The sequence below is a fragment of the Meles meles genome, chromosome 3 (assembly GCF_922984935.1).
Source record: "Meles meles chromosome 3, mMelMel3.1 paternal haplotype, whole genome shotgun sequence".
NCBI classification, from domain to species: Eukaryota; Metazoa; Chordata; class Mammalia; order Carnivora; family Mustelidae; genus Meles; species Meles meles.
In genome coordinates, this window is record NC_060068.1 from 131488077 (window position 1) to 131632255 (window position 144179).

The 144179-nt window shown below is 36.4% G+C and overlaps 1 protein-coding gene across 1 annotated transcript; it reads right to left on the reverse strand.

Moving 5' to 3' along the window:
• Positions 1-1500: 1500 nt before the first annotated feature.
• Positions 1501-60892, reverse strand: GABRA1 (gamma-aminobutyric acid type A receptor subunit alpha1). The gene is made up of 10 exons (XM_046001082.1): positions 60512-60892; positions 58144-58232; positions 54400-54512; positions 40449-40516; positions 33272-33492; positions 30812-30894; positions 22964-23107; positions 13963-14115; positions 9705-9907; positions 1501-4292 (listed from the first exon to the last, which is right to left on the reverse strand). Exons 2-10 carry the CDS (start codon positions 58215-58217, stop codon positions 3981-3983), a joined length of 1371 nt encoding a protein of 456 aa, XP_045857038.1. The 5' UTR covers positions 58218-58232; positions 60512-60892; the 3' UTR covers positions 1501-3980.
• Between the last annotated feature and the right edge of the window lie 83287 nt (positions 60893-144179).

Sequence of the window (144179 nt, forward strand, 5' to 3'; positions counted from 1 at the left end):
TCCCTGCTATTTGTCTCTTAGCATCCTCTACTCTTCTCACAGTATTTATATTATCTTTCCTTGATACTCTGTCTTCCTTTCCTATCATAATTGCAATTTCCTTAGGGAAAAAAAGTCACGAAATATTTATGGCTACATCCCTATCGTGGAGCACAATACTTAATACAGGACAGAGACTCAGCAAATATTAGCAGAATTTAACTTAATTAAATTAACATTTGGGGTTCATTTGGCCAAAATGTGGTTATAACGGAACCGAGTCAGAGGCTTGTTCTTGTTGGTTACCAGAGTTGGAGAGATTTTAGAAAACTCCAACAGAAGGTCTTAACAAACAGGTATAATAAATTCAAACAGATGGTCAGCAATTATGCCAAGTCCATTCTGATTTTGATTCCTTAGCTAATTATTATGGTGAGCCCCGACATGGATATATTTTGATAGCCAGAATTACCATCGCTCACTACATTCATTTTTGTGAGAGCCAAGAAATCAGTGAATGTGGATTCAGTTGGTTTACATGAGCAGTTTTATTTGGATTGAATAAGCAATTTGGTTGGAGGATTTAAAAATTATTAATTTTGCTAAATCCTCATTTTTTTAGTGATTATTTGTAGAGACAGAATTTATTTTGTTTTTGCCTGGCCACCATCTGACACAGAAAGATTTTGCCTCGCATAGTCTTGTCTGTAGAAACCTGGTACAGTTTTATGCCTGTCATTGAAATCATTTTTCTATTGTCTTTCAAGTGATTGTAAGTATTTTGTATTTTAATCTGATTTCATGATCACAGAAACACTGAGGAATGGAAGAGCCCCAAGGGAGCTTTTCAAATGACAATGCACAGACGTCCCCCTCAAAACAAACCATAGTCTCTGCGAAGTAGATCAGAAAATAGATTTGCAGTATTGACAATAGATATTCTACTATCATTTTAGCATTTTGATTCTGTTCTATTTATGTTTTATAAACTTTGAGCTGAAGTGTTACTGGTTGCACCAGATACTGGGTATTTAATAATTCCTCTTTTTTTTTTTAAAAAAAGATTTTATTTGTTTGAGAGAGAGAGTGAGAGAGAGCATGACAAGGAGAAGGTCAGAGGGAAAAGCAGAATTCCTGCTGAGCGGGGAGCCCGATGTGGGACTCAATCCCAGGATCCCGGGATCAAGACCTGAGCCGAAGGCAGTGGCTTAACCAACTGAGCCACACAGGCATCCTAATTCCTCTTTACAAAGTGATTCATTCATAGTTTCGGGTCAGACTATTGATATATCTTCAAAACTCTTCTCTGTACCCTAGATTCTTGTTAGCACTTGGCACTTTAAGGTGCTCCCATGTGAAAATATTTAAAGCAGGTCAGTGGTAGGTCCTATGGATAATATGAAAAGAGAGTCAAGCATTCCATTTGGTTATTGAATAATGTTAGCTTTATTATTAGAATAGAATACAGTATGACATAAAATTAAGAGCTTTTGCTAAACTCTGTAAAGCAATACATGCATCTGCCATAAACAACCTCGATTCATGTTAGGTTTTATTGCCACTTCACTGCACTAAGGTGCAATAAACATTCAGTGTCATCTTTTTAAAAATGTTCCTGGGAGTAAACAGGAACTGTCCTCTATAAGAGTGTATCTTTATTTTCAAGGAAGACTTAACTAGTATTACATGGTTTAGCAAAGCACTGTAGAAAAGCTACATAGAATAATTTGTCTTTGATAAATTGTGCAATCAATTTATACAATAGAATACTCTCCACACATACTAACAAACTAAGAAATGATAGAAATGCAATCATTGCATAGCAGAAAGCAGACTAATAAGAAATATTCACATCTAATGAGCAAAATACAGACAAAATGTTAGCCATGAGGAGTCTGGAAGATAAAATGCTCTTAATAAACACATTAGGTTAACGCCGAAAAATAACAGATATAAACAGCAACACAGAGGTTAGAGCCATATTTCATTTTATTTTCTATACATGATATCTACACATGATACCAGAGGATGAAACGTCCTTGGTTCAGTCTTTATTGGCCTAGCTCATTGAATTTAGGCAGGACCAAATCAAACAATAAAGCACATTTAAAAAGAAAACCAGAGTTTGTTTAGGAAAACACAAACTGTTTTTTCCTATATCATTGGATAGCAGCTTTTTGAAAGAAACATTGCTCAAAACTTGGGTACAGATCCCAACAGACTTATTTGGCAATTCTGCTGATAGGTTTATGTCGTAGTATTCTAAATGTGGTTAGACTATGACCTGCGGATTCTGGATGCTAATTTTAAACATCTCTGAAATTCTATCAGACAAAAGGAGACTTCAAAAATACCTTCTGCATAAATATTCATCTCTAAAACATCTGGGAAGTAATGAAACAGACCAGGATTTTTATAGGGAGTATTAATGGACCTCTTGTGGTTAAAGCCCTTACATAGTATACCTACAAATATATTGCTACAGTATAAATGAAATGTAATAATGTTACTCAATAAAAGCTATTTCCTGTACATTCTTTCATGTGTTTTTATATTTAATGCTACATATGGTACAACACTTATTGAGATAGTTGGTATCTGCAATTATAGCAATATTATACAGCTGATTTTCTAGCTCCAACTAATGCTTTTCCATTTTCTCTCTATTTTATAAGAGCCTCAAATAGGGAAATGTGGCATGACTTGAGCAGAGAGCAACTGATTTACTACTGCACACCGGATGATAGTTTACAATTATAGGCTTTCTCTATATAAGTGGACTTTATACCCATCTATTTTAAATTCCATCTGATTCCCACAGGCTGTTCTGGTTTTAATGCAGGCTCTAAGGTATTTCCGTAGCACTTCACAACATTCTAACAGCTAAGAGCGGTGAGTCCTACACAATATTGTAAGAACACAACTTTAAAAAAGTAAAAAATGTACAATCTCATGCTGTATATTTACATACATAATTTATATAATAATCTATATTTACTAATCATAAATTTCAATCTAAAGCTTTTAATGTATTGTTATATAAAATAATACATTCAACAATTCTAGAGCTTGCAAAATATGTTTGCCCCTCTGAAAACATCTTTTTGTAATGAGAATCAAGTGATCATTGGACCCATGTGCTATCTGCATATAGACAGGGTGGCAAAGGGAGTATTTTTTAATTGTTTTATTCTTTTTTTTTTTTTAGTTTTTGGTTTTAATGAGCGTATGTCTCTGTTAAAATGATTCCTCATTGAAACTAGTGATAAAAGCTCAGATGATGGTGAAGTAACCTATTTGTTAAACCATTTCTCTCTTTTGGATTAAATGTGGTTAACAGGAACTGCACGTTTGCCTATGAAATTTTCATGAATTTTAAAATAGCCTTTAACAACAGAATAATGCATTAGCCATTTTTAAACAGAGGAAAAAACGGGGATCTTTAGCTTTGGAAACAAAGTGTTAAAGCTATACATCATTTTAAAAAACAAAACAAAATGTAAACCACACTGCAGTTTGTGCAATAAAGACATAGATTTTTAATATTTCATTAAACATTTATAATTTATTCCTTAAAACACCTCCACATAAAAATATTTTTGACATATACAGTATCTCTCTCTCTCTCTCTTTTTTTTGAATACTTGGAAATATATATCTACAAATGACCTGGAGTTAATAGAGTTAAAGTTTTATTTTCCTTCTACTTTTCCTCTTTGCCTGGACCTAGTCCCCCACCTTTCCTCTCTCTTCCATTCTGTCTCCTTCTGTCATGACTTTTTCCTCTTGCTTCCTCTCTCAGAATCCTGTCTCTCAGCTGTATGCTCTGCTTTGCTCAGGACTGCTGGACAGGGGTCTGTTGTTCTTGTATGAATTATGGAAATAAGGAAACCTTCAAATTCTTTAAGACAGAGGCAATAAAGCAGGTGGGAATCACTGCGTTGAGAACAGAAAGCAATTCCCAGTGCAGAGGACTGAACAACAGAATGTGAATGGAAGACCTATTGATGTGGGGTGGGGGCTTTTAGCTGAGGCTCTCTGTTTAAATATGTAGCCCAGTAGACCAAGTTAAAGATTCCAAATAGCAGCGGGAAAGCTATTCTTGACAGTCGGTCAATTTTGCTGACGCTGTTAAAGGTTTTCTTGGGTTCTGGTGGTTTTGTTTCCGGCTTGACTTCTTTTGGTTCTATGGTTGCACTTTTAGCAATGGTGGCTAAGCCAGGGTCACCCCTGGCCAAATTAGGGGTGTAGCTGGTTGCTGTTGGAGCATAAGTGTTGTTTTTCTTAATGAGAGGATCCTTCACTTTCTTTGGCTGTAGAAGGAAAGAGTAAAAGCATTTTGTTCAGTCAACTGTGGGAAGGAAGTTTATAAGTTGCTGAGCAAAGTGACCTTTACTTTGGAAACCAAACTTATTATTTGTTTAAAATGTGAGAAATGTGATATATGACTGTATTATGGAGAGATAATTTTAAAAAAGCAGACACAAATGCCCAGTTATAAAATTGACAAGTTTGGGCATCTACCGTACAGCACAGTGTTTACAGCTAATAATACATGTTCTAGACTTGAATGTTGATAAGAATAGGTCTTAAATGTTCTCATCACAAAAAAGAAAGGGTAACTATGTGACAGGATGGAGATGGTAACTGATGCTTTGGTAGTCATGGCTTCACAACATATAAGCGTATCATATGAACCACACCGTATACCTCAAACTTACACAGTGTCATGTGTCACATATCTCAATAAAGCTGGAAAAAAGTACCCAGTATTTTCCTGGCTTTCCCATCAGGAGGTAGAGTGATATGATGCCAGTTTGGAGCTTATTCTCAAGAAGCTTTGTAGCTTCAGCCTTTACCCTCTGGAGACATATTACTGCCTCATGAAGAAGTCTGGACTGGAAAACTGGGTGACCAGACATCACGGGCAGTGAGAGGCCCAGCCAGTATCAGGCCCCAAACGAATGAGTGGCTACTGCAGATGATCTCCCCCTGGTGGAGCCTCTTGTGTACTGCAACCATGTTGCTGAGCCCATAGTCTACTAAAGGAACTACCACCAAGTTGTTCCCAGCCCCAAAGGTGTGGTGGTTTAAGGCACTAAGTTTTGGAGTGGTTTGTTTTACAATAGTAAGGTGCTGAACTAACTATTATTTGCTCCTTCTCCCCATGTTGCCAGTGGGCAAATGATAAAGCAGAGTTATTCAGGGTATCCCGAAGTCAGTTCTTGTTCCATGTCAGCTGCTTGTCCATGCTACCTGTACAATGAGTCACAACTGCAGCATTTCTTGGGGTTTCTGTCATAAAGAAATTTCTAAAAACTGAAGCAGATCGTTGTTTACAGCTATGTGGTCTGATACAGTTGCCACTAGTCACTTGACTATTGAGAACTTGAAATGTGACTGGTGTGTAAGTATAAAATATGTGTAGGATTCTGAAGGCCTATTATAAAAAACAGAATGCAATATATCTCAATAGTGTTTTTATTATTTATACATTATAAATATAATATTTTTGGTACATTGGTTAAAGTATATTAATAAGTCACTAATTCTACACCTGAAATTAGTATCACACTGTACATTAACTAGAAGTCAAATAAAAACTTGAGAAAGAAAAAAAAAAAGAAGAAAATTTAGTTTCACTGGTTTGTACTTTTTAATTAAGGCTAATTAGAAAATTTTTAATTATATACATGGTTCACATTTGTGACTCACATATTTCTGCTGGACAGCCCTGGCCTAACAGAGTAGTTCTCTTTCTTTTGTGCACACTAAACCACTAGTTAAAAAATTTTAAAGGGCAAATCTCTTGTGCACAATCTCATATTTTGAATCAGAATTCCTTAGGAGCAGAGTCTGGTTACAGAAACTGCAAAAGGGTATATAGAGAATACTGATGAGCAGCTAAACTCGACCAACCAGACTCAATGCTCTCTGGAAAATTTGTATTTTTATTATTGAATCAGAATAAAATACCACTACCAGAAGACCTGCTGCTTTTCACAAGGTACACTAGTCAGGAATTTTAACAGTTTAATTTTTTTTTTTTTTTATATTATCCAGCTCTGTGACCTGCTATTTTTTCCCCCTCTCCAAATCCTTAAGAATTATATTAGGACATGACAAAAAGCCCAGAACTTTTTCTTTCTATTATAACATCATTAAAAGTAAGGCCACTTAGGGGCACTGGGTGGCTCAGTTAGTTAAGCGTCCAACTCTCAGTTTTGGCTCAGGTCATAGTCTCAGAGTCCTGAGATCAATCCCCAAATCAGGCTCCCTGCTCAGTGTGGAGTCTGCTTGAGATTCTCTTTCTCCCTCTCTCTGCCCCTCCCCCCATTCATGCTCGAGTGCTCTCTCTCTCTCTCTCTCAAGTAAATAAATAAATCTTTAAAAAAAAAAGTAAGGCCACTTACTTCAGATGTACTCCTAGTTTATAGTGAAGAGAGATTTGGTTAAACTTTATAAAGAGTGACAGAAATTTCCATAATTATTTGTACAAAAATAATGCAAGTAAGTGATTCTCTCTTTCAATGTCAAAGTGACTATAGGTCAAAAATAGATATGGTTTAGTATGTCACACAGGGAAAGACTAATACCATATGATTTCACTTATATGTGGAAGCTAATAACAAAACAAATGAATAAATAAACACAAAGCAGAAAGAGACCCATAAATGCAGAGAACAAATTATTGGTTGCCAGAGGGGAGGGCACAGGGGTGCCTATCCAAGGCAAAATGGGTGAAGGGAAGTGAGAAATATAGGCTTCTAGTTACAGAATGAATACATCATAGGATTAAAAGGCACAGCATTGGGAATATAGTCAATGGTACTGTAACAGCATTGTATGGTGACCATTGGGAGCTGCACTTGTGGTGAGCACAGCATTAATGTATACAGTTGGGGAATCACTAGGTTGTACACCTGCAATTAATGTAACATTTTGTATCATCTTTACTGGAATGAAAGAATAGATATGGTTTATTTCAACACAGTTAAACAGCTAAACTGAACTTGTATTAGTCCATTTCTTAAAAATAAGAGTTCTAACATTACAGAATACATTAAAAACCATGCATGTCCTTTAGATAAAATGTTTATGTACTCTATTGTGGAAGAGAGGCAATGGGTTCCAATATAATCAAAACTTGTTGAGTGACAGACATTCTGTTAGATAAACTGAAACAAATAATCTGCAGCAGGAATGATTCTTGGAGAAGAGTTTATGTTATTGATATATTTCATTTTTCCTAGTCTCAAATTATTATAATACTCTAATACTAAAACTTCTCAAGTTAAGAACTTTTTTTTGCAACATCATGTTGAATACAATATTGAGAAATATGTGGTTGGCTTATCAGGAAAGAATACTTAATTATCTTTCTAAATTTTTGAGAATGTTGAGTTGCCCCATATTCTTTAAGAAATTGGTATCTCTTTTAGCAATTTACCATATGAACATGGATCTTAAGCAGGCTCCTGAATCCTCAGTTGATGATATGATGACTTACAGAAATTTGCTTTTTATTTTCAAGTTATACCATGTTAGAGACTGAAAATTTAACTCTCCTGAAAACACTCACCTGGTCATAGAAAACATATTTTATTCATCTTCTCTGAATGTCAAAATGAGACCTGGATCACACTGTGCTCACACTCCCTGATATAAGCAAATGAAACTGGCAAAGCCCTGGGGAAGACTATTTGATAGGCATAGATAATTTACAGAAAGTGTTATCTTTCTCATTAGGATGAGCTTAGATGAATTACTGATAAATATATATGCATATATATAGATAGGATAATGACACTACCTACATCTATATTTATATGCTGAATAACATGGACTGTAGATTGATAGAGATCAGAGTATTTTCGACAAGACACAGCACTTGAAAAAAAAATACAGGGTCAGACAGAGATAAATATAAAGTGGACTGTGGACTCAACCAATGCCTCAATCCAAATTGTATGTTTTTCAGACCAAATTCATGATACTGATACTGACACTGATGAGACAGAATCAGAAAGACACTGGCCTCCTGCAACAAAGAAAGTATTCATCTAGAAAAGCAGTTTTTCCCATGGCTGGCATATCACTTTTCAGTGTCTATCACCCATGTTTGCGTACCATTAATTCTGAAGCACTTTAGCAGGCTATTTCCCCGATTCTGAGACGTGCATTTAAAAATGTTCACATTTGTGACTCTGGGCTATGTCTTACACTTGGTAGTGTCTTATGATTAACTATTTTCCATGTTTGGCTCTCTCTCCTTTGGGCTGCCCTTCTGTTCTAGTATAAATGGAGACCATCAATGGCTAAAGTACGTATCTGACAGTCACTCTGTCCTCACTCTCTCACTCCTCTCTCCAACTGGTAAATGCAAATCCCTTCGTCTTGTCCTTTCTCTCTGCTGAACCCAAGCCAATATCCTTGGTTTGCAAATTAAGAGAAAAAAAATTTTTTTTCATACTTGGCAAGCATGTTTTAAAACAAGTGAATTTCGAGGGCCTGGTTCAGGTTATGTTGGCTGCCATAAGGCATTCCACACAGACTTTCTTCTGCTTTTACTTTGTAGGAGATCACTGGGGGTTTCAGCTGATTCATCTGTTCCTGAGGGGTAAATCTAAAGGAGCTTTTACTTGGCAGCATCTTTGCCTTCCTACTTATGCATATATTAATGGCCCATCCTATAATAGGTAACACTTTAAATTAGCTTAAATATGGTAGACGCTTCCACCACAAAGAATTCTCTTTTCTAGTACATCTGTGGAGTCCTGAGAAAAATACCATAGTTAATCTCTTTACTATAGACCCTTTCAGATTCTTGAATATCCTGAGGCTCTGTGATATAGAACGCAGCATTATCCGGGAGTATTCAACCAGACTTTATTCTTAGGGGCTAACTCATGATACTAGTACTCTGAGGAATAGAATTTTGGGAAAAAGCTGCTAGGAGTGATTCCTCCTAGATTATTTCTAGACATCTTACAATCTCTGTGTCTCTGACTTTGACCTTCTTTCTACCATTCCAAGACTCACTTGCATTTTGACATATTTTTCCTTCAAGCCATAGAAGTAGGAATATCCTCACCATATGTGCTTTAAAATACACTCCAAATTAGGTTCTAATTTAGAGAAATAGTAATGAACTTGACTTGATAATTTTCTATAATGAAGAATTTTTCTGTGACTTGTGTATGATCCTTAAAGCAAACCTTTAATTTGGAAAGGAAATATATTTCCTGTCCTTTACTTCACTGAAATTGGAGATAATATATTTTGTAAACTAAGTTCAACAGAGGCATTAGAGTTAATAATTTTTATGACCAAAGTGATTATTAAGCTCCGAAAACAACAAAAAGACCATTATTTTCAAGTTCAAATTACAATGGCACAAATTTATTTGCACCTAATGTCAAGTTGATTAAAACTGTTCTTAAATCAATAGAGACCCCAGGAAAACATATTTGAGAATAAATGTTTACGTTTGTCTCTCTTTTATCTCCTTCACACTACTCTGCACATTGGCCCACTTAGACAACGTCTTTCTTTAGCAGTACCAAAATTGCCATAGCAGACAGTCACTTATGATTTAAGAAACAGAGAATCCTCATTATTCTGTGTCTGCATTCTTCATCCATTTCCCAAAGTCCAAACATGCCATCTCGCAGGCTGAATAAAACATACCAGTGACAGATCATAGGGGATATTAAAGTACTTACCTTTTCTGGAACCACACTTTTGCCATCCCATGCATAACCTCTCTTGGTGAAATAATTGACCGTGGCGAACTCGATCAGAGCTGAGAACACAAAGGCATAGCACACTGCAATGAACCAGTCCATAGCAGTGGCGTAAGCCACCTTAGGGAGGGAATTTCTGGCACTGATACTCAAAGTTGTCATGGTGAGCACAGTTGTTACTCCTGTAAAGAAAGAAATTAGGTGAATCTGTAGGTTCACATCCCAAAATTTGATTACTGAAGGCCAGCCTACTTGTGCAAAGGGAAACCAGCAGGACCATAGATACAGTGTGTTTTTTAGTTCATCCCATTTTGGTTTGGTGGATGAGTTTTAACTTAACCCCAGTGTAGGGCAGTTCACTGTACAGCAGTATTGTATTGAGATCCAAGGGTATCTCTTGGAGGGATACACTGTTCTGCTATCGAGAAGCTGTTAATAAGATCGTGAATTCCTTTAAATGGGTGCCTTGAGGAAGGTATCCTCAGCAGAAAAAGAAGCAATACTATCTCACTGTCCCCAACTCTTTGAAACAGAAAGCACTGATCGTCATTGTCTCTGCCCCACAAGAAATTGCTGGATCCTCAGCTCTGTTTAATATTCTATCTGCATATCCTAAATGTATAAACCAAGAAGCCAACAGCTTTTTGTTAACCATTGATAGATAATTGAATTGTTTTAGGATAACATTTTGTTACATTATTTTAAATTAATAATTTGAAGATAATATTTTGTTACAAACTCTTCTGCTTTTACACTCTCTTTCCCTCCTAATTCTGATATAGCTCCTCTTTTGAAGAAACTCCTGAAGTATGTTGTGCGTCACTTCCTTGAGGGTACATAGCAGAACAGAAGTGACAAAACAAACCTCGGAGCACAATCTCCTTTCCTCTGTTAATGCTGCCTCATCTGCCCTTAGTCTGCACATCCATCCCTAGTGATTAAAATTACCAATATTCAAAGCAGTTTTCAAGTCAGTTGTTTTTAGCTTATTTGGATAATTAGTACATGTGATGCAGTAGGATAGAATATTGTAAGATACCTTGTAAGACATTTGAAAGTGTATTAAAAAATCCACAGTATTAAAAAATTCACAGTAACCCAGTAGGCTATATGGTATGGAAAAACTTCTCACCGCTTCCCATGACTAGTACCAAACTTACCACTTACTAACTTAATGGCCACGTAGGAAAATTCGGGTCTAGGGACCCCGGTCTCCATATCTGGAAGAGGGGTCATTTAGATTTCATTCTCTCAACTACCTATCATTGCTGAAATTCTAAGAAAAATTTCTGCACAATTGTTCACAATATTATTTGAGGATTAAATGTAACAATATATAAAACATTTTAAAGATGATAAATTATTGCTATGGAAGATTTTGTCATCAGATATGTATAAAACTTGTATCTATGATTACCCTTTTTGATTAATTTTTAGAGAATCAGTAGTATAACAAAGCTGGTAGGTGGTTCATTTTTCATAGCTTTTTTAAACCATCCAATATTCCCTAGTTTTCCATGAATTTTAAGGTAGATGATCTTTGTAACACTTCCTACGTTAGGAAGTGATAAGGTTAAGAAGAAACACAGAGACTTCTATTAAATCATATTTTTGATACATGGTCACAGATGTAGGGAATGGACTTGCTTTAAACTTTGGAGATGTTATAGAAAGTTCTGGGGCATTATCTGTATTATATAACCAATAATGGTTTAAGAAATAGTGGCTGGTAAATAGCCCTTAAATTTACATACCAATTCTTTTTTTAAAGATTTTATTTATTTATTTGACAGACAGAGATCTCAAGTAGGCAGAGAGGCAGGCAGAGAGAGAGGAGGAAGCAGGCTCCCTGCTGAGCAGAGAGTCCAATGTGAGGCTCCATCCCAGGACCCTAGGATCATGACCTGAGCTGAAGGCAGAGGCTTAACCCACTGAGCCACCCAGGCGCCCCAATTTACATATCAATATTAATGAGCAAAGAGCAAAGTAATTAAATGTCAGTATTTGAGGAACAGAACAACCCAGTTTCAAATCCCAGTTCTTTAATTGTTGAATGACCTTGGGAAAATTGCCTCACAATTCTGAACTTCTGTTGTTTTTTTAAAAAAAAATCATTTCTTTATAAATTAATAAGTCTAACTCAGAGGGCTATTATGAGTATTAAATAAACTACTGTAATAAAGCGTTTAGCATTGAATCTGATACCACGAACAAAGTTAATGGCTATTATTATTGACAACTTCAGTCCTTGTTAATAAATCTCTGCTAGAGTGAATTCCATTTTTTTTCAAAATTTGGTTCATGTAGGCAATTGTCAGAAGTAATTTGGAAATGTATGCTCTTAAACTAAATGTATCCATAAATTAAGAAGGGCATAAAGAGAGGGGGTGTGTGTATGCGCACATGCACGTGTGCGTGTCTTTGTTGTCTTAAAATTCCTGCTATAGGGACATGGAAGGACAAAAATGTGTTGAGCATCTACTGAGTTCCAAGAATTCAACCTGGCAATTTACATATTTTATTTTATTCTTCTCAATCTTTTAAACAGCACTATTTTTTACTTTAACTGTACTCTCATTTTATAGGCAACTGAATCCTTTTTTTAAAAAATTTTAATTAGCATATAAAGTATTATTAGCCCGAGGGATACAGGTCTGTGAATTGTCAGCCTTACACACTTCACAGCACTTACCATAGCACATATCCTTCCCAATGTCCAACCACCCTCTCCCTACCCGTCTCCCCCTGGCAACCCTCAGTTTGTTTTGTGAAATTAAGAGTCTCTTATGATTTGTCTCCCTCCCAATCTCATCTTGTTTCATTTCTCCTTCCCTACCCGCCAAACCCCTTACTTTTAGGCAACTGAATCTTACAAAAATGAAGATGGAACCTAAAACTTGGATCTATCTGGCAGCAAAATTACATGACCACATTGCCTCTAAATGACAGAGAGCATGGAGGAGCGAGAAGATGACTTTTGAAGACATAAAACAGGCTTCAGCTTTGCTGCATTCTGGATGCCTTAGACTAACCTGTTACAAAGTACAACTTTTGAACCTTTTTCTTTTTCCTTTGTGTATTGTTTCTTTAAATACCTGTGACCCTCTCAGACTTCTCACTCAGCACAGAAGAAAGTGCTGAGTTGAGACTAAAAACAATAGAAACATGTGTTCTAAGTAAATGTTAAAAGGCTAAAGGTCTTGGGAAATTGTATTTGTGATTGTACTGAACTTAAAACATAAGAAATATATAACTTGATACACAGAAATACTTGCCACATTTGAGTTTACAGATATGTAGTTATGCTCACCAAAAGGGCATGACTTGGCTGAGACATCAGATTGTTGAAAATGTTAAGAGCAAGGATTTTTACTTATTAAACATTCCAAATGCTTTAGAGAATTTTCAAAAAGGAAGAATAAGATTTATTAGGGTAAGAAGGGGGAAGGGTGAACATTAAAAAAAAAATCTTTTTCACTATAGCACTATTGTTCATTCTTACAAAAACAAAAATAAAACATATGTTCTCTATTCTATTTTTCTTAATTTTTAGTGAATAAAGAGCTCAAACTGAATATACATATAGAAACAAGCACCTTGACAATAGTTCAATATTTAGTGCTAGTAAGTGGCTTCAATACTAGTTAATATCAACAAATGATAATTAAAAAAAAAAAAAGAGTTTGAAATGAACTACTCTTGTGCTCTGCAGCTGGAATCATTCTGGATCTTAATATACCTGTGTTCCTAGGCTACTGTCAGAGCAAAGATTTAGCAGTTTCAACCCGGAAGCACTTTGCTAAATTCAGAAGAAAAGAGTCTTTTGGGGGCACTTGTAGCAAAATCTTGCTTTTTTCCTGAGATAACTGATTTTCTATACCTTGCCCATTCTTGAAGAATGATACCATAGGGATCTCTGCACATGAATAATCTTCAGATTAGATTATAAACTTCTTAAGGCTTTTTATTCCATAGTAAAGAGTCTTAAACATAGCACATGCCTAGTTGATATTCACATGCATCTATCTACATACATTAAAACAGCTTTCTATCTAAAGGAAGAGGTGTTTTTTTTTTTTTAATCACACCACAATGAGAATGGTAATTCTTTGAACCTTTCTATTATGCTAACTTCAGATTTTAATGTATAATTATTTTTTCATTCCACTTGCAACGTCACCAGCATAATATAACTCACCCTCCAGACCCTTGCCTATACATCTTGATTGGCACTTACCAAAGACAGTCCTTGCTGGTACAGACTCTCTGTTGAGCCAGAATGAAACTTGGGAGAGAATAACTGTCATTATGCATGGCAGGTACGTTTGAATAACAAAATAGCCAATTTTTCTCTTCAGGTGGAAATGAGTGGTCATAACAACATATTCTCCTAGAGGGTGAAACAGAGAGTTAAGTGAGCAATTTGACCCTGAAAAGAAGTTATCTCTGGATTTTTCCATCAACAGCAAAATCTTAGACTTAAAACATGTCCCATGTGACATCTGGTTCCTGAAGAGAAAAGGTTTATCCAGGAAAGAACAGAGACCTTATAAAAACACCAAAATGGGTTTGAGGATAAGACTGAGGTGCCAGAGATCTTACGGATATTGCTACACCCTTATCCTGCTGTATCAAACATTTAAGAGACACAGAGCATCAATTTACAGAATGGCTCTAATGACCATGAAGGCAAAGTGCAATATCCTAATGAAACATAGTAATGGATTAGAACAGATCAAATCCCCAGTTTACCACTGCAGAGGACATTCAGGCTGTCTAATGAAGGAGCTTTGGTGTCCAACTTTGGGGGAATTCCAGTTCTAATGCCAGCACTTCCTTTCAGCTGCTCTGTGACCCTGGGTACCTCATTTAGCTTAGCCTGATCTTTGGAATGAGGAGAGTGGGATATAACCCATGGTTTCTCAAAATTTATTTTGAGGAATACCTCTACCAGAATCACCTGGGCAGGTTTTGAAACATTCAGTTCTTCAGGTCCCACCTAGATACACAAACCATTCTTTAAGAGAGCCAAGGAGGGGCGCCTGGGTGGCTCAGCGGGTTAAAGCCTCTGCCTTCAGCTCAGGTCATGATCCCAGGGTCCTGGGATCGAGCCCCGCATCAGGCTCTCTGCTTAGCGCAGAACCTGCTTCCTCCTCTCTCTCTCTCTGCCTGCCTCTCTGCCTACTTGTAATCTCTATCTGTCAAATAAATAAATCTTAAAAAAAAAAAAAAAGGGAGCCAAGGAAAATCCACTTCAGTATAGCTTTTGAACTTCCAATTCATAGCCTGGGCTAGGAAACAATGGACTAGCTGGGCACACTTAATGTCTTTGTATATATCAAAGTCTGATTTCATTCAGAAAAGCAGTTTCATTTACCAAAGCGATTGACATGCAACCCAAATTATAGGAATTTTTTTTTAACTGATGTTATATTTTTTTCCATTAAAAATCTTAGAAAATTTTAGCTTTATCCACTCTGAGCATATACTTAGCTGTCTGTGGGTGGGTAGGAGAGAAATAGGTATATTCTTACTAAGAAAACGTAACTTTCTTTGGTATTCACATTACTTCACCTTTCTACTTCCTTTCAACTCCAAATTTTGCCCTATGCAACCTGTGATTTATGTCTCAGCCCATGACCATCTAGCTTCAGCCCCTACAATGTGGCTAAAACTGCTCACGACCTTTTAATATCCCACTCATTATCTTTCTGCAAAGTAATCATAGAGGTTCCTGGTGTAGTTCTGCTTTTAGGTTTCTTCCACATTTTTTTTTTTTTTTCTGGCTCTAACCAGGAATTTCCCTTCTCCTCCTGCCCCTAGACTCATTTGTATCTAAAGGGCTGCCAAATCCACAGCCCTAAGTGACACTGCTTTCAAAATCAACCTGTATTCCCAAATATCTACTGGACATCTCAGAAATACTGATTTTTCACTGACATCACCAACTAAATATGTTAAAAAACTGACATTAGTTAACCTTTCCCATAAAAAAATAATGACCAGCATATACCTGTGCTGCTTTCCCATTTAGAGTCTATCTCTTAAATTCATGATACTCTCTCATCTGTCTGCTCACTCAGACTAAAATTCTGGGATCAAATCTTGGATGTTAGTATGGCTTCTGAGAGAGAGAGAAAGGAGTCAGTTGATCATCACAATTTTAATTTCTCCTGTGCAGTATCTTTCAGTCTATCTCTTATCTCATGGTCACTGCTCTTATGTCTTCTGTAGATCTATTAACTGCCTTGTTTATCTCCAATCACTTCCTCATTTGAGTTTTCCCTAAGTTTTGATGTCAGAGTAATCTTTTTAAAGTGTACATAAAATCTTAAAATACCTTAATGGATTCCATTATTTACATTAAGATTTCTCAGCCTCAGCACTATTGACATTTCAGACCAGATAATTGTTTGTTGTGGGGGCTGTTCCATATGTTTTTGGATTATTTGACCTCTACTCACTAGATGCTACTAGCAAATGCCCCGCCCTTCTCCAGTGTGACAATCAACAGTCTCCAGCGTTCCTACTGACAAGCAAATTCTGTTACCTGGATTTAAGACTCTCCATATCATAGCTCTAATAAGCATTTCAGTGTCACGTTTCTTGCCTTACCATGCATTTTCACATCTCAGTATCATGATCAACAAAATTCTCTACTTCACATCTATTATTGATGAATATTGTGTTCATCTTTGGGCTGGGTTCAGTCCATAGCAGAATTGGAAGAAATGTGCTGTAAAGGAAAGTTTATTAGCTTTGGAAGCAAATGGATTTGGGTTCAAAACTTAGATACGCTATTTTCTTTCTGGATAGCCATGGGTAACTTGCTTACAGTCTCTAATCCTCAGTTTCCTAATCTATAAAAAAGTGAGAAGTATATTGTGAGGAGAATAAAGAATAAGGGCTCTAATTAAGGTAATGCTATGTAAGAGTTTCAAAATAAATTTTCTCCATTTTCTTCTCCATTTTCTCCATTCTCTTCTTTTTTCCCTCCAATCAGAATTAGTAAAAATATTGGTAAAATAAATGCATTTACTCTTTATAGGAGAAAATCATCCAACACACAAGTATGCTTTCACTGCTAATTGTTTATAACAATTGCCATTGACTGATCACTAGTAAGTAACTTCAAATTTATTTATAGCTTCTGTTTACATTTATAATAAAATCTCACACTTTTTATTTTAGCTAACTTATATCCTTATATCCCTCTCATCAAACTGAGAGTTAATTTGGAAGAGGACAGTTCTTTGAATATAGCATGGTTTTACATACTTTAAAGTATTCAACATCTGTGCATGGTGAAAAGGGACGCATTGAGGTTTAAGGGCACTCACTTAAACTAACATCCATGAGACTCTCTATTGGGAGGGTAAATACAATGTTTACTGATTTCTTCTCGGTTTCTGTAGATACCCTGGGTGATGACTCCAAGGTCATCTGAAAGAAATGAGTGATTCAAATTTGAGAAAAAGGCAGAAAACCAATTTTTCCAGGACTACTAAAATGTAGTCTTGTGTGGACATGGCCATGTTACATTTCACCCTCTCAGGAGTATGCATTATTATTCCTAACCATTCATTCAACTGTGGTTTACAAAATGTCATCAGCTCAAAGAAAAAATTCCATCTTTCATATAATGTCAGAAAGATGAGTGTCTATACATATTCCATTATCATCTTTTGTTGTTCGCAAGGTGACATTTTAGGAAGATTCTGCAGAGAATATTATTTTGGAGGAGCTATTATTCCACATCATATTTGTTCTATAAACCACTTCCTCACTAACAAGTTAGAGAAAGAATAGGAGGATTTCAAATCTATTGAAATCATTTTCCTAAATTAAAAAAAAAAACTAAGAAGTTTTGGCACAGAACATGTAAGTAAGGAGAAAAAAGGCAGCAAAATCAGAACCATGTTGTAATAATTTAAAAATAAAAGAACACAACAACAAAAATAATCAATCTCCTAAATTGAATTGAAAGAAATCTCTAGACATCAAGTGCTTATACACTAAGCATGTCAAATTCTTTTCCTCTAATTCAACAGTCTAGAAGAATTATAATTCAAATATCCTTGCATATCATGTAACCCTCAGGGAAGCTTGTAAATTAGATGTGACAATATTTCTGATACATTACCATACAAAATTAAGGAGAAAGAAAGAAAAGAAGCAGGGATGGAATTCTATAAAGGAGCTTCGAGGGTTTGTTTAGTAAATGGCTTCCATTTACTTGAAGAGTAAATACTTCGCTTAACTTTACTTGACTTCAGTTTCCTCATTTGTTCGATTAAAATAATAGTGCTTTACTTAACTATTTCTAGGATGCTGGGAGGATACAATGAAATGATAGATACGAAAATCATTTAAAAAAATGAGTCATGTGCAAATTGAGAGTGCAAGATAGAAACGATAGAAATATATTCTCTCTAGCTCAGAAAGCAACCATTCACGTCAACAAAGTTGTAATGAACATTAGGCCTCTATAAACCTATAATAGGTCCCTAATAGATCATTTTCCTTCCAAGTATTCTTAACTTTGTGTTTTCTAAGCTATGTATTTCCTAAGTTTTTATGCTGCTTTTTTAATAGGAATGAGAAATCAAAAATATCATTGAGGGAGGAACTGGTATTTTAATATCTGTGTCAAAGAGTTCTGGAATAGAAATAAGAAAAAAAAATGGCTAGAGTTCTAGGCCACTGAATCTTTCTAGACCTGTCTCTTCATCTGAAATATGAATTGACCAGATAACTACAGAAGTCTCTTTGCCCTACCCCCAATCCCTAGTTTTTACAATTATGGCTACAGTTATTTCTCTGGAGATCATGTACTTTACGCTTTGTAAATGGGGGCTCTAAGGATCCTTGGATGAATGCTGATCACTCTTATTGCCCCCTGGTCAGGGAAAATGCTTGTTTTCCTCATTCATTTTGAGCCTGCAGTGTCATCCTTAAATCAACTCATCCAGAAAAGACTATCTTTAAGATAGAGGATCTCAGAATTCTCTTGGTCATTTGTTCTAAGGATAAATGACAGCCACTCATAAAGAAGAAACATTCTTATTCAGCAAGGCTAACCTAAAATTCCTTTGATCAAATCTGTCTTTGACTTTGGTAAATATGAGGGTTTTACAGGCACCATTATGTATTTTAAAAAGGCATTGCACATTATTATATTCTTATTATTTTCTGGCCATGATATTATCATTATGCCTGGTCACTAATTTAATTATTATATTTCTCTGTATAAGTCATATTTTCATGCTCTTTAGTCATTGTTATAATTTCTGCACAGGCTCTCCTTAAAAAGTTAGGAAACAGGGGCGCCTGGGTGGCTCAGTGGGTTAAAGCCTCTGCCTTCGGCTCGGGTCGTGATCCCGGGGTCCTGGGATCGAGTCCCGCATCGGGCTCTCTGCTCCGCGGGAGGCCTGCTTCCTCCTCTCCCTCTGCCTGCCTCTCTGCCTACTTGTGATCTGTCTGTCAAATAAATAAATAAAATCTTAAAAAAAAAAAAAAGTTAGGAAACATAATGCAGTATAGTGGAATGAGATAAGGGACAATGTCTGGGGTCCAGTTCCAAACTGCCTTCTCTGATACTTCAAGCAGAAATGACTTCTTTATGTTATGTCACTCCCTTGCACTAACTCTATCATCATTATTAATAGTAATATCTAATATTTATTACATAATTTTTATATGTCAGATACTCTGCTAAGCAGGTTACATGCATTTTTCTTATTTCAATCTCACAGTGGCTCATGAAGTTGATCCGTTTATCATCTACAAATTGTACAAGAGAAAGATGAACAGAGAAATGTCTTGCCAAAGGCCAGACAGTTAATAAGTAGATAACCAGCACTTAAACCTTCACAGTATAATTCCAGAGTCCACACTCTTAACTCCATGCTGTACAACAGCCTTGCATTTCACACATGTCTATGTTGCCTGTTCCTAGTCATGTGGTTGAGCACTCTGCAGCTAGACTACCTCCAGGTTCAAATCTCAGCTCTGCCATTTCCTCACTATGTGACCTAGGGAAAGCAGTTAAATCTCTCTGGCTTCAATTATGTCCCATCTGCAAAATGGATATAATAACGTTAATACCTACATCCTGGAATTGTCGTATTAGAACAATGCCAGGAGCATGTTAGCTACTTACAGCAATCAATTATGAATTTCTTGAGGGCAGGAATTAAATGTCCTTCATCTATCTTTCCCAGGCCCAATTACAATGTCAAACACAGAAAGTGAGTAAATGGTTGAAGGAATTAGTGACTAAATTGTATTGGATAACATAGAATTGTATTGGATTTGAGAGCTCACTGGACACATCCTTCCATGTGGCTGTAAAGGTTTTTCTCTGCCAGGTGAGTAGGTGTACTTCAAACTAACTCTCCAACTTACTGTCTTCTCCCAAATCCGGTGGCAGACCTCAGGAAAGATATTGGGGCTTTAATGGTTTTGTACTGAATTAAAAAATCCAAGCATTGGATCGAGCCTCATATTCCCCCCTCCTATGTCACTGAAGTGATCTAGAGGTATTTGACTCGAAAGAGATTGCTGGTAGTACCTATGAATGTGTGTTCACATGTAAGTTGGCTCAGGCAGGTAGGGAACCCTCTTCTAAGAGGTGATTTGAATTGCTTTTCTCCCCACAGAGAATCTTAAGGTAGAGGAAGATGGTGTTTTACCTAATCATTCTCCATGTGGTTTTCTTTCTTGCTATCATTCCTAGTCTTCTGGCAAAAACAGGGAGGTAAAGCACTCAATGCCATTTATCTTAATATTTTTAGGACTCCGCAAGGATATGTGGAATATGGAATTGAAGACCTTAAAAAGATCTTTGTTTCTTCCCACAGAAATCTATCAGGGTGGATTTTTGATGAGCTAAAGTGGACCCAGAGGAAGTGTTTAGTTCAGTGTTTTATTGTGAGGTTGAAAGTGTACACCAAACTGAGTCCCTACATCTGAGAATTTGCTCACTATTTACCTCACCTCCCTTCCTCTCCTCCCCACCAATATCCATTATGGGAATGACAAGAAAGAGCTCTTATTTGTACAAGTAAACTTGCTGCTTTAGCACAGAATGAGTACTTTTAACAGACCCAGATTATGAGGTCCAGCCAGTTTGGTGATGGGGGGTTGGGCCACTGCCTCTCATGTCCTAGCTCCATTTATGCCTGTACATCATTTCTGAATAACTACAGTGTATGTAGGCTAAATCCTGATGGAGCCAGAAACATCTCCAAGTTTATCAGAATGAGCCACTCACTTTGCCGACATGGAAATTGGTCATAAAGAGGGATGCAATACTACAACTAGAGTGGAGGCACTCCTTTCTTTGGGTAACCCTCCTGGCTTGTGTCTACTTCTGCTATTGAATGCATGCCACTGGGGTTGAGTTATTGTTGCTTTCACATCCCTCAGCCTTTATTCTAATGATAATGGAGAATTTCTTGAGGGAAAGTTCCATGTTTATTATTTTCAACGTTCTGGGCCTAAAAACAGTGATTATTTTGTTTCCAACAAATACAGATTAACAACATGAAAGTCAACCCCTGCAGCAATTCCTCCTTGATTATTCTAGGCTGGGTACATTTATTGTTTTATTCATTAGTTCACAATATTTATTTAGTGCCACTTCTGTTTTAGCTACTACAGTAAATGATAGGGATACAGAAGACAGATATGGTCCCTGCCCTCACAAAAATGTTAATCACAGCATTTACCACCCATTTTGATAATTATAGTTTATGTGTTTGTCTTCCCTTAGACTTTAGATTCCATGACAGCAAGCTCTCTGCCTTGTCTATGATTGACTTCCAGTGTCTACTACAATATCTAGTTTATAATAGCATTCGGTTTTTAAAGGTGAACAATGCTCATTTTAGAATGTTTTCCCACACAACTTACAAGGGAGAGAAATTTTCAGTATTTTTCCATGTTCTGGGATCTCAGATTATATACCATTTTGAGCACTTACCATATATGTTCTGCTTAGTGTTTTATATCATCTCATCTTTAATGCAAAAGTATAAAATGCCCACATTTTAGAGGAGATCAGAGTTTCTAGTTGGATAAATGACTTTCCCAAAGTTACAAGACTTCTATGTGGCAGGACCAGGATTTGAGTGCATATCTTTCTCACTACAAAGCCTAAAATCTTTCCACTATGCCACATGCATTTTTTTAACATAGGCAAAACTGAGCAACAATCTTTTCCATTTTTCAAAAGAAGAAACATAAATATTTGGGTTTCCAGAGTAGCCATGGTTGCGACAAAATAAGCAAAATGCAGATCCCATTAAACAGGGATTTTCCAATAGCCAGAATAAGATATACTGACCTATTACCTGAACTTGTTAGAATTATCAGGGTCCTAATATAAAATCTGAAATCTAAGGAAGAAATTTTTTCTGACAAGAATAGCACATCTGCCCTTATATATTACCAAATCGCATTTTTTTAAAGAAATTACCAAAGTGGATGAACTAATTTAAAATTTTAAAGACAGCTATAAAAACGTCTGGCTCTTGTTAAGCTTTCATTGATTAAACATAATTAAAATTATTGGGATTGAGGGAGGGTTAAAATCCAAATTTTTATAGTTTTCCAGCCCAACGATCACATTACATTTAGTCACAAATGGATATTTGCATAATTAAACTCTTATTTCTTGAAGCAACTTCAAAATTTAAAATTTGGGTCCAGCTGCTTAATAGTATCTGCTCTAGTTCTTATGTATAATGATCACGGCTACAAATTCACCAAGATTCACTGACTCATTATAATAAATCAGACCTAGATAATATGAATAGCTAACATTTTTTCAGAGTTTTTTATATGCCAGAAGCTATTAAAGTACTCTTCATGGATTTAATTTATGCCTTCTAACAACACTGTGAGGTGACCACAATCAACAAAGTGGAAGAGTAAGAATTTAATCCATATATTCTTCCCCAAAGTTCACACTTCTAAATACTCTGCTATCCTGACCACATAGAACTAGCATCTTATTTTGCAAACCAAGAAACAGAGGCCAAAAGACATTAAATGAGGAATACAAGCGCACAAATCTATAGAGTTTACACTAGTTCCTAGCTTAGCTGGTCTCAGGTTAGTGAAATTTTCTCTCTCTCTACTTGTGTTATTGAAGAACTTACTGAATTCTCACATTCTCACAAAAACTGTTTATTTTTCTTCTGACATATCTGGAATAATCAACTGGCACTTACCGGTACTAGACTGAACAATTCCTGAGTCTACTGTTTGCCCAAGAAGATCATACTGGTTTAGGCGTGACCCATCTTCTGCTACAACCACTGAGCGTGCTGGCTCTCTGGTCCACTCATAAACAACTTCTGCTCTGGTATAGGCATCTGAAAGGAAAAGACGGAAAATATCCATGTGTCATGTTACTTTGATACTTCTCACTAGCTGGTAAGTGCTATTAGTTTCCTATTTTCAATTGCATGGTTCCAGAGAGCAGTCCAGGAAAAAAAGAGCCCATGTCCCTTAGCTTAGGAAAATTAAAACACATTTTCCTGATTTGTTCAGTCATCTGTTCACTTTTACAACAAATGGTTATTAAGCACCTACAAAAGACAAAGGACCTTGCTGAAAAAATCCGTTAACAAACAAGTTTCCCTGATGTTGTGGAATATGCACGGCAGTAATGGGGACAAATTCAGACAAGCTAATAAACACATAATTTCAAGTAGTGTTGAATGCAATAAAGCCATACACAATAGGCTAAGGGAATAGAGAATGAAGGATGTGGGCCTATTTTAGATGAAGGACTCAGAGAGGGTCCTTGAGGAAATGACAGTTAAATGCATGACAGAAATGAGAGTAGGGTATGTCCTGGGGAAGAGTTTGCTGGATAGGTGAACAAAGAAGTTTCTTCCTCTGGTCCAGGTAAAAGCTTGATATGTTTGAGGAAAAGCAGGAATACCAAGGTGACTAAATCTGTGTACATGAGAGATGAAACATGGTTAGAGGCAGAAGCCTGGGTCCGGATTATGTCAGGCCAAGGGAAGGTCATGATCAATGTGAAATATAACACCAGAAACTCTACCAAGCACCCATTTTTAAAGGAAGTGTAACTTTACTTCCTTTTAATTAATTCTCCTTTTTATGGATGTTTACTATCACGATGATGATGTTGATGAGTTACACCATTTAGCTCATTGCACTTCTCAATCATTTTCATTCTCCGTGTTACTTTTAAACTAGCCATCCTTCTACATGAGAGATGAGGTCATAATCCTGATCCGTAGTTCAGGAAGGTTGGGGGAAGAGCTGTATAGAACGAGTGAGAAGGAGAAGTAGAAGGGATTCCATAGCTTTTCTGGTTTCTAGTCACAGAATACCCACTACACATGGGGTGGAATGACAGTATATGCTGTTAGAGGTAGAGTGATATTAAGAGTTAAAAGAACAGCACATTAGCAAAAGCAGAGTTTCCAAGGTGTTTGAAAGGCCGATATGATAGCAAAAGTTGGCTTTACTGTTAAGGCTTTACCCGTTGGCCAACTTCTGCATTAGGCACAGTAGACAAAGTATCCAGGGTCCACAACACTTCTAGGTGTTAATTACTTTTAAAATCAGAAAAAAGTGGCTATAACCTTGCTTGGGGTATATTAACCTAAAATATGTAAGTTAAAAATATAAAATTATAAATTAAAATAGAATTATTTATTTTTTAAAGATTTTATTTATTTGACAGAGAGCACAAGAGAGGGAGCATCAGGCAGAGGGAGAAGGAGAAGCAGGCTCCCTACTGAGCAAGGAGCCCAATGTGGGACTTGATCCCAGGACACTGGGCAGTGTCAGGACAAAGGCAGCTCCCCAACCAACTGAGCCACCCAGGTGCCCCTAGAATATAGTTTGAATATATTTTTTGAGGAATTGGTCACAAACACAAGTGCCTAGAGCCGGTAAAAGTTGTAATGCATCCCTGCTTCACCCAATGCCCGTCCCAAGGTAACCAAATCTTGTGTTTTGTTCAAATCCATGTTTGTCTAAGCTAAGACATTATGAGATGTGAAGTAATGGTGGCATTTTTACACACATGTGAAGGTGCCACAAGAAAGATGAGAGCCATGCCCCTCATTCTCTGAAACAAAACTTCCTCTTGTCTCTGGGATGGGTTTTGCACAAAGGTGTGGTCAGTAGTCTCCTGATTTTACATGTTTGTCCAGTGTGCTCCAGCATCATTTCTGGACCAATTTACAATCGTCTATTTTTTAATAAATTTTTTTCAGAAGTTTGAGAGAATATACTAGGAACTAAGTTAGCGGTTACTGCTTCTTTCATAAATGTGTAAGACTGATAAACGAGTAGTTTTGGAATTTGTTCTCATTGATTTTTCTTTTTTAATTGTGGCTGTCCTCACTAACATACACACACACACACACACACACACACACACACACACACACACACACACACACATGGCTTTATTAAGGTAAAATTGACAAATAAAATTATAAGGTATTTAAAGTATACAACATGAAGATTTGATATACATATACATTGTGAAATAATTCCTACCATTGAGCTAACATGTCTCATTAACTTAAATTTTGAATCATTTCAGCATTGCATTTCTTAAGGAGGAGGACTGCATTTATTAGAATCTAAAACATGTTTATTTTTAAAAATCCCTCAAAGAAGTGCAGAGCACTAGTTGAGAAGAACCATATTGCTCACAATTTGTAGGAACTTATATTCAGTAAAATATTTTTCCCATCATGATAGATTTTTCTTTTTTTAATGGAAAGGTCTAACCTAAGAAACACATCTCAAGTTTATGGTAACAGAATCATTGATTGCTAACATGGAAGGACTTCAGAGGTTATATAGTTTGTCTCATTTTACAGATGATAAACTAAAGCACAGAAACATTGAATGGCTTATTTAAGGGCTTAAATATTGAAATAGCTATTTAGTGAAAAAACAGAGGTAAGAGCATAGAATGACATTCTTTCTACCCTACTGTTATTAATAAGGATTTCCTAGGCAAAATCTATATATAATATGCTCAAAATCCAAGCAAGGGGACACTTAGTGGTCAAGTAGTTTGGGATGAAACCAATTCTAAACCTCGTGTCATTTTTGTAACAAATGAAAAAACTCTTGCTATTGTATTGCACTATCATTAGCAGTAGTGCCTGGACTCCACTTTTTTGAACTTCATCATGTGTTGCTGATAGGCTGCTAATATAGTTTTAGACAAAAAAATTTGTTACCATCCTCTTTTCACTTCATATAATTCAATGTCTCATACTTGCAATCTCTTAGAAACTCCACTGTGTATGAAATCTACAATAAACTCAGTGTTGTTGTGAAAGTGGAGAAGACATACTGTCCATGTCTCTCAATAGAAATCTCCCAAAATGCAGAGTGGACCCACAAGGTTAAACAAGGGATGGAAATGAAGGAGAGCATTTGTTGTGAGGAGTACCAGGTGTTTTATGGAAGAGTGGATTGACTACATTGTACCCCTGAAAATAATATTACACTGTATGCTAACTAACTGGAATTTATTGTTTTAAAGATTAAAAAAATATTTAGGGGGAGCAAGAGAGAAAGAGCATGAGAGAGCATAAGCAGAGGGAGGGGCAGAGGGAGAAGCAGACTTCCCACTGAGCAGGGAACCCAATGTGGGGCTTGATCCCAAGACCCTGGGATCATGACTTGAGCTGAAGGCAGACACTCAACAGACTGAGCCACCCAGGTGCCCCAACAAACTAAATGGAATTTAAATAAGAACTGGAAAAAAAAAAAAAAAGAAAGTTGGTGTTTCATGATATAAGGCATCACAATAGGTGATAGACTTTATTTTTTCATTTTAGTACTTAGAAAGTAGGTCCTATGACTGCTTCCTTCATTTGAGACTAATCAGCATAAAGAAGATAAGGTTACAAAGAGGGAGACAATCCATAAGTGACTCTTAATCTCACAAAACAAACTGAGGGTTGCTGGGGGGAGAGGGGGTTGGGAGAGGGGGAGGGGGGTTATGGACATTGGGGAGGGTGGTTATGGACATTGGGGAGGGTATGTGCTATGGTGAGTGCTGTGAAGTGTGTAAACCTGGCGATTCACAGACCTGTACCCCTGGGGATAAAAATACATTATATGTTTATAAAAATATAAGACACAAATAAAAAATTAAAGATAAAAAATAAAGAGTCTTCAGCTACTTAGTCAAAATGTTCAACTCAGATTTAAAATAAATTAGCAGATTACCTCAGAAAAATTTTAAAAAGAAGACAAAAGACTTTGGGCTTATGAAAGAACTCTATGGTGCTACAACACTGGGAGCATAGACTTGGTATCAGAAGAGCATCTGATAATAGACAATATCTCTTCGCTTTTACGGGCCTTTGTCTTTTCATTTGTATGAAGCAGGTACACTAAACAATTTCCAAAGTTATTTATTATTCAGAATTCGTTTAAATTTCTACTTATCCTTCTCTCCTTATTACAAGGCACTATGCTTGATAATCAGCCAGGAAACCATCATTTATCGAGTCATAACTAGATCCAGCACTTGCCTAGATCTTATTGTCAGAATATCATCTGAATCTCTAGAATCAAAGCCTTCTTTGTATTTTCCTCAAAAGCAGTTAAAAGATGTCAACTAAATCATGCACATTGTCTTCTGGTTATATGGCCTTATGAAGATGGCTTTATCCCCAATAAGCAAAAAGAGTGATATAACACTGACAATCAGGGTCTAATGGAAAGTGGTAATGGAAAGTGGAAAACATATGCTTTTCTGAGGTTAGTCCCTATCAACATATGGATGATTTTGTTTCATAAACATTTATTACATAGTATTCTACTGAATTATTACAAAATCTTCTAGCTTATCTCTTGATTATTTTCTTCTGTGTGATTCTGGCAAGATGTTTGCTTCAAAAACAAGGTCAATGCATTTTTAGCCCACTTTTGCCTCAGTTTCTTCATTTCAGAAGTATGCTAATTAGGCCAGGACAGAGAACTAACTATACCATAAATCAACCACCACTCCTTCTTCTCAAGCCAAAGGCAGGTGATGGTAATTAGTCATGGCACTCTCCCACTGAGCTCAGATGCTTATTTTCAATTTCAAATCTTCTCTGTTTAATTACCCACAGGTCTTAAAACCTTTTCTGAAGCAATCTTCTCTGAGACTTAAACATTATAGGGGCATTTAAAACCCGATTATATAATTTTTATCTATTCAATAAATATTTATTGAGTGTCTACATCATATTAGGCTCTGTACTAGGAAATGCTGAACAAAATAGTTTGTGCTTTCATGGGAGTTTTACAGTCTCCAGACAATAAAAATGTCAACCAATAAATAAAACTACTAATTATTGCTATAATACATCTAAATTAAACATGTATTATAATCAAGAAGATGGGTAGGACTGTATGTAAATTTAGATAAGGTCATTAGGGAAGCCCCAGATGATGACATTTATGTTGAGAAGTGAAAAATAAAAGAAGCCACTTACATGAAGAACCAAGGGAAGAGTAACCCAAGTAGAGAAAACAGCATGTATAAAGGCTCTGAGGTAGAAAGCAGATTTTTATTTAACTTCAGTTTTCTTATGAGAGACATTATGTGTTTTCTACTTGCTATCCATTTCCTCCTTCCTAAAATATCTTCTATTTTCTTCAAGCTGACAATGTGCTTAGTTAAGAATATTTCTTCCCAGCCTCATTTGTAGTCAGCATTGGCAATGAGACACATCTTTGATTAATGAGATATGCGGGAATGTCTGCTAAGATTTTAGGGAAAGCTTTTATCTCTTCAATACAGGTGCTAGTTCTTTCTTCTTTGTCCACTATTCTTTATTTTGAAAGCAGATGCAATGGCTGGAGTTACAGCAACCATTTTGTGATCAGGGAGAACATCTAAGGGCATCTTAAAACATCATCATTGTTAAGATGCTGACAAAACAACAATCAACCAACAATCACTTACCACCATTCATCTTGTATAAATATATAAACCCCTCTTCTTTTTCAGCTAGCTATATTCATGGCTTGAAAGCATTCCTGACTAGTACACTAAATAAGTAATTTGTTGTTCAAAACAAGGTATTTCTGAAGGTAAAAGGGGGCACTATTAGTAGTTATACCAGGATATTAGGCAAAAGTAAGTACTGCCCCAGGCAACCTATAATGCTATGATCTTCCTAAGTATAAGATCTTGTGGATTAGATGAGCTGATACATATACAAATGTTTAATATACTGCCTGGCATACAAGTAACACATAATACATAATATTGTTAAAAATGGAGGTGGTAATCAGGAGAAAATATAGTAGTCTGTAACACAGAATATACATTAAATTGGGAAAAGAGTGAGGAGGAGGGAGTTAGCACCAAAGGCCTGTTTGGCTGACAATTTTTGAAGTAGTTTGTCCTTGGGTTTCAGTATAGAATTTGATTTATAAATAAACTTGTCTTTCCATGACTAGAGCTGCTAGGAGCCTGAAGGCCCTTTGCTATTTTCTTTGCTTGCTGTCTTCCTACACCACCACTATTTTTTTTTTCTATGAATCATATCTTCACCAAAATAGTTGCTTAGACTGTCTGTCTAGTGGGAACAGAAAGATGGTTAGGTAGTCCAGGAGCTGACTCAGTCCAAAAGTAACTCTCCTGCAGGAAACCAGGAATACATTGTTCTTACTTCTTACTCCCTTTATATATGCATACTAGTCAAAAGCAGAAGGCTAGAGGAAGACAAGAGAACCTGACTCTGCTGGGCAGAGTTCTGTTCTCTTGGCTCCTCTAATGTGTGCCTGCATAGTTTCAAATAGCAGAAGCCTCAACAGCTATCATAAATGTATCTAGGATACCTTCAAAAGCACTTATATACACATTATATATACACATAAATTTCACGGGATATCCAAACAGATCTAGAACCTTTCGAAAGGTTATGATTAGGGTAAATTCTCATCAGGCAATATTTGTTAGGTGTAGGCTTCATTATGAAGAAATGATTATCATCTACTGCTGCCACCTACCAATATTTTCATCTGATAAACTGCTTGCAATATTCTTAAAGTCAAACAAATGTCAGCAATGATACAAAATAAGCACAGTGATCTCCATCTATTGACAGGGAGTTATTATCTATGTGGTAAAAGCATCCATACTCCACTTGTTTTTCCATGAATACAGCTTTAGCAAAAGTAGAATTTTTCCACTAATTAATTAAATCCACTCTTTCTTATAATAATCTCTTCCTGAAATAATATTAAAAATGAAATTAAAGATTATTACTTATAGAACATATTTTTTTAAAGTTTTTATGTATTTATTTGAGAAAGAGAAGGAGAGAGAGAGAGAGAACGAGGAGGGGGATGTGGGGGTGGGGGTGGGGAGAAAGAGACAGAACAGGAATCCTGATTAAGTCTTGATCCTAGGAATTGGAGGTCATGACCTGAGCTGAGGGCAGACAATCTTAACATACCAAGTCATCCAGGCACCCCTAGAAAGTATTTGCAACAAATCACTGAACTTTCTTCATTTTTATCTTTTTTAATCTGTCTTCTAACAGGCTTTACTAATTGAAGGTTTCTTGCTTAAAGACTTAGGTCTCTCAGGGGTGCCTAGGTGACTCAGTCAGTTAAGCATCCTACTCTTGATTTTGACTCAGGTCATGATCTCAGAGTTGTGAGATCGAGCCCCACATCAGGCTCTGCACTTAGTATGGAATCTGTTTGTCCCTCTCCCTCTATTCCTCCCCCTGCTCTCTGTCTCAGATAAGTAAATGAATAAATAAAATCTTTTTTAAAAAATATTTTATTTATTTTTTTTACAGAGAAAGAGAGATCACAAGAAGGGAGACAGGCAGACAGAGAGAGAGGGGGAAGCATGCTCCCTACTGAGCAGAGAGCCCAATGTGGGGCTCCATCGCAGGACCCTGAGATCATGACCTGAGCTGAAGGCAGAGGTTTAACCCACTGAACCACCCAGGTGCCCCTGAATAAATAAAATCTTAAAAAAAAAATAAAGACTTAGGTCTCTCATAAGAATAAAGAAAAATTAAAATTAAAAATTTACTCACAGCTTCCAAATTTTAGTGGGCAGGCATGTGCATCCATAGGGAAGTCCTCCAAATGCATTGGACACTCAGCTCTCACCGTCAGCCTTATCAGTTGAGGAAAACAGAGGACATAAACAAGAGCCCTATAGATTGGGCACTTACTGATAAATATGACTCGATATTAGTAACTATAGCAAATATATTAAGAAAAGCAAGAGAGGCAGGCACAAACAGCAGCATGATACTGAGCTCTTAACCAAAGTATCTAAAAGGAATTATTTACAACAATGATTGGATTTTGTTTTTGTTTTGAGAAAAACATTGACATCAGATTTTGTATGATGGGCAAGCATTTGTTATGTTTCCGAGGACAAGCATCATTACTTAATCCACCTAGACCCAGAAAATCTCTCAAGACTAAAACTAGATGTAAGCAAATAAATACTTGGATAAAGACTTTGTGGAGAAGAAGACATGGATAGCTAGGAAGAGAAGAGGATGTCTCCTCTGCTCAGGGCAGCTCTCCCTATCTCCTTCTTTAAAACAGCACCAAATGGGATAAACCAACAAAGGAAATAGGCAAAGGAGAGTTTGTGGGTGATCTCACTATATTCCCACCATTTCGTTTTATACAAATTTACTGTCTAATGGAAGCCAGGACTCTGCTTGGCTTCTCTTTAGTCCCTATCTTTAGTTTTATTTACATTTGAAAAATATATTTCACTGAAATATATTTGATTTTGTTTGGTGGAATTATGAGGGAATTTTTGTCAAATTCCTCACATGGTTCTTACAAAATATATTCACACATATTAATAAGTAGCTCAAGAAATGTGGTAGGGATGGCTTTATAGTCAGTAAGCTCATTAAGTTACAGTGTTGATTAAAGCAAATATGAAATGTATAAATTAATGACCAAACTTGCATCTTAAAACTAAAATATTAAGGAATTTGATGACATATTAGCAAAGGTGGTTTAGGAGTTTAGGAGTTTAGGAGATGGGCAATAACAGGCTAGTTATTGACGAAGAACACAGCACACATCAGGTAGTATGACTTGGGCAACTTTTCAGTAGGTACAAATCTTGCCCCAGAAAATTGTCAGCTGCGAGGAATAAATATGGAACTTGGGCTCAAAAACAAGTGTAGGGTGTTTTGTAAGAGGAGAATATTTCAAGTCTCAATTATAAATAGATCCTACTTGGATGATCTGGAAAGGTCTCAGCACGTCTGTCCACTGATCCTTCATTTTTTCCCTCTCTCTCTTTTTTAGAAATTTGTCATTCTTTAATTCTATTACATGTTTACTAGTTTAGTCCAACATCTAAAGCGTCTCTTGAAGCATTTTTTCCCTTTCTTTTTCATTTGGATATTTTGTATAAAAAGGTAGACATTCTGGCAACTTTATTCAAAAGCAAGAATCACTTTATTCCCACATTAAACAAAATCCACTAAGTCTAGGATTTTGCCTCCTAGACTTGAGGCAATACTTGCCAATACTTGCCAGAGGAATACTTGGGACGGTCTGAATTACCAAGCACTGTCCAGGTCTACAAAATCAACACTCTAACAAGTCACTTGGGTATGAAATAACAGCTTCCCTTAAGAATGAGTTCTGGACAATTTTTAATTGCTTACAAATTAGGAATATTTTAAACATTTTTTTCTTTAAAAGTATTCACAATGTTTTTTGTTTCATATTTTCTTCATTGAACCATAAATGAATAAAGATATCTAGCTGTCAGGTTTTCCAATAATCTCAAAATGGAGAAATGTTTATTAAGCAGGAATTTTGTATGTAAAATTCCTGCTTAATATACATATACATATATATACACATATATACATAAAATGTATATATACATATATACACATACACACGTATATTCTTTATATATGTAAATATTCTTCAATGTAAGCAAAATTAAGAATATTTATATTCTCAGTCTAACTAATAATAACATTATAAATTCAGATACTTCTTCTAAGTGCATACTTCCACATGAATCTACAGTTTTGTAGATACTTGAACTTTTCTTTTTTTTAATTTTTCTCCTTTTTTAAGTAGAAACATTTTCAGATACATACCTTGAGATTGCGTCTAGAAATCTGATCTAGAACTTATTGGGATGCAGCAATATATGAGGTTAGTAGTAGGAGTAGAAGTTCCTCATATTGAATTAGAGCAAGTTGGAGAGATACTTGCGACATATTACTTAATATACATTATATAATATACATTATATATTATATTAATATACAGTATAGCCCCCCCCACACCACTTTACCTAATCATTTTCTTAATGCTTTAATGCTTGCATAAGATTACAGTCTGTTTGTTTTTCATAGCGGAGTAATTATTAAGGTTGAAAAAAGAGGGCAAAGAGGAAACCAGATGCTCCACCATGGCCCATCAGCTTCATGATCACATATATATGGAAGTACAGAAAGAATCACAGAGAGAAACACAGTCATCCTTACCTCATGGTGTATAACAAGGTGCCATCCTCTGTGATCCTCAGGAGTTTGTTGGGCATAGTCATGTTGTGTGCCACTGACTTTTTTCCATTGTGAAAAAAGGTATCCGGAGTCCAAATCTTACTTGCCATTAGGTTATTTAACCGGAGAACTGTCATGGGTCCTTTGAATTTTAATCTTTCATCCTTCCAGCTTTGACGGAAAAATACATCTATTGTATATTCCTAGATAATTTTGGAAAATGGCAAAGAGTTCACGGAGCTGTATTTTGCAATGCAAATACTCAGACAATGCATAATTTTTACAACTTTAAAAGCAAAATATGAGCTAGGTGACGTTTTCAAAAGTAAACTTCAAAAGTAAACTCTGTACATAGTGGTTTCAGGTGAATCATTTTTTAAAATATCTAAAATGCCTGAAATATTGCTTGGTCAGAAAAAATCCACAATTATCTCCTCTAGTATGTGAAAAGAAAATCATGCCCTTCTCCCTATACCTCTACCACACCAGCATTCAAAAAAATAGAATACAGTACATAAAAACAAAACTCATGCTGGAGCTTACTGTATACAAGAAAGTGTTTAAATTAGATAACAATAGCTACTTAGATATAGTATTTTGGGGGGCCCTGCCATAGTTTGAGAACCTCACAGTCAATTTCAAATCATCCACGGTTCTAATACTAACCTGGTAATCCCATCTCTTTTATGGATAAGTTAAAAAAATTTTTTTTAACAGATAATGTGTATAGTCTTTCAATTTTCCACAACAAAGATTATGAAAATAATCTGTTTCACTGTTAATTGGGATCTTTGCCAAAAAAAAATGCAGAATATGAGGGTGTGTGTGAGTGTGTATCTGAGTATATGTGTGTAGAAGACACATGAGAAATGTGTGAAACTCATCATCATTCACAGCCAGGGAATCTATTTATTTGAATAAACACAGCATTCCTTATGGCAATACCCAGAGACAAACATCTGCTAATCTGAAAACAAGCAATGTGACTTACCAGCTCCTAAAACTGAAAAGGGTACTATCCATCTTCCTTGCAGCACTTGCTACACTGACACTAAATTTGGAACTTAATGGTTTGAAATAAAGATTACCACATTCTCCATTAATCTTAGCATGCTCCAAACTGGAAGGAAGACTAACTTGAAAACATCATGCTACATTTTCTTAATCCCCTAAACTCTAATGCATTATAAAGCTGTGTTTTTTTTTTTTAAATCTTATACATATCATCTTTAGAACATGCAGAAAAAATAGTGTCTGTGTCTAGGCATATTTTGCATGAGTTTAATTATCTGCCTTTTCCTCAAGCTTTAAGTAAGATTGGGTAAAGACTGAAGAAAGGTTTATCCTGCCACACGTTTGTTATAGTTGAGAACTTCTGATCAAATAACTAATAATAATTACTGGATAGTTTACAGAGGACTGGGCATAGTGCTATATCTTGACTGAAACAGCAACAAAGAAGTGTAACATGATGCCAGTTTATGTTTGTGGGCAAGACAAACCTTGTTTGTTGCTTAGGCTTTTCTGTGTCTGGAAGTGTGACGTGAAAAGGCACTGAGATACATGACATAGGGATTTACTCACCAGGAAACATTTGTTAAGCATCTTTAAATTTAGCAGGGGGAGAAATTGCTTAAACTTGGATGCTATAAAGAAAACTCATGGAGTAGGATGGGCATACAATGGTATTTTCCATGAGGAGAGAGATGGGGTGGGAACCTATGGACTGCACTGGGAAATGATACACAGGAGCAGCAGTGCTTGCCAGGAAGCAAAGGGGTGGATTTACCCTGAGCTCTGTTTGTTCTCTTCTCTGGTCGATAAGCTTATGAGATACGGTATGATAATCAGGACATTTCTATTACTAAGGAATCAGCCACATAAGCTCTATTTTCTATCCAACTGAACTGTTTTCTATCCAAGAGAACTACTTTAGCCCATCAAATAGTAGAAGAACAGTCACTTGTTAAATCAAGATGCCCAACTGACCATATTCCCATGAATCCAAAAATTTTATTTAGTTGATTTGTTCATTTGCTCCAAGGAGATTTTTGAAAATGAAATAAATGTTAAATATTTTAAAAACCTTAAAATAGATTTATTATCAAATCTTTGATAAGATACATCCCAAAGTCAGTGATTCCAAAAATTATGTCAAAACTTGCCAAATTCCTCACGTTTACATATTTGTCATGTTTACAACCAGCTTCACTTACCTGCGCTAATGGCAGACACTGAAATTCCCAAATTCATATGATATTCTCCCTTCAAATACTATACCGGCCACACAAGCATGCACACACACACACTGCAAAACTAACTGGATAAGCTTTCATTTCCAGGTTCCCTTCAGCTGGAAGTGGAAATGAAAAGTGAAATAAAAACACTTGATAACAATCAGATCCTATCTAAGTGAGAGTGTAAATATTTGGTGTCCCATTTTCTAAGAACTGCCCTTGCAACACTGCCATGGTAGCAGCAGGAGGTTCTCAGCATAACCTCACCCTTGGGGTCATAGTGCACTAGACCAGGATGGGCCAGAGCTCCTTCTTTAGGAAGCTGGAATATGAGGGAGGAGAGCAGAAGCCACAGCATAATGGTTATGGATGTAAGTTCTAAATCTGCTAACTAGAACTGAATTATGTGTCTGCCAGATGTGTGACTTTAGGTCATTCTCTATACTCCAGTTTCCACTCTATAAAGAGGGGATCATACAGTAGTGATTTCACTTGCCTGTTGTAAGAAGTGAGTTCATGATGCAAGTGAACAGTTTACCAGAATGTCTGAAACACAGGAAGTTCTCAGTAAACATTAGAAGTTATTTGTCTCTCCATTTCTTTGCTTATAAACACAAATTTATATTAGATTTCAATGTAGCTGAGAATGAAAAAAGTGCTCTTTGTTTGGACTGGTAGCAGGACAGGAAACCTCAGGAAGGTGAGGTGGTCATAACCAAGTGAAGTAAAATCTGAAGGCAAAGGAAAAGACTCTACAGAAGACTGAACAAGCAGGAAGCTCTGACAAAGATGCTGTTCAAGGTTCAGTGTTCTAGCTGCCACCATTCAAGTGACAAGTCTCTCCACGTTATCCTGCTTAATAGAGTAGGTCGCTGGAGAATGTGAGTCTTACTCTGAAGACTGGACAGAATGTCCGTTATGTTCCTAAATAAATATTGTTTTGAAGTGTTCCCACTAGCATCATCTACTACCATCTGTGTGTGCTTTGACTTCATACGTTTTCACCACCATGGAAAACAGGGCTCTGCAATTGTGCTGCCTGGATATTTCTGTCAGAACCTTGTGCCCTGGGATTGTGCCGTTTGATTGCCAATTAATGGTCTTTAAAATAAAGTTAAGGAGTTGCCCTAATTTTGTTTTCTATTCCAGATGAAGTCAGATGCCTTGGGAGCTGTGGAACCTCTAGGGGCACACAGCCTGGGTTCAAGTTGCTACTTAGCTAGGTCACTTTTCTCCTCTGGAAAATGCAGATAATAACAATGCCTAGGTAAAATCATGAGTACTAGATGAAATATGATCTATAAACCTATTAGCATGGTGCTTGACATATTGTAAGCATTCATTACTGTTGAATTCTGTTATTATGGTTATCCTTATTAGATATTTTATTAGTTATCACTTTAAAAACTACAAAGCTTTTCTCATCTTGAAAAATAGCTTTGTCATTGGCTTTCTAATTTTGATAGACTCTAAATCATACTGCTCTTTATTTGTAATTCACCCATAATGTGGTTTAAATGAGTAATCTCCAATGAATTGGCCAGGTAGCCACTTAGCATATCAGTTGTAGACCTGGGTAATTTGGTCCTCTGACAGAGGATAGCATATCTTGTTCAGAAATTTTAGGCAACAGGAAGTATAACTGGCTTAGACACTGTTCCTTCTTCTTATCTGATTTTTGACCAAAGGCCATTTATGAAAAGTAATGCACAAGTCATAGACTTAATGGTGTATCAAACCCCCCAACATACACCTTTAGTCCAAGACAAAAAAAAAAAAAAATCAGTGTTTCCTTAAATGACAATCTAAGCAAATAACTCAAAGGTATGCCAAATATTTTCAAGAGAAAATATGCCTTTATTTGAGCACCGTCCCATAACAACTCGTATTGAGCATCTAATCTTTGTGAGGCATTATGAAAGATGTCAGCAATAGAGAGTATTCATTTTTAATTATGATGATGATAATGATAATGAGAAGGAGGAATAATATCATTATAAGTGTGTTCAGTGTGTGATGTTTGTAATGCTTCATCCCCTCTTGATGTTTCCATTTATGAGAAGAGAGCTTCACTGGTGCAAAACTTCTGAATGCTCTCTAATCCCTCATACTCCTTTATTTAGGGAGGGGAAGAGGGAAGAATAATTTCATTTGATGGGTAAATCTGGAAGGAGAAATCAATCTTGCCTATCTCAGCCTCTTCTTGCTGCTCTGTCCACAAAACTCACAAATTCTGATGTTTCTCCATGCTAGAAGTTTTATATGGACAGTCTCTGCCCTAACAAATGGAGGCCAAAGTCTTGCCAGGTGACTGGGTGGGTTAATCAGATCAATTCTGATGTTTACTCTCTGGAAACTCACTTGTCTACAGATATAAAGCACCTTCCGTAGGACCTTAATAATTAGTAATGAAGATGATTATTCTCAATTTCCAAATCCCTTATTTTATTATCTTATTTCTCAAAAGGTTCAGAACTCAGGAAAGAGGGTATTATTTGTTGAGTCTCACAAGACTTTGTTGTAAAGACAATAGATACACCTAAACCTCTCATTAAATAAGTAGTAATTCAACACTTACTATAAGGCAACCATGCGCTGATACTCTAAGGGATGTGAGGCAAATGTATCTTTACATTTTTTGGCATTACTTTAGGAAAATAAGACATTTATATAAGAGAAATAGCTTTACAAAGGAGTGTTATAAATGATGCCAAAAGCTAAGCTATTATTTTACAGTCAATAAATGTGACTAGAATACAGAAAGGTAAACCTCATCCATTATCGGATTAATCAAAGAAAAAAGGTTTTCACTAAGCTTTTGGTGGTCTTGATTTGGGCCTTTGTGGAAATGTAGAATTTAGATGGGTGGGAAACAGAGGGAATTTTCCATGAAGGACACACAGCATGATAAGGAGTTCAGAGGCAAAAGTAATAACTATTGAATTTACTGAGAGTTTATTGAGCACTATCTATAAACACTTTATTTACATTGCTCATTTAAAATTCATAAATATCTTACAAGGAGAGGCTATTACAATAATACACCCCTTGTAGAGACTTTGAGGCTTACACACTTTAGTGATTTGCCCAAGGTCATGCTATTGGCAGTGGTGAGATGTAAATTTAGCCAGCCTGGATCCTAGACAAGTTCAGCTCACCCCCAAGTGCTATGGCCTCACAGAAAGTAGTACTTAAGCAAATGACTAAAGTAAATTGTCAATAAAATAGGAACAAGAGAGGACGTGTGGTAACATCATCTGTGAACAGTATGGAAAGCAGGCAGAGGAGTTTAAATTTGACCTTAAACCTGACTGGGATCTACTAAATGTTCTTAATTAGAAAAGTAGCACAAGAGAATAGTGCTTCAAGACAGAATTCCAACATAGGAGAATCACAAGAGGTCCTCGGGGTGAATAGTTTAGCAAAAAATAGTGTATAACAATATTTCAAGAAAGTGGTCTACAGATCAACCACTATAATAAGTTGCCAAAGAAATAAATACACACTTATGGCTAATTATTATATTTCTATTTCTTGCATAGTAATAATGGCTAACATTCATTGAGTGCTTCCTATATGCTAAGAACTTTTAAATGCTTTTCATGTATGAATTCATTTAATATTTATGATAACTCCATGAGGTATTATCATCACTCCCATGTTACACCTGAAGAAACTGAGGCAAAGAGATGTTAAGGAACTTAAAATACCCTTATAAGCACAGAAGTTGGGAATATAAACCCAGACAGCATGCTGGTTCAGAAATCTATATTCTTACCTAACACTCTCTTACGCTTGGTGACTCTGATTTGCATAGTTGGTACATTTCATAATCTGTGTTAAGATCTAACCTATCTAATTATCCTGAGCCAGCATTTCCCAGTGTTTGGCTCACAGAGTATCAGCTCTACAGAATGTCAACAGGTACCACATTAAAGGTTTAGACAAATATGACTGGAAAACATTAGATTAAATGTAGTTAAACAGGTTTCCTTACTTCAGGACTTGTCAGAGCTGTGAAAGTGGGTACACTTGTGAATTTCCACACTTTGAAAAATGCTGGTTTTAACTGATATTTTTTGTAACTTTTATTCTCAATCACTTGAACTATTATGAAATCAGAGAACTTTTCTGTAAAGATGGTGTCAACAGGAAGGCATTTCAAAAATAATATTCAATAAATATATCTTTGAAATACTTCATAAAGTGTGTCTTCATGGGCTTTATGATTTTTTTATTACATAGGAGCGTGGCTATTATGAGTACGCAAATATTACATCAGAGTTCTACTCTTATACCAATTTGCATCAGATAGAAGAGAAATTCATGTTAACTTATTGGGTTGGGAAAAGAAAGAACAGGTATGTGTTAATTTTATTTTCATTCTTGGTAATAATTAATGAATTTCTTTTGCAGTGAAGCTAAACATTTCCCACCAATGTGTTTTATTTGAACTATTTCTCTGTCTAATTCTGGCCAACTATTCACTCAGCTTTTATACTCACACCCCCTTTCTAGAGAAGAATAATTCAGAAATCATGATGTTCATAGCTATTGTATAAGAATGCTGGCTATCTAGAGACATAGCATCTTTCAATCAACATGCCCTCCTCAATGTAAAGCAGATTACACTATTTGACTTGCAGAACATAACCCAAGTCAAAGCAATCATTTCAGGGATGGAAAAAAAGAAGACTGCAGTGGTTGATATCATAAATGGGTTTGGTCTGGAAGGTAAGTGGGTATTTTCCATGATATAAATATTATATATTAGTATATGTTATATATTATGCATACAGAAAAACACAAAGATATAGCTAAGCAATTTCAAATTGTTCTCTAAGTACTTGGTTTATATTTTCCTTTCAAAAGTTTAAACTTAGGAAATACACCAAGAAAACCAAAAATGCAGTGTCACTTACCATATCGTGGTCTGAAACAGGTCCGAAACTGGTGACGAAGATGTCAGTCTTCACTTCAGTTACACGCTCTGATGAAGCAGGAAATTGGGACAGTGAATGTCTATCAACAGTCCTTATTAGATCTCACTACCACATACTCACACCCAAATGGGAAATTTATTGGCTTTGATTAGCTATTTCTAAAATTGGTCCACTGTGTAGTCCTGATAATTTACTGCTTACACATGAAATTTCACAGTTAATATTTTTCAATGGAGAATGGAGCCTAAATATGCCACTTTGGGAGGCAGACTTTATGGAGAAGTCAGCTGCTGCTTAATGAATTCCTCAAGAATGGGCATACTTTCCTAATGATACCAAGGCATTTCACATTGTAATAAGAAAATATGTTGGCATATGGGTGTCATTTAAGCTTAAATACTCTTACAGAGCTCACCAGATCCTCTAGCTCTTTCCGATACTTCTGGGAAGTATCCAGTATACTGGATACTGTATACAGTGTACTGTAGCAAGCTTTATTAACTCCTTAAGGGCTCAAGGGCATGTTTTGTAAATGATGCTTTCTGGCATTAAATCACAACTGAATCATCCAAATTACTCCCCAGGAAAAATCTGACAACCTATATCAATTCTTGCAATTTTGAGGACAAGAAGAATATATTATGGCACAGAAAAAGTTCGTTTAGTAGATTCCATTTCAAGTTCAATGCGATTTTATTTTATTAGTCTCTGAGGCATATATATCAACCAATAAAACATATTCATTATAGTCTGGTGACAACTCAACACAGGCATTTTCAAGGAAATTCAGTCACCCTCCCCCCAAAAAAGACAGAAAAATGCTGCTTTCATAAAAGGACACAATTTGTTTAGAGGTGAGAGTGAAAAAGATGGCTTTGTAATTTTAAACTGTAGCTTTGAGAAATAATGGTCCAGTATCTTAAGCAATTCATTTTATTTATCAGGACATTTATATCTCTGAGGTAGGGCATTAAAAAGGTGATCCAATATATGTGGTAATGAATTCTTTTGAAAATCAAGAATTTTATCTCTCAGCAATTCACTTGTAAACACTTAATACTTTCAGTATAAATTTCTCTCAAGAAGGTCATGTTGTATACTGTATCTAATGTGTACCACAAATGAGAATAAAACTTGGAGGTAGAGATAATCCCTCCAATAACCAATATAATATTTTTTGGCTCATTTCCCTTCCCCCCTTTCTTTCTTTTCTTTCTTTTTTCTCCCTAACAATGTCATTGGCTTCAAAATGTTTAAATGAGCCCCTTGATGTAAGAATTATCTGAGATTTACTCTTTAAAAAACTTGAAAATGGAGGACATAGTTTAAGACAAAGAAAATAGAGCTGTGTTTTTAGAACTCACTTCCTAGGGCACCTGGGTGGCTCAGTGGCTTAAGCTTCTGCCTTCCCTCAGGTCATGACCTCAGGGTTCTGGGATCCAGTCCCACATGGGGCTCTCTGCTCAGCAGGGAGCCTGCTTTCCCCTCTCTCTCTGCCTGCCTCTCTGCCTACTTGTGATCTCTGTCAAATAAGTAAAGAAAATTTAAAAAGAAAAAGAATGTAGAATTCACTTCCTTCCAAAGTCAGTATTAACCTTCTACAGCAACTAAATAGCTTGAAAGGAACAGCCATCAGCAATGTCTTAACTGGAGTAACCATTGGCCTGTTCTGGCTGTCTCCATCCTCTTTCTGTCTGCATTTGCCCAGTGCTTACATCTCTTTTTCTCTCCTGCACCCTCTTTCCATATATATTCCTTACTCAATTAACTCTTTTTCTTAGTTTAAACATCTGTTATTTCTTAAGACTCCATCTAGAGCTCACACTTTATTAGAATACCAGGACTGACTTTCAATTAAAACAATAATAAAAAGAAAATGCATGTTATCTATTCCCAAAAGCTGGAATTTATTTTATTAATTGAGCTCATTTTTGTCCTTTCTTTTTCAGCATTTTACCTTCTAGTTTAAGCAAAGGAGCCTTTGATATGAAAAAAAAATATGCACTTATTGTCATGAAAATAGTACAAAAAGAAAGACATCAGGTAATAGAGAATTGGGCACACTTTCATCCTAATTACTAGTATCCCAGGTATGCTCCTTATTGGTAATAACTTTATTCCTTGTTATTTATGTAAATTAACTTCTTTCTTTTAAAAGTACCCTATATTATGTGATTAAGGAGAATTAATATTTATATTTTCTTTCTACAAAAATTTTCAAATAGTTGGATCCTCTTGTTATTTTATTTATTTTTCTAAGTGGTTGATTCAACCTAATTTTGTTTCTAAGGTTGAGTTTTGATTCTCTGCAGATTATAAACTGTAAGACTTATGGTAAATATCTTACAGATCTGGGTAACATCTACAGAATTAAAATTATGTCCATTCTTTCATTTTTATTTTTGTGGTAGGGATCTACTATTAAATGCATGTTCCTTTGGGAAATATGTATGAATCCCTGTCTGCATACTTGCAAGTGCTTTGCGGTTTGGGACAACTTTCCTGAACTCCTTTATCACCATTACCTATTTCTTGAGTGTAGGGAGGGCATAATTTTTACACTTCAAGGTAACTCTCCAAGGTATCTAGCTTTACAAAAATTGGCTTAGCAGATGTTTTAGGAGCAACCAATCTGTTTTATCTAGCATGATAAAGCGCTCTAAAGAAATGAGATACCTACTTGCCAAATATATGGGCTATTACCCTCTGCTGTTTTTCAATTGTTAGTAAATGATGTTGCCATATAACTAACAAATTATAAAGACCAAAAAGCCTATTTGTAAAGATTACTGTACCAATAAAATGGAATGTAAAACATGGTTAAGTTTATACACATTAATTGCCAAACATAATTGTTAGTGTGCCATATAGAAAGATTAGGAATAAATGCAAAGCAGTTCACACAAATGGCTATAACAACACTTTAAAAATCTATTTCTTTAATCCTTTATCTATCCTTGCCCCTAAGCATATTTACCATACTAGTTCATCATCTTCGAGTTCTTGACCTTATTTTCTACTAGTTCTCTCCCTCTGATACTTCCCAAACATCACCACTGTAATATCCCAAGGCATGTACCCTGACTGAGAGCCCTCACCTGAGTCCTTCAGATGACCTTCTCACCATGCACTCTAATCATACAGATATCCTTAAAGAGTTTCTGATTTGTGCTCTCTGTTCATCTTGTTTCTCCTCCAAACGTATTCACAAACCCTAAGGTTAAGGTAGCAAAATTTCCAAACTGAAGGTTGCGTGGTTGGGGTTGCAGGGGTGCAGGGACACGCAACTACTAAACATAAGCGGTGGGTGATGGCACCAGAAGAGAAAGGACGATGGTGCAACGACATTCAGGAAACCATCTGGAACTTGGGATAAGGTAATTAAAGAAAGGGAACAACACTTTCTGTATTTTTCCCTCTCTTAACATATTTTCCTTGCCACATACCCAAATGGTTTTCTTTGATTTGTCATCAGCTGTTTGTGAGTGGCCAGTTTCCACTGCTGAAAAACTCTGCTTATTATGTATGTCTCTGGAAGATTCATCATGAAAATTAGCATGTCAATGTCTTTAAGAAATCATGTTTTAAATAAATGCCATCAACCTTTTTTATCCCTGTATTTCCCAAACTTATCTGGGAATGTTACTCTAAAATGTAACAAAAGCCTTATGGTAAACATAAGGCTAATGTTATTTATTATGTTGTTTATTTAAATTTTTTTTAACTTGAAAGTATGTTCAGAAATTTCAAAAAGAAAAATATGAAGAAAATTAACCCCCTTAGAATACCTTCATTCACATAAATCTACTGCTAATATCTTGATGTATTCCTTTCCTCCTTTTTTTTTTTTCCTACTCAAATGATTATCCTTAAACCACATTCTAATTCAGTTGAGTACAATTTCAGTGACAAGAAATAGGTTCCTTTGACCAAATGTATGTTTTTCCTTACTACTCACAGGGAATTTCCTTAGTGATATGTGAAGTCATTCTTTAGACAGAAGATTTGTAATTCAGAGTGCAAAGGTTCAAGATAGAGGACTGTTATGAATGTACCTTAGTCAAATTATAAAAAAGTTAACTTGCCTTTTCAGTAAAGAAATGATGATTTGAAATCCAGATCCATTTAGGTCTAGGATCAGGCTTAAACGGAAGATATGCTCATATGTATGTGCTTGGGCTGATATCTCAGAGAATTGTTGAGGAAACTTCTTTTCTCCAATTCTGGGAAGATTTAGTCATCTTTTCCCCCTCCTTTCCAACTTGAAATCCCCACAAATCCCCATTAAGGGGAGAAATATATAGATATATATTTTTAGGATGTTATTTATTATTTAAGGAATATTAGAACATTAAAATCCAAATTGTATGTTCTAATACCAGACTTTATTGATTCAGCACTGGACTCTAGTGTTATTAGAAATACCTAGAAAGTACTCAAGGCCTTTCTACAGATCACATGAGGAAAAGTGAAGATACTTTAATGTTCTAAAATATTCTATTTAAGACCATACAACATGAGTCAGGAACTTCTAATGAAGTTTAGCTAGAGTGATTTTACAGTTAGTCAAAGGTAAACATCAATGAACCCCTTATGAAACTAGGAAATTGTCTGAAAATGGAAATCAATTAAAATAACTCAGTTGGAGGAAATGTTCAAAGAGCAGATTAATTAGCAAATAATTTTTGAAGTATTTCTTCACAGTAATCCTTCCCTGTCCATTATAAAAAAAAATCAATAGTCTTTAAAATTTGTATAAATTTATATACACGTTAGACTGTCACAGGGATAATCATGGAATAGTTCTGTAAAATGAGATTATAATGATAGTGATTATTATTATAGTAATTTGGGATACCTTAAAATAGTACATCAATGTCAGCAAAATTTTTGATGATAAATAAACCAATTAAAATCAGTCTTTAAAGAAGATATCCTTCAAACATATACTTTATATACATATATAAATGCTTTATGTTCTTTATATATATGATTTATGTATATTTATATGTTTTATATATATATACACACAAATGTATATCTATATACACACACACATACACATACTGTATTATATACTCTATAGTAAATCTGTTTTTAACAGAGATTTCTTACAATGTTGATATCCTGCTGATAAGTTTTGAAATAACAGATGTTTTGAAGTGATAATTCAAAAAGATGATTAGTGCTTGAGGCAGAAATGAGAAAAGCAGTATAGTATAGTAAGTAGTAAGCACATTGGATTAAAAGTCAAAGCACTCAGATTTTAACTCTGATTCTCCTGGAGAACAAGCTGTGTGATTTTAGGTACAAGCCTTTAATCTTTCTGAGCCTGTTTTTCCCCTTTTCAGTGAAGAAATAACACCTGCAAAGTTGAGTGCATCACACTAGAGTAAGGGCGGAATAAGATTAGATGCTAAAAACACTGTTAAATATATTTGTTGGGTATATTAGTTTAACCAACAAATGTTTACTGAGCATTTTCTACACACCATACAGGCACTGCTCTAAGTAATAATAATGGGTTGGTGAACAAAAGTGCAAATGTTCCTATTCTGTAGCACATCTTACAGTCTTGGGGAAAACCTACTTTAGATTGGTTAGAAACATAAATAGGAGAGATAAATAGATCATAGATTAGACACACGAATTGGTAGTAGATGACGGGAAGGTGACAGATATAATTACATATATAATTATATCCAAACACATACAAATTATACTAATTCATTTCAAATCGCTCTAAGTACTCTGAAAGGATATCTTTTGAATAGAGAACTTTGAACTGAGACCTCAATGATGAAAAAAATTCAAGGAGGAGCAGAAAGAGAAAGACGATTAAAGGAGGAGAGGAAAGAACAAGATCTGAGGTGAGAACAAAAAGGCACAAAAAGCCTGGGGGCACCTGGGTGGCTCAGTCAGATAAGCATCTTCCTTTGGCTCAGGTCCTGATCCCAGGGTCCTGGGATTGAGCCCTGTATTGTTCTCCCTGTTCAGTGGAAAGCCTGTTTCTCCCTCTACCCCTTCGCTCACTTGTGCTCTGTCTCTCTCTCAAATAAATAAAATCTTAAAAAAGGAAATAGAAAGTCTGATAATATATCTGGAGCCTGGTTATGCCAATGATCATGGTACAAGATGACACTCTGGATGCGAGAGCGACCACACCTAAAGAGCTTTCTGCATTTCATTAAGCAGCTGACCTTTATTCTAATGCAATAAAGAGCCTTTGGATAATGAAGTGAAATGATGTTACTTGCTTTTTAATGAAGATAGCTGATTCTGTGTGAATAATACGTTGTAAGAGTGTAATAAAAAATGGAATAGGGAATCAACAATGAAGAATTAAAGATGATGTTTTTATTAAGAATGCCTATCACAACAATTTATTTAATATGGTATTGGCCATATTTTCACTGGAAATACTGTCTACTGAAGAACTCATAGTAATATTCACTAGGCCCTATTCTGTAGGCTTATAACTTATGAAGGGGGTTTATTGTCTCCTTTATGTTATTTTCTATCTGTTAATTCACAGAAGCAGTCACTGTATGGAGACTAAATGGACTAACATTAGTCATCATAATATACTTTATTATTAAAACCCCACTTGGAAATGGTCCTGTTTGGAAACTGAAAATGTTCTGGGCTCCCTACATAACCATAAGTGTGTACTCCTGGATTGGACAATGTTTCAGCTCCCTTCCAATCTGTCTGGGGCAACATTTTTGCTCCCTGTCTTTCATTTCCATTCCCTAAATTCTTTAAAATAATTGGCAACTTTCTCTAGCTGATATGTAGAGCTACTTAATCGTGGCTGTGTTCAGCTACTAAATCTGGATATGGGGTAGAAACCCACATTTCGAGGTAACTAACCAATCCCTGATCCTTTTGTGTTTTCAGATTCTAAGTACTCAAATGATACAAGCATCTTCCAGGGGGAAAAAAAGGAAAGTTTACCATGGCAGAGATGAATCTCATTTCCATTGAGAATTTTCCTCCTTCCCTCCTATGTTATAGGCAATTTCTATTGAGAGGGGGTAACCTATAGAGAGTTGGCTGTGTTGGAAGAATGGGTTTCTTTTGGTCTAGGTAAGTCTTGATCAAAATTGTATAACCGGGGCACCTGGATGGCTCAATCGGTTAATCATCTGCCTTTGGCTTGGGTCATGATCTCCGGGTCTTGGGATTGAGCTCCACATTGAGCTCTCTGCTCAGCGGAGTGCCTGCTTCCCCCTCTCTCTGCCTGCCTCTCTGCCTACTTGTGATCTCTCTGTCAAATAAATAAATAAAATCTTTTAAAAATGTATAACCTGTAATAGCTTTGAGGCATCATACTTCCTGTTCCCATCACAGCATTTTTGTTACATAAGACTAACACTATAGCAATCTTCAGAGGAATATGGGATCTATTTAGGGCTGTGTTTTCCAAAAGGGTAGAGTTTCTCATCTCAGAAACACTACAACATTATTTTTCAAGTAAGGAATTCAGATTCTACCTGGAAAAAAAAATCACCTACAGAAAACTTTTAAAAAAATATTTTACATTGCTTCTAGAATCAAGATGGGAAATGAAAACTATAAAAAGTTCAAAAGTAACTGCACAGAAAATAAACTGCAGCTGTTACTAATAATTTGGTCTTTATAACTTGAGCATAGTCTCAGTGGCTACATTTTACCTCAGGAAATTCTTGGCACTGATCAGTTGATTTATACACAACAGGAAACGATGAGAGTAGAAAGTTTCTAAACATGCTACAACATTCCTTTGGGTATCTAGCTTGGATTCATTAGACAAGCTGGCTTCAGGAGCTGACTAGAGATCCCAGCCAGTGAAAGTTAAAAGGTGCTTTCTGTTCATTTTAACAGTTCCTCTTGGGTTTTTAGTAACTGCTTTTTCTCAAAACTTCAACTGAATTTGGGAATGTCTAGATATAATATTTCTGTGAAAATGGATTACATTATGCCAGAGTCTGAGTATCCGCTCCACAGCTCACATTAAATGCACCAGATAAGGCTACAGCAAATTCAGAATGAAGGATTCCAGAGTCACATTTCAAAAGATAATACTAAAGCCATGATCTGGTAAAGGAAATATAACACCATTTCCACCAATAAAAAATATTACATGAATCTAATCTTTCAAATTTTTTGGATGTTGCTATTAATTTAGAATCTTTTCATTCTGTCAAAAGCCATCACATTGTCCTCTTAATATCTCATCCTCCTAATTTTTGAAATTCTGGCTGTTTAATAGAAACATAAAATGTATGTGTTAACTTCAGTTGAACATGAATAAAATGGTTGTCTCTGATCTCAGAATCACACGGGATACAAATAATAATAATAATAATAATAAGATAAATATATAAATTATAAATTAATAATTTTAAAAATTACATGAATATTGGATGCGTTGGAATCCCGAGATACAAATCCCGAGAACAAAGTTGAATTTTGAAAAAGAATTAAATTTTGATGCTTCTTTCTCTAGCCCCTAGTCACCTAAACTTTACAAAGCCACAAAAATACTTCCCAAAAGTTAATCTGCTTTTTTCCCAGAGTGCTTAATTTTCCACCTTTACTTCTTTTGATGTAAAAAAAAAACCCCAAAAACCAAAAACCAAAAACCCATAACCCAAGATCCCAAGCTAACTCCCCCAGGAGTTAACACCACTTTGCCAGCTATATGCATATCCAACTCAGTCACTTTACTTAGCTGGAGATGTTTACATCTTAATGCTTAGATCTCTTGCAATACTTAAGCTAAAGGAAGTATAAAAGGCCTTATATAGCATTACAAATCCCAAATTGGGAAAATTAGGAAGATAAGGAGAAAGTCTGCTTTGAAGTATGATTGTTTGTTAAACATTAGTTAGTGCTAAAATAACTAGAGAGAAAACCCCAATTATACTCCACTTACAATTATTCATCTAACTGGTACATTCGAGTAAAATATGACACAAATAAATAAAAATTCTAACTCTGTATGACTTACAGGAAAAAAAGAAAATCTTAACTAAATATCTGTTAAGGGTATGGTAGGGATAAATAAAGTCCATTATCTACCTACATTCCTATCTATTCATTTACTGATTTACTTCTCCTCTCATCTCCTGGGTTTGTCACATGATGATTACGCATTCACTCTCTTAACTTTACCATCTTCATCTTTATGATTTGATGATACAATCTTTGAGAGGCATCCATCATCCTATATATTACTTACTGAGATTAAACCTAAGGCAATATTTAGAAATTTAGAAAAATATTTCCAGAAACTATCATTAGCAGGGAGGGAGCAAGTGAAAAGTTCTGTAGTCCCTTGAAAATGTGGCTCAACCAAGATCTCATTCCTTTGACACTATCCTGTTTGATTTCTATTTAAAAATGGTTTTACCCTAATCAGTTTTCCAAGGAGCAAAATAAAATTGTTTATAGAAGAAAAGGTCTTTTGTAAGCAAGATGCTTAAGAAGAAACCTGTGAATGGGAGGGAGAGTAACCCCTCAGCTTGGTGGTATGTTCCAGACAATAAACTGTACATATCAACCCGGTTCACTCTGGGATTGTGTCATATCATTGATTAAATGTAGCCTGTACATAAGGCTGGGCAAAAGGAAAGGGTAAGATGTCACTGGAAGGGCATTACTTATCCTTAAAAACCTGAAACCTCCCTTCAGAATTAAGTTTGGGATCTGTGTTTATAGGCTGTTTTTGCCCCCACCTAGAGCGCAGGGAGAACCAATGTGATGGTGGCCAAAATTTAACTTGGATGGTTGCAGTTCAGGGCTGTGTCATTTAACTTTTTAGGAAGTTCAAGAAAATTCAGTTAATAAGGAGAAACCTTTAGGAAGTTCAAGAAAATTCAGTTAACAAGGAGAAACCTTCAGAAAATGAATTGTTTCAGAATGTGCTTGGTTTGGTCCTGATTTAAAATGAGAAGAGGAATCTTGATTAATCAAGGAACACCTGAGTCTACTCATCTTTAGAACACAGATCCCTCTCCTTTACCATTTTCTCTGTGTTGCTCTGCTTTCACATTCTCTATCCCTCTCACTTCCCTCTCCTTATCTTCAACGCCCCCTTTTGTTCTCTGTTCTTCTCTAACCTGCTCTTTCCTATCTTGCCATTCTTTCTGGCTTTTACCTTTTCCCCTCCTCCTATCACTTTATTCCTCTGTACTGACCAGGCTTTAGGCAAAAGCCTTTCAAAAACATTCTTTAGTTCCTGGTTGCAAGGGAGAAGTAGCCCTCTACACCTTGCCCTCAAAAAAATGAGAATAAATTCCACAACTTCTGACAATTTTGATTTGTATTTTCTGGCTACTGATTATTTAAATCCAAGTCTATTTAAAGTTTCCTTCATTAACTTTGTATTTAAAATATGAACATGGCCAAATTATTGTTCTCTTTTGTTCTTGAATAGAGGACATTACATCATTAGAATTCCACACATTATATTCCTTTTCATCTCTCCTATCTAGAAAGAAAGAGAGAAAGAAAGAAAAGAAAAAAGAAAATGGAAAAGAAAAAGAAAAAGAAAAAGAAAAGGAAAAAGAAAAAGAAAAAAAAGTCCCTTCCTGGATATCTCTCTTTACGTTACCCTTTCATTTTCACTTTCTCAGGATTGCTCTCTGGGCTCTGAAAGGGTAGACCTTTTAAACAGTGTAACAATATCTGCAAATAGGTTTCTATCAACTAGATGAACCAAGTTAATATATTTTGTTTCTTAGTTATTGGACCCAGGTTGTGTATCTCCAAAGAGTATTGCTATGCCTTCGGGTGGCAGTATGTTTTTCCGAAAAACAGGTCATGATGAATTTGCACATAAAGAGTTTCTTCCATTAGTTTCGAGTCTCAGCTTATCATATTTCTATACCTTCTGAGGACATTCAGAACAAAATATCCCTGCCTTCTGCATAACATTATTCTTAAAAAAAAAAAAAAGGAAATCAGACTTTTGTCATAATAGAGAAGAGAGTGGGCCCATTTTTCTCATAAGAGAAGATTAACTCAGTGATCATGAAGCAATTAGAAGGAAACTTTTACCCTCTTATAAACTAATGATAATATTTCAAGTATTTGCTCTACATGGGCTTTTCATCTATGAAAATAGATAAAAAAGCAAATGGATCTTGTAACAACAACAACAACAACAACAATAAGAAAGGTCCATTTCTGCAATGGAGATCTACTGGAATGTATGTCATACTTAAGAGAAATCTATGGTAAAGAAATGAAATTAAATAACTACAGAGAAATATTTATTCAGTAATTTCAGTTTATAGCACTCAGAAAGCATTGTGGTAATATTTTTCTAATTCTATAGCTGATAATGCTTTGGAAAATATCTAAAAACTGTATTTAATATTTTAAGATATAGTTTTCTAAAGATAGACAGACATTCTCAAAATGTACATAAAAGTACTGATGACTCTGGAGATACATGTAATAAACATGTTAGTATATCCCTTAAGGTTATAAGATGCACTCCAAAAAAATTTAAAGAAAATTAAGTTAGTATTAAAGCTTCCTCAGAACTGTCAAATTTATCAGATTTATTTGTAGTACATTCCAGGATGATACATAAAATAGAAACAGAGGTAAATATTTGAGCTACTTTTTAATTTGTTTTGTCTACCATATCCTCAAAATCACTGTTTCTAGGAGTCACAGATATCAGATAAGTCATCCTTAGCCACGATTAAAGCACACCCATTCCTTTAAATTTTCTTGAGTCCTTGAATTATCTATTATCATAGCATATTATATCCATTTCAATTTAAAAGGATATACTTTGACTATATTTGGCCAACTACTATTTCTGTTCTTTATACACATGTCTATTTTTTCTTACTTGGGGGGATTAAATAGATATTAAAAGTAGATTCTACCAAAACAGTAATGTTGCAGGTTCAATCAATGCAGTTGTTTCTGTTAACATATCTAGCATTATCTCATTTCTTGAAAATTAGCTTTTCAATTCATTCTTAGCCTACATTATACATCCCCAAGTTCTATGGCTCTCTAAGGTCCAGGTATGCAGATGAAAAGTAGGTAAAATGCTTCCTGTTTATACTCTATTTGATTAAAGAGTTAACATACACATTTATTTAAGAATATTATATATAATTAAATGTCAAGGAGCAGTTCTGGGTTTGTTACTTACACTCCAAACAAGACAGCTGATCATTAAAGGTATGTGCCTGTATACGTGTGTGTGTGTGTATGTGTATTTAAAATTCTTCAACAAACTGAAAATTATGTATAAAGCTTATAGAGGTTACTCATATTCACATGTTAAAGTATTAAAAGGGATTTCCTAAACTAGAATGGAAACAGTGTTTTCTAGATGCATTATAAAATTCTGTTGATTAGTAAGGATTGATATCATGGAGTAGGAAGTAAAGGAATCAGATGTATGCCCATTAGTACTTTGGAAAGCCTTACTTTTTAAAAGTTGTATCACTATCCTGTTTCTTTCTTTTGTACATTCCTTCCCTACCTGATATCTTTGCAACTTATTTCAAATTTTATGAATTAAGAACAATTTTGTTGAAGTCAATTTAAATGTTTAGATATACACAAATATTATTGCAATACATCATATACCCAATGCATTCCATTTTATGACCAAAACATTGTTCCTTGAGATTTTTTTTCTCAGAATGTAGTAAAGGAACACTAGGTTGAATTCAAACCTGAAGGAATTTGTATAGCACGTCCAAGAATGGATGTTTGAAATTGACAAGAAAGGACACCTGGTAAGGCCTCTGATGTATATTTGAATTGTGTCTTTGACAAAGCAGTTCCTCACAAACCTCTGAGACACTAATGGTGTTTGTTAGCCTCAAAACAGACCTATGATCCACATCCATGTGATTACACTACTCAATATATATATATATATAATTAAATTCATGCTACCATTCAGTTTTAAAATCAAAATTTGGATTCCTAAACTTCTTATTTTTTGTATATATTTGCTACCTCAGTGAAGGAGAGATGACTTTCTTAATATTGTCATTTAATTGGAATTTAAATATTGCTATCAAATAGTTTTTAACAAATGCTTCAGAGAAGGTGCAGCATTAGCTATAGTTGGGAATCATAGATTCTCACCTTGGTTTCCTGTGTGACTTTAAACAATAATTTAACAATAATTTCTTTGCTTCTCTTGTTGTAGTCTGAGATCAATATTTTTTTTGGCTTCATTAGTCTCTGCTTAACTAAATAAGATTGGTGGATTATCTTATTCAAAGGTTATTCAAATATGTGAGTAATATCTAGCACTATTTATTCTTATTGTAATAAATATTGTATTATTTAGCACTTTTTTCTTCCTAAGTAGAAATCCACTAGTATAATTAATTGGTATGCAAAGAAAAACAAATTTTTACTATAGAAAATTAGAGTTTAAGTTCAAATGCATGGTTAAAAAAATTACCATCTATCTCATTCACCTTTTATCCCAGAGTTGGTACTAATCTAATGCAAAACAGTGGATCAATACATAATATTCCAAAATAAATGTTTAGAGCATGAGGCTCAGAGATAATCTATTTGAATTCAATGTAAACATAGCAATGCCAAATGAAGTAGATGTAGTCTTTGGGCTAGCAGGGAGAATATTAACTTCATTTTTTTCCCTGAATAATAAAATCATTACACAGAAAATATTACAATTTCCAAGTAAATGTAACATTTTTAATGTAATTATGAGACATTTGTATCTGTCTTTTTCTACATATACGTATGTGCACAGAAATACCATAATAAATTGAACTAACATTGAGCAATCTATTAAAAATAGGATTAGTCCTTAAACTACATGCTACTATTCTTACTACTTTACGTTTAGAAGGAAAGCAAGGCTTCATTAGTAAAGATTTGATACTGTTCTCTAAAATAAAAACACAATAATGCAACCCACCTCCCAATCCTGGTCTCAGACGATTGTCATAACCATCTAGGAGTCGGTCCAAAATTCTGGTGAAGACAGTAGTGTTGTCTTTAAGTTCATCTTGTAATGAGGGTTGTCCATAGCTGAAAAAGACATAACGGCAGGTAATCTAAATTATATAATTCTATTAAAACCTTTTTTCCAAATAAAGCCTTCCCTAGATTTTCCTATCTTCTTTCCTATTGAATCTTAATTTGAAAATTCCTTCCAGCAAAGTAAAAATAAATAAATAAATAAAAAGTCATATTTTAATTTTTACCATTTTCTCATATTTGTTATCACACATGATAAACTCTTTATTCTGATGTTTCTAACTATGGAAGGAAAATTATAGGAAATGAGTTCTGTCTCTTTGCCTGTATAAATCTCAGCATGTATACAATGCTATAATGCATGTTTCCCTGGGCAAGAAGGTTAATGCATGCTAAGAAGAAAAAAAAATCTGGCAAACTTCTTCTGAGAAACAAAACAAAACAAAACAAAAACGTATTTATGAGCTATCAAATTAGTAGTTTTGCTTTCATTTAATGTAAAGTATAGCATTAGCCTAAGATTTCACCTACCAACATTAACTTCTTTCATCCACTTTATATATATATATATAGATATAGATATAGATATAGAGGTAGAAATATCTACATATATCTGTATTTATTCTTTTGATGTTCTTTTAGGATATTTAGATGAGAAAAAAAGTTAAAACGTGTTTCTTAGGATAATTAGAGTTTCAAATCAGTGTGTAATTTTCATTCCCCTTAAGTTTTTTTTTTTTTTTAAAGATTTTATTTATTTATTTGACAGAGAGAGAGATCACAAGTAGGCAGAGAGGCAGGCAGAGAGAGGGGAGGAAGCAGGCTCCCCGCGGAGCAGAGAGCCCGATGTGGGGCTCGATCCCAGGACCCTGAGATCAAGACCTGAGCCGAAGGCAGCGGCTTAATCCACTGAGCCACCACAGGCGCCCCTCCCCTTAAGTTTTATGAACTGATTTCTACAATGTGCCTATTCAAATCTCTAATTAAATGAATTTTTGTCATTTCTGTCTTAAAGTAAAAGATACCTTGGAAAAGATATGGTCCAATATTCTTAATTTATGGCTTATTGAACTGTAGTGTGGGATTAGTGTTTTAAGAAAACATAGCAATCTGTGAGCAGATCTTGAACTAGAACCCTGTTTTCTTCAACTTTTAGTCTAAAACTTTAGTTCTATTCTTCTATAATGGATTAATTGCTCCTATTTAAATCTTTCTAGCTTCAGGCATCGTTTCTACCCCTTATCATTACTAGTCTTCGAGTTTCAACCACATAGTGACCATAGTTCAAATACTGCGCATTTCTTATAACAATCACATTATCATTTATGGTTGTTGAATCCTACTTTATGTAATGATTAGGATGACACCTCCAAAATCCTTTGAGAGAAGTTTTTTATCACAGTGGATCACACTCAGTGATACATTTCAATGACAGCTCTGACCTTGAGTAAAAAAAAAAATGGAGAGTGTAAACTAAGAAACGCCACAAAAATATCACTTTCATACTCTCTGTTTAATATGCTTTTGGTTTCACTCTTGTGTGTTTATATTACTGATCAATGAAAAAAAATAGTAACATCCGAAACCAGGATTCACTTATTTGACAGAAATAAGAAATATAAAGAAAGTATCATTTCAAAAACAAACACTATTTTTAAAAAGGTAATTAGTTTTATATTGTCAAAATTCAATGGCCATTTTTCTGATAAAATTTTAATTTAATAATTAAAACTATTATAACTAAAGGTTCTTCATGATGTTAAATATATGAAATTCAACTGTATGGAACAATTTCCCATTCTCCTAAATTCAACATTAATACCATACAGCTTGACAGTTTATTCTCCTTTGGCAAAATTAAACATCTTACTAGTTTTTGAAATCAAATTTTCATTGAGCCTTCCAGGATGTCTCATTAGCAGATGATACCAATAAAGCAAAAATACTTGTCTATATGTAATTACTTATAAAAAGTCTTCACAAAACGAACTGTCACACATGCATCTTTCAAGGATATTGGAAGGTCATCTTGATAAAGGTGGAAAAGAAATGCTAGTCCACTTTAAATTGTGAGGAAGGCCTGCCTGATCAAGTAGTCTAAGGAAGAAAACAGCAAAATAAGAAGGGTAAAGATGAGATGGGGTAAGTGACAGAGCACAATTTGATTCTGGATACAATTGCTAGAATATGCAGTTGTCTATTACCTTTTCCTGCATTTTCTGTGTGTTGAAGCTTATACCAAATTCAGGAAAAACTTTCATCCCTGGTTTTATCTTATAAGTGCCATTGCCACCAATTGTATGCATCAGAATGCAAATGCCAAAAGAGACTTTTCCATCCCTCCCAGAGAACTAGTTCTGATATCCCAGCTGGAATAGTAACCTTTATTTCCTGTGATTTTTCTAATCAGGTTATTTTTCATCTCCACTTCTAATTTAATATGTCCAGTTATGTCCAGTAATGCAAAGAATAACCCCAGGATAGAGATCAAGATTGTTTATTGCTCTTAAACACTTATGCCAATGTAAGGTTTCCTAAACAGAATATATAATTTGAAGAGAAATGTCAGTTACAGTACCTGATTTTGATTCCGTATGAACCACTCTATAATAAAACACTGTGCACTAACTCCATCTACAGGTCATTACAATAGTAACACTTCATATAATTTTTCAAAAGAAATGGAAAACATTTAACTTCTCGGATTAAGAGTATCTGGCAATAGTGGATCTCCTCTTCATCTGATAGTCATTACTTACCACACACAATAGCAAGAAATAAAAACAGACATCTTAACTAAAAAAAAAAATTCCTAAATTCATATCTTTCCAGATTATTCCTTCTTTCTACCTTAACTTTTTAAGAGTTTACCTTCCATTACATCTGGAAGAACCTTCGGTTTTTACGTCTAAGACTGTCTTAAGGGCCACAGGAGTAGACCATGCAAGAAGTATAAAAGCAGATAAAGAAGAATCTGAAATTTTTGGTCACTTACATCACTGCAACTACAATATGTTTATATGCTTGATTTGATCATCAGCAAATTTTCAAATATGGTTAAGCATATGTTTAAATTTTTCTCATAACTTTTCCTGCAGTAGTCACGCTTAAATAGAGAAGTTCAGTTTTATGTAATGTTCTTAAATATTTGTTTAGTATATTCTATCTCTATTGATTATACAAAGAATGGTTTCAAAACATAATATGCACACACATCTATAGAGACTTAGGACTTTCAAATTACAAATATTATTTTAAACTTTCCACTTTCATGGAGTCACAAGTTACTCTATGATCTTTACAGTTGGTTAGAAATTTTCTTGTTGGAAAATCAACTCATAGAGTATGCAGACATTAATTGGGGTAACTTTCTCTATGAATTAGGAAACTACATATTTCATTCAGTTACAACTGAACAGTGAAAAGTTCAATTTAAGACTTAAATGTTGAATTAATACATTCCTTTAACAAAAGCGTGTTAAGTGTATTCTAACCATCATGCAAATAAGATGGTTATTTTTTCATACTGCTCTTCTTTATTCTTAGTTGGGATTTTATTGCCATTAAGTTTTTTGAATTCCCTTAGTCATGAATTCATCCAAGGACAATTTTCTTCCCCCTGAAAGAATAAATGAAAAAGTTACAGAAATTATCATGCAGATTTAAAATAAAGTGCCCCCACCTTCTTCCAGTCAATGTGCTCAGAAGGAGGGTCCAGGCCCAAAGATACTCAGAGAGACCCGGACTTTTCTTCATTGCGGGCTTGTGCAGCTGAAAAGTAGAACAAGTAGAGATCAATGTCTCTTGCAAGAAACATCAGGTTATAACCACTAGGGCTGACTGAGGCAGTTCAGATGAATGCTTTGAAGTCAGGAAATGACCTCACTGGGATATGACACCTCATTGGAAGCAATGGAAACCTGGACCGTCCATTCTCCACTATCCCTTCCATTTCTCCATTCAGAAATATATCAGGGTCTTAATTTCTCCTGTAAAAGAATACAAGTTGAAATGCTTTCAAGTGCCAATACTGCCCAACATAAAAACTGTTTTTTTTTCTTTAGGTTTTATATTTCCAATATAGGGTGAATTACTCTCTTCTTGTTGTTTATGATCTGAAGATATTGACCTTTCTGATTGGAGTTTCCACGACTGAACTGTGAATTGAAATTTTTAAGCTGGTGTCTGTAACGGGGAGAAATGTTTTGGAGCTGAGATGGGGTAGGTTAATATGCTTCAATGACTGAATTCATCTTTGAATTCTGGATGCACCTTGATTTCAGAAGCAACTGTATTTATCTTTAAAAAAAAAAAAAGGAAACACACTGTTGAATGCCGAAGTCGTGCTTATGTTCTCTGCCTGTGATTGCCTTGTTAAATATGCTCACTAATGCTTCTGTGAGGCTAAAGGACATACTTTACAGTCAAACCATGTGCTGATCTCTCTCATACACACAAACCACACTCACATAAATGCATACAAACATGCCCACACATATCTTTTAAGCCCTCTTGAATTCTGCCAGGTTGCTGCTCGAAAATGTTTCATCTCAAACAGATGGAAGCTGGAGTGCTTTGCTTTACATGAGTACGGGAATCTTTTTTCCCTCTTAGGTAAAGTGCAATCAATCACCATCTGATTGTTGAATTTTAGACTTGATAGTGGGATGCTGGAGGAAAGGAGGAGTATGGAAAGCTTAAATATTTCAAAAAATTATGATCTATTTGTGGAGTCAATTTTTAAAAATCAGTGCACTCACTACCTGGTTAAGGAACAGATATGGTAACACTTTATTTTGTGCTATAATCAATGGCAGTTATAACATGAGAATGTTAAAGCTATTTATTAGCACTTTCTGAATCTATACTCCTTAGTATAGGAGTATTAATGGATTGCATGTCTTTTAAAGCATGTTTTTCATTAACCACTCTATCGTTTAATGTGGTATGCCTTTAAGTACAACTACACAAATGCTTTCCACACTCTTGGGGATCATTTATATCAGTAAAAACCATTACAAACAGGCATGTAAGCAATGAAACATAATTAATGTGTTTAGAGTAAAATGGTCTAGATCTACAGATAAGAGCTGTGAGCTTCATAGTTTTTACTTAATTTAGTCACTGGTTTTGGCACGGATGAGAAGAAATATTGGATAAATATCATTATGTTAAAATACTGCATCTAAATTGCACAGTTATAATCCACCCTTGCATTAATCTTCAACATGTTATGAAGGAAAAGCAACTTCTCTTCCCCTGTTAATAATTATTGATCTTTATAAAAAAAAAAGGGGGGGTATTCCTGAAGGGGTAAATGAAACAAAATCCCAAGACAAGGTACCACAGCTTTTTGTCCTCCTCTGGCATTTTAAAGAGAAAAACAAACCTATCATGGTACTCGAGTTATTGAGTAGGAAAGTTTCTTGCAAATACAAACATAATAGTTTAAAAGAAATGCTAAGCTGCCTCCTTACCCTTTTCCACCTTCCCCCACCAAACACACACCCTCCAAACACCCATATACCATGCCACTCATATCAAATGATAAGTTGAGTTTTTCATGTTTAGAACCAGAGAGACCCCTACACCAGAGGGCATTTTAGCAGCGTCCACTGGAAAGGAGGAAAGAGGCATTTCTGCAGACAGAATGTGAGAGTGCCTTCCCTAGGACAGAACATTAAGACAGGATTTCTGTCCCAGCATCTTAACTTTAGATGATGCCCCCCAAAGCCCCTCCCCAGATCATCCCAGCACCCTCTTGAAAAAAAAAAAAAAAAATCAAAACAACATGTCACCACCCACCCCACGGAATAAATTCATATCTGCCTAAGAAAGGGGGAAAGAAAAGAGATACAGAGGGGCAAAAATAATGCTTCTATATCGCTGCGGTTTTCACCCTGAAAGAAAAACATTCGTTGTTTCTACCTGCTATGGGATCGGGCTCTTGTCCTGTTCCTCTTTCTCTCTTTTCTCTAGCATTCCTGTCTCTCCAGCTAGGAAAAGCAATGTTCAAAGCTCAGTGTGTAGCGGTCTGAAGCCGCACTTACCTCGGGCCCCCTCTGGGCACAGAATCGCTCAAGACCCGGGAAAAGTGTTGGAGAGAAAATCGCGGAGAGCCTGGAACCAGCGCTAGTCCGCGAGTCCGGGCGCGCCGGGAGCGGAGGGGCGTCCTCGCTCTGCCTCTCACTCACTCGGTCTGAGCCATCATGGACTCTGTGTGCTCCTTTGCTGAAGATTTCACACCCAAATTTGCTTCCCAGTATCCGATCTGCAGCTATACAACAAAAGATTTCTCTTTACCAAGACAGTAGTAATACGTCCCAGGGCAAACCGGATGTGAAATAGGCGGTGACTTCATGCCAGAGAGATTTTATTTTAGAAAGGAAGGTGGTACCAGCCTCTGGATCTGGAGACCAATCCGCCCATTTTTTATATGCAGCACAATTTAACTTGCACCGCTCTGGCCCTAATCCCCTTCTCTCTGGCTGCAGACTCAAATCCTTCTACAATCTGCTGCAAGCTTTCCCTTTTTTTTTTTTTTTTTTTTTGGTGGGGAGTAGAAATGGGGGCGCAAAGGGTAGACAGGGTTAGAGACCCAGGGACTCCACTCAGAACCTTTTCATACTTTCAATTTATGAACACTATTTTAAGGTGTGCCCATTAAAAACAAAACAAAACAAAACAACTCATCAGTGTAACTAATCCTTTGATCAAAGATTCAACCACTGCATGCATATGAATGAATGCAGGGAGCTGCAGGGTTGCACATGTGGAAAGCCACTGTCCTCTCGCCTGTCTCCATCACACGCACTCCCACACACATGTCTGAGTCCTTGTGTCTTGCGGAGTCACGAATAATGAGGGATGGCGGGGAAGAGTTCTGGCCAGGAGGGAACTGGACACCGGGTTTCGAGGCTTTCGCACTTTGACAGGTTGTGAGCGCTTTTCACCCCACCTTCGTCTGTAGCTTAGAGGGCAGCAATAAACGCGCTCCGGAACCGCGTTTTTAATCTCTGGAGGCAACTGTTTGTCTGTTTACGTTATGAAGGAGAAAACACGGGCTCCTTTAAGTAAGAATTGCGCTGGGTCCCTAGGACAAGGAGTATTTAACTTTAAATAAAGCACCCAGATCATTTCTAGGTTTGAGAGTCATAGCTCCATTTCCGGAATCATTCCCTTGCCTCGAACTCCATCATCCTCCGGATTAGGAAAATGGGAGAGGGGGAGGAGAGAAGATTAACAAAAAGATTTTTAGAAGTCAAGACAAAACTGTCTTCTACTTTTTTTTTTTTTTTTTTCCCTCTTCCCTGCCCTCTTCTGTTGCCCTCCCTGGTGGCTCTCCACCCACGAACAAACTATACACTTAGGGAAGGAGGGTGTATTTCAACATCAATCTAACTAAATTTTCAACGAGCCAGGGGCGACTGAGTTCTCTCTTCGGATTTTGTGAATGGGTGCTTGTAGCACAGAAGAAATGGGTGTTTCTGAAATGACCCGAAGCTCTCTGGAAACTGTCCCTTCTGTACTTGCGCCAGACTAAATGGGAGGCGCTGAAAAGATAGGGTGCCTTCAGGTAATTCTTCTGGTGAGTAAGGTCCGAACTTTGAGCTCCCTAGTCATTTTGGCCACGAAGACTTCTAGCAGAGGAGACTTTTTTTTTTTTTAAATAGGGGCGGAGCTTGGCAAGGAGAAGGAAAAAACCCTAAATGGCAAGTCTATACCACTCACTGGTTTTTGATGCTGGAAGACTTCCTTGGCGTTGTGCTGCAATGCAATCAGCTTAGGTGGTTAAAACTTAGGACCGGTAATTGAAAATAAACCTATCTTATTGAAAAAAATGAAGGAAAAGAAAAATGATGACCACATTCAGATTTGGGCTTGGTTATCATGAGTTTTGAAAGGGAAATGTTACTGGGAAATTATTTTAGAAATAAATCTTCAAGGAAGAGAGATTTGAAGGCCATTTATGTTGCCTACTCTGTTCAGATAGGACAAAGATCAGTGCATTCTTAAAGATATCCATTGAGGATCATCATATCTTCCCTATATGAGATTCCTCAATTTTTATTTACCTATGTACTTATCCATTAATCACTTACTTCTTGAACAGTTCTGAGAATTAAAACTCACTTCAGCGATATTCTGAAACCCTGGGTTAACAACTTGAAAATATTGTTTTCTTATCTATTTAAAATGCAATTCCATAGTTTTCCTTTGATTCAACAAAGACTATTCAACAAAGATTATTTCTAGATAGTCCTAGAAATGTAATCTTTTCATCTTTTTTTTTTTTCCTCCTGGTAAAACTGTCACAGTTCCATCTACTTTCCTCTGCAAATGGAAATAACTTTATATCCTATATCTAATGCCATATAATCAAATCACTCTACTGATTATGTTTTTTTCAATCAGTTACTGAAACGTTATCATTTGCACCATAATCTCTGAAAACAATGCCAATCACAACTTTGTTCAGATTAAATATTATGTGACTATCCAATAGGATGCAACTGCACAGCATTTCCATACATTTTAGGACAAATATTTATAAGTAAGATTGGATTTATATTAAAACTACAGTGTACATATAGAGATGGAAATGTCCATACTATGGTTCTCTAAGTAAAACAAGGCAGTTTTTACTAGATGATCTATGTATGATTTGTTTTGAGACATATGTTTTAAATAAATGAATTTAATAAATAGTGGCCATTTAAAACATTGATAATTTAGTACTCCAAAAACAGCAATTACAACTCTAAATTATCAGTGTGTTTATTATTTTCCATCAAAGTATCATTAACATATGCACTTATTACCAATGCATAAATATAAGAAAAATATAAGAAATTAATGACAAGGAAATAATTACTTTATATTGTCTTGTTATATTGAATCTTTTAGATCATTGGTTACACTCTTGTTTTTTCCTCTACCTAGGGGAATAAATTCCTTCAAAGTGTGTGTGCAACTTATATCTGATTGAAATAAGTTTTTATAATTGTAATAACCATGATATTTAGTATTCTTAAAGTGTTTACTTGGTGCCAAGTAATGTGCTAACAAACTTGCATAAACCATTCAATTGAATTCATAAAACATGTCTGTGAGAGATATTCTTAATATATCTGCTTTACTAATCATCCAATAAATTATGGGTTAGAGAGAGTGAGATTTGCCAAAGGTCACATAGGTAGTGATTGTTCGTGCTAGAATGCAAACCCAGATCTTTTGACTTCAAAGCTTATTTTCTTAACCACCCTTCTACATTAATTTCCTTAGTTACTATACAGTTGTAAATTCACACTAAAATCTGTTTTATTCATCTTACATCTATGCTTACTATCTTCGTATCTGTTACATAAAACCTACCTTTGAACATTTTTGAAAAATATTTGTTCAGGGGATGCCTGAGTGGCTCAGTTGGTTAAGCCACTGCCTTTGGCTCAGGTCATGATCCTGGAGTTCCAGGATCGAGTCCCACATCAGTCTCTCAGCTCTGTGGGGAGTCTGCTTCTCCTTCTGACCTTCTCCCCTCCATGCTCTCTCTCTCTCTTTTTCTCTCAAATAAATAAATTAAATATTTAAAAAAAATTTGTTCAGGACAAGATTCTTCTTTTGCTGGTCCAGTGCCTCAAACTGCAACACAGGGTCAGGTTTACTTCAGTGTTTTGGAGGTTTCTGCTATTTTCCTTCTTAAAAGGCCGCTCTCTCGAAGGACCTCCAAACCCTCACTGGTCGTAGGCAGAAGGGATTTGAGGTCAAACCTAGGACCACAGATCCTGGGGAGGCCTAACAGCTCTATTTCCAGTGTTGCAATCTGGTACATTTTGCTTTTTCTGTCAATTTTAAATGGCAGGAAGCCCTGACCTAATTGAAGAAGTGGTACTGATTCTTTTCAACAGAAATGTTTTTACTTTCTCCAGCTAAATAGCAAGAGTGTTCTTATTAATTCAGTGTGGCTTTTTATCATTTATAAAATAATGTGGGGTGAGGGAGAAGAAACAGCAAAAATAATGAAATATCAAATAAGTATCAACCGGAATCTAGAATAAAGTGGTCTTTTTAAATGTCTTTGCATAGCTTAGATATGGGTGCTGCAAGTACATTTGAACATGTAGGAAGCCTGGTTATCAATCTGCAATGATAATGTGCAGGTTGTAGTTAAACATGATGCCACCTACATTTATTTATATATACAGCTAGATATTAAAATGGAATTTTTACACTCACCAAACTAGTCCCCCTTTTCTAATATTCCTATTTATCATACAGACCATCTTGCTAATGAACTATATGAGCATAACCAGAGGGCTATACCTTCTATTCTAGTTGGTACTGAAATAATAGCTCAGTGTGAAAAAGAATTGTGATTTAAGAGCACTTTTTGTACTTTCACCTAGACACCTTTGTCATCTGGGTTACTTAGACAAATTCTTTTTTCCCATGCTAGAAGGCTAGTTTGACATCTCAGCATAGTGAGAAAAAGAGTATGTATAATAGAAATAAAATAAAAATTTTCTCATATTTGTGTCATAAATATTTGGCACTCTAGAGGGATTTAAAGATTGTCTGCCCCAGCCAATTTAACAGATCAAAGATGATGTAATTTTTCCTGTGATCTTTGTAGAAGTAAAACTCGGGTTAGCATGGCACAGTGATTGTCATGCATGGATATATATCTGAAGTCACTGGTATCTAATATCTAATCTCTAATGACCACTGATATATTGCTGAACTTTTCTGAACCTTAGTTTCTAAAGTTTTAAGATGAGGTAATGTTAGGGACGCCTGGGTGTCACAGAAGTTTAAGTGACCAACCTTGGTTTCGGCTCAGGTCGTGATCTCAGGGTCGTGAAATCAAGCCCCACATGGGGCTCCCTGCTCAGCGCAGAGTTTGCTTCAGATTCTCTCCTTCTGCTCCTCTCACTCATGGTTTCACTCTCTAAAATAAATAAATAAGTATTTTAAAAAAATAAATAAAATGAAGTAATGCTGCCTCATTTGCTGATTGTGGCATTATATGGGAAAACAAATGCGAATCACATAGTCTTCTTGTACACACCTAGTGGGTGCCCAATGAAAGCCACTTTCCTTCTCTCTCTTCTATCTCAATACAAATACATTATTTTTCAAGCACTATAGTATACTCTTTTTTCTTTTTTTTTTTAAAGATTATTTATTTATTTATTTGACAGACAGAGATCACAAGTAGGCAGAGAGGAAGGCAGAGAGAGAGGAGGAAGCAGGCTCCCTGCAGAGCAGAGAGCCCGATGCGGGACTCCATCCCAGGACCCTGGGATCATGACCTGAGCCGAAGGCAGAGGCTTTAACCCACTGAGCCACCCAGGTGCCCCACTATAGTACACTCTTAACAGCATATTCATATAGCACAACAATTCTATTATCCCTATTACAATTAGATTTAACTGAAACATAAAACCCCCAGTTATTAGACAAGATGCCACAACAAGCTGGCTTACATGCCAGGCTTAATCCTAGGCCCATACTCATCTCTAAGGTGCTCTGAGAAGAATGCTTCTCACTACACCTGCCTTAGGCACTGAGTATTTTTTTTTTAAAGATTTTATTTATTTATTTGACAGAGAGAGATCACAAGTAGGCAGACAGGCAGACAGAGAGAGAGGGGGAAGGAGACTCCCCGCCGAGCAGAGAGCCCGGCGAGGGGCTCGATTCCAGGACCCCAAGATCACGACGCAAGCAGAAGGCAGAGGCCCAACCCACTGAGCCACCCAGGTGCCCCAGCACTGAGTATTTTACATATATTCTCAACCAGGAAATTTGAAGACAGTTCCAAGATAGAAGCAACCATAGCACATGCTCCAACCACAACTTCTACACACCCCCTCCTCCAAGAGACATTATACAACATTTTCCCATAAGATTTAAGAAAACTGCAACAAATACCCTTTAGGAATAAAACATGTATGTGAGAGCCAGACTCTTTTTAATAGTTACATAAGTAGGACAGTATCCAGTTTTCTTTTGTGGCAATTTTCAGTTTATTAGCAACTCACATGTAACGCAGATTCACCCATTTTCTTTCAAAGTCTTTTCTTTTCACAGATGTCAAACACATCAACTCAGGCAGGAAGACGCAGATTTATTCAGAGTTCAGAGGAATGGTAATAAGTTGATAGTTGTAAGAATTGCTTATTTTCAAATAACAAGTATCAATAATTTTCAAAACTTTGAGAGGATTTTAGACTATAGATCCCATTAGCAATGTGAAGACTGCAATGCAAGTCAGGAGGGAGATAAGAAAATGAGCACAATGTTGTCACATCTCTAGATTGGGTATTTTAAAATGGTATATCCTGTATAACTTGACTTGAGGAAACATGCATTTGCTATTTTAATGGTAACTTTAAGCCATTCAGGATATGTTTTCTTCGGTGAACTTCAAGTGTGTATATGTGCACATTGTCTCTGGGTAAACTCCTCTAACCTATTAGAATGCGTATTTGCCCTTATTTTTCTCTGTTAAGGAAAACATAATAAATAGATACTTCAGTCAATATCAATTGCTAAGTGTCTAGCATACAGAAAGGAAAAATAAAGATCTGAGTTGGGGAATCAATTTAGAAAGATCACTTATCAGAAACAGTAAAAAAAATTAAAAAATAGGCATGTTGGTACCAAGAAATTGCATGTAGTTTATTCAGTATCTTCTGAAATGATGAGGATACACCGAGTTTAGAATATTTGAGGATTTTAACGTGGCCTCATTATCCTGCTGGGCAGCTTCATTTACATATCTGTTCACAATCATAAAACACAGCAAGTGACACAAACGTTAAAGCAGCATTTAAAAAATCATTTACCATGCCCTGAATGGCCATAGGATTTGTGGAAAGGATATGAAATGGAAGGATTTACTAGAACAAAGATCAAGAATTAAGACACTAATGCCCCATCTGTTCAGTAGCTACCAATTCTTGATGTTTACAATAATTGTGTTCTGTGGAGTGAAATGAAAATGAGTTTGTAGATATGGATGAATTTTTTATTATTGTTGATCATAAATATATCCCAAATTCTCTAATGTCCCTGTGTTAAATGTAGAACACAGAACCAATTAATTTTTTTCACCATAATTTACAGCTAAACAATCTCAACCTAACTCACTTCTAATCTTGCTTATAATAACATTCACCATGCTTTCTCTTGAAGAAAATTTCACAACTTCCATTTTAATTATATATATGACCTTGGGCAGGGGTAGGGGGTAACAAAAGAGTTTTAAAGATGAGTGATAATTACTCTTGAGTAATTTCATTTATGAAACAATCAGCCCATGCAAATCTCAGGAATGTGGGCTGTTCCTCATGAGAACTAGAGATTTAGCCCAGAAAGCATTGCATTGGATGGGTAAAGAGATAAAACATCAGAAATCATATAGACCAATATCAAGTTAACATAAAGGATCAGGAAGACAAGTGAAGACCGATTTACTTGTTCCACACATCATCTGCTTATAAAGATGACAGGACATAATTGCCTTTGAAAGAGTTGAAGTGATTCTGAAAACAACAGAGCAGGCTTACAGTTCATCACTACTCACATTTAGTGTTAGAATCTCAACATAAAGTAGACCGTTCTTAAATTTAAGGACATGAGAGAATGAACTCTTAAATGCCTCTCCCTCTCCCCATAAAAGAGATTATCTCCTACTTAGTAGCTAAAGTATACCAGAAACTATATATATGTTTTCTCCCCCACATAATCTTTACCATTGCATTCTTGCAGTAATGTTTACAGAGAACCTAGGTTCAAAAGAATAGTGGATTTTCCTAGACACACCCAGTTCATATTTCAGAGCCCAGATTTGAACCTGAGGAAGACACTGATTTTGTGGCTTCCAAAAACTCATGATTATAAAGTAAGTAAAGGTAAGCTTCTTCCTTGTAGGCTGGGAATAGAACTGTCATGAGAGACTGATGAAAATATTTCCGATCACAGATTTGCAATTTGTGAAGAAATATAATTATATGAATAAAAATTTTAAAAAATGTTTAGTATGGGGAAGCAAAATAACCTATATAAGAAAGTGGAATTTGGAGTTAGATATTTTCTTTCTCTTTCAATTACTTACTGTTCAGCCACTTAATTTCTCTGAATTTCTATTTCTTTTTTTATAACAGGATTAATAATTTCATTTTACATGGAATATTCATGAGATAATAGTTATAAAGTAGGTAATATATTAAAATATTTTCAGCAGTTGGTAACTATGGTTATTATTAACACAATCCTTAACAATTGTGATAATGTGTAACTTTCCCTAGAACATTTCTTAGCTCTTCAAATATTGAAATTAAGTTTTTATACACAGCAACCAATTAAGTTTTGGCTTTGCAGTTGGACCAACTCACTCAGAAAAATTTATTAAATATCAGATTGACCATTTGATTTTTTTTTCATCATATAGTTATTGCCTGAAGCAAACAAAGCTCTGGCTTTTAGAAGGAAAGTGAATTCATTATTTCAGAGAAATTCGACTCAGCAGGTGGTAGAGCATAAGACATAAAATGCTCAAGGCGGAAGCAACTGCAAGACTCAAGCATAACCCCACAACAGGAGGTGAAAAATTCTCTCTGTCCAACTTCTGCTCAACTATTTTGCCAATAAGATGATGTAGGTTTAGTCAAAATATAGGATGGCTTAGTATTAAAATCAGATAAAATGGAATACAAAATAGATGGGATGAAAATCAATGAACAAATTAGAAGTTAAGAAAAAAGTTCTACTCGTACTATGTTTTACTCTCTTTCTGACAATCAGGGGAGATAGACACCCCTGAAGGACTAAGCAGTTCAGAAATTCTAGAAGGGAACACCGAAAGGCAAATTATTTCTTGTGGATTCAGCAAATTCTGAAATTGAAAAGTAACTTTTACTAGACAAAGAATGGGTCAGGGAAAAGTCTTACAGAGATTCATTTTTTAATATCACGCTTTTGATTTTATTTATTTGTGGAGGTTCATTCCGTAACAGACCATTTGAATCATATCAATATTTTAGAATTCAAATTAAACACAAATATCAACTACTCCTGAATTAAAAATCATGCACAGCATTTTGTTTGTTTTACAATTCTTTCTATAAGCTAATTTCAGCTACAAGTATGATTTTCTAAACTGCCAAAGTGGAATAAAGGCAAAACTTTAAAAAAAGTGTTTGAAAAACAGCTTCACTAGATTGCTGTTCTGTTCTTTTCCTTCATTATTAGTTTTGTGAACCAATTAAAATATTATAGTTACTCTTTGGGTGACCTTGAGAGACTTGATACCTCTAGGAAAACTAGCTATTTTAGGGATTGAACTGTCCTAAGTTAGTCTGACAGCCATATGTTTAAATCATGATTTCAGTGCCTGAAGAAATTTTTGTCAGGCTCCCAAGAAAGCGAATTCAGGAGAACTGCCTTGTGGCTTTGGAAGAACATGGTTGGGGAAGGTCAGTCAAGGTTCAGAAGTCTTTGTCAAATGCTTAAGAAGGATGCAAATACAAGACCTGTCCCCAGACAAAACAGCATCTATCTCCCATTTAAACACTCATGGAAGGCCCCATAAATTAAAAAAAAAAAAATCATTACAAAATTTGCCTATCTCACCTCACACTTTTTTAAAATAAGCGTGTGATTTTGTGTGAGCAATAAATAAAAACAAAAGGAAAAAAAAAAAAACAAATGGAAGAAGGGCTAGTACTTTCCTTGAGAAGAGCTTGTGAGTCACCAGAAAAATGTAAGAGAAAACCCAAATATTTTAGGACTAAATTTGTTTAAACTGTATAGCAGTTCCTCTACTCTAATATATGGGAACGAGTAGAAAAAGTGTTGGCAATATTTGCAATTGTAATCCCCAATTTTATCATTCTTTCCCTTTGAAAAATCATGCTAACTCTTAAGTTATTAAACTCCCTTCTCTTTTGAAGCACATTAAGATGTGAAGAGAAATATAGTCTTCAGACTATATTTCAGCACATCAAATACCATGCAAAACTAAAATTTTATATAAAAGTCTTAACAGAAAGACTCCTGGACAATATTAAGTAATTATTTGTTCATGCCATTTTTATTGAAAGAAGCCTCAGTAACCATCCTTTGCATAGATTTTTATTTTTATCTAGTTTCCAAATCCAAAACCAAATCTGAGATTTCCTCATTTAACAGCACACTATATGAAAGGACTCACCTGCTCAGGCCTACTACTTTCACTATTTCATACCCATTTGCAAAATTCACGTCTATAAGTATTACTGCCTTTGAGTTTCCAGAATTTATTTCATACAGAATCTTTACAAATGTACTGAATAATCTAATCAGATTATTTTTAGAACTGTTTAAATCCATTTAAAGTTCTTCTGAGGAGTAAATAGGAACAAAATCATCAAAAAAAATTTTAAGAGAAAACTTTAAGGATAGAGATTGTTCTACCAGATATAAAAATGTACATGAAGAAACTATAGTAAATAAACAGTTCTGAACCAGATGCAGATGGAAGCTTAATGTAGGATTATCTGTAAATGCCCCTAAAATTAGAGGCATCTTAAATGTCCAAAAATAGGGGAGAAATGGAATAAATTTTAGTACATTCATATCATGAAATTATATGTAGTACTTTTAAAAATGAAGTAAATTTTGACCCACTCACAAAAAATGATACTTGTCGTGATGTAGCAACATCAAAAAGCAAACATAAATAGTATGATTACTGTTTTGCAAAATACATATAATAACAAAACAAAATATAGGCCTGAAATGGTACACATTTCAGATATGTAAAGCCATAAACAAAGATCACACCTTTTAATTGTATCCTTTCCATATAGTATTTTTTGTGTATGAATACCTTTTGTAAAAAATTTTTTATAAAACAATAACAGAAAGAAAAAAAGAAAAGTGATATGATTTAGCTTCCCGGATACAGAAGAAATGAAACAGTGACACTAACCCCAGAATTCTGTGATTGCAGTTGTTATTGTAATTATCACCCAGGAAGAGTTGGATTCTCAAAATCGCTGACATTTCATTCACTTGTCTTAGAAGTTGAAGAGGAAATGGCAGCACAGTGCTAGAAATTCATACTCACTTTCTTCATCTTTCTAATTATATAGTTATCCGGGAGTAAAACTTCTCTTCAGAAATAAGATACTTAGTTCACGATCTTAGGCACTACTCCAAATAAAATGTTTATAAGTTTACTGTAACCTCAACAATAAATAATCAAAAAATAAAGGCTGTCAATCAACTAAACAGACATGGGCAAGTATAAAAGACTCTCTGGTGCGTGTTATAAATCCCAGATCATTTTACAATATTACGAGTCTAGAGACCTACACCCACTTTTTTTGTTTGCTTGTTTTGTTTCAGGCAGAATTCATTTTGTGCCTGCTGGATACCCTAGGGAGCATATGTTTAAATATGTCACATCACATTGATGGGAACCAAAGTTCTTCACCTGGCTCTCTGCCTATAGCACTTGGAACTCTTCACTAGTCGCATAATTCTCACAGTCCTATTGTTAAATGAATCACCTCCTATTCCTTATGTTGAAGCCATGTGTAAGTTTGGCTGTGTAGTTTTGCACAACAGTTATGTAATTAAACATCTCCAAATCCCTATTAAGCATGCTCTTTTCTCTCATTTGAAAGGTTCTCTCCCAAGCCCCTGCCCCTGCCCCCTGACACACATGGCCTTAGCAAGAAGAGCAAGTTTTAAATAAAGAGTAAATTTAAATGACTCAAACTTCTTTGTTTCACTCCAATAAAATGCACTATTATAAGTTAGTGTTTATGGAAACATTTAAGAAAGAGCCTCATGGCCAAGAGAGAAGTATACTTCTGTTTTGCATCTTTGTATGAAGAGAGAAAAACAATTCTTCCAAATATGAATAGCACACAACTTTGGGCATCACTTTTCTATGGGTTCAAAACCTATTTTTCTCTATCTTTATTCTTTTTTAGAGATTTATTTACTTATTTGAGACAGAGAGAGAGAAAGCAGAGAATCCTCAAGCAGACTCTACACTGATCACTAAGACCAATGTGGGACCCAATCCCAGGACCCTGAGATCATGACCTGAGCTGAAACCAAGATTTGTACGTTCAACCTACTGAGCCACCTAGACACCCCTGAAAACCTAGCTTTCTATTTAAAGGATGAAAAGATCAGTTATTAAAACACTTCTAAGTTTAAAACTCTTGATTATTACATTTACTATTAAGCTGTGGTAGATGAGATTAGCATTTCTTATTTTTCACTTAGCTAAAATAGGTTTGCATTTCAGAAGAGTAGGTAAGCAAAGATAAACTTGACAGTTGTGTAGTGTGGACAAGCATCAGTCTCCAGATTGGTTGTAGAAAAGGAGGATTTCGCTTTTTCTCTTGAGATCAAGTGAGAGTAGATGGTGGCAGTAGGGGCTAAGTGTCCAGTCTTGGATGGGCATAAAGATGGCAGAGAAGTTCTATTCAAAACTCAATGAAATAAATGTCCAACAGGAGAAGAGCAAAGCAGTTTCAGGGAAACACAAGTCATGTCTGAGCTCAGCTAATTACTAAGCTGAGACAAGTTACTTAAGTTTTTTATATTTCCAATTTTTCATCTGAAAATTAAGAATAAGAGCCAATTTTTTCTTAAGAAGCCTAAATTAGGTAACTTAAATAAAGTGAAGTGCTTAGCACAGTGCATGGTACATGAGAAATGCTCAATGAATACTTTTTAATGTTACTGATATTAATTCTATTCATTAATATCATATCATCACTATAGTAAAACCTTTCTGATACTGATTTTCTAAATTTTTATGGATTGAGATTAATATCTCTTCCTCACCATGAGGTTAGAAATCAATAACCCAAAGGAACTTGTACTATAGCTACTATTACTGGAAACACTGACATTATAATGTTTTTATTTAGGGAATACCACTATCACTTGAGAATTTACATCACCATCACTTGAGAATTTACAAAATAGCCATGTAAATGGCATGCATCAGGAAACACATATGTCTCTGAATGCACTGTACAATTTAGGATTTAATGAATGAATTCAAGATTCCTAGGAGAAGTGATGCCAATGTACATTAGCATGAATAGTCATTATAGTCTTTAGATAATCTTATCTTAAATACTGCACTCTACAGTCATTGAGGTTTAAAAAGATTCAGGTTATAGGAATATTGATGTTAAATCAGTCAGAATGCACAATTACTTCTCCTTGGCTCTATGACTCTATGCATAGGTAAAACATGTTGATGTTGCAGTTTTCTAATTATGTATGCTCCCTCCTCTTCCCTGTTTCTTTTTGAATATGAAATTCCATGTGTCTTATTGTAATAATTAAGCAAGAAAATTGTTTCCCAGTATACCAGACCATATATCCCTCATGCATAAAGTGAAGACCTAACTGAATATTTGCAAACACTTGACAGTTCAGGCATTGATTCTAGGATTCTACTGGACTGAAATACGATATATAATTATAAACCAAATACAATATATAATACATATATAATGCAAAGTACAAATATAGACTGTACCCAAGCTATGACAGGCCCATTTCCAACTCCAAAGTATTAGAACCAGGCTAACTAGGTATTATTCTGGTTATTAAAAATTCTAATATTGGGGCACCTGGGTGGCTCAGTGGGTTAAGCCTCTGCCTTTGGCTCAGGTCATGATTCCAGGGTACTAGGATCAAGCCCCGCATCAGGCTCTCTGCTCATCAGGGAGCCCGCTTCCCCCTCCCCCTCTTCCTGCCTCTCTGACTACTTGTGATCTCTCTCTGTCAAATAAATAAATAAAATCTTTAAAAAAAAATTCTATGTCTTCATTGGAGAAGTGTCTGTTCATATCTTCTGCCCATTTTTTGATATGATTATCTGTTTTGTGTGTGTTGAGTTTGAGGAGTTCTTTATAGATCCTGGATATCAACCTTTTGTCTGTACTGTCATTTGCAAATATCTTCTCCCATTCCGTGGGTTGCCTCTTTGTTTTGTTGACTGTTTCCTTTGCTGTGCAGAAGCTTTTGATCTTGATGAAGTCCCAAAAGTTCATTTTTGCTTTTGTTTCCTTTGCCTTTGGAGACATATCTTGAAAGAAGTTGCTGTGGCTGATATCGAAGAGGTTACTGCCTATGTTCTCCTCTAGGATTCTGATGGATTCCTGTCTCACGTTGAAGTCTTTTATCCATTTCGAGTTTATCTTTGCGTATGGTGTAAGAGAATGGTCGAGTTTCATTCTTCTACATATAGCTGTCCAGTTTTCCCAGCACCATTTATTGAAGAGACTGTCTTTTTTCCACTGTATATTTTTTCCTATCTTGTCGAAGATTATTTGACCATAGAGTTGAGGGTCCATATCTGGGCTCTCTACTTTGTTCCACTGGTCTATGTGTCTGTTTTTATGCCAGTACCATGCTGTCTTGGTGATCACAGCTTTGTAGTAAAGCTTGAAATCAGGTAACATGATGCCGCCAGTTTCGTTTTTGTTTTTCAACATTTCCTTAGCAATTCAGGGTCTCTTCTGATTCCATACAAATTTTAGGATTATTTGCTCCAGCTCTTTGAAAAATACCGGTGGAATTTTGATCAGAATGGCATTAAAAGTATAGATTGCTCTAGGCAGTATAGACATTTTAACAATGTTTATTCTTCCGATCCAAGAGCATGGAATGGTCTTCCATCTTTTTGTGTCTTCTTCACTTTCTTTCATGAGTGTTCTGTAGTTCCTCAAGTACAGATCCTTTACCTCTTTGGTTAGGTTTATTCCCAGGTATCTTATGGTTCTTGGTGCTATAGTAAATGGAATCGATTCTCTAATTTCTCTTTCTGTATTTTCATTGTTAGTGTATAAGAAAGCCACTGATTTCTGTACATTGACTTTGGTGCAATACAGCCACTTTGGAGAACAGTGTGAAGATTCCTCAAGAAATTAAAAATAGAGCTTCCCTATGACCCTGCAATTGCACTACTGGGTATTTACCCCAAAGATACAGATGTAGTGAAAAGAAGGGCCATCTGTACCCCAATGTTTATAGCAGCAATGGCCACAGTCGCCAAACTGTGGAAAGAACCAAGATGCCCTTCAACGGACGAATGGATGAGGAAGATGTGGTCCATGTACACTATGGAGTATTATGCCTCCATCAGAAAGGATGAATATCCAACTTTTGTAGCAACATGGACAGGACTGGAAGAGATTATGCTGAGTGAAATAAGTCAAGCAGAGAAAGTCAATTATCATATGGTTTCACTTATTTGTGGAGCATAACGAATAACATGGAGGACATGGGGAGATGGAGAGGAGAAGGGAGTTGAGGGAAATTGGAAGGGGATATGAACCATGAGAGACTATGGACTCTGAAAAACAACCTGAGGGTTTTGAAGGGGTGGGGGGTGGGAGGTTGGGGGAACCAGGTGGTGGGTAATAGGGAGGGCATGTATTGCATGGAGCACTGGGTGTGGTGCAAAAACAATAAATATTGTTACGCTGAAACAAAATAAAAAAAATAATAAAATTCTAGTATTAGTGATTCACATGTTGGAGTTCTCATTGCCATTGCGCATGAACTTTTCCTGCTGGGTTTAATATTTCTAAGTGCTTCAAAAGACACCCAATCTTCATTCTCATCAGAAAGTATGAGTTGACTACCTCCTGTCTATTATACTCCAAGAAGCAGTGGCAACCACTAGGAGGCTGTGCTTGCAGGAGTTAGATGGGGTAGGGAATGCCGGTTTTGGAGCTGGAAAATCTGGATTTCCTTATTCACTAACATTAGATTGTAGGTTCCCTGAGAGCCAGAAATGTTCAGAGTAAACAAGTAAATTGGATAAGTCATAGAAAAGGTAGAATCTAAAACAGCAAAATAGACATTGGGGTGAATTGTGAGTAAGAGTTAAAGTGACTTATTGGGAGGCAATTCTCTATTGTTTTCTAGCATTTCTGCACATATTATAAGCAGAGAAAATGATGCTTTGTTCCAGATTATTTTTTCAAGGATATTTCTGTAGTAAACAGTTTGGAAGGTAAAGATAGCCTTGCCCTAAAACAAAGGACAGGGGGGTGCTTCTCATAATAAGAGATAGGGAAACCTAGGGTACCTGACTTGCTCAATTGGTACAGCATGCAACTCTTGATCTCATAGTCATGAATTTAAGCTCCATGTAGGGTATGGACTCAACTCAGAATAAGTAAAATAAAATAAAATCTTAATAAAAAGAGATGTGGGGTCCTTAAGTTCCAGGTTCCTATTCTGTGATGCACTGTGCTCTACAGGCAGGTGCCACCTGGCCCTCTTCCTGTTGCTCTGTGGAAACTGGGGTATGGAGCAGGGATGCAAATGTTATGCGGCTGGTTGTGCTTTGAATAATAAAGGCTTTGTCTTTGACCAAGGTATCTTATGTCTTCTGTGTCCATCTAAAGAACTGCAGAAGAATAAAGCATTAGTTTGCAAGGAAAGTATTAGACACCTCATAGCCCTTGATAGAATATAGAGAAATAAAGGGATGCAGCATATAAAAGAACTCTAGAAAGGTAAAAGAGCAACACTAGCCTGCAATTCCCTTCCTTCATGTTTAATAAACGTTCACTTAGCATTAATTCATTTATTCATACACTGAGCACTTTCCAATGGGCAGGTATTACTCTAGGACAAGGAATACAGTACTGACTATGACTGATAATGTCTCTTCTCTCTTGTTACATACCTACTAATAACCAGAGACAAATATAAATAGGTGAACAAACATATTTTACAATTTCAGATGGTTATAAGTATTATAAAGCCAAATAAAAAGAATAATGTAATTAGGGCCTGCTTCTTTAATTAGAGTAATCAGGGAAAGCCTTCCCTTTTATTTAAATTCAATTTAATTAACATATAGTGTATTATTAGTTTCAGAGGTAGAATTTAGTGATTCAGCCGTTGCATATAACATCCATTGCTCATTAAATCAAATGCCCTCTTTAATGCTCATCGCCCAACTACCCCATTCCCTGATCCAAGGGAAAGACTTTCTGAAGTGATAACATTTGGTATAAGGTCTGTCATGTGGAATTTGGGGGAAAGAACATTCCAGGAGGCTAGGGAAAAGGAAGGGAAAGAAAGAAAGTGAGGAGAGAAAAAGGGGAAAAAGAGAGAAACAGAGATAACATGAGTAGAGACAAGGAAACATGAATAAGAGACATAAAAGCAGTGTCACTGGAACATGAGTGATGAATGAGAGGAAAAGTAATACTGGATGATTTTAGCAACTTGTGCAGAAGCCAGATCATATTGTAAATTATAGACTACAGTAGGCAATCAGATGAAATAGATGCTGTCTCTTTTCCTTTAGGAAGTTAAATGGGCTCACTTTCTTCATTATTTTTAAAAAGACACAAAGTTTACTGATGCTCTGAGTATTCACAAAATAAGGAATACATTTGCACTGTGTAAGGCAGGTGTTTGGATTTACAGAAAAAATGAAAAACAGTTTTTGCCTAGAACCTTCTGGAGAACAGATCTAAGTATATTTGCAACAAAGTACTATCAATATTAAACACTAAAACTTCTATTACTACTAAAAATGACAATATAAAGATAAGGGAAAGGATGAGGAGGGAGACAAGAAGAAAATAGCAAATTATAGAGAGAGCCATTGTCAAGAATTATGCTCAATGCTTTATATACTTTTTTAAAACTTCAAAATTATGTTGTAAAAGGCTTTGATGCTCCTTTCATTATTTGGAATTCAGGCTCAGAGAGAAGAGGTTTTTGCCTGAGATTTTCTAGCTAGCCTATGTCTGAGTCAGGATTTGAGCCTTGGAACTATCTTGCTCCAGAACGAGAAACTTTGCCAAATAGGCAGCCTGTATTCTAATGCAGCATCTCCATACTGAAAATGTTCTTTCCTTGTAAAGCAGGCAGCTTTGTCATCGGTTGATAGAGAATTGTAGTATTCCAGAGTTTGTTAGGTTTAGTCATGGAACAAAATGATTGGTTGTTTTTATCTGCATTGTTTGTAAAGTCTGGCTCTAAACAGAGGCTGAAATACAGCATACAACATTTTTTTTTTTCCAGTGGATGCCATAGCAGACAACAGATGTACAATGTCTATACAATAAGATGGACAAAAATGCCTAAATCGATCATCTAGCATGAGAATATAGCTGACCCATCCTTTTTTCCAGGTGCTTCTGGACTTTGGTCCTCTGGAAGAAAAATGATGCATTTTTGGAAAATATCTCTAAAGAGAAAGGATTATTGTCATCCTAAAGAAAATGTTTCATAAATGCACAAAGTCAAAGATAAGGGAACAGAAAAAAAATATCTGAAAACTAAAAAGGCAGATTTTGATCTAACAGAAAAATAGAATATCAAATCCAAGGGGATCTGGAATATACTTCTTAGGTAATTAGTAACTAATAACATGTTATACTGGGGAGATATGTCTGAAGCAGATTGTCTAGATGAGTGTTTTCAAAACTGTTGCAACAAACGCATATTTCTGGAAATGCCACCATTTTATGAAGTTAAGATTTCATTGTTTGGAAAATCTCTAGCAAAATTTATCCAAATTTCTTCTTTCTTATAAGATAAAGAACTCTTATTTAGTTTTATATGGGGTTGAAGATGGAGGCCAATGGTTTGGTAGGTTCTCTACTGGTGAATTTCAAACATAAGAATGTGAATTTAAGGCAAAGAAAAAGAAAAACAAGCAGCAGGATGGTCAGTTTTTGAAAGCAACCAAGTTCTTTAAAACAAAGGAATGTGGGGAGAGGTGTCCTGGCTCTTTCTCTGGTCCTGTGGCTGGCAATGTGTTTATTGGAGATAAACAATCTTTGTCTTTGAAGTGGATGCCCCTTTGAAATGGAGGGCTCAGCAGTCAAAGCTTAAGTCAGACACTTGCATCACAAAAAGAAAAGCTAACTGTCAAGGCTTATACTACAAAAACCTACAGATGAAACTTACTCTGTGACACTGCCTTACCCGCCCTGGTATACCTACATCTTAACTCTTTTGGGGGAGAGGAGTGAAAATATAAATCTTAATGTGTTTAAACAATTGTGACTAGATCTCTGTTACGTACCAGCAATTGCGTGCAATTCTTGATACACACTTTGTGTGTTGTACATCTGTGCACTGTACATTTCACTTAAAGGTTTACAGGCACATTTAGTCACTGAAGACTGGAAATTAATGTCATAAATAATACATTCATAAATAAAACAACTATTAAGAAATTACCACGTGACACTGTGCAAAATGCTGAGGATGTGGGAAACTAAAAGAAAGAGTGATTGACCCTGAATATGCCATGGAAGTCTTCTTAAAAGAAACTCAGTTAGGTCTTGAGGGGAGAAAAGGAGTTTTCTAAATAGAGAAATAGAAATAGAAATACAAGACAAGTAGGAAATGTGATAAATGCAAAGAGATAGCAGTATGTCCCAAGAACTTCAGCAACTTTGATAACAGCTGAGGAACAGAAGTAAGTTGGGTCTTTTGGGTGGACATATGGTCCTGTGACAGAATTACACTTTTGAAGAGGTAGACAAAGGCCAAACTATGCAAGGCTTTTTATGTCAATCTACTGCACTTAGGTATTATACTCTAGGCAATGTGGCACTATTAAGCAATTTTAGACAATGATGAACAAAATCAGTTTTGTGTTCTTGAATTACCTCTCTGTCATTAATATGCAGCATGGATAAGGGAGTTTCACTGTGAAAAGTGGGCAAGGTAGGGCATAAAACCAGAGAAGAGAACATCAAACTGGATTCTACTCAGGAGGCCATCAACCACTGCAGTAGTAACTTCTCTGACTGACTAGCAAAAGTTACTAGGATTTATTCATAAAACAATACCACTTACACAAAACAATCAACAGTCACAAGAGGTGAAGAAATCCTGACTCTGGGGCGCCTGGGTGGCTCAGTGGGTTAAGCCGCTGCCTTCAGCTCAGGTCATGATCTCGGGTCCTGGGATCGAGTCCCGCATCGGGCTCTCTGCTCGGCAGGGAGCCTGCTTCCCTCTCTCTCTCTCTGCCTGCCTCTCTATCTACTTGTAATCTCTCTCTGTCAAATAAATAAAATCTTAAAAAAAAAAAAAGAAATCCTGACTCCTACACCAATAGAAAGCCTACATTTGAGGAAACCGATTCCATGAATTAAAATTTTTAAAAAACTTTCCATTTTCCAATTTGTTAAAGAACAACTTTATTTATTTATTTATTTATTGAGAGAGCAAGAGAGGGAGAGAGCGAGCGCACATGTGTGCACATGCATGCATGCATGGGGGGTCGGGGACAGGGAGACAGAGACTCTTAAGCAGGCTCCCCACCCAGTGTAGAGCCCAACACAGGGCTTGAGTTCACTACCCTGAGATCATGACCTGAGCCCAAATCAGGAGTTGGACACCTAGCCACCCAAGTGCCCCAAGAACAGCTTTTTTAATAAAAAGCACAAAAATACAAATATATCTTTGATCTATAGCCCCATGCTGAAGACAGTTTTGATTTCTTTGCCACTTTGAAGATATCTCACTATTTTGGGATAAGAGAACAGAGTCTGCTCATGTCTTCCTATCTGTAGTCAAGGAGGTTTCCATTTTTCCAGGGGCCAACGTTCCTGACATTGAGAAGAGCTGAGAAACTGTCTACTATGATTTTTACCATTACACTAGGTTGCAGTATTGTGACTGAAGCTACTTATGATTTTCAATGAGGTAGTACCATTGATACTAAGAGCCAATGACTGCAGTATCAATAAAAACCTGCACAGTCCTGATTTCAGAGTGATTTCTGTGGGAGAAAATAACACCTTTAGGATTCCTTAGCATCTCTAAAATTAAAACAACTACAACAGTGTGTAACCAGCTTCATGAGTTCTTGTAACAACCTTCTACCACACCAGCTTCTGAAGAGATTCTGAGCTTTTAAACAGTCCTACCTCTGCAACCTTTGTGGAAGAGCTGTAAAATATTTCTGAATGAGATTCTTAGATTCCTATTTTTATCAGTATCTTCCTCTTGAGATGGTTGGAGGTTGGTTATCTTTTTTATTGTGGTTTTGCTGTCATTTCTATCCCACCTGCCACTCTCATCCACTCCACCCTGCCAACTAGATTTCAGGGAGGACTCAGTGTGTGAAGAATTAAAACTCAAGTTCTTTCCGTGCTGCTTTTGCCTACCATCAATATTCTTTTACAAAGACTCCTGCCTCTGATTTCATTCCATTAGGAAACCTTTACCTTTCAAACACATGAAATATATCATCTCATGAAGAGAATGTATCTAAGAAACTCTGCTCAAAAGGATTTCTGGCAGAAAGAATCACTATCTTATCAGATAATGGCAGAGGCTGAGTATACAGATTAGGGGGAGGGGAGTTGTGTCACTGTGCTGAATACCCAGTAAGGTTAATAAATATTTTATTAAAAAGTAATGATTAGAAAGTACGACTTGTAGAAAAGAATAAAAGTATATTTTTGTTTATTTTTATTTGGACTTCATTTAATTCCCAAAGAAAATTAGGTGTGGCTAGTGGTATATACACTCCCTCTGCTTTATTAACTGTTCTACTGAAAGTTTTGCTGATGTCCTAGAGTACAAATTCAAAGGAAAGGCCATTATTACACATAATACTTTCTCCTTTACTGAAATTAAATTCAGCTTTTTTTATTTCTGTAAGAACAATATACTCAATGAGATGAAAAGGCAGTAATAATTTGAGAATTAGCAGAGAAAGAATCACGTGGCTCTTTGTTTTTCACAAATGGAGGAAAAAAAACATTGAGATAAAAATCAGGGTAGTGAACGTTTGAAGGGTTTACACAGCAAATCTTTTCAAGAATTATAGGCATGTCCTAATGTCTAGAAAACATCTTGACTACAGCCTTATAAAATTAGTAAGAATCATGAAATCTCAAAGATCCTGAGATCAGTTTATGGAATGATCATTTTTAGAGAGCATTTAATCCAATGCTTGAACATTACAGTAAGGAAACAAACATTCTAGAGCACTAAAGTGACTTTTCCAATGTCACATTGTAATAGTAGCAATTTGGAGGTGGCTATATTTCAGTATATGTGCTGCCGAAGCAAGCACATGGAGAGGGCTATATTTCAAAATTATTACTGTGTGGTGTGCTCCCAGGCAATTTATTCTAGGGAAAAAGCCATGGGCTAGGATGCAGGTTTTCTCCCTTCCACAAAGTAGGTAGGTGTGTGTATAATTTAGGACACACTGATTTCCTGGATTTTGTTAGAAGGTCCAACCTTGATTTTTGAAAATCTAACAAAAACACCTAAAGTAACAGCATCTGAACCAGTGTCAGAGATCAAAGACTGGAAGGTCCCCTGTTTAGAAACTAATATGATGTAATTCAAATCAGATTTCAAAACTAGGTAGAACACTTTATATAATTACTTCCCTTAAGGAAGGGACACATGAGAACACCTTATTTCAACTAAAAAAGCCTTTATTATATTCAGTTGAGGCTCCACCGGTTAAAAGACTAAAGAAACTTCCTTAGGTTTCTGAAATACTTAGTAACCCAGTTTCATAAGATCCCATCACATCACAGCAGGATGCATGTTTGAGAGCTCTTCAGTATAAAAGTTTAGACCAGGGAAAAAGAAAAGCCAATCTGGTGGAGGGAAAGTATTCTCTTTTTTGGAGTTTTACCTTTAGTAATTAAATTAATCAAATAGATATTTTCATTTTCCTTCCATAAAATACACATTTAAAGACCATTCAAATATAAAATGCTCTCAAAATCATGCTAATTGGCTCTCTGGTAAATCAAGAGATGACTTCTTGATGAAGAAAATAATGAGGAGCTCTCAAGGGAATGTAAGGAAATCTGATTTTAAGAGTAGTCCCACTTATATTTTTTTCAAGTTACAAATAAGAAGAAACACTTTAGAATGAAAGCTTGAGAAGGGTTCCTGATAGGGAGAGTAATGGTGATAATGCATCATCTCTAAATCTCAGGGTAAAAAGGAGGGAACCTCTGAACAACTTATAAGTTGAGTAAGAAGACAAACTCTCAGATAATAGGATGAAGCTATGTGTCCCACTTAGTTTCACAGTTATGGTTTTCCCCAAATATAAAGACTTTGTAATTGCTCATATTCCATTATTGTATGTTAAAGAGAAAGACCATTTCCTACCTCTGTGCTGCAAAAGAAATGCTTAAAATTTACAGAGCAGAGAAATAGAAACGTTCCTGGAATCTGGAAGCCTGGCAGTCTCAGTTGGTTGTCCCATCTGCCTATTTCTTTGCGATAGAACCTCCATTTGTTTGGATATTCACTTTCACATGGTTCAGAAAAAAAAAAAAAGAGGATAATTACGTTACGTCTCAAACCCTCTGGTTGTGATTGATTAGTTATGAATGTGTGGCCCAATCCTGACCAAAGGGATAGACAGGTAAATCAATGTGGCTTCACAAACAAACAAACAAAATGATGCAAGAGTTGGGGCACCTGGGTGGCTCAATGTGTTGAAGCCTCTGCCTTCAGCTCAGGTCATGATCCCAGGGTCCTGGGATTGAGCCCTGCATAGAGCTCTCTGCTCAGCAGGGAGCCTGCTTCTCTTCCTCTCTCTCTGCCTGCCTCTCTGCCTACTTGTGATATCTGCCTGTCAAATAAATAAATAAAATCTTTAAAAAAAATGATGCAAGAGTAAAAATGTCTTTTTCACTAGATATGGCCATATGTCAAGATGGTAACACAAAACTGCTATAAACATCTTGCAACCATAAGTAAAAATATTTCCAACTCGCTGAAGATAGAGAGGACTAACATACTGAGCATCTGGGTCCATGAGATCGTTGACTTGCAAAATCAATTCTGAAATCATCCATTGGCTGAGCACTGAGAGACAATTTTCCATGGGTCTCTTCATTTCTGTACATCTTGCAAAAAGCAGTACTGACTACCTGTGTTTCTGATGACATTTTCAAGGATGTTTGTATAATAAAGAGGCTTGGAAGATAGAGATACTGTCTCCTTCTTTAACAGAGCCAGTCTGTTTACTTTTCAGTATGATGAAATTAATGTTTACCTCCTCAACAAAGTATAGGCAAGACTATTAAAAACGATTCAGGTTTTCTAAGTTTAGAGGTCTTCTCTTTTAATGCAACCAACTTTATGGGCACATATTATCTGGACCTTTTAATTTCCATGTGGAAATGGGATGCATGGAACCAGCAAAAACTGATACTCTAGCTGTTACTGTTGTTGAGTAATAAAGCCTTTGTTTCTGACCTAGAGTCTGGTGTTCACATGCACTCATGAAAACTGTTACAGGCTATTTGGGCTCAGGTAAAGTGAAATCTCAGACTATTTGCAGTTATTCACATTAAATTTCCTATTGTGTGAAGTAATATGTATCCCCAATAATTAATCTCTTTTTAATGGGATATTCTACGGTTCATGGCTAAAATCAACCACTGAGATATTGTCATAAAACTGTACATTTTTGGAGGAGAGTAACATATTTTCTAGGTATATGTTTCATGCTATCATAAAGTCAGAGGCAGGATATGAAACTAGAAGAACTGGTTACTTCTGAGATATTAGGAAACTATTTGATCCTTTGGCCTAAGTGTTCTTTCTCATTAAATGGTGACAATAAATATGCTCTACCTATATATGCTCTTTTATAAGGACCATGCTTTGCAGGCAAGATAGTTGTTTTCATTGAATTAAAAAAATCATACAATTTTACATGATTATTCTCTAGAAATAAACTTAGAACTGTTTACAGAATTAGTATCTCAATACAACATTTTTTATTATAACACCAGGGTTCACAAATGGCAAGTGTCTTAAATTCTATAATAAACACCTTTAATTTAACATAATTTTGGGGGGGATAGAACTGCAAAGAAATATCTTAGGCACAAGTATAGAATTTTTTTTTAAGATATACTTACTTATTTTAGAGAAAAAGAGAGAGAGAGAGAGGACACACATGTATGACTTGGGGGAGAGGCAGAGGGAGAGGATGTCAAGCAAACTTTATGCTGAGCATGGAGCCCAATGTGGGACTCGATCCAACAACCCTAAGATCATGACCTGAGCTGAAATCAAGAGTCAGATGCTCAATTGAATGAGCCACGCGGGTGTCTCTAGAATCATTTCTTTAGATAACTCAAATTTAAATATGTAACCCAAAGAGCAACCAGGAAGAGCTCCCCCCACTTTCTTTTCCTTTCTTTTTTCCTTTTGGTATAGCATAGACTTTATTTAATGAATATTTTGTGAAGTACCTGTCAGTGGACAGAAATGATGTTAAAAATTCTTTACCTTGGGGTGCCTGGGTGGCTCAGTGGGTTAAAGCCTCTACCTTCGGCTCAGGTCATGATCCCAGGGTCCTGGGATTGAGCCCCACATCGGGCTCTCTGCTCCTCAGGGAGCCTGCTTCCCTTCCTCTCTCTCTGCCTGCCTCTCTGCCTACTTGTGATCTCTGTCTGTCAAATAAATAATAAAATCTTTTTAAAAATTCTTTATAAGTTTTTCTTTCCTTTGGCTTTCCTTTCTAGAGGAGAACAATATGACATGCGGCATGTGAGGTAGAGAGGGAGGAAGGAGTTGAAAAACTGCACGGAGGTATGGAATGGAAGGGATGATGGTCAGGGATGTTAGGCAGACTAGAAGATGTGATGACCAACAATGGGAGTAATGAGAAGAAAGTTAGAGATGACAGAAAAGATGGCTGGCATGGCTAGAGTTTGGCTACATTTATGTATTACATAAATAAGTACATTTAAATGTACTGAGAATAATATGAAGCCCCTCGAAACAAGAGAAGATTTTAACAAAGAAAGGTAAAATGATGGAAAGAAACATGAGGTGTTGGACTAAAAGACTCATGATTTTGTAATATATATACACAGCTATGTGTGTAATAGTTTTAGTTGTATGTATATGTATTCATATACATATATTTCCAAGCTCTGCATATTGACAGGGCAATAATACTCTTGTAACAGTCAGTACAGTGAGTGCTAAGACACTGGTTTTCTAACTGCTGCCTCACTAAAAGGAACCAGGGCTTCTTGAAGTACCAACTTTTCCTACAACTAGGACAGGGAAAGTAGGAGATGAGCTTTGAATATCATATTGTGCCTTAAATTAAGGTAATTCTCAGTGAATGCTGAGGATATCCATTAAAGTCCCCAGAGAAAGGATTGTTTCATAAGTGTCTCATGAGGTGATGCCCCAAGAAATGTGTAACAACACTTCTGTAGAATTCCTGCCAAAAGTGCATGAACTGAGTCAGGACAGGAAGAATTACCACATGGACTCAGGTTGAGGGTCATAAAGGCATGCTCCCTTTAAACTCATCAAAGACACAAAAGACAAAAACTCTGAGGGACTGAACCAGGTTGGAAGAGTCAGAAAAGACCTCTCACTTTGGAGAACAGTGTGGAGATTCCTAAAGAAAATAAAAATAGAGGTTCCCTATGACCCTGCAATTGCACTGCTGGGTATTTACCCCAAAGATACAGATGTAGTGAAAAGAAGAGCCATCTGTACCCCAATGTTTATTGCAGCAATGGCCACGGTCGCCAAACTGTGGAAAGAACCAAGATGCCCTTCAACGGATGAATGGATGAGGAAGATGTGGTACATACATACGATGGAGTATTATGCCTCCATCAGAAAGGATGAATACCCAATTTTTGTAGCAACATGGACGGGACTAGAAGAGATTATGCTGAGCGAAATAAGTCAAGCAGAGAGAGTCAAGTATCGTATGGTTTCACTTATTTGTGGAGCATAACAAAGAACATGGAGGACATGGGAAGATGGAGAGGAGAAGGCAGTTGTGGGAAATCGGAAGGGGAGATGAACCATGAGAGACTATGGACTCTGAAAAACAACCTGAGGGTTTTGAAGGGGTGGGGGGTGGGAGGTTGGGGAACCAGGTGGAGGGTAATAGGGCACATATTGCATGGAGCACTGGGTGTGGTGCAAAAACAATGAGTACTGTTACGCTGAAAATAAATAAATAAATTAAAAAAAAAAAAAAAAAAGAAAAGAAAAGACCTAACAATTCGATGTCACATGGAATCTTGGATAGCAAACAGAACCAGAATGGGAAAATTGTTACTGTTGGGGCAACTGACAAAATTTGAATGGGAACTTGGGCTTGAGTGGCAGTATTGTGCCAATTTTAAATTCCTTATTTGGAGGGTTATGTGATTGTTATTCAAGAAAATATACTTGTTTGGGGAACAGAAATAATGTATTGTTTGGAGTAAGGGGACATTTTGTCCACACCTTACTCTTGAAACTTCAGAAAGAGATAAAAGATAATGGCTATATACAAAGAGAGAGAGAGAGATTGGGAGACAGAACAAATGTGGCAAAATTAAACAACTGGAAGATCTGATACTTATACACTAATATTGAAGCTCACATGACTATTAGAAAAAATGGAATTATTTCTATTTAAATTTAAGGTGGGTACTCAACATATCATTTGTCAGTCCAACAAATATTGGGATTCCGCATTTTTTGTCCCATATTTTGGGTGCAAGACTTACAGAGGGAACAAAAAAAAAAACAATTTAGACTCTAGTGGAGTTCATATAACCATGGAGGTCTGTGATTCCTTTTCTGAAGTCATTAATTGATTATGACATTATTTTCATTTATGCTATTTTTAGACATTCCAAAGACCTTGTGGAAGGCAGTGAGGAAATATTAGCAGAAAGTTATAACATTCAACAAAATAACAAATACATCCACTGAAGCTTGTACTTTATAACAAATGTACTCTATTTCCTAATTTCTGGGATCTTGAATCTTGAAGGTATGTCATTTCCATTATTGTTACCAGAATTATGAATAGAGGTTGCTTTTTTTATTTTTTTGAAGTTTTTCAAAGCCCTTTGTAAGCATGATCTCGTTTGTCAGGGCTGAAAGCAGTCTAGTAGTGCACTGTCTCTTCAAATAATAAATACTGTATTTCTTTCCTTCCAGCTCCCAGTTCCTTAAATTTCAAAGGTCAGCAGCATTCTGAATAAAAGAGTAAAGACTAAAAACCTTTATAAATTGTGGTGAAGGCCCTTAGTGGAAACATTATTTTATTTTTTTTTAAAGTGCTTAAATCAAAACAATAAAAAAGGTGGTTTCTACAATATATTAAAACATTTCTTCCAACTCCATTTTTTAAACAATAAAACTTTTATTGACTTTAATTTTTTCTTTATTCTGTTCTGTATCTATCATAAGTATGGATTTCCAAAACCACAAAATATATTAAAATTCTTAAGAATATTTGCAATCTCACAAAAAGTCTATATTTTATTTCCCTTTGTTTTGTTAAGTTGCAATACTTTTTGCCACTGTAGTTTGACAAATGACTAATAAGAATTATCCTGGATTCCCTCTTACTGCATATTGTGAATTTACTTGATTTCTCTGTGAATCGTAGTTATTCAGAATATATGCATAGATGAAAAGTCGATTTCAACCTAGAACATATTTGTCTAATGGCTGAACTATCTCAGGCCCAATGCTACTATACACATGAAACATAAAACAAATGCAAAGTAATCCTTCAACCAGAAACTCATTTTAGTAATAAATGAATAAGAATCCAGTAAAGAAATCTATTAATATATTCATAAATAAGAGTTAGAGTAAATTTAGAGAAAAGTGTGCCTCTCCGATTAAGGAAGTACCAGGGATGGCTTTCTGTGGAAGAGAAAAATAACCAAGGTTTTAAAAACGAGTAGAAGTTCATCGAACCAAAAACTACAAGTACCCAAAGATACAGAAGCATAAGAAAATAATAAAATATGAGGAATATATTCATTACTGCCTCAACGCAGAGTATGGGTGCATGTGAGATGGATGGGGAGGACTGCTTATAAATGTGAGAATAGAGAGGGATATAGGGGCCAGATCATGAAGAACTTTAAATGCCTGCATTTTATCCTACAAAGTAAAAGAAAATGGAGACTTAATAAAGAACATTAGATGGAAGGATCACAAGGTCCTAGGAAAAAAACATTAAAGAAAACCATACTTAACAACTGGGTAGTATACTGGAATAAAGTGCATCCTAACAATGGAAAATATGTAAGTTATCATTACACACTGAGTATTTTATGTATGAAATTATATCTAAGTTCAGTGTTTCATTCATATTAGAGTTGCCACCTGTACAGAAGGGTCCTAATCCATGTGAGGCTGCTCATGCTGCACCGGTCAGGCAGTTGGACCAAGAAAAAGGGAGACATATCATTTGGTGTTCAGAGACTTGGGATGCAATTATTAACTTCAGTGTCACCATATGCCAAGTTCTATGCAAAATCCTCTTTTTCCCCGTCCTATAAATCCAAAGTCAGCATGTGGGGTGTGAAGGTATATGTGCATGCATGTATATTTTGCCCATTCCTAGTTCATTCTCCACACAACAGCTAGAGTGACTAGTTCAAAACTCAAATCAGATCATCTTACTCTTCCAGCATAAAACTTCCAGTGGCTTCTACTGCACCTGGAATAAAATGTGAATTCCTTTATATAACCTACAGCATCATGCATTATCTAGACCTTGCCTAATTCTCAAACACTCTCTTTGTCACCCACTAATTTCTGACCATTTTGTCATCCTGTAGAATAACCCAGGCTCTCCCCTAAAATACAGGCCTTTGACCTTACTGATTTTTTTTGCATAGGATGTCTTTCCTACTAGCAGAGTGGCTGCTTTATATATTTTATGTTAGAGATTAAATGTCACTCAACTCTGAAAGGCAAATCCATATGGTTCAAACTAATATTACATAATGTTGTTCTTCATGGCCATGGTGACATTAAATTTTGGAAAAAAGATGGAAACAGTTGGCACAATGGGATGCCCATAGGGATTGGTCCCAAATCTGTAGTAAAGATTGCAGCTGTGCAACTACTAACTGACTGTTTGGATAAATTTCTTAACAATTTCTTAGCTTCATTCATTCAATTTTGCATTGACAGATTCATTCATTTGTTCACCCATGCACTGTTATAGACAGTGAGGATTAAGCAGGGACCAAGACAGATACCTCTGCATTTTTGAAGCTTCCACTGATAATGGGGGAGATAGATAGATAATTATAATTTCAGAGATTGATGAGTGATATGACTTGGATACAGCCTCTTTTCTACAGTTTGACAAAGAAAGTCTTTCTTAGGAAGAATTTTGGCTAAGTGAAAAATGTTATATAGTGAAATTAGTGACAGAATGTCAGCAAGCACAAATCCAGAAACAATAATGGAGATACTGGAGTGCTTTGGGATTAAAATTTATAGATACTGAGACCATTTTACAAGGTTCCTATTTTAGGAATTAAGTTAAGTGTAAGATATACAGCATTGTGCATGAAACCTAATCAGTATTCAATGTTAGTTTCCTTCCTTGTTGTATGGGACTAATGAAGACCGAGAAAAAGATAAAATCACACTGATGTTGGCCAGCACTGTTATCACTTGCAAACTCATACTTTCATACTTCGTTCATGTGTACCTAAATGTGCCAAGTTATATGAATCACTGAAAATATAATACAGTAAGGAAAAAGTTATTTTTTTCCGAATTCTTGATCATATTTCTAATAGTACATTGATAGCTATTTCTAACAATAAGAACTTCTCAGTAACGTAAAAAAAAGAGGGATTTAATTCAAACCAATTTTATTTTGAGTCTATGATCTATCATTTGCTAGTTATGTAACCTTTGTTTAAAACACCTCATCTATGTGCTATGGTGAGTGCTGTGAAGGGTGTAAACCTGGAGATTCACAGACCTGTACCCCTGGGGCTAATAATACATTATATGTTTATAAAAAAATTAAAAATAAAAAAAATCAATGTGTGAATTCTGTAATGAAAACATCATTTAATTATTAAAAAAACCACATCTTTTTGCTTAATTTTCTTATCTATAAAAGAATTTCAATCATAAAGCTAACATTTAGTGTGCTTATAATGTCTCATTCCATAAAAGCACGTTATGTGTGCTAAGATATATCATTCACAACCACCTTTCAATATATTCATATGATTCTTATTCCCACTGTACAGATGAGGAATCTGATGTACAAAGGAGGAATCTGATTTACAGGTAGGTCACTTGCCCAATGTCATACCGTGTGAGTTTAAGAACATTTGAAAAAAAAGAACAAATATTTGAAAATAATCTACATATGGTATGAGTAAAAAATTAATATCTGTCATTATAAACTATTGCGATCTTGTGGTTGTTCCTTATCACAACACAGCTGCTGTGTTGTTGGAGTTTTAATATACTCATGCATTATGACTCTAAAGAGACAGCTACTGTATAAGCATTTCTCAAACATTTTATTTAACATATTCAATATAACAATTATTATGTATAGACAGTGTTCTAAGAACTTTATAACTAACTTGCTTAATTTTCATATCAACACAAGGAGAAAAGTACCACTTAAAGCTATATAGTACTTATGGACAATGGTACTATGCAGTGTATTTCCACTTAACAGCTAAGGGAACTAAGTCACAGAGCAATTAACTTGCCCAAGTTCACATAGCTATGATGTTGCAGAACCAGGCCGTTAAACTAGGGTACTTGAGTTTGTGTTCCTGATCACCAAGCTATTACAACTTCCATGTATTGAAAACATGCTCCACAAAGCTTGTGCTTCTTCCTTGCAGAATTCATGTAGCAAATTTCTGAATGTTGGAAATGTGGTTATCTTGAGTAGAGAAGGATCTCAGATAAATAATAGCCTCTGAAGGACTACCATGAGCTATGTAGGTTCCTGTTAGAGAATTAATTCTTCCCTTGAATAAGAAAGATGTTACATATCTTTATTCTTCAACAATAATCTTTACTATATCTTCCTATTAGATGTTGTATACTCCAAAGATTTGGATGACTAAAAATTTAAATGAGGTACTTGATGTTTTATCATAATTTAAATACAGCCCTTAACTCTTGTTCCTGAAAGATTTCACTAGCATTTGTAAATTTGTGGCATTATGGTACAGAAAATGAAATTGTTTTCTTTAACTTTCTTATTTTAAAAAGTTGGGAGTTAATCCAAGTTAAAATTGGATAAAAAATCCAATTTCAAAGCAATTGGATTGCTTTAAAAACATAATCTATTGGCAAATGATGTGTATGAGTATGGTACAACATAAGCAGGAAAACTTCAAATTTTGCATGATGCTGACCAAATAATGTAAAATTTATGCAATCTATGAAGTCTAAAGCAAAGATATATATATGTATATACATATCTCATTGTGCCATAAGAAGACGAAATATGTATTTTAGAAACAGTCTGAATTCTGATGTTCTCCCTTAGGGTCTTCTAGACCTTCCATCTACTTGGTGAGACATTAAGTTAGTATCAGGACAGACAGCTTGAAAAGAAGTATTGTTGGTATTCCATCCCATGTCACTACACAAAAACATTTAAAAAGAAAAAAATGTTTGGGGCACCTGGGTGGCTCAGTGGGTTAAAGCCTCTGCCTTCGGCTCAGGTCATGATCCCAGGGTCCTGGGATCGAGCCCCGCATTGGGCTCTCTGCTCGGCGGGGAGCCTGCTTCCTCTTCTCTCTCTCTGCCTGCCTTTCTGCCTACCTGTGATCTCTGTCTGTCGAATAAATAAATAAAATCTTTAAAAAAAAAAAGAAAAGAAAAAAATGTTTGCCCTCCATGTTGCACCTTCCAATAGCTCTTCACATGACCCTTTTAAATCGGTATTTGCAGAGTATCTCAGGAGAAAGAAGACTGTCACTCTGAATATGTCAACATCTTTTTAGAAGTTTTAAACCACAGTGGACTGTAAATTTCTGCAATAATGGTAATTGCTGTGTTGGCAGAAAGGTCAGTGGAGGGCTGTTCTTGAAAGTGGTAAGGAACATTGGTACACTCAATCTTATTTATAGTTCAACCATACCATTTACTTACTAAGGATCATATGAGCTTGTTTACCCAATTCCATCCCACTCTCCCTAAATACACTTGGTGTCCATGCTAGTATTATGATAAATAGTTTTTTAAAAAGAACTTTATTTTTTTATTTTAGATTTACAGTAGATTTGGGAGGAAAGTACAGAGATTTCCCATATATCCCCTGCATCCCACAATCTCCCCTATTTTCAACATCCCCTACCAAAGTGGTACATTTGCTTCAACTGTTGAGCCTACATTGACACATTGTTATCAATCAAAGTTCGTATGTAGCATTTTCAGATAGTTTTCTTTCACTTAGTAGTATGCCTATTTAAAGTTCCTCCAAGTCTTTTCATGGTTTGATAGCTCATTTCTCTTTAGCACTGAATAATGTTCCATTGTCTGGATGCACCAAGTTTACTCCTCCATTCACTTGCTACAAGACATCTTGGTTGCTTCCAAGTTTTGGTAGTTATGAATGAAGCAGCTATAAACGTTCATGTACAGAATTTTACATGGATGTAAGTTTTCACCTCTTTTGGGTGAGTACCAAGGAGCATGACTGCTGGATCATATAAGAGAAGGTTTAGTTTTGTAACATACCATCAAATGGTCTTCCAAATGGTTTTGTCATTTTATGTTTCCACTCCTGACAGTGTCTTTTGCAGAGCTGAAAATTTTGATTTTAATAAGGTGTAACTTACTATTTTTTTCATAGATCATGCATTTGGTGTGATACCTAAAAATTCATAGCCATACCCAAGGCCATCTAGATTTTCTCCTATGTTATCTTCTAGGAATTTTACAGTTTTGTGTTTTAAATATAGGTCTGTGATCCATTTTGAGGAAATATTCATGAAGAGTGTAAGGTTCATGTCTATGTTCTTTTTTTTTTTTTTTTTTTTGCATGTAGATTCCAAGTTCTCACAAAACCATTTTTTGAAAAGACTAAATTTTCTCCCCTATATTGTTTGTTCCCTTGTCAAAGGTCAGTTAACTGTATTTATGTGGATCTGCTTCTGGGTTCTTTATTCTGTTTTATTGATCTGGGTATTCTTTTGCCAATATCCTGCTGTCTTGATTACTGTATATTTATAGTTAAGTCCTGAGGTCAGGGAGTGTCAGTTCTCCAACTTTCTCTTCAATATTGTGTTGGCTATTCTAGGTCTTTTGCCTCTTCCCATAAACCTTAGAAACAGTTCGTCAATACCTATGAATAACTTACTGAGATTTTCATTGGGATTGCATTGATCCATGCTAGTATTATGATAAATAGATTTTATAGATTTCTAAGTGCTGTTTCTACACTGAAGTATGAAACAAACTTGAGATTTTGTTTTAGTATAGACCTAAGGACAGGAGTGCCATCTGCTGAATTATTGCTCACCTCTCCTATCTTCCCCAGATTAAAATATGAAAACATCAAAACCTGAAATAAGATCATGTGATACCTAAGGGTCCCATAAACCTCAAAGCATGATGGATAGCTGACACTTTTTTCATTTTAATTATATATTAAAGATTTTATTTATTTATTCATGAAAGACAGAGAAAGAGAGACAGAGGCAGAGGGAGAAGCAGGCTCTCCATGGAGCAGGGAGCTTGATGTGGGATTCATGACCTGAGCTGAAGGAAGAAGCTTAACCAACCAAGTCACCCAGGTGTCCCACATTGGCACTTTTTCGTGTACAATTAAACCGCTAAATTTGTCATCTTTAATAAATGTTTCTTTAAAGTATAAGTTTTTAATCATTTTGTGGTATTTACCTTTTACAAGGCATCCTCAGACACTTCTTTCTGGCTCTAAATTACATACAGGAATGAACATTTTTTCATGTGTGTCTGTAAGCCATTTATATGTCTTCTTTGGAGAAGTGTCTGTTCATGTCTTCTGCCCATTTTTTGACATGATTATCTGTTTTTTGAGTGTTGAGTTTGAGGAGTTCTTTATAGATCTTGGATATCAGCCCTTCGTCTGTAATGTCATTTGCGAATATCCTCTCCCATTCTGTGGGTTGCCTCTTTGTTTTTTTGATTGTTTCCTTTGCTGTGCAGAAGCTTTTGATCTTGATGAAGTCCCAAAAGTTCATTTTCGCTTTTGTTTCCTTTGCCTTTGGAGACATGTCTTGAAATAAGTTGCTGTGGCTGATGTCAAAGAGGTTACTGCCTATGTTCTCCTATAGGATTCTGATAGATTTCTGCCTCAAGTTCATCATTGTTAGCCATCAGGGAGATTCAAATCAAAACCACATTGAGATACCAACTTACACTAGTTAGAATGGCCAAAATTAACAAGACAGTAAACAATAAGCGTTGGAGAGGATGTGGAGAAAGGGGAACCCTCTTACACTGTTGGTGGGAATGCAAGTTGGTGCAGCCACTTTGGAGAACAGTGTGGAGATTCCTTAAGAAATTACAAAGAGAGCTACCCTATGACCCTACAGTTGCACTACTGGGTATTTACCCCAAAGACACAGATGTAGTGAAAAGAAGGGCCATCTGTACTGCAATGTTCATAGCGGCAATGGCCACAATCATCAAACTGTGGAAAGAGCCAAGATGCCCTTCAACAGACAAATGGATAAAGAAGATGTGGTCCATATATACAATATTATGCAGCCATCAGAAAGGATGAATACCCAACTTTTATATCAACATCGATGGGACTGGAGGAGATTATGCTGAGTGAAATAAGTCAAGCAGAGAAAGTTAACTATCATATGGTTTCACTTACTTGTGGAGCATAAGGAATAACACAGAGGACATTAGAAGGAAAGGAAAAGTGAATTGGGGGAAATCAGAGGGGGAGAAAAACCATGAGAGACTGTGGACTCTGAGAAACAAACTGAGGGTTTTGGAGGGGGTGAGGGGTTAGGTGACCCTGGTGGTGGGTATTAAGGAGGGCACATATTTCATGGAGCAGTGGGTATGGTGCATAAACAATGAATCTTGGAACACTGAAAATATAAAATTAAAAAGTAAATTACATATGGAGAAAAAAATCTACTAAGTGACTCAGAAATCACTTATTTAAGTTTCAGTGTTGTTTTGCCCATTTTTCAGTTATGGTTCTTTTTCCAAATAGATGCAACACATACTAAACCTAACATAGTGAAAAGTGTAGTAACTGAAACATGGAAAAAATATAATGATAATCTCGTTGTTCAAGTATGCCTGCCACTAATATTTTATTTCTCATTCTCTTCAACTTTTGTTATTAATAGAGAAATACCTACACATAGAAATTATTTTTTTTCCTCTTCATAAATGTCATAAAATAATGAACACTTTGGAAATGCATATTCAAGGTAGTAAACAGTATGCCAATCTGGCACTACAGTTAGTTCAATAGCCCCTAAACTGGATGGATTTACATTTGAGGTTGGCAGGAATTTAACAAAAATTTTATTTAATTAATCTTATCATAATGTTTCTGGATTTTTAAGCATACCTTACCAGAACTAGAATCTTTCAAAAATTCAGTTACTATCATTTAATTCCAGATTCATAACTTTTTTCAAGTATCCAAAATTGATTTGATTAGTAAACCCTCTCATTTAATATTTTCCAAATGGCATTTTCAATTCAGCTTAACAGATGAGTCCTCAGTACTTGCTAAGGAAGATGCATATTATTAAGTATAGAACATTGTTCTTTCTTGTACGCTCATTATACTGCGAGTAAGGCAAAATACACACACAGACACACAAACACCCACAAAGCAGTGAAATAATATGAGATTGCTTAGATTTGGTGAAAATAAATAAGTAAAACAGAAACCTCATTGTTCCCTTCATCTGCAGCAGTATACACTACATGTTTCTGAGATCAGAAATGGGAATTGTCTTGTCTAGAGTCAGGGATACTTTCTAAAGAAGAGCCATTGTTCACCTGGTTTCCAGTCCTGTGGCACTGTACTTCATACTGTACCCCTGAGGGTCAGAATGAGGGACAGAAAATGTAATTCTACAATATGGAGACTGGTTACTTAAGGAGCAAGCTGAAGCTGGATTTAGAGACAAATGGATGAAAATGAAGGAAGGATGCCAGGTGCATAGGGTAAAGAACCCTCTAGAAGTACTGCATCACACACTCTGCGCCTACTCTTCAGTGCAGGTGGTCAATAGCATTTGTTGAATGAGCTCATGAGTCAGGTTTAAATTTTCTTGATGACTAGGAATAAAAGCCAGCATTATCAATGGGAATTGTTTACACTGAGCTGATGAAGTTTTACTCTAAAATACATGTGCCTATGGAATATGAGCATTTTCAACTCCTAGTAACACGAGTAAGTATAAATTCAAGATTCAAAGGTTATTTATCTGCAGGCTATAGAATGTTGACTTTTCAATTAAAAAGGTGATTTACTTATTTATTGTTAAAGATTTTATTTATTTGAGAGAGAGAGAGAGAGAGCTTGAGAGAGAGATCACAAACAGGAGTTAGGGGTAGAGGGCCAATGTGGGTCTAGATCCCAGGACACTGGGATCATGTCTTGAGCTGAAGGCAGACGCTTAACAGACTGAGCTACCCAGGCGCCTTGAGAGGTGATTTAAATGATGTTTAATTCTATGTAAAATTATGTTTAATTTTAGGTAAATAGTATTTAAATGACATGGCTTTTTCCTAATGAAGCTACTGTGCAGGGAGGAAGGTGGGGATAAAATCAGACATGGAACCCAATCAAGGAGGTATACTTTCTAACTTATGCTCTCCTGAGCAAACTTTCCCAGCTCTAATTCCTTTTATCAGAGTAGACTTAGAGGATTTAAAGAAATTCCTATTTTTTTAAAATATTTTATTTATTTATGTGACAGATAGAGATCACAAGTAGGCAGAGAAGCAGTCAGAGAGAGAGAGAGAGGAGGAAGCAGGCTCCCTGCGGAGCAGAGAGCCCGATGTGGGGCTCGATCCCAGGACCTAGGATCATGACCTAAGCCCAAGGCAGAGGTTTTAACCCACTGAGCCACCCAGGCGCCCCAAGAAATTCCTAGTTTTGATGGAAATAGTTTTTCATAATCTCTAAATAAATTCCCATCAGTTTTGCTATGACATGCTATTTCTGCTATGGTTACTTTTTTTTTTTTTTAAAGCGTAAGAAGAAACTAAAAATATAGAATCATTAGTTTAAATTCATTTAGTTAAGGAAAACTGCATGAAGATTTTTTTTAACAGTCTTTTTCCTTGAAGCAGATTCTCAACATACAATCTTAACTAAAAGTTTTCCATATTATGTCACGTGGCAATTCCAAGACCGCTATAATAATCAAGAGACTGATAGAGAGGTGTCTCATTAAAAAAGTAAAGAAAAATTCTAGATTGAAAATAATGTTTGACAGTAAGTAACAGTTAATAAATGAGGTTAGAATTCTGCACTACATTTAACTACCTCTATAAGTTTGGGCACATCACTTCCTTTCTCTGAACCTGTTTCCTGATCAATAAAGCAAAGATAGAAATAGAAGTGATCTATAAAATCTCTTCTATCTTTCATGTTTAATTACTCTAATGGATTTGGATTTAATTACTCAATCAACTTAAACTAAATAATCTACTTGACTTTGGGGGAAAAAATCCCATAACACCACTTACAGTTTCTGCCCCCCCCCCTTCCCATTTTGCAGTCTTTGGGTCAGAAATAACTACTCCAGCAGCACATTGATTACACCTCTGTAACAGCACGTATGGCTTCCTGTCTTATTTGACAAATTGTTTCCATGCTGGCCAATACTTATCGATGCTTAAGACACTTGTGAACTTCACAGATACAAGGATCATCATATATAGAGAGCAATACTGTGAGGCACCACCCAGCTCCCAAAGGTCAGGGTATCACCACACATGCCTGGACTGTCAAGTTGTTATTTCCCATAGACTGTAAGTTGCATGAGGACTGAGATCCCGTTTTACAACTCCTGTGTTAACACAAAGCCTAGTTCAATGTTTTGTACATACTGAATAAATAAATGAAGGATAAACTAAATGTGTTATCCTTTATTGAGCAATTAATTCCTAGTTAGGCTTAATGTGGAAAACAAATTCATATACTGTCTCTTTGAAAACAGATTTTAGGAAACTAGATCCTCCGCCAGTGAACACAGGCAGATAAACACAAGTGGGAGAGAAGGGGTGAGGGAGACTTGGGGGGGGGGAGCCATGAAATCTGGAACTACAATGCTTATTTATTTTTTTCAGGATGTAGTTTATTTTTTGTCTTTCTCTTTTCTGTTTCAGGTGTTTTGAGCTAATGACTGAAACTAGGTAAAACTCTTATAATTTCTTTTGGGTCTTTTTAAAATGTAACTTTAAAAAAATCCTCTTGTCCTCTTGTTATTGGGAAAACATTTTGAAAGCAAGAATATTCTCCAAGCTAAAATATAACTTGCAAAACTGAAATTTTAAAAGATTTCAGGAACTGATGTCCAAATCAATGATAAATTATTCAGTTTAAAATTGATGCAGACTGCTTAATTTTTCAATTATTGTCTAAATATGGAATTATAATATTGTAAGTATTTAGACAGATATCCTTGGTTGTTGCTTTTATTAGAGTTCTCTTTATTTGTAGCTTACCAAAATAAATCTAAGTATGTAGTTATATTTATCCACTAAAAATTTCTTGCAGTAATAGCATTCACTCAACATATTTGTATATATTCCCATTATGTGTAAGACAGTGTTGTTCTAGGTGCTGGTTATTATCACTAAAACAGCAGCCCAAATTTTCTCCCCACAAAGCACTTTCATCCTAGCGGGAAGAGATCACATAAACAATATAAAAATTCTATACTTGGTTAGAAGGTATGAAGAGAAAGGTATTAAAGAGGGAAAAAAAGGCAAAAAAAAGGGTATAAATATATAGGAAGGATAGATAGGTAGGTGACATTTTAAGTGGAGTGATCATAGAAGACCTCACTGAGTAGATGATACATGAGCAACATCTTGAAGTGAGTGAGGGAGAAAGTCCTGTGGGATCTGAGGAAGTGTTCCAGACAGAAGGAATAGCAGGGGCAAAGGCGTAACATACAATGCCTCATGTGTTAAAGATGCTAAGGTGGCTTATGAAAAACGAGAAACTTTAAAAAAATAATTTTAAGGAAATGATTTTAAGGAAAAAAAAAACTCTTTCTCTTAAAATTCTCACACAAGGCACAAATATAAAAGCAGTAAGTCATGTGTCTACTCCCAAATTGTATATCAGAATACTGCAGGAACAGAGAACAGGTACTGTCTAATCATAACCACTAAGGAAGAACCAAAGCTGGGATTATACTCACAGAATATATGTTCAAGACAAAGGTTTATAACTGAGATCAAGGATATGGAAGTTTTTTGCTTCAACTTTCTTCTCCCTCTATCTACACGGCATAAAATAATGTGTCTCTGTATTAACCTATATAGAACCCAGCCACAGAAAATATGTGTGATTCTGTATTTTTTTTTCCTGACATTGTTCCAAAGATAGTGTTCCTGCTTGAAAAATAAAGCAGACCATTATGATGCTATCCATACAATACAAGCAGGCAAAAATCCCATTAGTTGCTGAGATAACTTAGCCAGGTCACTGCTTTCACTGTTTCTCTGCCCATTACACAAGGAAGCGATCCTAGGTCTTTGTTTCTTCTCTCTGCCTCTTCTTGTTGCAACAATCCTGTACACAATAAATCATTTATGTGGAATCCAGATAGTCAAACATACCCAAAGAGATTACCGGTCACCCTGCTCTGGTAAGACCAAAGTTGCAGCCTCCTCAGAGGCTCTCTCTGGACCTCACTTTCATGTTACCTGAGCACTGTACCCTCCTTGCTTTTGCTTTAGTCTCTTTCAGGTCAGCTCTCTCAGCCAAACATCTAAACCTATTCCCTGAAAATTCATTTTGAATGAAATGATGAAGAAGAGCTTTAGGCGGCTGACTTTCTCACCTGGCCTGTTATTTTCTGTCACCTGGGCATTCTCTAAAACAAGCCAGGTTCCTGGATAAAAGGAACAAAAAGTATTAGCCCAACCCACTTTTCTTTCTTATGCTTTGTATCAGAGACAGTTAAACAAAGGAGCAGAGGATGCCAGTATCTGTTAAGGAAGACATAGGGAAGATATTTATCTGTAGATAGATATTTGGGTTGACAGTATGATACAAGGGCATAAAAAATATTTAAAACTGAACTTGGGAAAAACTTAGATTGACAAGAGAAAATTTCCAAGATATAAGAATAAGACATAAGATATAAGCATGCTATAATGTGGTATGTCTTTTTAAATATATATACTCATGCATCTGCATACAAATACACATATAGGAATGTACAGATATAGAGGCAAATATATGTGCATAAAAGAAATAAAACATTATCATTAGTAGTAAAATTATAGGTAAATTTTGGGGATATTTTTATATTATTCTGTATTTCCCAAATGTATATAGTTCATCTGAAGAGCTAGTTTTATTTCTTTCCTCAGAGATTCACACAAAAAACAAACATTTAAACAAGTAAGAAAAACCTGTTGAAACTAGTAAGGGAATCAATAAAATTGTAGGATACAAAGTTAACACACAAAAATTAGTTGTATTTCTGTATACTAACAACAACCAATGTGAAAAGAAAACTAAGGAAACAATTCATTTACATTGATGAGCATCAAAAAGAGTAAAATACTTAGGAATAAATTAACCAAGGAGGTGAAAGACTTGAGCATGGAAAATTACAAAATATTGATGAAGGAAATAAAAACAACAACAGCACAAATAAATAGGAGGATATCCTTTGTTCATGGATTGGAAGAATTAATATATTTTTTTTAAATCTCCCATATTCCCCAAAGTGACTTGTAGATTCTGTTCATTCTTTATCACAATCCTACTGGCATTTTTTTTTTTTACAGAAATAGAAAAAAGTCTAAATTTCATGTAGAACCATGAAAGACCTTGAATTGTTAAAGCAATTTTGAACAAGAACAGGGTCAGAGGCATCACATTTCCTGGCTTCAAAATATATTACAAAGCTACAGTCATTAAAACAATATGGTTATAGCATAAAAATAAACATATAGACTAATGGAAGAGAATCAAAAGCCCAGAAATAAAACATATTCATATATAGCCAGCTGATCTTTGACAGATTTCAAGAACACATAGTGGAGAAAAGACAGTCTCTTCAATATGATATTGGGAAAACAGGCTACCCATATGCAAAAGATTGAAATTGGATCCTCACTTCATAGCGTATACAAATATGAACTCAAAATGTCTTAAAGACTTAAGCATAAAATCTTAAAGAATAAAACTCTTAGAAGAAAACTTAGGGAAAAACTACTTGACGTTGGACTGGGTAATGATTTCTTGCATATGACATAAAAAACACAGGCAAAAAAAGCAAAAATGCCCATTAGCATGGTAAATTGTTTTCCATCCCCTCACTTTAAATCTGGAGGTGTCTTCGCGTCTAAAATGAGTTTCTTGTAGGCAACATACTGATGGGTTTTGTTTTTTTATCCATTCTGATACCCTGTGTCTTTTGATTGGGGCATTTAGCCCATTAACATTCAGGGTAACTATTGAGAGATATGAATTTAGTGCCATTATTAGCCTGTAAGGTGACTGTTACTGTATATTGTCTCTGTACCTTTCTGATCTACTACTTTTAGGCTCTCTCTTTGCTTAGAGGACCCCTTTCAAGATTTCCTATAGAGCTGGTTTGGTGTTTGCAAATTCTTTCAGTTTTTGTTTGTCCTGGAAGCTTTTGATCTCTCCTTCTATTTTCAATGATAGCCTAGCTGGATAGAGTATTCTTGGCTGCATGTTTTTCTCGTTTAGTGCTCTGAATATATCATGCCAGCTCTTTCCGGCCTGCCAGGTCTCTGTGGATAAGTCTGCTGCCAATCTAATATTTTTACCATTGTATGTTACAGACTTCTTTTCTCGGGCTGCTTTCAGGATTTTCTCTTTGTCACTAAGACTTGTAAATTTTACTATTAGGTGACGGGGTGTGGACCTATTCTTGTTGACTTTGAGGGGGGTTCTCTGCATCTCCTGGATTTTGATGCTTGTTCCCTTTGCCATATCAGGGAAATTCTCTCCAATAATTCTCTCCAATAGACCTTCTGCTCCCCTCTCTGTTTCTTCTTCTTCTGGAATCCCAATTATTCTAATGTTGTTTCATCTTATGGTGTCACTTTTCTCTCGAATTCTCCCCTCGTGGTCCAATAGCTGTTTGTCCCTCTTTTGCTCGGCTTCTTTATTCTCTGTCATTTGGTCTTCTATATCACTAATTCTTTCTTCTGCCTCATTGATCCTAGCAGTGAGAGCCTCCATTTTTGATTGCACCTCATTAATAGCTTTTTTGATTTCTACTTGGTTAGATTTTAGTTCTTTAATTTCTCCAGAAAGGGCTTTAATATCTCCAGAGAGGCTTTCTCTAATATCTTCCTGGCAATCCTTATATCAGATCAATTAGATTTTAAGCCAAAGACTATAATAAGAGATGAGGAAGGACACTATATCCTACTCAAAGGGTCTGTCCAACAAGAAGATCTAACAATTTTAAATATCTATGCCCCTAACGTGGGAGCAGCCAACTATATCAACCAATTAATAACAAAATCAAAGAAACACATCAATAATAATACAATAATAGTAGGGGACTTGAACACTCTCCTCACTGAAATGGACAGATCATCCAAGCAAAAGATCAACAAGGAAATAAAGGCCTTAAATGACACACTGGACCAGATGGACATCACAGATAGATTCAGAACATTTCATCCCAAAGCAACAGAATACACATTCTTCTCTAGTGCACATGGAACCTTCTCCAGAATAGATCACATCCTGGGTCACAAATCATGTCTCAACCGGTATCAAAAGATTGGGATCATTCCCTGCATATTTTCAGACCACAATGCTCTGAAGCTAGAACTCAATCACAAGAGGAAAGCTGGAAAGAACCCAGATACATGGAGACTAAACAGCATCCTTCTAAAGAATGAATGGGTCAACCAGGAAATTAAAGAAGAACTGAAAAAATTCATGGAAACAAACGATAATGAAAACACAACAGTTCAAAATCTATGGGACACAGCAAAGGCAGTCCTGAGAGGAAAATATATAGCGGTACAAGCCTTTCTCAAGAAACAAGAAAGGTCTCAAGTACACAACCTAACCCTACACGTAAAGGAGCTGGAGAAAGAACAAGAAAGAAACCCTAAACCCAGCAGGAGAAGAGAAATCATAAAGATCAGAGCAGAAATCAATGAAATAGAAACCAAAAAAACAATAGAAAAAATCAATGAAACTAGGAGCTGGTTCTTTGAAAGAATCAATAAGATTGATAAACCCCTGGCCAGACTCATCAAAAAGAAAAGAGAAAGGACCCAAATAAATAAAATCATGAATGAAAGAGGAGAGATCACAACTAACACCAAAGAAATACAGACAATTATAAGAACATACTATGAGCAACTCTACGCCAACAAATTTGACAATCTGGAAGAAATGGATGCATTCCTAGAGACATATAAACTACCACAACTGAACCAGGAAGAAATAGAAAACCTGAACAGGCCCATAACCAGTAAGGAGATTGAAACAGTCATCAAAAATCTCCAAACAAACAAAAGCCCAGGGCCAGACGGCTTCCCAGGGGAATTCTACCAAACATTTAAAGAAGAACTCATTCCTATTCTCCTGAAACTGTTCCAAAAAATAGAAATGGAAGGAAAACTTCCAAACTCATTCTATGAGGCCAGCATCACCTTGATCCCCAAACCAGACAAGGATCCCACCAAAAAAGAGAACTACAGACCAATATCCTTGATGAACACAGACGCAAAAAGTCTCGCCAAAATACTAGCCAATAGGATTCAACAGTACATTAAAAGGATTATTCACCACGATCAAGTGGGATTTATTCCAGGGCTGCAGGGTTGGTTCAACATCCGCAAATCAATCAGTGTGATAGAACACATTAATAAAAGAAAGAACAAGAACCATATGATACTCTCCATAGATGCTGAAAAAGCATTTGACAGAGTACAGCATCCCTTCCTGATCAAAACTCTTCAAAGTGTAGGGATAGAGGGCACATACCTCAATATTATCAAAGCCATCTATGAAAAACCCACCGCAAATATCATTCTCAATGGAGAAAAACTGAAAGCTTTTCCACTAAGGTCAGGAACACGGCAGGGATGTCCATTATCACCACTGCTATTCAACATAGTACTAGAAGTCCTAGCCTCAGCAATCAGACAACAAAAAGAAATTAAAGGCATCCAAATTGGTAAAGAAGAAGTCAAACTATCACTCTTCACAGATGATATGATACTATATGTGGAAAACCCAAAAGACTCCACTCCAAAACTGCTAGAACTTGTACAGGAATTCAGTAAAGTGTCAGGATATAAAATCAATGCACAGAAATCAGTTGCATTTCTCTACACCAACAACAAGACAGAAGAAAGAGAAATTAAGGAGTCAATCCCATTTACAATTGCACCCAATACTATAAGATACCTAGGAATAAACCTAACCAAAGAGGCTAAGAATCTATATGCAGAAAATTATAAAGTACTCATGAAAGAAATTGAGGAAGACACAAAGAAATGGAAAAATGTTCCATGCACCTGGATTGGAAGAATAAATATTGTGAAAATGTCTATGCTACCTAAAGCAATCTACACATTTAATGCAATTCCTATCAAAATACCATCCATTTTTTTCAAAGAAATGGAATAAATAATCCTCAAATTTATATGGAACCAGAAAAGACCTCAAATAGCCAAAGGAATATTGAAAAAGAAAGCCAAAGTTGGTGGCATCACAATTCCGGACTTCAAGCTCTATTACAAAGCTGTCATCATCAAGACAACATGGTACTGGCACAAAAACAGACACATAGATCAGTGGAACAGAATAGAGAGCCCAGAAATAGACCCTCAACTCTATGGTCAACTAATCTTCGACAAAGCAGGAAAGAATGTCCAATGGAAAAAAGACAGCCTCTTCAATAAATGGTGCTGGGAAAATTGGACAGCCACATGCAGAAAAATGAAATTGGACCACTTCCTTACACCACACACGAAAATAGACTCCAAATGGATGAAGGACCTCAATGTGAGAAAGGAATCCATCAAAATCCTTGAGGAGAACGCAGGCAGCAACCTCTTCGACCTCAGCCACAGCAACATCTTCCTAGGAACAACGGCAAAGGCAAGGGAAGCAAGGGCAAAAATGAACTATTGGGATTTCATCAAGATCAAAAGCTTTTGCACAGCAAAGGAAACAGTTAACAAAACCAAAAGACAACTGACAGAATGGGAGAAGATATTTGCAACCGACATATCAGATAAAGGGCTAGTATCCAAAATCCATAAGGAACTTAGCAAACTCAACACCCAAAGAACAAATAATCCAATCAAGAAATGGGCAGAGGACATGAACAGACATTTCTGCAAAGAAGACATCCAGATGGCCAACAGACACATGAAAAAGTGCTCCACGTCACTCGGCATCAGGGAAATACAAATCAAAACCACAATGAGATATCATCTCACACCAGTCAGAATGGCTAAAATTAACAAGTCAGGAAATGACAGATGCTGGAGAGGATGTGGAGAAAGGGGAACCCTCCTACACTGTTAGTGGGAATGCAAGCTGGTGCAACCACTCTGGAAAACAGCATGGAGGTTCCTCACAATGTTGAAAATAGAACTACCCTATGACCCAGCAATTGTACTACTAGGTATTTACCCTAAAGATACAAACATAGTGATCCGAAGGGGCACATGTACCCGAATGTTTATAGCAGCAATGTCTACAATAGCCAAACTATGGAAAGAACCTAGATGTCCATCAACAGATGAATGGATAAAGAAGATGTGGTATATATACACAATGGAATACTATGCAGCCATCAAAAGAAATGAAATCTTGCCATTTGCGATGACGTGGATGATGGAACTAGAGGGTATCATGCTTAGTGAAATAAGTCAATCGGAGAAAGACAACTATCATATGATCTCCCTGATATGAGGACATGGAGAAGCAACATGGGGGGTTAGGGGGATAGGAGAAGAATAAATGATCTCACTTTTATATGGAATCTAAATAGTCAAACACAAAAAAACAGAGAATAGAATTCAGATCTAAGAGGACAGATCCTATGTTAAGTACTCTAAACACAAAAGGAAAAATAGGCGAGTGGCAAGAGGAAACTTTTGGAAGTGATGGATAAGTTTATGGCACTGATAGTGATGATGCTTTTGCAGGTGTATATTTATCTTCATACACATCAACTTGTAGAAATTATATATTTACAGTTTGGGGGATGTTAATCCTATCTCAATAGAGCAGTTAGGATTGTAGTGTTTACAATTTATATTTTACAATCAGGGAAAATGATCTTTTCAGGTGATATATTGTTTTGCTTCTGTCCTTAACAGAGAACAAAATGTGTGTGTTAAATAGGAACATCTCTTATAGGTATAAATTCCTTATGGGGGAGCAGAAAATCTTACCATCAGATAGTTTCTCTCCAGCCTCTATGGCACCAACTACAGAGATTCATAAGTTGCTAAGGTCAAGGAGCACGTGACCGCTACTGTGTGTGGACCTATCCCCAAGGGAATAATTCAGAGGACACAGCCTGGTGAATATGGCACATAAATGTCCTATTTTCTTAGACCGCTGCAACACTTAAATGTATTTGGCAGCGTAAGCACACAGTTTCTTTCTGAAGGAGGTTTTCTGCTGAAGGTTATGCTGTACATTCCATTAAAACATAAATCTGTTGGCTGTTTGTTAAGCCTCTTGTATAATGAAATCAAAGCAATCGTCAATGGATATGGTTCACTGAAAAAATGTAAACTAGCTCCTCCACCCCAAGAGAAATGGATTAAGTTATGCAGGAGGTTTTGCACATATTCTCTACACACATCTCTCTTTGTAAGGGAAAGCTTTCCTGCAACACTTACTGCACCTGCCAACTCCCTCTTTTCTCCTGAAAGCACAAATCCCCATTCTACATCGAAGAATGATTAAGGCCTCTCAGTGGCCAGAATGTGTTTGTAGTAATTGATATTTCATCCCTCGTGCCAGGCTACAGGAATAGAGGGCTTTATGTTGAAGGCTCAGGAATTTGCTTTGGTACTCTTTGGTGCTCTTTGGTACTGTAGGGGAGGAAAACCTCCCTTCTCTTCTAGGTTCTTTGGCTGGCCTCATGATTAAATTGACGTAAGACAGATAATAGGAGAAAAGCAAATTTAATTTTGTTTGTACACAAGTCCCGAAAGACACCAGAGGCTCACTGACAGGTAATTGAGGTTTATATGCCATCCTGAGCTACAGAGAAGGGGACTGGGGCCTAAGACTTCAAAGGGTAGGAAGGCAATTCATAAATAAATAAATAAATGTTTAGCATGTCTTGCAGATAAGTCTTTCTTATGTTAAAAAATAAAGTTATCTTTGGTAATAGCTCTCTTCACGGTATAAGCTCTTTACCTAAAATTCTTTCAGGAAGTTAAGGGAGAGGTAAAAGCTCTTGAGTTTGTTGGGCTCTGATCATTCTCAGTTTGAAATAATCCGCATGCAAATGTGGTACATTCTGGGGTGGGTGTGCCCTGAACCCTATTGGTATCCTGCCTAGATTAAGTATGCCCACAATCTATGTGGGGCCAGTGCAACCCAAGCACATAAGACAGGCAGCTCACAGAGCAAGGAGGACCAGAGTCTTACATAATGTATCAGAGATATAAAATTTTCTCTGGAGGAAAATATGATGTAGAAAATACTTGGGGGAACAAAAGCACCTCAGTTTTTATAATCTGATCTTTATTAATAGGGATATCATGGCATGAAATTAAGACTCCAAAGTTTATTATACTTCTAAACCTCCTTGTTTAAATCAAGTACTGTAATTTATTGCTATAAATTGCCTCTGCTCTTCATCCAAGCTATCTCCACTGCTGTATTTTACATCAATGTTTAATTATAAAAACAGATAGCTCTTACTTTAAGTGATTTTACCATGATTATCTAACACAGTGACAAAAGAGAATAAAAGAGAGTGGGAAAAGAAAAATGACCTTAAAAATAATTTGATAGTTGGTATATGAAGAATCAAATATCTTTCCAACACTAGGTATTTAGGAAAGAAAAAACTTTTATCATCATATGAATCTCATCTATCACTTTATGAATATAGCTCTGTTATTTAAATAATTCTTATCCATTTATTTAAACTTCTCTTGGATATTCATGACTGTGAAATATGAATTATAAGCATTGAGAATGAAAACTGGTATCTGTCTCTGGGTAATTCTAAAAAATGCCTAGTTGGTGATCAGTTGGTTATTGTATATTACTAATTAATTGGTTGATAAATTATTAGCATTTTTCTGTTCCCTAAACGGTTCTACCTCACCTATCTATCCCATCCCCACACCTTCACAATGTGCTATTTTTGCCAGATCAAGGAAAGGATACCCTAAGCCTGACCCTAAAATGTCATCAACAGAAAGTCAAAGTACCTATTTTGCATCCTTTGAAGGTATCTCCAATTGTCATTCCTGGAGAGTCTGAAAGTACTGTTGGCAACAGAAATGTTAAAAAAAAAAAAAAAAGCAACAACAAAATTGACTTATTAGGTGTTTGTTATGTTCATTTCTCCCTTAATGGAACATGCACATATTTTTATCTGAGCACCAATGAGACTCTTACAGGCTTCCCAATCTCAAGGGCTCAACTCTGTACCAGGCCAAAGTCTTCAATGGAGCCTCTCAGAAGTAAAACCATTTGGGCGTATGGACTACTTAACTTAAACACAGCTGAACACCAACAATAAAATATCTGAAAAAGAAATGTTTGCATGTATATACAATTAATATTTGGCAGGGAGCCAAGGATACTTAATAGGGAAAGGATATTCTCTTCAATAAACAGCAATGGAAAGTTGGATAAGCATATGCAAAAGAATGAAACGGAACTTCTAATAACAAAAATTAATTCTAAATGTATTAAAGATTTAAAAATAAGACTTGAAAATGTACAACATCTAGCATAAAACAGGGAAAAAAGCTCCTGGACAATTGGTTTAGTAGTGACTGCCTGGATGTGTCACAAAAAACACAAGCAACGAAAGCAAAAACCAATGTAGGACTACATGAAACTAAAAAGCTTCTGAACAGCAAAAGAAACAACACAATGAAAAGGCAATCTATAAAGTGGAGAAAATATTTGCAAATGGTCTATCTGATAAAGGGTTAATACCCAAAATATATAAGCAACTCATACATCTCAATAACAACAACTCCAAGCAGTTCAATTAAAAACAGTCAAAGAAATGGAACAGACGCTTTTCCAAAGAAGACATATAAATGGCCAATAGGCATATGAAAATTTTCCCAACATAACTAAACATCAGGGAAGTGACATCAAAACCATAATGAGGTATCAATTTCAGAAGGACAGTTATCTAAAACTTGAAAAATAACAAGTGTTGGCTACGGTGTGGAGAAAATGGCACTGATGATGGGAATGTAAATTGGTACAACCACTATGGAAAACATTACAAAGTTTCCTCAAAAAATTAAAAATGGAACTGACATATGATTCAGCAATCCTACTTCTGGATGTATATAAAAAAAAGTGAAATCAGGATTTCAAAGAGATACATGCCTTCCCATGTTCACTGCAGCATTATTCACTTTAGCCCACATATGGAAATAACCTAAATGGCCATCTACAGATAAATGGATAAAGGTGTGATATGTATATTTCACTATATTCAGCCATGAGAAGAAGGAAATCCTGCCATTTGTGACAACATGGATGGAACCTGAGGGCATTATATTAAGATAAGTCAGACAGAGAAAGACAAATACTGCATAATCTCACTTAAATGTGGAATTTAAAAAGCCAAACTCACAGAGACAGAGTAGAATGGTAGTTGCCATGGTTTGGGTGGTGCATAGGGAAAATGCAGACATGTTGGTCAAAGGGAGCAAACTTTAAGTTGAGTAAATGCTAGAAATCCATTGTACAGCATTGTATTACATACTTGAAATCTGCTAAGAGAGTAGATCTTAAACATTTTCACCACACACACAGAGACATACACATGGGTAATTACGTGAGATGATGAAAGTGTTGTGACACTATGTCAATCATTTTACAGTATGATACATGTGCTAAAGTCATCACCCATACACCTGAAACACAGTGTTATATATCAATTATATCTCAATAAATCTGGAAAAATACATAGCTGAAACCACTTTTCTTGAGTTCTGCATTTGATATTTGTCCCTACCCATGTTCTAGTATAACTTCCTTAAGCCTTAAATCTGTACTCCAGTGTTTTCTTCCAGGTTACTTATCTAGACCTGAGCCCAATTTAATTTACTAATCTAGTAAATTATGCCACGAAATCTAATTTTTGAATTTCAAGCTTCTATGAAAGGACATTGCCTGGTACACAAAGTAGAAGTGGGAAGAAAAATAGCTAGGTAAATAGAGACTGGCTGTCAGAAAAGAGATGGGCAGTAAGTTGCAATTACAGCAGATGATTTGAAAAATGATGGCCAATATCGCATACAAGGAAACATCCTTTGGAGTGGCAGAAAATGGCAATGGGAGAGTTTGAGAACAGGTATTACATAGATAATAGGACTGGTTTTATTCATCATAAAATTCAAGAATTAGATGTATAATGATTGAAGTATTTTTTGAGAACAAAACATCTTAACAATCACACATTTGTGATTTATGAAAGGAAGAGTGATGGTACTCACACAGACCTATAATACAATCTACCACAGGAACTTGGCTCCTGCAGATTTCAGCCAATAGCCTGACTGTTTTCATCAATCTAGATTTACATAATTTCAGTGGATAAAGCTTGTATTACTTGAAATATTAGTCCTCCTATAAAATTTAAAATATTAATAGTATTTACTTTTTATTACTCTCAATATAACCACTGACATTAGCTTGGGTTTTAAAATTCATTTATTCATTCATTCATTCAATTTTTAAAAACTCACTGCAGAAAACAAGTATTTGTTAGTTGTTTACAGATTTATGTTACCCACTGGTGATATAAAAGTGAATCAAATTGGTAAAGTTTCTTCTCTCAGTATCCTAACAGTCAAATAGGGGAAACAGACTTTAATCAAATAATCATAGAAAAACTATAGTTGAAAAATTTGCTAAGTTCTATGAATACTAATAATTAACATCACTTGTGGGATTGTTCTGTGCCAGACATGGGTATAAATACTTTAACGGGATTAATTCATTTAATTCTCACCACCACCCTAAGTGGTATATCCTAGTATTATTTCCATGTTACAAGTGAAATCACTGAGGCCAGAGATAGTAAGTCATGTGGTATCTTAGAACACAAAATACCAAGTAACAGAATGGACACTGACTATAGAAGCTTCATCTTAGAGCCTGCCTTATATTATCATACTCTTACTTACTCTCACGTTGAAAAAAAGTATGCTATGACAATGCATGAGTCAGCTTTCACTATATTATGCTGAAATAACAAATATACCCCCAAGTTTCTGTGGCTTATAACAATAAAGGTTGGTTTATTTATTGCTCATGTCAATGTCCCTTGTAGGTCAGCTGCAACTTTGTTCCATATCCTTTTCTTTCTGGAATCCAGGAGAAAACAAAATTTCCTGCTTTAGCTGTAAGACTCAAAACCTCTTTGTAGACATGCCATCACTTCTACTCACATGTTACTGTACAAAGCAAGCCTTATTATAAAATTGGGCATCAATGGGGAAAGAAATATCTTCCTCCTATAAGAAGAGATACCAGGGAAGGGGCACCTGAGTGGCTCAGTGGGTTGAGGCTCTGCCTTCAGCTTGGGTCATAATCTCAGGGTCCTGGGGTTGAGCCCGGCATTGGGCTCCCTGATCAGTGGGGAGCCTGCTTTCCCCTCCCCCTCTGCCTGCCTCTCTGCCTACTTGTGATATCTCTCTGTGTCAAATAAATAAATAAAATCTTAAAAGAGGAAGAGAAGAAGGGTGCCTGGGTGGCTCAGTTGGTTAAAGCCTCTGCTTTCAGCTCAGGTCATGATCCCAGAGTCCTGGGATCGAACCCCACATTGGGCTCTCAGCAGAGAGCCTGCTTCCTCCTCTCTATCTCTCTCTCTCTCTCTGCCTACTTGTGATCTCTGTCAAATAAATAAATAAAAAATCTTTAAAAAAAAAAAAAAGAGGAGGAGGAGGAAGAAGAAGAGGAGACACCAGGGAAGGGTCCTACCAGGGTGAGTCAAGAAAGCAGCAGATATTTTTAACAACTAATACAGCCCACAAAAGATATATAATGTAAGAAAAATCCTTAATCTAGTCAGGGAGTCAAAGAAAGCTTGAGGTACTGTCTTAGTAGTGTTCTAATGGATAAAATATGATTGCCTAAGAGCTGTGGTCTACAGAGAACATTCCACATAGTGGAAATGGCAGGTACAAATATCATGCGATGCGAGTAAGCATGGCTTTTTAAAGAATTGAAAGAAATAAGGCTGAAGTAAAGACCATAAAGACAGGGGAGATTGTCCTGAGTATGTAGAAGTAAGCAACAGCAAGATTACGCGGGCCCTTCTTCATTAAGATTGCATGTTTATCTTGATAGGAGCACACTAAAGTATTTTAAATAAGGGAATGATTTCCCTGGTGGTTTTGGCAGCTTTACAAAAGAATCATTCTAGGTGAGCTTCACTAACCTAAAGATGTCATCATCTTCCTAATACTATTGTAACTGTTTAAGAAGAGAATGTAGAGCTAGCTTTTCTATTAAGTCACCCCCATTTCACTTTCAGATCCATCCAAACACAGTGATTCAGAACAGAGTTAGTAACTTCCCCCTTTCTCTCAGAGAACAGTTTATACCCTGTCACCTCTATGGTTCAAGTTCTTCCCAGTCACAGAAATCCTTCTGTGTTCCCCTCCTGCCCTGAGGAGCTGAAAAGGGAGCCAACAGTGACAAGGCAAGTCTGCACAGGAGGCCCTTTGCCCTTTATAGTAAGGAGTAGGACTCAGCTGGGAACTGTAGTAGTTTAGAATAGGAAATATGTGCAAATTACTTCTAGTAGAATATTCAATTTGGAAAAGGTGCAGCATGTGCTTTAGATGTTTTTAGTAGAAATATATGCCACCACCCCATTGTCATGGCATTCATCATTCCGTTCTGATGGGAACACATGTCTGCCTCAGGCATTCCATGCAGAATTGTGCCATCCCCCAAATGGTGTACAGCCAATCTTTGCCTGTCTTCCTGTTACTGGTAATAGAGGTCCATTGAATCTGTCTCTTCAACTCCTAACATTAATTTTTGGATGCTGGTCAGTTAAGAGGAAAACAAACAAACAAGGTGAAAAGCACCCATCATATGTTTCACTACTGCAATACCTGGAAAAAGTTATCAGTCAATATTTGTATCAGCTACAGAGAACACACTGTATTTGTTAGAATAGTGCCAGGTTCTACCACTGTGAAGCATCAAAATTCCAAATTCCACTCCGCATTAACTGATCATAAATGCAAATGAACACTTTTTTTAAAAGATTTTATTTATTTGACAGACAGAGATCACAAGTAGGCAGAGAGGCAGGCAGAGAGAGAGAGAGGGACGCAGGCTCCCTGCTGAGCAGAGAACCCAACGCAGGACTCAATCCCAGGACCCTGGGATTATGACTTGAGCCGAAGGCAGAGGCTTTAACCCACTGAGCCACCAAGGCGCACCGCAAGTGAACACTTTTAAATGATCATTCAGGAAACCGGCATCCTTCCAGCTTGCGAGTCTACTACCCCTGAAGTCCTCTCATTGGTCCTCTCATTAATCACTAGATAAGGAGAAAACATGGATGAACACTCAATGCATGTATTTTATGAAGTAAGTATGGAAGGGGAGCATGTTACCTTCTGCTCATACTCCACATGCCATGAGCTGCAACCCAGCCATATGGCCACACTGAACTAATGGAACAGCTGGGAAATAAAGTATAGTTGTAAGTACAGGAAACAGAAGAAACAGATTTGGAGAACAGCTAAGTACTCTACCACACACGTTATGTCTTTATTTAATCTTAAAATTTGGAAATGAAATGGTAAATTTTATGTTCTATGTATTTTACTACCACCACAACAGAAAATATTGGGGGAAAGGATCTTCAGGAACAGTCAATTTCTGGTTCATTAACTAAAAAATATCCTTTGGGTGGTCCTGCTCTTACTGTTTAAAGTGAAATTCAATGAACTCCTTTTCTTCTCTTATTTAGCATAATACAGTCTACAATTTTTGGTATTTAGACTGAAGTTCCAGAGGGTGATTTTAAAAATCACTTGAAGTCATACTAACTATAAGTGACTTTATGTTTTTTTTCCTCTCAACATCCATTATTTTGTTTATTTTTCCAACGAGTATCTATTGATTGCCCATTATATTCAGAAACTGTATGAGACAATGGGTACACAGAAGTAAACAAATGGATAAATCCCTAACCTGACCTTGTGGAGGTTCTATTCTTTAGAGACAGAAGAATATTACACAAGGGAAAAGGCCAGTTTGTGAACAACTATATGATGTTTGTTACAAAGCACACAGCCTGTCCTGACAATGTAGAGCCAGAAAAACAGCTGTGGTCTGTCTGTGTAACCAGCAGAATTCAGTTTAAAGAGAAGGAAAGTGGATGGAAAGGCATTTCAGGCACTGCTTTCCTCTCTCTCTGCCTGCCTCTCTGTCTACTTGTGCTCTCTGTCAAATAAATAAATAAAATCTTTAAAAAAAAAAAAAAAGAACAACAGTGTGAGGGAGAGGGAAAAGGACAGGAGATAATAATGGGAAGTTAGGTAAGGCCAGATTAAGCACCGACATAAAATTCTAAAGGATTTTAGACTTGTTTCTGAGTGCAGTGTAGAGTCATTGAAATTTTGCAGCAAGTTATCAGTTACAATTTGGAAAGATGGTCCCAGTTGACCTTTTTTTTTTTTTTTTTAAAGATTTTATTTATTTGACAGAGATCACAAGTAGGCAGAGAGGCAGCCAGAGAGAGAGAGAGAGGAAGGGAAGCAGGCTCCCCGCTGAGCAGAGAGTCCGACATGGGGCGCCATCCCAGGACCCTGGGATTATGACCTGAGCTGAAGGCAGCAGCTTAACCCACTGAGCCACCCAGGCGCCCCGACCTTTTTGTCTTGTTTTTTTTTTTTTCTGGTTTTAGTTTTTCTAAATTTTTTTTTTACTTAAATTCAATTTAATTAACATACAGTGTATTATTAGTTTCATATCCTTTAATTACTTCAAAATTAGTAAAGCCCAAACTGATCCATCCTGGCTCTATATTATTATTTTTTTTTTCCATTTTATTTATTTTTTCAGCGTAACAGTATTCATTGTTTTTGCACAACACCCAGTGCTCCATCTGGCTCTATATTATATTCACAGATCCACGACCTACTAATAAACCCACTAAAAATTTTCAGCTCCCATATCTCTAAAATTCACATCTAATTGGTGGATAAACATCATTTTATTTACCTCCTAAATATCTCCGAGTCTCTTCACTGCTTTCCAAGACCTCAGCACTATCAGCCTCTCTTCATCTTTCTCTGGGTTGTTCCAACAATCTCTAACTTGCCTTATCCTTCAGTGGCTTGTTCTTGCTTTCAAGATAAACTCCAAACTATTTGAAATAGCAGAAACATTTCTCCAGCTGGCCAAATCTCTCCTTCGTCTTCTTCAGCTACAAGCTTAACCAGTTTGTGTTTTTTTGATAAGAATTTCAATATCAATAAGAGTAATGTTATTTTTCCTAAGAAGCCTCTGTCGCTTGTTTCTTGTGGCAGATTTCGCCATTTCTTCCTCTTGGAATCCACAGCTCTGCGTGTATTCTTTTTTTTTTTTTTACTATCAATTGTAATATTGCATCGTAATAGGTTGTTTTCATGTCTGGATATGGGCTTTGGATTTGGGCCTGTGGTAAAATATTTTACTCATATTTGCGCACCTAGTACCTCACACCATCTAGGCTTACAGTATATGTCTAATATTTACTGATAATGAAAAATACAGGTGAGCAGATAATTAAATTAAAAATGTGGAGAGTTGTATTGATGGTGCAGTGTATGTTATTGTGCATACAAGCCTGATTGCAGGAAATTGGGGGTAAGAAAAGATGATGAATTTCTAAGTGAGATTATATAGTCACTTAAATTAGTGTTTTTAGGGGAATAAGGAATATATATAAGCAATCAGAAATGTGAGATTTATAAAAATACATGAAGTAAGGGGCACCTGCATGGCTCAGTCAGTTAAGCCTCTGCCTTCGGCTCAGGTCATGATCTCGGGGTCCTGGGATCAAGCCCTACATAGGGCTCTCTGCTCTGCAGGGAGCCTGCTTCCCCCTCTCTCTGCCTGCCTCTCTGCCCACTTGTAATTTCTCTGTCAAATAAATAAATAAAATCTTTAAAAAATTACATAGAGTGAGATACCACATATTTTCTAAAGAGTATGTGCATAGTATTAGAATTATATGCATGAAAATACACTGGAGGAAAATGTACCAGAATAATACAATAATTCAGTGTTATGATGATAATCATGAATTTCATTTAACCAATGATTTTATAATCTAAAAAATATAGCCAATAAGTACATGTTCTCACTAGTTGTATTTTATACCTGCCCATTTTCCCAGGATTTCTTCTCAGAAATTTGTTAACTTGTCAATAGTCCTATTGAAAGGTCAACATGCTACATAGCCCTGAGCCACAAATTCCTTTATGTTGGGTAGCTAGTTACTTACTTACAAGATATTTCACTTCGCATTTTTGTTTTAAAGATTTATTTATTTTAGAGAGAGAGAGCTCACAAGCAGGGAAAGGGGCAGAGGGAGAGGGAGAGGGAGAGAAGCAGACTCCCTGCTGAGGGCAGAGCCCATGCAGGGCTTGATCCCAGGACACTGAGATCATGACCTGAGCAGAAATCAAGAGGTGGTCCCTTATCTGACTTAGCCACCCAGGTGTCCCTTCACTTGGCATTTTAAAGATAAGATATTGAGGGTGTTAGCATTTGGAACCAAAGTACAAGTGTTTTAATAAAGAAGGAGGCAATGGAAACAAAAGGAAGTAAAAGGAAACTGCAGTGATGATTGATGTATTAAGAGCACAAAGAAGCAGAGGCAATGATCTGGTATTGAGAGAGAGCTTGACCAGGCAAGACTAGCAAAGCTGGACTATCTGTCCTTCAGCTCCTCAGAGGGATAGATAGAGCTGGGTCTGTTTTTGAAATTTTTCCAGTTTATGGGATTCCTGGCTGTATAGTGATCTCTGTACCTCAATCCCAAAGAAATGTGTGTCTCATTATGATAAATTCCCTTTCCCTTCTTCCTTAGAGATTACTTGTCTCACTGTTCCTTGCACCCAGAAAAATTCTAAATAAAGTAAGCCTTTTCCAGTTCAATAAAGGCAGGATATAGAACTACTGCTCATTGAAAGATTTAATGATTCCCCATTTCTGCTGACTTCACCTCTTGCTATTAATTTCACTCATCACAGAGAACTTGAGCCCTTCATTATAGCACTTGGGATATTTGACTTTGCAATAAAACTGTTTCTATACCATAATTTCCAATAGAGGGCAAGGTCCATGCCTTTGTTTACTTTCTTTTATTTTATTCATTCCATCCATGAAGATTTATTGACTGCCTGCTTTTTCAAGGACCTAGCACTGTGTGAGGTTCTGGGGATACACTAGGAAACAAGGCAAACATTTCTGATATTGTGGAACTTACAGTATAGTACAGGGGACTAAATTCTGGGGTTACATTGAATAAAGACCAAGTTAAACATTACTCTTTTTTATTTTAATTCAATTAATTAACATATAGCATATTATTGGTTTCAGAGGCAGAGATCAGTGATTCATTAGTTTTATATAATACCTAGTGCTAACTACATCACCTTGCCTTCCTTAATGACCATCACCCAATTACTCCATTCCCCCACCATCCTTTCCCAACAGCAAACCTCAGTCTGTTTCCCATGATTGAGTCTCTGAGTCCCTTATGGTTTGTCTTCCTCTCTGATTTTTTCTTGTTTTATTTTTTCCTCCATTTCCCTATGTTCCTCTGTTTTGTTTTTTAAATCTCACATACGAGTGAAATCATACAATTGTCTTTCTCTGACTGACTTTTTCACTTAGCATAATACCCTCTAGTTCTATGCACATCATTGCAAATGGCAAGATTTCATTCTTAAGACTGAGTAATATTCCAATATATATATATACACCACATCTTCTTTATCCATATCTGTTGATGGACATCTGGGCTCTTTCCATAGTTTGCCTATGGTGGACACTGCTGTTATTTTTTTTTTTTTAATTTTTTTTTTTTTAAGATTTTATTTATTTATTTGACAGACAGAGATCACAAGTAGGCAGAGAGGCAGGCAGAGAGAGAGAGGAGGAAGCAGGCTGTCCACAGAGCAGAGAGCCCGATGCGGGGCTCGATCCCAGAACCCTGGGATCATGACCTGAGCCGAAGGCAGAGGCCTTAACCCACTGAGCCACCCAGGCGCCCCGACACTGCTGTTATAAACATTGGGGTGCAGATATCCCTTTGGATCACTACATTTGTATCTTTGGGGTAAATACCCAGTGGTTCTATTGCTGGATTATAGGGTAGCTCTATTTTTAACTTTTTGAAGAACCTCCGTACTGTTTTCCAGAGTGGCTGCACCAGCTTGCATTCCACCAACAGTATAAAAGGATAGCCCTTTCTCCCCATCCTCACCAACATCTGTTTTTCCTGACTTGTTAATTTTAGCCATTCTGACTGGTGGTGGTATCTCATTTTGGTTTTGATTTGTATTTCCAAGAGTGATGTGAGTATTTTTTCATGTGTCTGCTGGCCATTTGGATGTCTTCTTTGGAGAAATGTCTGTTCTTGTCTTTTGTCCATTTCTTGATTGGATTATTTTTTCTATGGGTATTGAGCTTGGTAACTTTTTTACAAATTTTGGACACTAGCCTTTTATCTGATAAAACTTTTGCAAATATCTTTTCCCATTCTGTAGGCTGCCTTTTAGTTTTGTCAACCATTTTCTTTGCTGTGCAAAACCTTTTTATTTTGATGAAGTCCCAAGAGTTCAATTTTGCCTGCTGTGGCCAAGGTTGAAGAACTTGCTCCCTGTGTGCTCCTCAAGGATTTTGGATACCTAATCTTCTGAAACTGTTCCAAAAAAATAAATGGAAGGAAAACTCCCAAACTCCTTTTATGAGGCCAACATTACCTTGATCCCAGAACCAGAGACCCTATCAAAAAGGAGAATTACAGACCAATATCCCTGATGAACATGGATGCAAAAATTCTCACCAAAATACTAGCCAATAGGATCCAACAGTACATTAAAAGGATTATTCACCATGACCAAGTGGGATTTATTCCTGGGCTGCAAGGTTGGTTCAACATCCACAAATCAATCAATGTGATACAATGTATTAATAAAAGAAAGAACAAGATCCATATGATACTCTGAATATATGCCGAAAAAGCATCTGACAAAGTACAGCATCCTTTCTTGATCAAAACTCTTCAAAGTGGGGGGCACCTGGGTGGCTCAGCGGGTTAAAGCCTCTGCCTTCAGCTCAGGTCATGATCCCAGGGTCCTGGGGTCGAGCCCCGCGTCGGGCTCTCTGCTTAGCGGAGAGCCTGCTTCCTCCTCTCTCTCTCTCTGCCTGCCTCTCTGCCTACTTGTAATCTCTATCTGTCAAATAAATAAATCTTAAAAAAAAAAAACAAAAAAACTCTTCAAAGTGTAGGGATAGAGGGTACACACCTCAGTATCATAAAAGTCATTTATTAAAAACCCACAGGGAATATTATTCTCAATGGGGAAACGTGAGAGCTTTCCCCCTAAGGTCAGGAACATGGTAGGGATGTTTACAATCACCACTGCTATTCAACATAGTACTAGAAGTCCTAGCCTCAGCAATCAGACAACAAAAAGAAAAAAAAAGGCATCTGAATTGGCAAAGAAGTCAAACTCTCACTCTTTGCAGATGGTATGATACTTTATGTGGAAAACCCAAAAGACTCCATTCCAAAACTGCTAGAACACATACAGAAATTCAGGAAAGTGTCAGGATATAAAATCAATGCACAGAAATCGGTTGCATTTCTATACACCAACAGCAAGACAGAAGAAAGAGAAATTAAGGAGTCAATCCCATTTACAATTGCACCCAAAACACAAGATACCTAGTTGTAAATATAACCAAAGAGGCAAAGCATCTGTGCTCGGAAAACTATAGAATACTCATGAAGGAAATTGAGAAAGACACAAAGAAATGGAAAAACGGCCCATGCTCATGCATTGGAAGAATATTGTTAAAATGTCAATGCTACCTAGAGCAACCTATGCAATGCATAGGTTCAATGCAATCCCTATCAAAATACCAACAACTTTTTCACAGAGCTGGAACAAATAATCCTAAAATTTGTGTGGAGCCAGAAAAGACTCTGAATAACCAGAGGAATGTTGAAAAAGAAAACCAAAGCTGGTGACATCACAATTAAGCTCAATTAAGCTTTTCTTTTTCTCTTGAAAAAGAAAACCAAAGCTGGTGACATCACATCAAGCTCTATTACAAAACTGTAATAATCAAGCCAGTATGGTACTGGCATAAAAACAGACACACAGATCAATGGAAGAGAACAGAGAACTCAGAAATGGACACTCAATTCTATGATAATCTTAAATGAAGCATGAAAGAATATCCAGTGGAAAAAGACAGTCTCTTCAACAAATGGTGCTGGGAAAATTGGACAGCCACATGCAGAAGAATGAAACTGGGCCATTTCCTTACACCATATACAAGAAATAGACTCAAAATGGATAAAAGACCTAAATGTGAAACTGAAGCAAATATTAAGAATAAATTTATTTCTAATTGTACACTCTGTCACTATTCCCTTAGAAAACCATACTACCATCTTCTGATTTCCCATAAAATCGCCAATGAATCCACCAGGGTTCATTGATGAATACTTCAAGTTTTAAATGTTGGGAGCATGGTATATTGGAAAGAAGACAAGAAGCCTGAGTCAGGAAATTTGGGTTTTTCTCCTGTTTCTGCCACTAGTTTAGGTACTTGACCTCATATAAGCATAGAACCATCATGGGCTTGGTTTCCATTATCTGCAGAGCGAGAAGAATGAACCTAAACATCTATTCAAAAGATTTTCCACTCTTCTGATTTTTTTTTTTTTTTTTTGGTACTAACTTAAATTGACAAATGAAGTGGTTTCGATTGGATACTAGCTAAAAGCAAGGAAAGGAACAAGGAGAATTGGCAAGTTTATCTCCAGAGATACCAGAATTGCTGTATCTTGTGGTAGCTGAGGGATGATGAGAAAAAACACAAAGAAACATCATCTGTTTCATTAACTTATTTATTTTCAGGTTAATGTTTTGCAGTGGTCATTAAAATAAACATTGCAAAGGGAACTGGGATGCTTTACCTACTAATTTCTTTATTGTCTTACGGTTTTCTAATTTCATCTCTATGAGGATCCTTTCTTCAGGTCAAAAATGTATTTTCATTCATTCATTCATTCATTCAACACTAGAAACAAACAAACAAACAATCCAATTTAAAAATGAGCAAAGGACTTAGATATTTTTCCAAAGAAGACTCACCGATGGCTAAAGGACATAGGAAAAGATGCTCAACATCACTCATCATCAGAGAAATACAAATCAAAACCACAATGAGAGTTTACCTCATACCTGTCAGAATGGCTAAAATCAAAGATAAGAAACACTAAGGACTGGCGAGGATGTGGGGAAAAAGGAATCCTTGTGCACTGTTGGTGGGAATGTAAACTGGTAAGCCACTGTGGAAAACAGTATGTAGGTTCCTCAAATAATTAAAACTAGAAATACCATATGATCCAGTAATTCCTTTATTGGATATTTACCCAGGAAAAATGAAACACTAACTGAGAAAGGTATATGCACCCCTATGCTGTTTAATGCTGCATTATTTGTATACACACACAGGAATATCACACAGCCACAACAAGGATCAGATGATACCATTTGAAGCAACATGGATGGACCTAGAGGGCATTAGGCTAAGCGAAATAAATCAGACTGGGAAAGATAAATACCATATGACTCCACTCATAAGTGAAATCTTTAAGAAAGTGAAAAAAAAAGCATAATCAGGGCTATAAATAGAAAAACTGATGGTTACCAGAGGGGAGAGGGGCTGGAGGTTTGGCAAAATGAGTGAAAGGGAGAGAGGGAGACACAGGCCTCCAGTTATGGAATAAGTCATGGGAATAAACAGCAGAGCATAAGAAAAATAGTCAGTGGTATTGCAATAGCAATGGGATGGGACAAATGGCAGCTACACTTGTGGTGAGCATAGCACAATGTATAAACTTGTCAAATCACTAAGTTGTGCACCTGCAACTAATATAACATTGTTTGTCAAATATACTCAAATTTTAAGAATAATCAACACAATAAAGGCTATATTTTCTGAGTATAAAAAAATCTACTCACCTTCTTCTTAAGCATTAATGTCATCTCCCATATTTTTCTTTCATATGTCTTTTTTTCCTCTTTTATTATATATCCTCGAATAAAAGAGAGAGTGTGCCTTGGGGATGACAAAATTAACTCTTTGGTAATCAACACAGTTGTTCAGTTACTTTCTTTTTTTTCCCCATTTTATTTATTTTTTTCAGCATAACAGTATTCATTGTTTTTGCACAACACCCAGTGCTCCATGCAAAACGTGCCCTCCCCATTACCCACCACCTGTTCTCCCAACCTCCCACCCCTGACCCTTCAAAACCCTCAGGTTGTTTTTCAGAGTCCATAGTCTCTTATGGTTCACCTCCCCTCCCCAATGTCCATAGCCCCCTCCCCCTCTCCCAATCCCACCTCCCCCAAGCAACCCCCAGTTTGTTTTGTGAGATTAAGAGTCATTTATGGTTTGTCTCCCTCCCAATCCCATCTTGTTTCATTTATTCTTCTCCTATCCCCCTAACCCCCCATGATGCTTCTCCATGTCCTCATATCAGGGAGATCATATGATAGTTGTCTTTCTCCGATTGACTTATTTCACTAAGCATGATACACTCTAGTTCCATCCATGTCATCGCAAATGGCAAGATTTCATTTCTTTTGATGGCTGCATAGTATTCCATTGTGTATATATACCACTTCTTCTTTCATCTGTTGATGGACATCTAGGTTCTTTCCATAGTTTGGCTATTGAAGACATTGCTGCTATAAACATTTGGGTACACGTGCCCCTTCGGATCACTACGTCTGTATCTTTAGGGTAAATACCCAGTAGTGCAATTGCTGGGTCATAGGGTAGCTCTATTTTCAACATTTTGAGGAACCTCCATGCTGTTTTCCAGAGTGGTTGCACCAGCTTGCATTCCCACTAACAGTGGAGGAGGGTTCCCCTTTCTCCGCATCCTCGCCAGCATCTGTCATTTCCTGACTTGTTAATTTTAGCCATTCTGACTGGTGTGAGGTGATAACTCATTGTGGTTTTGATTTGTATTTCCCTGATGCCGAGTGACGTGGAGCACTTTTTCATGTGTCTGTTGGCCATCTGGATGTCTTCTTTGCAGAAATGTCTGTTCAGGTCCTCTGCCCATTTCTTGATTGGATTGTTTGTTCTTTGGGTGTTGAGTTTGCTAAGTTCCTTATAGATTTTGGATACTAGCCCTTTATCTGATATGTCGTTTGCAAATATCTTCTCCCATTCTGTCAGCTGTCTTTTGGTTTTGTTAACTGTTTCCTTTGCTGTGCAAAAGCTTTTGATCTTGATGAAATCCCAATAGTTCATTTTCGCCCTTGCTTCCCTTGCCTTTGCCGTTGTTCCTAGGAAGATGTTGCTGCGGCTGAGGTCGAAGAGGTTGCTGCCTGCGTTCTCCTCAAGGATTTTGATGGATTCCTTTCTCACATTGAGGTCCTTCATCCATTTGGAGTCTATTTTCGTGTGTGGTGTAAGGAAGTGGTCCAATTTCATTTTTCTGCATGTGGCTGTCCAATTTTCCCAGCACCATTTATTGAAGAGGCTGTCTTTTTTCCATTGGACATTCTTTCCTGCTTTGTCGAAGATCAGTTGACCATAGAGTTGAGGGTCTATTTCTGGGCTCTCTATTCTGTTCCACTGATCTATGTGTCTGTTTTTGTGCCAGTACCATGTTGTCTTGATGATGACAGCTTTGTAATAGAGCTTGAAGTCCGGAATTGTGATGCCACCAACTTTGGCTTTCTTTTTCAATATTCCTTTGGCTATTTGAGGTCTTTTCTGGTTCCATATACATTTTAGGATTATTTGTTCCATTTCTTTGAAAAAAATGGATGGTATTTTGATAGGGATTGCATTAAATGTGTAGATTGCTTTAGGTAGCGTGGACATTTTCACAATATTTATTCTTCCAATCCAGGAGCATGGAACATTTTTCCATTTCTTTGTGTCTTCCTCAATTTCTTTCATGACTACTTTATAATTTTCTGTGTATAGATTCTTAGCCTCTTTGGTTAGGTTTATTCCTAGGTATCTTATAGTATTGGGTGCAATTGTAAATGGGATTGACTCCTTAATTTCTCTTTCTTCTGTCTTGTTGTTGGTGTAGAGAAATGCAACTGATTTCTGTGCATTGATTTTATATCCTGACACTTTACTGAATTCCTGTACAAGTTCTAGCAGTTTTGGAGTGGAGTCTTTTGGGTTTTCCACATATAGTATCATATCATCTGCGAAGAGTGATAGTTTGACTTCTTCTTTACCAATTTGGATGCCTTTAATTTCTTTTTGTTGTCTGATTGCTGAAGCTAGGACTTCTAGTACTATGTTGAATAGCAGTGGTGATAATGGACATCCCTGCCGTGTTCCTGACCTTAGTGGAAAAGCTTTCAGTTTTTCTCCATTGAGAATGATATTTGCGGTGGGTTTTTCATAGATGGCTTTGATAATATTGAGGTATGTGCCCTCTATCCCTACACTTTGAAGAGTTTTGATCAGGAAGGGATGCTGTACTCTGTCAAATGCTTTTTCAGCATCTATGGAGAGTATCATATGGTTCTTGTTCTTTCTTTTATTAATGTGTTCTATCACACTGATTGATTTGCGGATGTTGAACCAACCCTGCAGCCCTGGAATAAATCCCACTTGATCGTGGTGAATAATCCTTTTAATGTACTGTTGAATCCTATTGGCTAGTATTTTGGCGAGACTTTTTGCGTCTGTGTTCATCAAGGATATTGGTCTGTAGTTCTCTTTTTTGGTGGGATCCTTGTCTGGTTTGGGGATCAAGGTGATGCTGGCCTCAGAATGAGTTTGGAAGTTTTCCTTCCATTTCTATTTTTTGGAGCAGTTTCAGGAGAATAGGAATGAGTTCTTCTTTAAATGTTTGGTAGAATTCCCCTGGGAAGCCGTCTGGCCCTGGGCTTTTGTTTGTTTGGAGATTTTTGATGACTGTTTCAATCTCCTTACTGGTTATGGGCCTGTTCAGGTTTTCTATTTCTTCCTGGTTCAGTTGTGGTAGTTTATATGTCTCTAGGAATGCATCCATTTCTTCCAGATTGTCAAATTTGTTGGCGTAGAGTTGCTCATAGTATGTTCTTATAATTGTCTGTATTTCTTTGGTGTTAGTTGTGATCTCTCCTCTTTCATTCATGATTTTATTTATTTGGGTCCTTTCTCTTTTCTTTTTGATGAGTCTGGCCAGGGGTTTATCAATCTTATTGATTCTTTCAAAGAACCAGCTCCTAGTTTCATTGATTTTTTCTATTGTTTTTTTGGTTTCTATTTCATTGATTTCTGCTCTGATCTTTATGATTTCTCTTCTCCTGCTGGGTTTAGGGTTTCTTTCTTGTTCTTTCTCCAGCTCCTTTACGTGTAGGGTTAGGTTGTGTACTTGAGACCTTTCTTGTTTCTTGAGAAAGGCTTGTACCGCTATATATTTTCCTCTCAGGACTGCCTTTGCTGTGTCCCATAGATTTTGAACTGTTGTGTTTTCATTATCGTTTGTTTCCATGAATTTTTTCAGTTCTTCTTTAATTTCCTGGTTGACCCATTCATTCTTTAGAAGGATGCTGTTTAGTCTCCATGTATCTGGGTTCTTTCCAGCTTTCCTCTTGTGATTGAGTTCTAGCTTCAGAGCATTGTGGTCTGAAAATATGCAGGGAATGATCCCAATCTTTTGATACCGGTTGAGACATGATTTGTGACCCAGGATGTGATCTATTCTGGAGAAGGTTCCATGTGCACTAGAGAAGAATGTGTATTCTGTTGCTTTGGGATGAAATGTTCTGAATCTATCTGTGATGTCCATCTGGTCCAGTGTGTCATTTAAGGCCTTTATTTCCTTGTTGATCTTTTGCTTGGATGATCTGTCCATTTCAGTGAGGGGAGTGTTAAAGTCCCTTACTATTATTGTATTATTATTGATGTATTTCTTTGATTTTGTTATTTATTGGTTGATATAGTTGGCTGCTCCCATGTTAGGGGCATAGATATTTAAAATTGTTAGATCTTCTTGTTGGAAAGACCCTTTGAGTAGGATATAGTGTCCTTCCTCATCTCTTATTATAGTCTTTGGCTTAAAATCGAATTGATCTGATATAAGGATTGCCACCCCAGCTTTCTTCTGATGCCCATTAGCATGGTAAATTGTTTTCCACCCCCTCACTTTAAATCTGGAGGTGTCTTCGCGTCTAAAATGAGTTTCTTGTAGGCAACATACTGATGGGTTTTGTTTTTTTATCCATTCTGATACGCTGTGTCTTTTGATTGGGGCATTTAGCCCATTAACATTCAGGGTAACTATTGAGAGATATGAATTTAGTGCCATTATTAGTCTGTAAGGTGACTGTTACTGTATATTGTCTCTGTACCTTTCTGATCTACTACTTTTAGGCTCTCTCTTTGCTTAGAGGACCCCTTTCAAGATTTCCTGGAGAGCTGGTTTGGTGTTTGCAAATTCTTTCAGTTTTTGTTTGTCCTGGAAGCTTTTGATCTCTCTTTCTATTTTCAATGATAGCCTAGCTGGATAGAGTATTCTTGGCTGCATGTTTTTCTCGTTTAGTGCTCTGAATATATCATGCCAGCTCTTCCTGGCCTGCCAGGTCTCTGTGGATAAGTCTGCCGCCAATCTAATATTTTTACCATTGTATGTTACAGACTTCTTTTCTCGGGCTGCTTTCAGGATTTTCTCTTTGTCACTAAGACTTGTAAATTTTACTATTAGGTGACGGGGTGTGGACCTATTCTTGTTGACTTTGAGGGGGGTTCTCTGCATCTCCTGGATTTTGATGCTTGTTCCCTTTGCCATATTAGGGAAATTCTCTCCAATGATTCTCTCCAATAGACCTTCTGCTCCCTTCTCTGTTTCTTCTTCTTCTGGAATCCCAATTATTCTAATGTTGTTTCGTCTTATGGTGTCACTTATCTCTCGAATTCTCCCCTCATGGTCCAATAGCTGTTTGTCCCTCTTTTGTTCGGCTTCTTTATTCTCTGTCATTTGGTCTTCTATATCACTAATTCTTTCTTCCGCCTCATTGATCCTAGCAGTGAGAGCCTCCATTTTTGATTGCACCTCATTAATAGCTTTTTTGATTTCTACTTGGTTAGATTTTAGTTCTTTAATTTCTCCGGAAAGGGCTTTAATATCTCCAGAGAGGGTTTCTCTAATATCTTCCATGCCTTTTTCGAGCCCGGCTAGAATGTTCAGAATCGTCATTCTGAACTCTTGATCTGACATATTACCAATGTCTGTGTTGATTAGGTCCCTAGCATTCGGTACTGTCTCTTGTTCTTTTGTTTGTGGTGATTTTTTCTGCCTTGTCATTTTGTCCAGATAAGAGGATATGAAGGAGCAAATAAAATACTAAAAGGGTGGCAAAGACCCCAGAAAAATGCGCTGTAACCAAATGAGAAGAGACCCCAAATTGTGGGGGGGAGAAAGGGGATAAAAAGAGGTTCAGTGGGTTAAAGCCTCTGCCTTTGGCTCGGGTCATGATCCCAGGGTCCTGGGATCGAGCCCCACATTGGGCTCTCTGCTCAGCAGGTTGCCTGCTTCCTTCTCTCTCTCTCTGCCTGCCTCTCTGCCTACTTGTGATTTCTGTCTGTCAAATAAATAAATAAAAAAAAATCTTTAAAAAAAAAAGAGGTTCAGGAAAAAAAAAGAAAGAAATTTAAAAAATAAAACAAATACAGAAAAAATATAAAAAAAAAGAAAAAATATATATATTTAGATAAACTAGTCAAAAAATGTTAAAAAAGAAAAGGGTAAAAGTTTTAAAAAATTTAGCAGAAGAAGAAAAAAGAAAAAAAATTGAAAAAAGAAAAAAAGAAAAAAAAATTGAAGTAGCCGCAAGACTAAAGAATCATGGGGAGAAAGCCATGTGTTCCGTGCTTTGCTTTCTCCTCCTCTGGAATTGCGCTGCTTTCTTAGGAGTTGAACCTACTTTCCTTGATAGATGAACTTCGTCCTGGCTGGATATTTTGTTGATCTTCTGGGGGAGGGGCCTGTTGTAGTGACTCTCAAGTGTCTTTGCCCGAGGCGGGATTGCACCGCCCTTACCGGCGGCCGGACTAAGTAATCGGCTCGGGTTCACTTTTGGGAGCTTCTGTTCCCTGAACGCTTTCCGTAGAGTTCCAGAGGACGGGAATGAAAATGGTGGCTTCCTAGTCTCTGGCCCGGAGGAGCCGTGAGCCTGGGGCCCCACTCCTCAGTGCGCCCCCAGAGGACAGCACCCAATCACTCCCGTATCCCCAGCCTCTAGCCACGCTCCGAGCTAACCCAGCCCGCGACCAGTTCAAGGTAACCCCGAGCTGAGAGTTCAGTCCTCGGCTCTGTCTCTGCAGCCGGCTTCTCCGTTCTAATACCTGCGAGCTCTGTGACACTCCGACACCCCCAATCCTTCTGTGACCCTGCGGGACCTGCGGCCACGCTGACCCCGCGTGGGCTTCACCCTGGGTTAGCCTCTGGAGCAATGTCCCTCAGTGGAACAGACTTTTAAAAGTCCTGATTTTGTGCTCCGTTCCTCTGCCGCTTGCCGGGAGCCGACCTCTCCCCCCGCGGTCTATCTTCCCGTCGTTTTAGATTCACTTCTCCGCCAGTCCTACCTTTCAGAAAGTGGTTGATTTTCTGTTTCTACAGTTGCTGTTCTTCTTCTCTTCGATCTCCCGTTGGATTTGTAGGTGTTTGCAATGTTTAGATAAGCTATCGAGCTGATCTCCTGCTATCTGATGTAGTTTCAGCCTGCTACTTCTCCGCCATCTTGACTCCTTCAGTTACTTTCTTATCATGCTCTTATGCAGGACAAGTTTAGTGAAAGGAAAATTATGATAGCAAAAATTAACATATTCCAACTGTATTTTCTCCTCTCCTGTCATTTTTTCCCTATACAAATAAATACATTTATATTTGATTAACTGTCCAAATAAGGTCTGAGTATAATTCTTTGTTGGTTATTTATTCTTCTCAAACAAATAGTTGGTGCTAATGATTTCTTACAATATAGTAGTTTATAATCCTCAAATGTGGTTTACTATGCTTTTTCTTAGGCATCAAAAATTCCTGAGAAGTTCCAGGGAAGTAAGGTCTCCAATGTACAGATGATGAAGTGAACATCTTAAGATGCTAATTATTTTTCCTAATTAACTAGCTAATTATATGGCCAGTCAGCCCAGATTTTATAATAAAATGGGACTCATTCTATTTTTTGCTTCTTTTCCCCCCATCTTTTTGGCCTTATGTTTTCCAAAGCACCATTCAATTTATTTTCTGGCAGAAAAATTATGAAGTTAAAATACATCCAGATATTTCCAAGTATGAGTAAAATGTGCTTCAGGTGAGAAAATTTAACTATTTCAGTTCACAGTATTCCTGTATTCACAATTAACACCTGTTTCTCATCATAGTGCTGATGTCTGGTCAGTGAGATGCTAGGAACACAACAGAGTATCTGAACTCCAACAAACTCCCCAGATAAAGTACAACTGTCACATGCATGGTAAGACTGATGTCACAGACACTGGAAAATGATCTGAAGTTCTTACACGTGGGTGTCTTTACAGCCTGGCTCACAGAGAGCACGTGTAAGGCAGGGGAGTCATGCACCCTGTGTCCTTGAATATCCGGTATAGTGCCTAGCTGCCACTGATCCCACAAAATTAGTGTAAAGATCCTGTCAAGAATTTTGGTCTTATCAAGCTGACTGGCATGTGGTGAAGAAGGATATCTTCTGATTATTTCCCCATGATTTTGACACAGTTATATGAATGCTTATTGGGTCAAATAACAAAGAACCTTTGTGTATGATGTAAGAGAATGGTCAGGTTTCATTCTTCTACTCGTAGCTGTCCAATTTTCCCAGCACCATATATTGAAGAGGCTGTCTTTTTTCCACTGTATGTTTTTTCCTGATTTGTCAAAGATTATTTGACCATAGAGTTGAGGGTCCATAATCTTGGCTCTATACTCTGTTCCACTGGTCTATGTGTCTGTTTTTGTGCCAGAGCCATACTGTCTTAGTGATCACAGCTTTGTAGTAAAGCTTGAAATCAGGCAACGTGATGCCCCTAGTTTTGTTTTGTTTTGTTTTTCAACATTTCCTTAGCAATTCGGGTTCTCTTCTGGTTCTATACAAATTTTAGGATTGTTTGTTCCAGCTCTTTGAAAAATGTCTGTGGAATTTTGATCAGATGACATTGAAAGTACAGATGGCTCTAGGCAGTATAGACATTTTAACAATGAGCATGGAATGCTCTTCCATCTTTTTGTATCTTCTTCAATTTCTTTCATGAGTGTTCTGTATCTCATGGATCTTGATGCTATAGTAAATGGAATCGATTCTCTAATTACCATTTCTATTTTTTCATTGTTAGTGTATATGAAAGCAACTGATTTCTGTACATTGATTTTTGTATCCTATCACATTACTGAATTGCTGTATAAGTTCTAGTAGTTTGGAGGTGGAGTCTTTTGGGTTTTCCATATAAAGTATCATGTCATCTGCGAAGACAAAGAGTTTGACTTCTTCTCTGCCAATTTGAATACTTTTATTTCTTTTTGTTGTCTGTTTACTGTTGCTAGGACTTCTAGTACTATGCTGAACAACAGTGGCGAGAGCAGACATCCTTGTCGTGTTCCTGATCTCAAAGGGAAGACTGTCAGCTTTTCCCCACTGAGGATGATATTCACTGTGGGTTTTTCACAGATAGGTTTTATGAAGTTAGGGAATGTTCCCTCTATCCTTATACTTTGAATCATTTTAATCAAGAACAGATGCTGTATCTTGTCAAATGCTTTTTCTGCATCATTTGAGAGGACCATGTGGTTCTTCTCTCTTATTGATTTGTTCTGTCACATTGATTGATTTGCAAATGTTGAACCACCCTTGCATCCCATGGATAAATCCCACCTGGTCATGGTGGATAATCTTTTTAATGTACTGTTGGATCCTATTAGCTAGGATCTTGTTGAGAATTTGGGCAACCATATTCATCAGGATATTGAACTGAAATTCTCCTTTTTGGTGGGTTCTTTTCCTGGTTTGGGGATCAGGGCAATGCTGGCTTCATAAAAAGAGTCTGGAAGTTTTCCTTCTATTTCTTTTTTTTTTTTTTTAAACAGCTTCAAAGAATAGGTATTATTTCTTCTTTGAATGTTTGGTAGAACTCTCCAGGGAATCTGTCAGGTCCTGAGATCTTGTTTTTTTGGGAGATTTTTGATCACTGCTTCAACTCATTACTAGATACTGGTCTATTCAAATTGTCATTTTCTTCCTGATTCAGTTTTGGAAGTTTATAGATTTCCAGGAATGTATCCATTTCATCTAGGTTACTTAACTTATTGGCATATAACTGTTGATGATTTCTAATGATTGTTTCTATTTTCTTGGTGTTAGTCATGATCTCTCCCTTTTCCTTCATAATTTTATTAGTTTGATTCCTCTCTTTTTTCTTTTGGATTAGTTTGCCCAGTGGTTTGTCGATCTTATTGATTCTTTCAAAAAACCAGCTTCTGGTTTTGTTGATGTGTTCTACTGTATCTCTAGTTTCTATCTCAGTGATCTCTGCTCTAATCTTGATTATTTCCCTTTCTTGTGTGTGGGGTTGGCTTAATTTGTTGTTGATTCCCCAGTTCTTTAAGGTGTAAAGAGAGCTGGTGTATTCCGGATTTTTCAATTTTTTTGAGGGAGCCTTGGATGGCTATGTATTTCCCCCTTAGGACTGCCTTTGCCCTATCCCATAGGTTTTAGACCAAAGTTTCTTCATTCTCATCGGTTTCCAAGAATTATTTAAGTTCTTCTTTGATTTCCTGGTTGATCCAAACATTCTTAAGCAGGGTGGTCTTTAGTTTTCAAGTGTTTGAAGTCCTTCCATACTTTTTCTTGTGGTTGAGTTCCAGTTTCAAAGCACTGTGGTCTGAGAATATGCAGGGAAAAATCTTAATCTTTTGGTATTGGTTGAACCCTGATCTGTGACCCCATATGTGGTCTATTCTGGAGAATCTATTCTGGAGAAACTTCTACGTGCACTCGAGAAGAATGAGTATTCTGTTGTTTTAGTGTGGAATGTTCTGTATATATCTATGAGGTCCACTTGTTCCAATGTGTCATTCAATGTTCTTGTTTCTTTACTGATTTTCTGCTTGGATGATCTATTACTGAGAGTGGTGTGTTAATATCCCTTACTATTAATGTATTAATATTGATATGACTCTTTATCTTGATTAACAGTTGTCTTATGTAGTTGGCTGCTCCCCTATTGGGGGCATAAATATTTATAATTATTAGATCTTCTGGGTGAATAGACCCTTGAAGAATGATGTAGTGTCCTTCTTTATCCCTGACTACAATTTTTAGTTTAAAATCTAATTTATCTGATATGAGAATCACTACCCCAGCTTTCTTTTGAGGCCCACTGGCATGAAAGATGCTTTTCCATCCCTTCACTTTCAGTCTGGATGTATCCTTAGATTCAAAATGAGTCTCTTGTAGACAACATATGGACAGGTTCTATTGTTTTATCCAATCTGCAACACTGTGCCGTTTTATGGGAGCATTTAGGCCGTTCATGTTGAGAGTGATTATTGATATGTTTTTATTGACATCATGTTGCCTGTGAATTCCTTGTTTCTATAGATTGTCTCTGTAAATTTCTGTTCTATGACACTCTTGAGTTCTTTCTTCTTTCATAGAACCCCCCCTTAATATTTCTTGTAGTGCTGGCTTGGTGGTCACATACTCTTTTAAACCTTCCCAGTCTTGGAAGCTCTTTATCTCTCCATCCATTTTGAATGTAAACCTTGATGGATAAAGTATTCTTGGCTGCATGTTCTTCTCATTTAGTGCCCTGAATATGTCTTGCCAGCCCTTTCTGGCTTGCCAGCATTCTGTGGACAGGTCTGATGTTATTCTGATGGACCTTCCGCTGTACATAAGGAATTTCTTACTCCTAGCCGCTCTCAAAAGCTCTTGTCTAAAATTATGATTCATCAGTCTTACAATCAAGTGCTTCAAGGTCTTTCTAGATTTGTTCATCTTGGAGGGTATTTTTTCTACCTCTAGGACATGAATGATGGTTCCATTCCCCATACATAAAGATAAACTCAAAATGGATAAAAGACCTCAATGTGAGGCAGGAATCTATCAAAATCCTAGAGGAGAACATAGGAATAACCTCTTCAACATCAGCCACAGCAACTTCTTCCAAAGATACGTCTCCAAAGGCAAAGGAAACAAAAGAGAAAATGAACTTTTGGGACTTCATCAAGATCAAAAGTTTCTGGACAGCAAAGGAAACAGTCAACAAAACAAAGAGGCAACACAGAGAATGGGAGAAGATATTTGCAAATGACATCTGCAGAATGGGAGAAGATATTACACAAAAAACTACAGACAAAGGGTTGATATCAAAGATCAATAAAGAACCCCTCAAACTCAACACACACAAAACAGATAATCATGTCAAAACATGGGCAGAAGACATGAACAGACACTTTTCCAAAGAAGACATACAAATGGCTAACAGACACATGAAAAAATGTTCATCATTATTAGCCATCAGGGAAGTTCAAATCAAAACCACATTGAGATACCAACTTACACCAGTTAGAATGGCCAAAATTAACAAGACAGTAAACAAAAAGTGTTAAAGAGGATGTGGAGAAAGAGGAACCCTCTTACACTGTTGGTGAGAATGAAAGTTGGTGCAGCTTTGGAGAACAGTGTGGAGATTCCTTAAGAAATTAAAAATAGAGCTATCCTATGGCCCTGCAATTGCACTACTGGATATTGACCCTAAAGATACAGATGTAGTAAAAAGAAGGGCCATCTCTACCCCAATGTTCATTCAGCAATAGCAGAACCAAGACGTCCTTCAATGGACAAATGGATAAAGAAGATATGGTCCAGGGGTGCCTGGGTGGCTCAGTGGGTTAAGCCTCTGCCTTTGGCTCAGATCATGATCTCAGTGTCCTGGGATCAATCCCCACATCAGGCTCTCTGCTCGGCGGGGGACCTGCTTCCTTTCCTCTCTCTCTGCCTGCCTCTCTGCCTACATGTGATCTCTGTCAAATGAATAAATAAAATCTTAAAAAAAAAAGATATGGTCCATATATACAATAGAGTATTATGCCTCCATCAGAAAGGATGAATACCCAACTTTTGTATCAACATGGTGGGACTGGAAGAGATTATGCTGAGTGAAATAAGTCAAGCAGAGAGAGTCAAATATCATATGGTTTCACTTACTTGCGGAGCATAAGGAATAACAAGGAAGACATTGGGAGATGTAGAGGAGTGAGTTGGGGGAATTTGGAGGGGGAGACAAACCATGAGAAACTGTGGACTCTGGGAAACAAACTGAGGGTTTTGGAGGGGGTAGGGGGTTGGGTAAGCCTGGTGATGAGTATTATGGAGGATATGTATTGCAACAGAGCACTGGGTGTGGTGCATGAACAATGAATTCTGGAACACTGAAAAAAATAAAATTAAATTAAATAAAAAAAAACAAAAAACAAAGAACCACCAATGACACTGAATCATGAGTTCCTAAAGGATTTCATCCTGGTCAAGCTGAGATTTGAGTCTACTGAAGGTCTTTCTGATGCAAATTAACTAGACTGATATCTCTTGGCTGTCACTGGTACTAGAAGTAGTAAGAATACAGTCAGGACTCACAAAGTAGTTATAAAATTTAAGGACCCTTCTGTGTGCTATTTTATTTTCTGGGTCAGTAAAAATAGCCATCTGACTTTTGTGACAGGTAACTAAGTTTTCTGCTAGACTTTATGTTCACTGGAAACTTCATTTAACCAGATGCCTATTCTCAGCATTGTTCAGGGCATTCTGTCTATGCTTACACCAATCTGTGTTCACCTACCAAGACTCCTCAAAATACAGATTCTCAATCTTTGTTTGCTTTCTTGGTTTTGATGAGTGTCAGTGGGGGTAGACTTTTAAACACCATGTTCTATGTAGAGGAAATTCTTAAATAGTAATGCTATGTGCAATGCTAATTCTTTTGAAAGGTTAAAAAAAACTTCTATGTGCCTTATATAACATGATCTATTTATACTCTGTCACTAAGGAGAGTCAGCTGCATTTATGTTTGGGGTGAACAGAACAATTTATTTGTACTTTCTCACCCAACTGATCACTACCAGTTTACCCAACTCACTGATAATACTCCAGGTTAGGTTATGGGAAATTATTAGAAGCATTAATATGTTTGGAACTGAATTATTTAGCATAAAAATATTTAACATGAGAATTCCATGAACAGAGAAATTTAAGCACCGGAGTTTCTGTATCTTCTTCCAGTATCAGCTAAAATATTAAGTTCTGTCAGAGGATATTATGCATGACAACAGTTACTAAGAGACTCCTGCCGTTGCAATGCCAAATGGGATGCTTTCGAAACTCCTTCAGTATTTCCAGTACCTGATAGTGACTACTGACAGCCCATGTGTTTGTCTGTTTGTTTTAACCAATAAAAAGTTCTTTAACTGACTCTAAAGCAAATTATTGAATTGTGAATTGTGACCATAACAGAAAATTCAAGAAGGGGGAGACACATATTCTGGATTGTGTAGCTTCTGAAACCAAAATTTGACTATGATTTACTAAGACTATTAATCATATCTCCTTCATTTATGTGTGGAAGCCACCACGATACATCAAATGTTACTATATTTACATCCCTTTCTTCTCTAGGCCTTTCATTGCTTGTATCTGCTCTTACTACTTATTTGATGTTTAGCATATACTCTCTTCTGCTTTAAATTTCCTCATAATAGCTTGTTGTATGGTGCACTGTATAGAGCACATTACATGCTACAAACTGTCAGAACAAATCTTATGCAGTAGGGACTATTGTTATACCCATTCACGGAGGTGGAATTGAGGTTTAGAAAGTTGTAACTTACCTAAAGTGATGTAGCATGTAACTGATAGAAGATTTGAGTCCTGACTACCTGCCTTCAGCTTCCACATTCTTACTCTCCTTCCTCCTTCCCTCATTTTTCTCCTTCCCCTCATCCCAACATGACGGCAAAACCAAGGTGCTGGGCATCTGAAGAACAAAGAACAAATTGAAGCCAGTGTCTACATAATGGAAGTCACTAACAGGATTAAAAATAAATTATTTTAGAATTAGACTGTATTTCCATGTTTCCTAATTTTTTTCTCTTTTCTACATCCCATAGATAGGAGGATGCCACTGTTGTATACATGGACCACACAGTTCTCCTCTACCTGGCTGCAGAGACAATGGAAAATCTAGCATGCTGAAAGGCACTGCCAGTCTTCCCACCTGAGTCAAACATTTATTACACAAAGGGGGACTCTTTGAAGATTTGCTATTAAATACTTCAAGTTCCTTTTTGTGTTGTTTCATATCTCACTAATGAGCTTCAGTTTAATTCAGTTTTATTTATTCTTTGCTTATTTTATTATAGGAAAAAGGCGCCATTTATAATCTCACAAATTATATTCCTCTTTTTATTTGTGTTGTGTAAGTTTTTTGGTAAAACTTACAAAGCAAGGTGTAATGAAAAACGGCCTGCAATTCAAGAAACTAATACAAAGAAAAAGGTTCTTTGAGAATGTAAACATAAACAAGTGAGGAATAAATTGGCAAAGTGCATTGTCATAACCATACATCTTTAAGACATTAAATTACACATAATTTTAAATTCTGCAAATTAGTTACTTAAGGATGACAGATAGCTTTAAATGTGTAATATTTTTCCAAGAGAATGATGGTCAGGTTAGTATTTTTCTTACTATTATCTTTTATATTTTTTCTTCAAAAATGATATTTCCACATTTTTTTTAAAGATTTTATTTATTTGACAGATAGAGATCACAAGTAGGGAGAGAGGCAGGCAGAGAGAGAGAGAGAGAGGAGGAAGCAGGCTCCCTGCCAAGCAGAGAGCCCGATGCGGGGCTCGATCCCAGGACACTGGGATCATGACCTGAGCTGAAGGCAGAGGCTTTAACCCACTGAGCCACCCAGGTGCCCCTATTTCCACATTTTTTAATAATATATACTTCTATCTCCACCAAACTAAGAAATAAAATAGATATGAATTAGATACTGCAAAATTACTTACATCAGACAACTTACATATATACCCCTGAGATTTTATCAGACCAAAATAATAGATGGGCGAAAATGAATATATCCACCTTTAAAACAATCTAAAATGTAACAGATTTATAAAGTTGCAAAGATTAAGAAAAACTGGCTCTAAACTTTCTCATAATTTCAAAGCTCATGCAGTCTTAAGACTTTCTCTACAGTATAAACATTATTTGAACTGCAATGAGCCCAATAAGGAAATTGTACAAAAAGGGGTGTGAAGAGTCAGGATATAGAGTATTTGCATAAATTTGCATCACTTACACATCCAGAAAAATTTCACTCACCAGCCAAATTTAGTTTAACAGATGAGAGCATTTCGATTCAAGCTCTAATTTCTGACTGCAACATTTGCTTCAGAGAGCCATGTATCCTCTACTCTTATAAGGGCTTTTGTTGCTTCTTCTGCACACATACCACAATCTACTGCACAAATCTGGGGGAAGGTATTTCATAAATGCCTGTTTTCTTCTATTGCAATAGTAAATTCCACAAGGGCAAAACCGTTGCCGAGTCTCTCTCTGTATCTCCCAGTGCCCTATGTAGTGCTGAGCATACAGCGGATGTTCAATAAATAGTTTTTAAATGAACAAATGAATATATTGGTTATCTCACTAAACTTCTCAGAAGCAAAAAGCAGATCATCTACTGGCCTAATTTAAGTCCTTTTATTTCAGTGTTATGCTGGTTCTTTGATGAGTCTGGTTCATTCTGATGACTAGGAATAGCATGATTTGAAGTAATCTGAACTCAGCAAGGGAATTAGAGCTAGAGAGATACAGTGTGTAGTTTTGGCTCAGAACAGATTTTAAAACTGTTTAGACAACATTCAGTTTTGATGAGTTAATATCAGAAATTTTAATGGCACTATAAAAATGTTTTAAACTGTGATAAGGTTTAGATTTCAGTTTTGAGGATGGTTTATTTTTTAGTTAATTTGAATTAGGTTTCCAAGTAACCTACATTCCAGCATGCTTCTTAGCGCAAACTTGTATGTGTATGTGTATGTATATATATATAAAACACACATGTACATATATGTTTATGTATATAAACATACATTTCATGTACCATATACACGTATATATACATGTACCACTCTGGGTCCTGACACCTATCTCTTCTGGAGTCTTGATATTTTCAAAATAATGTAGGAGGCAGGGGCACCTGGGTAGCTCAGTCTGTTAACGTCTGACTCTTGATTTTGGCTCAGGTCATGATTAGGGTTGTGAGATGGAAACCTGCATTAGGCTCTGTGCTGGGCATGAAGCCTAAAGATTCTCTCTCTCCTTCTTCCTCTGTCCCCACCTGCCTCCCCCCCCCCGCCCACCGCCACCAAAAAAAAAACAAAAAAACAAAAAAACAAAAAAACAAGCACTTTGAGGTACCTGGGTGGTGCAATCAGTTAAGCAGGTAAGCATCTGACTTGGTTTTGGTTCAGATGGTGATCTCAGGGTTGGGAGATCAAGCCCCACATGGGGCTCTACACTCAGCACAAAGTCTGCTTAAGACTCTTTCTTCCTCTCCCTCTGCCCCTTCCACTGCTCTCTCTTTCTAATAAATAAATATTTTAAAAAAGTCATAAGTAGGAGGCAGAATTGGTGGACCTCTTTGTACACATTGAGTTACTGCTGCCTACATCTTTTATATAGCATACAAAGACAAAGATGATCAATTCAATGACATGGAGGTTTCCTTTAAACATTAAAATTCTGGGGGTGCCTGGGTGGCTCAGTGTGTTAAAGCCTCTGACTTCGGCTCAGGTCATGATCCCATAGTCCTGGGATCAGGCCCCACATCAGGCTCTCTGCTGGGCAAGGAGCCCATATCCCCCCTCTCTCTCTGCCTACTTGTGATCTCTATCTCTATCAAATAAAAAAAAAATTAAAATTATGAAAAACATCTGTGTAGCCTATACTCACATTTTGAAGAGTACACATCAACATTAAAGTATGCCAAATAGTATCCATATATCCAAGTTTATAAATACATTCTAATTTCCAGATATAAACAATATTACAAATCCTCTACTTGTTTAAAAAAATAATACCACATCTTCTTTATCCATTCATCTGTTGATGGACATCTAGGTTCTTTCCATAGTCTGGCTATTGTAGACATTGCTGCTATAAACATTCGGGTACACGTGCCCCTTCGGATCACTATGTTTGTATCTTTAGGGTAAATACCCAGTAGTGCAATTGCTGGGTCATAGGGTAGTTCTATTTTCAACATTGTGAGGAACCTCCATGCTGTTTTCCAGAGTGGTTGCACCAGCTTGCATTCCCACCAACAGTGGAGGAGGGTTCCCCTTTCTCCACATCCTCTCCAGCATCTGTCATTTCCTGACTTGTTCATTTTAGCCATTCTGACTGGTGTGAGGTGATATCTCATTGTGGTTTTGATTTGTATTTCCCTGATGCCGAGTGACGTGGAGCACTTTTTCATGATATGAGGACATGGAGAAGCAACATGGGGGGATAGGGGGATAGGAGAAGAATAAATGAAACAAGATGGGATTGGGAGGGAGACAAACCATAAATGACTCTTAATCTCACAAAACAAACTGGGGGTTGCTGGGGGGAGGTGGGATTGGGAGAGGGGGAGCGGGCTATGGACATTGGGGAGGGGAGGCGAACCATAAGAGACTATGGACTCTGAAAAACAACCTGAGGGTTTTGAAGGGTCAGGGGTGGGAGGTTGGGGGAACAGGTGGTGGGTAATGGGGAGGGCACGTTTTGCATGGAGCACTGGGTGTTGTGCAAAAAGAATGAATACTGTTACGCTGAAAAAATAAATAAAATGGAAAAAAAAATAATAGATTTATTCTATCTAGTTGTATAGTTTTATTTCTCTCCAAGGTATTTTATTAACTAAATTAATTTCTGATTTATAGAATCAAAGAATTATCTCTGTATTAATTTCTAATGCCTAATTTCACTTAGCATTTCTGAGATAAAACTTAGAATCGCTTCACTGGGTAATCTCCATTCCTTACCACCATCATCAGCCCTATCTAAATGGAGACCAATTTGCATGTCTCTTTCTTTAGAAATGATCAAAGATAATAAAGAACAATGATTAAGTAATGAGTCCAATTAATTAATATATGTGTTTTAATACTTCATTTCTTTGGTTTTACGGTTTTCTTCCAAGGTTGTCATTTTGAGCTCTGCAGAGTGGCCAATTTCCTACTTTTTCTTCCTGTGTCTCTTCTAATTCAAACATGCAAACGTGTTACAATTTCCTACTTTTTCTTCCTGTGTCTCTTCTAATTCAAACATGCAAACGTGTTATTGTGTGCTTGCTTTTAAGCATTCTGCCATTTTTCAAACTGAGCCTGGACTCAGCCATAAATATATGTTTCAGCATATGTGAATCCGAGGAACCACCTTAAGTCACTACCACCCACTGTGACCTCACTCCTTCTGAGCTCACAGTGTGTGAACTTCTCGTGACACTCACTCGGCAATTATTCATGCCTGCCTTGTGACATTTCTGATGATGTGTATTTAACATCACATAGTTATATAATTTGTCAGTGTATCCCCGCCCAGCCGCCTCATTTGAACTGCAAGATCCTTGAGGCAGATTCAATGTTGGCCCTAAAGAATGTCCTGTAAACAAGGAAAATATGTGCTGACTGATTATTTGATTGTACACATTTAGTTATGAAGGAAGTCAAGCAGCATGAACAATGGAAAGTTAAAAATGTCTCCTCCTGGGTGCCTGGGTGGCTCAGTTCATTGGGTGACTGCCTTCTGCTCAGGTCATGATCCTGGAGTCCTGGGATGGAGTCCTGCATTTGACTCCCAGTTCCATGGGGAGTCTGCTTCTCCCTCTCACCTTCTCCCCTCTCATGCTCTTTCTCTCAAATAAATAAATTAAAAAAAAAAGTCTCCCCCAATTAGGTCTTCTTGGTTATATTAGTGTCTACAAAGCAATTGTGACATAGATTTCCTTTGCCTTTGATAAAGGCATATAATAATATGCCTCAATAAAGAGTCCATAGATTTCTTTGCCTTTGAAAAGTGAAGAACAAGAATGAGGTATGAACTGTCATGGGATGAACATTATGCTTTATTTCTTTAGATGACTTGATACATGTTGAGTCCAAATCTTTCTACACTGAGCTGCCATTTCCTAGTAATGGTGCCCAGTGAAGTTAACAGTGTGACTTCAATAATGGGACCCACAGTCAAATAAATTTGAGAGAAACTAGCAAAAATAACATTGAACAGTCAGAATTCACAGAGCTTTTAATTTTCTCATACTTCCCAAGGTTTGGGACAGAGAATACAGTATACCCCTTTACCCAAATTTGTGTAAGCACTGATTTCTTTTCAAAGTATCTTATAAAATCTGTTGCCATAGTGGTCACTTTTAGAAACACTGAAGTAGAAATTTCATGCACATCTTACACAATTCATAATGCCTAAAAATGGTTTATCAACTGAAGAAGACCATTTCTTATTTTGGGGGCAAAAGTCCAATATTAACTTGACTTTGGTTCTTTACTCCCTTGGTACTTTAAAGGTCCACAGAAGATCCTTCAACTTCTTTCCTTTGTGGCCATTTCCTCCCAATGTGTTAATGAGGTTTCTGCATTTTGATACTGTGTTATTGCTTTTTTAAAATTCATCTCATGGGGCGCCTGGGTGGCTCAGTGGTTTAAGCTGCTGCCTTCGGCTCAGGTCATGATCTCAGGGTCCTGGGATTGAGTCCCGCATTGGGCTCTCTGCTCAGCAGGGAGCCTGCTTCCCTCTCACTCTCTCTGTCTGCCTCTCTGCCTACTTATGATCTCTCTCTGTCAAATAAATAAATAAAATCTTAAAAAAAAAAGTAAAATTCATCTCATTTAACCAACTGGATTTTAGAAATATTTATCATTTTTGTCTTTTTCTTCCACTGCACTGTGACATCCTCTGCAGATTGTATAAGCATGTCTGCCTGTGTTGGATAGTAAGCAATGTTAAAGATCCACAGCAAAGTCCTACCCTACATACAGCCATTAGGTGTATGATCTAACTTGTCACTTCCCCTTCTAGTTTTCAGCT

Bases quoted from the DNA above. Each gene is read 5' to 3' on its own strand.
- GABRA1 (XM_046001082.1), bottom strand. From the start codon at position 58,217: ATGAAGAAAAGTCCGGGTCTCTCTGAGTATCTTTGGGCCTGGACCCTC. The intron at 23,108-30,811 runs GTGAGTAAATTT...TTTTCCTTTCAG, and splicing joins CCCACTAAAATTTGGAAGCT to ATGCCTATACCAGAGCAGAA. The intron at 4,293-9,704 runs GTAAGTACTTTA...TTCCTTCTACAG, and splicing joins AAAGTGTGGTTCCAGAAAAG to CCAAAGAAAGTGAAGGATCC.